Genomic DNA, 144,179 nt, shown 5'->3' on the forward strand with positions numbered 1-144,179 from the left:
GTATGTAACGAACAAAGTATTTAATAAGGCTATTTCATTCATTCAGATCTCGGATGTCTTCTGCTTGTGTTCCCTTTATTTTTTTGAGCAATGTACATTTTTGGCTCCCAAGAAGCTCTTCAGACTGCAGTAGATCTTCTGGTTGTTCCTTGTGCCTTCCTTTTTCTTCTTGACAACTTAGCCCATTCTAATGAACACATAGGCAAAGGTATTGGGATGTAAAATTGAAAAGTGTTAGGGGCACATAGGTGTCCTTCTGTATTACAACAAGTAGTCTGAACTTACCTTGAATGTCTACAGTATAACACTGAAAACATTTTATGGCCTTCCCCATGCCCCATCCTTCACCTTGCTAGAAGGACATTTTCTCAAGAATGAAACAGATATTATTGAAATGCTATTGGCCAAGATTATAAGTATCTACTTGTTAATATGGCATGTGGCAAGTGGATGAGGATTACCCCTACAGAAAAGCCAGAGCTTTGAATGTGTAATGCCAAGAAACTGATGAAGAATTGGTCCCTCAACTTAACAGGGTACTGAAAAACAAAATATCTATGATTTGTCGTTAATCTCATTTAAAGTCACACAATTTGATGCACAACTGTGCTAAAAAGATGACTGGACTTATTCATCAAGCACTTCTTGGCCATCCTATGTGAACATATTTCTTTTATCATCAACTTGTTAATGATGATAAACTCTTCTTTTAATATCTGCAATTAACAGACACGGTCCTATCTGTTGATGTCAAATCCGACCTGGGTTCTAATGTTGTCAGTAGATATTTGTGATATTGCCCACCAGTAGCAATCATTCCTCCAGCCTCAGTGGGAAAGAGTCTTCAAATTCTGTTATTATCAGAGGCAAAGGATGCTGGGCTAAATTCCTAGTCTATGAGATGTACTGTAAATTAGCTGACACTCCCTCATCTATTCTGTATAAATTAACTGAGAATAGTAATTCCCAGTTGTGTGCATGGCTGAAACCAATAAGAAATCACTTACAATAACTTTGCTAGGCCTTCCAATGAAGAGTTTAGCAATTCTGACTGTCTAACCTTTGAACCTTTTGGATAGTATATTTTCTTTCTATATAGTTGTCTATAGAATGTTTGCCTTTTAGCTCATCATCTTACTTGTGAGCTTATCTGTCCCTATCGGACATACAAGTAACCAAGGTGGTGTAGGAAGGGCTGGCATCTGCAGCGCAACAATATTTTTTTTAAAAAAACTAAAAATTATTGCAAAGATGGCCATGGCCATCATTGCCATCTCTTTTCTAATTCTACCTTAGGCATGAAAACTGGCTAGGTGACCTTGGATCAGTCATTCCCCTTCAGCTCAACCCATCTCATAGGTTGTTGTTCTGAGGAAAATAGGAAGATGAAAAAGGTTGTTATGTTTACCACCTTTAATTATTTATAAAATAATAAAGGTGGGATAAAAAAATCAAACAAAGAAGTAGATAAATAAAATTATTGTTAAATAAACTTTGTCTTCACTTGTTGCCCTCCCCTACTCAATGGGTGTCGCATTGGTATTCCATACCATGCTATTTTGGCACATGGTTATATGACTCTAAAGAGTTGTTAGCAGAAAGGTAACATAAGAGTACCTATACTGTGTTTTATTTTCTCAAAAATGGGTTTGTATTTTTCAGGAGAGTTAGAGCATTAATGAGCTTCCAAATTTCATGGAAATCAGTAAAGGTTTTTTTTTTAATTAGTCTTTTCTCATAGTTACCTCCTGCTCAGCCCACAGCATTTCCTAAATTCCCAGTAGCCTTATGTCAACACAATTTGTTTGAGTCCTTCCCCCACCCTCTTCATCTTTGATCTCTCTGGTGGCGTGGTCTAATCTACTTATAAGGAGAGAAAGAGAGACATCACCAACCATTTACCCAACAATAAATAAGAGCAAAATAAGACTGAAGAAGAACAAGTGCTTACAAGAACAAAGATAGGGAGAAGAAAAACATTGTGTTTTAGATGTAAAAACCCAAAGCTAAATAATGAATAATAGCAAGAGTAAATCAGAGTGAGAAGCAGACTATACATCTAAGTAAAATTAATATATCTAAGAGATTATTGTCTTTAAACAAAACAAAAGATTGGAGTGTAATATATTGTAAAAACAAGGAAGGAAGAGAAAGGGTTGGAAAGGGGAGAAGTAGAAAATTTGATATATAGATTAAGTAAAGGAAGGTAAAATAAATTATTTTCAAGAGAGTATCATCACATGCAGTATTATTGTAAAAGCAGTCTTGGATAAGAATGAGAAATTATTGTAGTAACAATGAATATATACATCTAATTAACATTTTCTAGGTGTTAACTATAATAAAGATGTGACTACCACTTTTATTTCCACTTTCCTTTTTTTTTTTCAGGCATTCAGAAAATTGCAACACATTATTGCATGCATTATCCTGATTTGAGCATGCACCCTCAATCCAAAATGTCCACTTCCAAGATATTATATGAACAAACATCAGGTGTATTGTATTATTCTAAATGTTATTCACTGTTTCCAGTATGTGGCACTGTCCTTCCAATTCAATGACTCCTGAAAAGCATATGGCAGAGGACAGTGGAAGTTTTGAAATAGAGACTGGGCAAATTGATTGCATCTGCCTTATTGTGAGTTAGAGTTGCTCCCATTTGCCCCCATTCTGATCTAGATTTAGGCTTTATACATAATTGGAACAAACTAAGAACATTTTTAAAGGGAACTATGCTGGCATCTGTAATCAAAATCAAATGTTATTGGAGGAAGAAGCAACTACACTACTATATTTGTTCTCCAATACTGCTGAACTCAAAACTCCCAGGAACTTTACAGTTAAAGGTTGTTGGAATTATAGGAGCTGTATTCCAATTTCATCCTTGTCTATATGGAATGTCCTCCCAGAGGAATTGTGTTTAGACCCTGCTCTCTCTACCTTTAGAAAGTCTTTAAAGATCTATGTCTTTAGTCAAACATTTTCAGGATCAGTCATGTTATCATTTGTGGTTTAATGTATTTCTTGTTTTTATTTATTTTAAATTGCCTGGAAATAAACATAAACACCTGTAATGGAGATCTACCAGATCTCTCCAGCCCTAACTTTTATTATGATTGGGTTTTGCACATCATGATAAGACATATTTAGCTTTCACCATGCTTTTTAAGTCCTAAGTTATTATTATAAACTGTATTCAATCGTTTGATACATCAAACCAAATCATTCAATAAAATTTTTTTAAAAAAAACCAAATCAAAACTACTCAGTGGCTTGGGTGGCTTTGACTTGGTTTGATGTATTAAGCTATTGAATATATCAGTGGCTTGGTAGAACATGTGAACCTCATAAAAATTGTGTAATTTTTGCAGCAAAACCATCCCTACCCATACAATGATTTCAAAATGTCCTGGGATTAAGCAGCCAATGTGACTACAGATTCACACCAAAAAACATAGCATAATTTCAGTGTCCTCTCACAGCTAGTGTAAATCCAAAGTCTGCAATTCTGAGCACAACATAACATATGTACTGTCCAATTTAGTTCACACTGACATTTCCCCCCCCCCCTGTGAATTGCTTTACCATGGCTGGACAAGGGTACATATGTGGTAACGCTGAATTGATTTTCCATGTGAATTGAACTGTCTAGTAAATAAATCAGACTATCACTTCTCTTGCCAAAGGCACCCAGCAGAACCAAGCTATGTCTTTGTTATATCACATGTAAGGAATAAATTCCAACATTTTTAACATCTGCATGGAACCAGCAAAAATTCCAGCAGTTTCTATTCAGCTTCAAGAATGTGTAAATAAATCCTGTGAAGCCATGGTTAAAGAGTATAGGCTGTATACTCTCCAATAGCCTGTAATTGCCATGAAGTGGAATGTGAAGTATGGTGGCATAAAAGGAAATAAATAAAAATCTTCTATGCACGAATATTTCATTACTGAGAGCAAACATTTCATTTTCCCCCCCTAACTGTCCATCATTCAATCTCCTCAGTCAGCTCTTCTCATTTTTATGATATCAGATAGCATCTAGTCCAGGGGTGTCAAACTTATGGTGTCATGGCAATGTCACGTGACGTATCAGGACTTTTTCCCCCTTCGCTAAACTGGGCTTGGGTGTGGTCAACTCATGACACATATGACCCACAGGCTGCGAGTTTGACAGCTCTGATCTAGTCAGTATGGTACTCTATCCTGTTTAAATTGAGGGATTTAAGCATTCATTTTATTGATCTGTTGGACTGGATATCAAGCTTTTTTAAAGTATTCATACACTAGTACTGTTAAAATTTTCGGAGCAGAGAAAGAAAGAGAGAAGCAACATGACTTAGTTGCCAGAGGTTTAATAGCAGATAGTGTGATAAACCTAGAAAATCATGAGAAGTTGCTCAATTTTGCAAAAAAATAAAAATAAATATTAAAGTCTGCGTTAAAACATATGACTAAGACCTTGTCATATTGGAAGGCAATTAAGACAGGAAGTACCAACTTAAAAATGGTTGGGAAGGCAATATCCATGCTCAGGGTGTAGTCATAAAAATTCTTTGCATATTGCTTGCAGGGTATAATCATAAAAATCGAGCAGATGGTATTATTAGATATAAAAATGGGTGGAGCTTCCACTGCATTGTTATGGCCAACCACCTTAACTTTTAAAACCATATCTTATATTAACCTCTTGCTCAGAAATAAGATTAAATTTATGGATTCTGAGACAATGAAGAAATAAGTTCTTCTAAGGTACTGAGTCCCCCAAACTGTCATTTACACCTTTGATACTTCGTGACTTGACTCTTACAAGAGACTCTCATGGAACTGTCCTTTGAAGACAACTCAAAAGCTCCAACTGGTTCAAATTTTGTTTATTTACTTAATTTAAAACACGTGTATGGCTGCCTATCTGCTTATGTGCATCTATTAAAACCAAATTTTGGGCTGCTAATTCTAATTACATAATAAAACAATATATGCAAAGAATACATACAGAAACCAATAAAAACAGAAAACAGAAAAACTTGATGCCACAACCCATATTTCGCAATGTAGCCCATATGACTTCTCTGCTCTGCAAGTTGACTTAGTTTCCAGTATGATTTGGCAGGCAATTGAAGGTGCTGTTTGTCATTTAAAAAGGTGGCATAGAGTCCAGCTATTTATGGAACTGCCTGTCTTACATGGATTCTGGACATCCTACATAATCTTACAGAGTGCATGAATTCTGGTCCCTTGATTAAAATATATCATGGTTTGCGATCCAGGAAGACCTTGCCTTCTCTCTCATGGTGCCTGCCCTGTGTACTCAGCTCTCCCCTCCTGAGATCTGTAGTGTTCCCACCCTGATGACATTCTGGAAAGCCTTAAAGAGACTATCAGATTGTTAGCAAGAAGATGAAACACAAGTTGGGAAAAACAGAAGTTGTGGTTTTATCAGTCCTTCCAGGTGTCACAGATGGCATAAGAAGAGAGAACAGGATTTTCTAAGTGAACAACTAGCTACATAAATGTTGCTTCCAGGAAGGGTTTGGATTCCTCATGGATGGAATGTCATGGATTCCTGGAAAGAGATGAGCTACATTTCATGAACACTGAGAAGGATGCACTTCACCAAACTCACAAGAAAGGCATTAAAACACAGAAAAAGTAACAGAGTAACAAATGCTCTATAGAGAAGTTTATAATGCTGGGAAAGAGGGAAGGAAAGAGTAGAGGACAACCAGCAACAAGGTCAATGGACTCAATTACAGTAGTCATGGGTGCATCATTGGAAGACATGAAGGACACAATTGAAGACAGATCCTCTTAGATCTCTGTGATTGCTAAGAGTTGACAATAATTTGATGGCACATCAATCAACAATCAATCAGTTGATCGTTCAGATTCACTTATATTCCTCAAGATTGCAGCCAACAATATAAGAAACAATGGAAAGAAGGAAACTTAATCATTGGGAGCAAACTATAGTAGCAAGGACCAGAGAAGGTACCAAGTAAATCTCAGATGCTTCTACACTAATGTATAGACCAGGGGTATCAAACTCATGTCGTCACGGCGGGGTCACGTGATGTATCACGATTTTTCCCCCTTTGCTAAACTGGGTGTGGGCGTGGCCAGCACGTGACACATCTGCCCTGCGGGCTGCGAGTTTGACAGCCTTGGTATAGACTATGGGAAACAAACAGGAAGGATTTGATGTCCTAACACAGGAGAAATCTAATGACATAGTCTTCAAGGAAGCTTGGTGGCATGATATATATAATTGGAACATGACCTTGGAAAGATACAACATACATAAACTCCAGAAAGAGTGGGGGTAGGATTGCACCAAACATAAAGCATATGTCTGCATAAAAATTAATTAATTGGACTATTAAAAACCTCTTAACAGTGTTTATCATTTGGTAAGAATAATGTAAGATATAATAATGGTAAGAAGAGAGACACAAAAGTAAAATCGTAATGGAAATTATGTCTGGATTGGGAGCTGCAGACTGATTGGACAGGCAAAAGATCTGTGTAGAGAACCAAAGAAATGACCTTGGAGTTTTGGATATCAAAAAGGACAAAAAAGGATCTCTACAAAATATTCAAACACGTGCTAGATTGCCTAAATCTTTTTTTGATATGATGGAGGATATGGAGCTGAGAGATATTTGGCATGAGAGGAATGGAGAAGAGAAAGATTTTACTTTCTTCTCTGACAGACATCAGTCATTTTCCAGGATTGATTTTATATTAATTTCTAATGAATTCTTTTCTAGGGTGAAGAAAACAAAGATATGTCCAAGAACATTAACAGATCATAGTCCGGTTTGGCTGGAATTAGAATATGAAAAGGCACCCAGGAAGTCTTGGAGGCTGAATGAAAATTTGTTTAGATATGAGGAAAATGTGAAAGAATGTAAACAATTTATGAAATATTTTTTTGTTATGAATTTGCATAAAGGTACACCTATGGAGATGGTTTGGGATGCAAGTAAAGCATATATGAGAGGTATTTTAATTTATTTGAATAATAAATATAGATGTAAACAGGAAAGGAAACGGAAGGAGTTAGAAGAAGAAATAAAAAATAAAGAGCAAGTAGAAATGACCTTGGAGAAGAAATGTGGTGATCAGCAAAAAAAAAAAAAAAAGGTGAATTAAGCTTGGGAAAGAAAGAAAGCATTAGAAAGAAACTTAACTCTCTTTGGTATAAAAGGAAGGGGAGAGAAAATACTCTCAGGCTTTCAAGATATTGTTACTATAACCATTTTATTGTAGAGAAAAGTACCTGGGAAGGTGAAATTTTAAACAATTCCTACTTCAAAGAAAAATGAGATAAATTTGGAGAGAACATTGTGGATCCACAGAGAGTGTTCTAAAAATGCTGAAAATATATATATAGGAAGACTTCTTTGATTAGAGAAAAGACACTACCTACATTTATCAGTGACTAGAAACTTCTTATGGACTTTTTGTGTAAAAATGAAATAAAATGCAATTGTGATTTATGGCTTTGATGATTTAACAGAATAGATAAAAAGATGAGTATTATGATGTAACTTTAGAGAAAGAGGTTAAATTATCATTATACTTATAACTGCTGTGAAGAATAACAGCAGCCTCTTCTTTGTATCTTTTTTCTTTTCTATTTTTCTTCAACTTTTTTTTGAACATTTTACTTTCTCTTTGCTCACTTTCTTTTTTACTTTTCTTCCTTGCTTTATGTTAGTGTGTATTAATTTTTATCTTCTTTTTAAAAAGTTACAAGAAAAATCATGTGCAATAAAACATATATAGGAAGGAGAAGAAGTACTTAACCCAAAAAAGATATGCCAGTTGTCAGAAGCTATAAATATTGTGTTGGAAAGATTAAAATGGAAAACAAATTAAGGTTTGCAAGTACTACAACCACAAGAACAACAAAAAAAAGGCTAAAACTTTCCCAACCCATTTGTCAAAGCTTTGATGGGTACTGTATTTTTTGGAGTATAAGATGCACCTTTTTCCCCCTAAAAGGGGGTGAAAAATTAGATGCGTCTTATACACCAAATGTAGCCCCACCCACCCACTGGCCCCCACCCTTTGGCCTCTACCTCCCCGCAGTTTACCTCCTTGCAAAAAGCAGCAAGAAGAAACAGCTTGTTTCAGCTTCAGCACAGCCTATTAGCACAAGTTGATTGGAATAGCCTCCGACTCTCAGCTGTTTTGCTCTCAGCTGTTTTGCACAGGCTGCTGCTTGCTGCAAGGAGGTAAATTGCTGGGAGCAGATGTTTTTTTCTTGTGCTAATCAAGCTATGCTGAAAATGAAAATGAAAGTAAAGCAAGCTATTTGCTGTTTGCTGCAACAAAGCAAAATTGCTGGGAGGCAGAGGCAGATTTCTTTTTCTTGTTTTCCTCACCAAAAAAGATAGGTGCATTTTATTGTCCGGAGTGTCTTATATTCTGAAAAATACAGTATGTCAAAAACAAGAAGAAAGCAAAACATAAATCTATAATAAGGGTTAATAGGTAACATATGGTAGTAAGAAGTCAGAATGCTTATCTTCCCTGAGGAGGGAAAATAAGGGGAAGCCCTAAGTGAACATTACGGAGCAAACTAGTAAAAAGAGAGAGCTACAATACAGGATTGATGAAGAGAGTGTAAAAGAATGTTTAACTAATTGAAATGAATTCAGGTGTTTGGAACTAGAAGAGGTACATCCTGGGCTTCTGAAGGAACTAACAACTGTTAACTATACTATATGAGAATTCCTGGCAATCTGGTAAATCCCAGAAGTCTGGAAACAGCAAATGTTATCACTGGTTTCAAAAATGGGGAAGGAGGAGAAAGACCTGAAAAATTAAAAAACGATCAGTTTGAAATCTACGTATACTAGGCAAAGTCCCTTAGCAGATTATTAAACTGTATATCTGGGATTACTTGCAAAGGAATGCATCAATTCATAAGAGCCAGCCTAGACTTTTCACAAATAAGGCATTTCTGATTAACTCTATCTCCCTTTTTTTAATGGAGTCATACTTTGAATGGAGAAATGCCATGGATGCAGAGCTCCCTGATATCAGCAAAACATGCCATGACGTCTTTCATTGTGTCCTCTTTAATAAAATGATAAAATAAGCTAGATAATACAACTGTGAGACAGATTCCTTATTAGCTGAGTGACTGTACCCAGAGAGTACTCATAAATGGCTTTATATAAGGTTTGATAGTATTATCAATTGGAGTGCCACAAGATTTGTCCTGAGCCCTGTGTGGTTTAATATGTTAATTAATTACATAGATGAAGGATTTAAAGGATCATGATTAAGTCTGAAGAGGACAAAATGGCTAATGACTTAGAGGAAGAAGAGAAAATTCAAAGAGACCTTGACAGGCTTGAACAGTAAGCCAAAATGAACAGGATGAAATTTGACAAGGAGAAATGTTAAGTTTGCAATGGGAAGACAGAAATGAAAATCTGAAGTATACAATGGGAGACACCGTTTTTGGCAGTAGTACAAGAATGAAAAGAGTGTCCTAATAAATCATAAGTTGAAATTAAGTAACAATATAATGCAACTGCTGAAAAGACAAATACTATTTTAGATGTATAAAGGGGAGCACAAAATCATGTCACAAAAATCAATTGTCCTATCCTATTTTGCTTTGACCAGCTTCTACTCAGAATAGGTATCTAGTTTAGGCACCTCAATCTAAAAAGGAAAGCAAGTTTTGAGAAGAGCTATAAAACATTTGAGACTGGAAACCAAATCCTGTACATAGCAGTTAGAGGAACTGGGTGTATTTAGTGTGCAGAAGAGAAGAATGAGAGTAGTTATATACAGAATAGTCACATAGAGGCACTTGTTTTCTACTGTCCCCAAAGGCAGGATCAGAATCAATGGGTTAAAAGTACAGGAAAGTATATGACAAAAAAATACAATATTTAATTATACATATTACAACAGCAGCAAGAATAATATATGCACAAAATTGGAAAAATAATAATACACCAAAGGAAGAAAATTTGATTAGAAAAGTTTTGGAGTGTGCAGAGATGGACAAGCTCACAAAAGTAGTACAAGAAAAGGATGAAACAGAATACTACATGGTATGGGAGAAATGGTATGAATGGTTAGAGGAGAGGTATAAAGGGCAAGGAAAGAATAAATGAGGAAGATATAGGAGTTGAAAAGTAGTAACAAACAAGTGGAAATGGAACGGACACAGAAAGTATGATTGAAATTGAGTACATTGTTATCTTTATGTATATAAATCAATATTAGAATCATATGTATAAATGGTAAATTGAAGTAAGGGAGAAAAATGGATATGTAAGAAATGTTTACTGATATGAAAATGTTAAAAAGAAGAAAATTGTAAAAATTTATTTTTTTTGTTTAAAAAAATGTTTAATAAAAATTATTTTTAAAAAAGGTACAGTGAAGTAATTTCAGGTTCAGCATCTGAAGAAATTTCTAGAGGGTTAATGCTGTCAACCAATGGAAAAACTGCCTCATTGGGTAGTATGATTCCCTTAACTAGAGGTTTCCAAGCAAGATAACCTTCTGTTCAAAATGCTTTAGCAGATCCTGCACCAAGTAGCAGCTAGATTAGATTCTTATGAGATTCCCATCCATCTTTATGATTATGTGACTGAATAAAGACAATAGTACATAGTTATGGTGTCTAGTAGAGCTGAGCAGAAGATCTCTGGAAGAAAACTATGCTGTTTTATTACCATAATAAAGGTTTGTTTGCCTGGACTTGCACAAGCATCCAGACTTGTGTCAAAACTATGACTAAGAATTTCAGGGTGGGGGGACCTTGTACCGGATTTTAACAGCCTCTGCTTTGACAGGTCTGCACTATGCTCACCTTCTCAGATGCAACTGTCTTCCAATATGTGGTGCCATTCTCTCCCACCCCCCACAACATTTTTCCTCCTTCAGAAGTTGTACTCTGAGCTCTGAGTCAAACTCTTCCATCTTGAAAAAGGATTCAGTGGCTATGTAATAGCAGGATCTTGAGACAGAATCCAATCAACCACTTGGTATCTGATGTATAACCATCACTGGGATTTCCAGTTGTAGTCTTTGGGACTTGAACCTGAAGGGACCTAAACATAGCTAGAAGGCCCTGGTAGTTTCAGGAAGCCAATAGTAATGCTGGAGTTATGAACAATGAGCAGGGGTGTCAACTCGTGGCCTGTGGGCTAAATGTGTCATGTGCTGGCCACACCCACCCCTGTTTTAGTGACAGGGAAAAAGTCACGATACATCACCTGATGACAATGTGATGATGTAAGTTTGACACCCCTGAACAAGGGGATCTTTGCAGCTCCTAAAAATGCTGGGTGCACAAATTACTATGAAAGTTAAAAGGGAATATATATGATTAACAATGGATAAGATAAGATAACTAATTGAAATAATGTTAAGAAATTAGGATTTGAGGGTGGATGGTGATATTGTTTATATAATAAGTGTAGAAGTATTAAGATAAGATAAAAAAGTAGGGAAAAAGAATATTTTGGCAGAAATTGTAACTATGCAAAATGTTTTTGGATATGACAAGTTGTATAAGGCATGATATGGTCAATACTCTGTTCATAAAATATGTGGGTGTACGTGAAAGAAAAAAACAATAAAACTTGATTTTTTAAAAAAGGAATGCTGGGTGCTGTTGACTCTTTTCTACCATGATTTTGTGCAGATGCAGCCAAGACTTCAAGTTACTTAAAGATATTTATATTGATTTTTGCTATAGCATAAAAGGTCAGTTTAAGGCAGAGATTGTTAGCAAAAGGACACAATAGTATGCAAATGTGACAGAACAAATATTCCTAATTATACTTGCAGGAACAAGGATATCTCCTGGAGAGCAAACCACATACCAAAAATAACATCACAAGTGTGAATTCTGAGTAATAGTAACAATAATATTTGGATTAACTTCGTAATTATTGAAACAACAATGAATTGTTTCTCAGTGTGTACACAGCCACATAATGGTTTCTGAAATTATGCCATCTGGAAAGAAGGGCTATTTTGACATCTGCATATGAATAGGTTGTCATCAATCTAGTACACATGAAATCTCAGGTGATAATTGAGCAACAACTGAATAGGAAAACAAACTTCACTGATCACTGATTTTTTTTTCTTTTTACATCTACAGCAGGCTTTTCCTCAACCCTAATCCAATACTTTAAGCATTATACCACTGTGGCTCTTATAAATTATTGAGTATTTAACAGAAGCATTTACATTGATCAATTCACAAATCAAAATTGTAACTTCCTTATTACTACTTTGGGAAATGGAGTTTCATTTGTGGTTTGTTTTTCTCCCATCCCACCTTTAATGTAATGACATTTTTAAAAAAGAAATAATGAGTCTTGAAAGATTTAAAGAGATAAATGCTTATATTTAAAATGTTAGGCTCTTACTCCAAAGCAGGCACATAGGTGCATATTATTCCCTCAGCCATCATAGCTTACATAAACAAGACTTATATCCTATTCTATTTCTCTTCAGACCAATTTATTTACTGCAATCAAGTTATTTCTCTTACATTTTCCCATTTCCGTTTTGGAATACAAGTAGCTTCTCAACAAGACTTTCAATCAGATAAAAATACCATAGCTTTGTAAAACTGCTCCTTCCTCCAGGTTTACAGATTAACTAAATGTCATTTTCCAAATGGTTAGAAATGAAGAAACTTAAAATACTTCTTCCATTATTATTCCATGTAGATGACACTTTTAGCTGCAAAAACTGTAAATATTAAATAGTGGTATGTTAGGTATCAGGGAGAAAAAAGCCACCCAATTTCAACCGTTAATTTCTGTTACATGAAAGTCAATTAATATTAGTTCACACATCTTACGAAATTTAAGCTGAGGCTTATAATTTGTGATTGATTGTAATTGTTAATCACAAAATTGGCTTGGACTTCAGTAAAACTGAGAATCTAGGAAATCTTCATATAGGAAAGAGGAAAATTGAGGAAACAAAAAAAAAAATCCCACTTTACAAGTACAGGTAATCCTTACTTAGCAATCATTTAGCAAACGCATTGAAAATTGTGATGACATTAAACCAGTAGTACTAACAACCAGTCCTCAAATTCCAGCTGCCACACTACCCCTATAATCCAGGCGCTTGGCAACCTGCTCTCAATTGCAATGTCCCACAGTCATGTGACTGCAATTTGAGACCTTCCCTGATGGTTCCCCCAAGTAAAGTCAAAAGAAAGTTGGCAAGAAAGATTAAAGTCACTCTGGTAAGTCTCCTCCACTTAGCAGTAGCAACCCACAAATCCAAGATCACTTGCATGCATCACTGCAACATCTATGGCATATACAGACACTCTGGCAGCAGCCATTCCTGGCCCAAAATTGCTCTCATGTACCCCTGCACTCATCTACATAGCCTCCCTATCTGGCAACAGCTACTTATCCGCTTGCTGGTCTGCTTACAAACCATCTGGAGCTCACAACATCCTGAAAACTTCTCCACTAACTTTGATTTTGGAAGCTGGTAGCAAGTCATAAGTATGTCCTTCCTTCCTTCCTCCCATTGTCCCAATCATGGGACTTCTGGGCATTTTACAAGAGAAAAATAAAGAAATGCAATAATAAAACCATGTAATAAAACCATAAATAATAACAAATTGCATAATAAATAAGTATGGAACCTGTGGTAATCATTACAATTTAACACCAGGAATTATGATGAAAATAGTTGGAAAAGTAGGACACTGCACATTAAAGGCTTACATATGAAACTATACTCCTCCAGTCTCACTTTCTGAATTTAGTTCAATAAGGACCTTCTAGATGGTATAGAAGGTTTGTGGTATCAAAGCCATTGAGCAGTCTTGTAGAACTGGCAGTTTTAGGATTAGGTCATTTTTAGATATGGCATGTGTTATGTATGTAGCTATGACAAAAATGTATCTTCCATTCTCTCAGCAAGGAGCTACAATACTATTTAATCCTAAAAAATGCCTAGAAATACGACCCGTATGAAATCATCTAGTTTAGATGGACAAAGTATGCAATTAAATGTCTCTTAAATTACTTGATATCACTGCAGAAATGTATCATGATATTGGTGAATATACAGTATCATTGCATAAGAGGGGGCACCTACCCTCTGGAATCAGTTGCCCCCAGAGATAAGGAGAATCCAAGACCTCAGTGCCTTCCGCCGTGCCCTTAAAACCCACTTTTTCCAGCAAGCCAGACTGGCTTAAGAAGAAATTTTTAAAAGTTTTAAATTGGTTTGTGATTTTTAATTTTGGGGCCAAATTTTTTTATATATATTTTAATTGTTTTTTTTAATATTTGTATTTAATGTTCTTAATTCTGGCTGTACACTGCCCTGAGTCCTCAGGGAGAAGGGCGGTATATAAATTGGAAATAAAAGAAAAGAAAAGAAAAGAACAACAGATCAGATGGGAACGAAAAAAGGGTCTTACTCTCCCTTGTTAAAGGTCTGAATGAAGAGCCAGGTCTTCAAGTACCTTCTAAACACTAGCAGACTGGGGTCCTTCTGGAACTTGGAGAGAATCTCATTCCAGAGAGCAGGTGTTGGTATAGAAAAGACACATTTCCAGGCCTTATACCATCTAGGGATTTATAAGTAATGACCTTGAATCACACCTGGAAACAAATTAGCAAACAGTATGGCTCACAAAGCAGAGGTGTTACATGGACATATTGAGGCATGTCCATCAGTTCCCTTTCCATTATTTCTGGATCAGTTAGAACTTCCAAGTGGTCTTTAATAACAGCCATATGCAGAATGCATTGCAGTAGTTGAGCTATAAGGAAACCAGGATGTGAGTGACTGCCTCAAGGGTCACCATGATCTGTGAAAGGGAATAACTGGCACATCAGATGATTGTATAGAGACCTTTCTGGCTACTTGCTCTTTCATCAGAAGCTGGGAATCTGGGATCCCCAGACTGTGCACCACCTATGAATGGGAAATGCATCCCCATCCAAGGTAAAAAATGGAATATCTTCACATGTGACAATCCAAACACTTACAACTGTTCATTCTTGGCATAGGATTAAGTGAGAGATGGTTCTTCCCCAAACCATCAAACCCACACAGATATAGTAAATCAAAGAAATTAGGCATGAGATAAGAAAAGTGCTTCTACCCTTGCAAAAATTGTTACTTCTACTGCTTCCCTACAGCCTTTTTCTTTAAAAGTCTCATTTCTCCTTGAAATTCTCATCAATACCATCTAACCACAACTTTCTCATTGACCTTTCCATTCCTCTTGATCTATTCATTTTTCCTTGCAATTAAATCTTCTTATTTTCTCTATAGGACCAAATCACCTTGATATACTTTTTTTCAAACTGTATATTCAATTTTGCATTCAGTCCACATTCATTTATAACACATTCATTCTTGATATTCTTTCTTCTTGTATGCTTTTTTTTTCAAACTGTCTACTATACTTTGCATTCAGCCCACATTCATTTATAATGCATTCATTCTTGATATTCTCTCTTCTTGTTTTAGCACCAACACTTCTTAAATAACTCATTTCCACAGCATTTAACTTACTTCTACATTTCTTCTCACTTACCTATCACTTATAAATAACAAATTGGGTGGAAGACCTCTCTTATTCTAAATCATTTTTATATCTCAAATATTCATTCCTTACAACAAACTATATACTCACATATTATCTTTTTTTAACCAGCATCTGCACACCTTTAGAATTCCCCATCCATTTCTCCATCTTTAGTTAACATTCTGTCAAAGCACACAAAGTCATCTACTTGCTCCAGTTTTTTCTACATTTATGTATAACTTGCAATAGTTCACTCATTTTTCCTGTCAAATGCAACTACCTTGGTGTTTACTACATTAATTTTCAGATCCCTATTCCCAAATGCATTACACAGTCTAACATTTGCTGCAAATCACTCAGTTCTCAGCCAACAACACAATACCATCCGCATTCATAAATACACATGCATTTATATTTCAAAGCAACACACCTATAACATCACCACAAGCATTCCTTAAACATTTATCCATAAATACATTAAATAACTGTGGGACATCACACATCTTTGTCTTACTCCTATGCACAGTCCTTAATTAATAATCATTCCCTACTAACTGTTCAAAATCACAATGGTGCTCCATGAACGAACTTACCATGACAAGGGCTTGATGTCTATATCCCCTATTTCTAGATCATTCAGCCACTGACCAGAGACAAAAATCAGATCCAGAGTGTGTCCCCCCCATGTGAGTGGGGCCTTGAATTAACTGGGTCAGGTCCATGGCCGTCATGGAGGCCATGAACTCCTGAGCCGCCTCTGAAGTTTCACTGACAGATGGCAGGTTGAATTCTCCCATGACCATGATGAGGCGAGTCCAGTCTGGGCCTTTGAAAGGCAGCTGCTGGCCACTCAAGTACTTCCTGAAACCTTCCACAGTCTTGCTGAGGCCTCATGTGGCCAGCAGCTACCTCACAAAGGGCTAGTGCAGGTATGTGGGAACCGTGGTGGCACAGTGGTTAGAATACAGTATTGCAGGCTAATACAGCTCACTGCCAGGAGTTCAATCCTCACCGGCTCAAGATCGACGTAGCATTCCATCCTTCTGAGCTCAGTAAAATGAGGACCCAGTTTATTGGGGAAAATATGCTGACTCTGTAAACTGCTTAGAGCAGGGGTGTCAAACTCGCGGCCCATGGGCTGGATGCGTCATGCGCTGGCCATGCCCACCCACGATTTAGCAAAGGGAAAAAAAAGTCACAATACTTCATGTGATGACAATGTGATGCCACAAGTTTGACACCCCGGCTTAGAGGGTGCTGTAAAGCACTATGAAGTGGTATATGGGTCTAAGTGCCATTGCTATGTCTTGTCAGCAGCAGAAGGAAAAAATGGCAAAGATGAGCACAGCAGTCTAGAAGTGTGAGGTCTGTGTCCACTATGCTCAAAGACGGTATTCTTCCCTGCCACTCCAATTCTCTCAAGGCAACACTTTCGTCTGCTCTTCACCTTCACCCCTATGTCCTCTACTGATGGCTAGTCTCTCAAGAATGGCAGCTGTCCACCTCATAGTAATTGAGACAGCTGCTGTTGTTCTTTATCATTGTAGCTCCAGCCTTGGGACCACACGTACCTTAACCAGAGAGAGAGTGATGTGGAAATATATTGTGAAAATAAATGCATAATATGGTAATTAGGGAAATTGTGGAGTACTTATGAATAACATTTTGAATAATCTTAGAGCAAGCTACATATGATTCCAATTCACCAATTGTGGACTATTTTTGCATGTTTTTAAAGAAAAATAATTCACAGAAAATATGAACAATGGGAGTAGTATCAAAATCTAATGCACCTAGAGTGACCTGCTTATCTCTTTCTTACACAGGGTATGACTCAGAGGGTTTTGGATAGAACTGTACAGTGAAGATTTTTCTCTTGTCATTGATCAGGCATAGCTTCCCATTAGTTGCCTTCCTCACATATTATATAATAAATATAAGGGAAGCCAAATGTTAGCTCAGACTTACTTAGATAATCAGAACATAGGTAGGTTGAAAACCAGTTGCTCTAAATATTATAAATAATAATTGTAGCTGGGAGACACTAAGGGGGAGAGTTGTTCGATTTATTTTTAAAGCGCATTGTGGTTTGGAACTACCTGAACAGAATGTCAGTAGTTTGCTATCAGCTCCACTAGGTAGCTCAGACCATGAATTGAACTTCCTAGGAAAGCTAAAGCTACTTTTATTGAGAGTGGCTGTAATAACAAAATATTGCAATCTGATTGTGCTCTTCTTAGAGTTCAGGGAGGTATCTCTCTTAGCCACTTGAAATTGTCATCTTGTTTTAGAAAATGCTTCAGCTCTTTTTGCCTAGGCTACAGCTTATAAGGTGGCATGGTGGATCAGTGGTTAAGATGTTGGGCTTGTCAGCTGGAAAGCTGGCAGCCCAGGTTTGAGACCTGAGTGCCACACAATGGGGTGAGCTCATGTCCTTGCCCCAGCTCCTGCCAACCGAGCAGTTCGAAAACATGAAAAAGTGAGTAGATAAATAGGTACCACTTTGGTTGGAAGGTACCAGCACTCCATGACTTCATGCTGGCCACATGACCATGGAAATGTCTTCAGACAGCACTGGCTCAATGACCTTAAAATGGAGATGAGCACCATCCACTATAGTCAGCAATGACTAGCAGAGTAAAATCCACAGGGACTCCTTTACCTTTATCTTATAGCTTTTGCAAATTGACAACAAGGTCATCTTCCCTACTCTCTTCATTTGTGGTCTCATGTGGCCTTCAGACTCATCTCATGGAGTTGTTTGGTCTCCTTTCCAACCCACGTGCAAGAAATGTGTTGAGGCCTCTGGTATGCACTCTCCTTTCTCTGGCAGTCTGTTACTTAGAGGAGATAGAAATGTGGAACGAAAAGGGAAAAGGGAGGGGCAATCAAAAACTCTTGCAGTTCACTTCATTTGCTTGCTTCAGCCCTATCGCGCAGACTCACCAGGTAACTCCAGAGGGGCAAGCAGCTGTTAAATATGAGAGAACAAGTTGGTTCATCTTCCAAATGAAAGGATGACTTCTATTCAGTTATCAGAGGCCAATGGCTTAGTGTGATGAAGCATTTCATCAGCATGGAAAATTCCCCTTGGAAAATTTGTTTAATGTTTGCTTTAATATAATTCCAGGACCAGGGGATGGCCTTTGAATCAATACATTTCAAGTGAATTTTGTCTGCACTAACTGATGAACAATTGGTGTTGTTTATATTTTTGTTACTTATCTGTGTTATATATTTATTAAAAGGGTATGTATTCTGATACATACAGGTTGCTTGGGAAGAAATAAAGAAGTCTCCACCCACTTACATTCCTTTGGTTACAGGCCATAGACTAAACTGTTCTTTCACAGGCCACTTAACTTCTTATCACTAGGATTATGCAGAGACTATCCAATCTATTTCAAGAACTGGATTCAATCCTATGAAAATTAGCAGACTCTATCCTAGGTTTTTCAAGAATTATTCAACTTGGTTTTTCTGGAGCTTGGCTCAGCAATAACCAAGGTTATTGTAACATATTATCCTTACAATGAATTTTCCTTCCCAATCATGTCTTTTTCTTTACTATAGTCCCTAACCAAGTGAATATCAAGAAGCTGTTACTGCAATGCAGTCAGATCCTTCTCCTCCTCCTTCTCAGTCATCCAACCACTCCCTATTTCCCTAGAGAAATATATGCTAATTGGCTCAGCCTAAAATTGCAAACGCCACTTTCACTGCACTGCGATCTAGAAGTTATTCCAAGCCTCTAGGGAGAATGGGCTGGCTATCTGCATGAGAAGGGAAGATTGTTGACATTCATTTTGTTTCCCAAAGCTCCATCTTCACTTTTTCAGAAAACAGTTGCATCTCATACTCTTGATTCCAGTAGGATTTGTCATAGGCAACCTGCATTTGGACTTTTCCATCTTTTGACTACAGCAAACCCTTGCATAGACTCGTTCCATTAAAATCTTACAGTATCTCTTTGGGCTCACAATTTTGCACTCTACTTTATCCCCTGCCTGCAGAGGCCTTGTCCTGGAGATTTTTCCATCTAAAAGGCTTCTGACAGGTTATTCTTATTTAAGGAAACACCTATTGATTATTGTATCCCAGACTCTTTTTTCCCCCTAACATCTCCCACTCATCTCCTCCAAGGCATTACAGGTAGCCTTTGACTTGCCACCATTTGTTTAGTGATCATTCAAAGTTACAATGGCACTGAAAAAACTGACTTCTGATCATTTTTCAGTACTGCAGGCTACTTCTGCTCACTGCCATCTGCCTGCAATTTGGCAGTTCTAATCTTACCAGGCTCAAGGTTGACTCTGCCTTCCATCCTTCTGAGGTGGGTAAAATGAGGACCCAGATTGTTGGGGGCAATATGCTGACTCTGTAAACTGCTTAGTGAGGGCTGTAAAGCACTGTCAAGCGGTATATAAGTCTAAGTGCTATTGCTACTTTTCACACTTATGACCATTGCAGCATCACCCATGGTTACATGACCAAAAATTCAGGTGCTTGACAACGAGCATGTATTTATGACTGTTGCAGTGTCCTTGGGTCATGTGATCACTTTTTGTGATATTCTGACAAGCAAAGTCAATGGGAAAGCCAGATTCATCTAACAACCATGTTACTAACTTAAAAACTGCATTGAATCTCTTAACCATCATGGCAAGGAAGGTATAAAATGGGGGAAAACTCACTTAACAACTTTTTTGCTTAGCAATGGAAATTTAGGGCACAGTTCTGGACTACCAGTATAAAAAAAAGTGAACATCTCCAAAAAGACGGGAGATTAATTTCCCCCCCTTATGACTACACTACCACAGCCCCAGAGTAAAGAAGAAATATCACAGACCTGTGCAGATATTTTGAAATAGTGAGAAGTTTCAACTGAATAAAAATTATTTTCCAAATTTCTCTGGGTTCAAGCTTTGCCCCCAAAGAAGAGCACAGTCTTACCCATTATCAAATGAGAGCAAAAATTCATCTTGCAGAGAATTGCCAGTTGCCAGATTAGAAATGCAATAAGTACAAATAAATAAATAAAGGAAAAGCAGAGGAGCGCTTAGAGATTTATAGCACCCAGTTTGCAGCCTAATCCTTTAATTTCTTATACGGCTAGGTGTGTGTTACATTAGCTTCTTTGAAACATCATTCTTGCTGTCGTTTATGCCTGCTGAGGAGAAAGGCACACAGAGTAAAAGGAATTACTGCATATTGTGTGACTAAAGATTTGGAATTGCCACAGTTTTAAGGCTTTCAGCAGGGTTTTAATTGAAAGAGGATGAAACGCAAATAATTCACTCTTACTGAAGGGTTATGATCAAGCATATGCTCACAATTTGTACAGCAAATTCACTGATATGCAAAGAAACACCAAACATCTGGAAAGCTGAGCTTTTTTTTTCTTCCTTCCCTTTTACCTGTTTAGCATTTACAGTCATTTGGATGTTTCAACCTTCATAATAAAGACTGACAGGTCTGATGCTGATGCTGATGATTTTTTAAAAAAAATAAAATGCCACCGTGGCTTAAAGCTCCTAGAGGCAGCCTGCAAAGCAACAGGCTGAACTTATGCAGCTGTTTGATTAATGTTGTGGGCCATCTGAAGTATTTTAGGAATGTTGAAGCAGCTTGTAAACACTTTGCTACAAGAATCTTCTCCTGCCAACTTCAGTTAGGATGGATTAAGATGGGTTTTTGACCATATCCTGCAAACACTCTTGGAAGGAAAATCCATGTTTGTAATGGAAATTTTTATTCATCAGTGAATCAGGATATACTTTCAGCCCCTACCTACAGATTGTGTTCACTTTGGGATACCACATTTTGAGGAAGTTTCAGACATAATGGGTACAGAGATGAGAAATAAAGATACATTGATATATTTAATTGGGGGAGAGAGAGATATGAGACATTCTTCTGTATCCAAGAGAGGGTTGCCTTGATGAAGGGCATAACATATGGCCATGGTCATGTGTTACATGAAAGAAAAGTCCAATTAAATGTTTTAAAAATCCCAACTCTAAGGACAATTTGACACTAGAGTCAGTTATCTCAAGAAGAAGTACGTTGAATTTGTTATGGGAAATAAATCAAATCTTCCCTGACATTCAGTCTTCCCTTGTTCCTCACATCCCAACCCTCACAGCCATTTCCAAGGCAAAAAGTGATCACGTACCTTATTTATCAAATTTATTTGCTGCCCATCTTGCATTTGATGGTGACTGTGAGTGGCCACTAAAACAAAAGGTGACAAATTTGACAAAGAGATTAAAATTGACCAAACCTGGCAGCTAAATATTCCTTTTGGGACACCTATTAATAAACAAAACATAATTTCTTCCATGGGATTGCCACTTCTCTCTGCAATGTTAATTAAGCAGGAAGCCAGTTGAAATGGTAAATAAGTGGGAAAAAGAAACTACAAGTCAGAAGGATGCCTAACCCCACAGTTCCACTTGTTGTGACCCTCTTGCTATGATTGTATACCATGCCCTCAAATAAACTTCACCTCTGCTTCAAACAATTTGTCCTATGTTCCTTGGAAAATCTGGCTTGGATCAGACCAAGTTACTCTTCTAACTGTCAAAATAGAGATTAGTCATCCATCTGGGAAATTTAGATTTGTTTGTTTATTTATTCATTTCCCTCCTTTATTATTTTTACAAATAACTCAAGGCAGCAAACATATCCAACACACTTTTCCTCCTCCTATTTTCCCCACAACAACCCTGTGCAGTGTATTGGCTGGGGAGAGAGAGTGACTGGTCCAAAGTCATCCAGCTGGTTTTCTGCTTATCTTAAATCCTTTCAGAACTCTGTGATTCTAGGAGTCATGAATGTCCAGAAACCTTTTGTATAAATCTTGAGCTTGTAAAAAGCTTGATTGTTTGATTAGATGGATGTTAAACTTTATTTTTTTTAACCTAGATTCCAACTTGTGCCCTCTACGTTTAGTTTGGTAAATATATAAACATATGGGGGAAAAGCTTGAGAAAATAAAGAAAGCACAATATTGCTGATTTATTGTACAGTAAAGTATAGAAACTGTCAGCTTTCCAATTATCAGATACTTCCTAACCAAGTGCACAGAACAGGACATTAAAGGGGATGAAAATTCAAATAAATGAATCTGGGTACTTTCCATAACTATCTGTATACTGTATATAATTTAGTTTTGGATATATTGTATATTTGAGTACCACTTCCCTTGTGCTGGTTAATGACCATAATAAAGTTCTTTTTTATTTATTGACAGAGACACTGGTTAAAGCAGAAGTTTTGGGAGGAAGAAACAAGATCTTTCTTGGGGGAAAAAAAAATCAGCTTTCAAGAGTTGTGGATGACCTGGACTAAAAACCACAACTTGTGCCTCACAGTCCATATAGCAATTCAGGGTGTACTCAAGGTACAAGGATAGCATCTGTTTGCAAAGCTTTAAAGCAGCTTCATCTTTCCCTGGGATCACATGGTTACCTTCTGGCTGTTATATACTCCAGGAAAAGATGCAGTTGCTTTAAATCATTGCCAACTATTGCTACATTCATGCCTCCACATGCTCTGAGTCTAGAATTAATCAATTGAGAAGCAAATTGAAAGCACCGAACAGCCCTCCTTGGCACTTTCATTCCAACTGTCACAGCTGAATGGATGCAGTGACTATCACTGAGCTATCATTTGACTATGAGCCTCTTCAGGCTGCAGCATCAAAACCTTATTTTCCTGCTGTTTGAGTACTTATTTTATTTATGATGTATGGTGAGAAGCTGCTGTTTTGAAGAGAATTTGAGAAGCATTTGCTAACAACCACCTAGATATGTTCTTAACAGCTTTATTTTCTGCATTGGTTGCTGTTATTTTCATTCCAACAGAATCATGATTTTTTCCCTCTTTTTTTTCATGACAAAGTAAATGAGTGTATACTTCGGAAATATCTTCACTGAATAAAGATGGGAATATTCAGCAAAGCTGAAAATAAAAACAGAATGGAAGATATTCAAAACTCTACTTTGAAAAACAACATGCACTTTCTCTTGAATTCTTCATGCATATGTTTTGCCAAAAAAAAAAGCTTTTCAAAGAAAAAAAATCCTGTTATTTTTCGTATCTAGTTTTCATGCAATAAAGTAGATGTATATATAGATATAGATATGTCTGGCTCTTAAGATGTACAGGCTAATCTATGTCAGCTCTAGCAAAGTGTACTTATGGTTTTATTAACAGTGTGGATTATTTATTCTTTGATACAGAGTTCATTTTTTTTTTAAAAAAAGGCTTATTTTAAAAAACGACTTTTCTTTACTCTGAGGACAATAGAATAAAAAACGTTATATACTCATATATAAAACACTAAAAATACTAATGGTTTAGCTGTCAAAATTAACATTGTTTTAAATGCAAATTATTACACTGCAATTATATCTTCAATTTTATGTCAATACCAATATCATTATAAGAAGAAGGCTGTTTTTATACCAATTTAGACAGCAGAATGCCAAATCCAGAATTATCTTTACTAAACTAACTGATAGGTGACTGGTCTTCAGAGTTCCAGATATTTTCTAACTCTGGAAATTTCAGGATTTCTGTATGCAAAGCATATATTCTTCAATAATATTGTAACACTTCCTCTTTAGTACAACTTCTGAATGGATCATACAATCTCTTAATGATTTCTCTTTGCATTTGTTGATAAATCACCAATTCATTGGCAGTTTAAGCTATAAGTCTAATTAAAATGCATCCTTGATTAACTCTTGCAAAAAAACAAAACAAAACAAAACACCCTAAGAGGATCTAAAATTGAAAAGAGATTTGGATTACAGTCTTTTAAGGCCTTAGACCCTTTTGGACACATATCTTTAGAATGACTTCACAAAATAACTTTTAACTCATCACAGTATGATTTTACTAACATAGCCATATAGAATAGGACAATAAGATCCACCCAACAAATTTTCAGCAAAGTTTGAAATTTTGAGATGGAAAAGGGTTTTTGGTTTCCCTACATGCTTTAGGTGGAAAGCTTTATGTGTTCCTTCCATATATTTGGAGAACAAATTTCACTGATAGCAAATGATTTTCATGGTCTCTGTCATTCTTGGGTAGAGCTTTATAGATTGATTAAAGTCCAGGTAATGCTTAAGCCTTATGTCATTAAAATAATTTAGATTAAATATGCCACAGTCCTCTGCTAATTGATGAGTCTGATGGATGAGTCCAAAACATATTGATGGTTTCTGTAAGTTTCAACCTCCCAAGTTCAAAAAGGATAACAAGTTAAAAGTGTGGGATTTAGCTACTCTGCATGGGACATTTTGTGGGAATATTTTTCAGATGTGTAGGAATATAATACTAGTGTCACAATTTTTTCTCTCCTGAGACACATTTTTCTTATAACTAAAGTCATAATCATTATCTTTTTTAATGTTCTATGTGGGAGTTAGAATGGGGAAGGAAGAAGTGGGAGAATTAAAAATGTAGTGAGTCATTTGAAGCATAATAGTCAGTTCCATTCTGCAAAGTATAATTCACACACCTGTTAATTTGATGAGGTAGAATTTCCCATTTTCTATCTCCCTCTTGCCCTTCTTCAATTCCACTTGACTCTTTTTTCCCACTTTTAAATAGTCTCAATGCTTTTGGTTTATACTGCATTTCATGCTTCATAGAAACTATGATCAATAGCGCTCCCCCCCACCCCATTAGCGTTACGTCCAGATGCAAAAATTCTTTGAAGAAGAGTCCATTCAATATGGCAGTTTGAAAGCATACCTTGTTACCTAAGTTATTTTACAGGATGATATCCAGGAAAGAATATACTGGAAAGATGAGTGATGGAAGCCTTTCTTTAAAAAAAAAAAGAAAAAAAATCTATTTCTTCAATTCACGTGTCTGAAGTATCAAAGAAAGAGTCGCTGCTTTGATAGCTTTGTTGTCAGATGGAAGAACATAAAATAAATTATGCACCTCTACCTTCACCTAATTTTGTCTAATTGCTGCTGATTTCTTCCCTGAGAAATCTATAGGCAAGCAGGTGTTTTGTGCAATTTAAGTGTACCCATGCTATGATGACTTTCCTGTGGTATATACACATACAACAAATGTTACTTTTTAGGCTGCCAACTACCTTAAGCATAGAAACTCTGGCTGCACTACCACATATCTTCAAACACATCTGTTCATTTTCTTAATTTATGATACAAAGCAGACTTTTTCTCAGAAGGTGTGACTGGTCGTTTATCTTTTGAAATCACTTCAGAAAGACTTTATTTTCTTAAAACTTGTTGAATGCATTTAAGGTTCCCTTGGTACTTAATCTGCATAATTTTCTTCATAGAATCATCTGATTAGGATTCTGAAATCTTAAACTTTACTATGTAAAGACTATTAATGATAGTGTTGTTTAGGATTTGGGGGGGGGCTGATGAATGATAAATTATTGCATTTATGATGGAGTCAATTGTCAGCCCAGGTCAAAATGCTTTGCTGCCCAATATAATTTCAAAGTACAGAAGCCAGCTGGATTGGTTTACAATACAGCAGGCTTTTTTGGGGGAGCAAAAAAGCCTGCTGTTTGATGCATAAAATTCAAAATATTGTGCACGATGCATAAAAGTCAGAATATTCCTAATCCTCCAGCATTGGGCTTCTTATTGCACCGAATGCTAAGACCAGCCCTATCATTTATTTTCCTGCAAAAGAGGTTACCCTTGAAAATGAGCCCCTGTCCAATTCTGAGTCTGACTGCTTATATTACCTATTAAAGTGCTAAATAAATTGGAAGTAAAGTTTCTTCTTCTAAATGGGCCTGCTGAGAAGAGTCTCCTTGGGGGTCATTCAGCAGTTAGAAAGTAGGAGGTAGGACTGGAGAAAAAAAGACAAGGGCCCTTTAGTTTCATCAAGAACCAAAGTAGTAGGGCTCTGCAAAGCTTCACTTTGGGGATTTAGATTTGACTTGCAGGCAATTTCTTCAGGTTTTGGCTGTTCTTGTAAAGTTAAGTAAGTCAGGCTTGGTAATTGGACAGAGTAATTGGAGAGGAAACCATTGGAAAATCCCAGGCCTATAGGGCACACTGAGATTTATTTAAAAAAAAAAAAAACAAGTCCTGAAAGACATCCATGCTCTGAAAATTACTTGAATGTACAGTAGTGGCCAAAATTGTGGAAACCTTCTGGAAAAGTGTATTTTTGAGGTTTGATGACTAATAACACTACTTTTTTTTTTTTTTTTGAGTTTCAAGATAATCATATTCCACTGCTGGAATGGTCTGGGAATAGCCCAGACCTTAACTCAATTGAAAATCTATGGAGCCGACTAAAGAAACTTGTTAGTCAGAAGCAACCCAGAAATAAAACCCAGTTAATAGAAGCAATAGTTAAATCTTGGTTTCATATTATAACAGCTGCAGAATTAAAAGACTTGGTTCACTCCATGGGAAGATGTTGTAAGACTGTAATTCATGCTAAAGGTTACCCAACTAAGTATTAACTGACATGGCGATAATTTTTGTATATCTCACTTTTTCTATGGTGATAATTTTTGTAAATCTTGTTTTTTCTAGGTGTTTCACTACTCTTCTTTATACTGTAACTGCTATTCTAATAGCAAATCCTTCATAAAAGTTATTGCATTACATTCTTGATTAAATTATCTTTCCATTGATATATAATTTTATGGTACTACTCCCAAAAAAAGTACTGTTATTAGCTAGTTTTAGAAAATACACTTTTCCCAAAAGGTTTCCACAATTTTGGCCACTACTGTATTCATGCTGTCAACAACTTTCAAATTCAGTTTAAGAGGAGCTTTGCTGCTGATCAAAACTCTTGAGGCAAACTGAGTTTCCCAATTAAATCAACAATTTGAATGAAGCTGTGAAATCAAACAGGATACTTCTGAATCACTTCAATGACACAAGATTCTGAGACAATCCTTATATCCTTACCAGATAGTTTCCTTTCTACTACACTACAGAAGAGCAGGAGAATTTTCTCTCTTGCTCTTTCTTTTTTCCCCCATCTATGTACAGTAGAAAATCCAATCTAAATCAAATGCAGATTTAGAAACTATATAGCTCAGAGGAATAAAATACCCATGAACCATCTGAGCTATTGACAAATTATTGTCAACTTAAGGATGTAAGATCCTTGAGTATGTTTGTTATATGTTGTTAGGTTTTGTTAAAAAGGATTAGAGAAAAGCACATTTAAATATTTTTACTATTTAGAAGTCAGATCTGCTTTTGATAATATAAGAAAAAAATGGTGATCTCCGGCTTTGTATCTTTTTCTAAAACCACTAGTGTAAGACGCTCCTCTCATATGATGAGTAAAGTAAAGGTAAAGGCTCCCCTCGCACATATGTGCTAGTCGTTCCTGACTCTAGGGGGCAGTGGTTTCCATTTCAAAGCTGAAGAGCCAGCGCTGTCCGAAGATGTCTCCGTGGTCATGTGGCCGGAATGACTAAACACCAAAGGCGCATGGAACGCTGTTACCTTCCCACCAAAGATGGTCCCTATTTTTCTACTTGCATTTTTCATGTGCTTTTGGACTGCTAGGTTGGCAGAAGCTGGGACAAGTAATGGGAACCCATTTCGTGGCACTAGGGATTCAAACCGCTGAACTGCTGACCTTTCAATCGACAAGCTCAGTGTCTCATATGATGAGTAGACTATGTCTTTTGATACCACAACTGCTCACTACTTTTACAGAAAATTTATTGACCTTGAAAAGTCACTGTTCATTTTTCATTTGGTTTTAATTTATAGAGTTGTTGGAAGCCTGTTTTATTTTTTTTATGCTTCCCTCTCTTTCCTCTCCTCATTTTCCTTCTTTCAGTCCAATTCATCAGGATTCCTGCTCTTTTTTAAAAAAGTTTAAAATATAATGACTTGGTTGCTCTTTTAAACATTCCCTGACTTTTTTGTTGATGAATCCATGCATTTCATTCAGATTTCTTTTGTTTATTACTGGCAACTTTCAAAAGTTAATATTGTTCTTAAGTAAAATTAGTGGGTTACAAAGAAAGTCACTGCATCCAACAATGCAGCCCTAGACCTATTTACTCTGAAGAACATTTTACTGGGTAAGAATTCTTAGGATAGCTTCCTCAATAAATTGGATTGTGTGCTCATGCATCTAACCACTGCACCATGGTGGCGCAGTGGTTAGAATGCAGTACTGCAAGCTACTTCTGCTGATCACCAGCTGCCAGCAGTTTGGCAGATCGAATCTCACCAGGCTCAAGGTTGACTCAGCCTTCCATCCTTCCAGCCTTCCGAGGTCAGTAAAATGAGGACCCAGGTTGTTGGGGGCAATATGCTGACTCTGTAAACCGCTTAGAGAGGGCTGTAAAGCACTATGAAGCGGTATATAAGTCTAAGTGCTATTGCTATCTAAATACCAGAGAGGTGATGTGGGGGATAACAGTTAATGTTCTGATCACTTCAAAAAACCCTAGGGTTTCATTTTGTCAAGTTCTTAGTAATGGTCTCCTGCCATTCATCCCTTAGTCCCCCACAAGAATGCTTGTAGTGAGATTGATTAATTTTTAAACACACTTTGAGCTAACAAAATATCAGCCTTCCAAATAGAGTACTTGCTGATCTCTTCTTAGTTTTGTTTATTACCGAGAGTGAAGGTGCTTCAAGATTCCAGTTGGCACTCTCTTTTATTATTACTCATTACTATTACTTGCTGGGGAGCCATTTTGTCTGTTGTGGTTAGAAACATTATTTCAGACTTCTTACTAAGTGAACTAGAAGCCTTTTAGCGACAACTTGGCAGGATATCAAATTCCAATGAGTATGCATTACCAGCATCTTATGGTAGTAAGCTTTCTAAGAAAATATGTGTGAGAGAAAGAAATTAATCTGAAGGAAAGCAAAGATAGTAAATGGCCATCCATTTTAAGACTCTGGAGCTCAGAGACATTTAAATTCCCAAGAATTATTTTAAGGATGAACAACTTTTTACATTGTTAGTGGGCATTATGTTCTCCAGCGAACAGCATGTGACACCAACCAGCACTTACATAAAAAAGGAAAAGAGGTTTAATGGTAACTTGATGCCAGCTAGCTGGAAGGGTTTCATGCTTCTGGAGCATGAATATTGGAAGAGCACAAGTATTACATTTGTACCTCACAGAAAGTTGTAACATTGATTTCTTACCATTTATAAAAATATTTTTTTCTTTCCCCATTGATAGAGTTGGGCTGTTAAACTGTCTTCTGGATCAATTCTTTGTTTCTTGCAGAACATTCAGAGGTCTTTGCAGATTATATGTTTTATCAATACATGGTTAGACCTCAACAAGCACACAAAAATATATCAGAGATAAGATCTATTTGGGAGCCATTAAGTGGCATTATTAAAATTAGCACACATATCCACACAATTAGAAATACCATTTGAAATTATGCAATAATGATAGAATAAGAGTCCATAAGAAGAATAAATAGCAGCCCAGAAAATCAGAACGTGAGATTCTTTGATATAACTTGAACCAGAGCAAACAACTCACTTTACAAAAGAGACACCTAGTTGTGACCTATTTTCCTCTTATAAAAACCGGAAACATACCGGTAATAACTTTTTTTAAAAAAAATAATTTATGAAAATAATAGTAGAAAGGGTATCCAACAGAAAGCAGCAAGCATGGTCTACATAGGGATTTAATTTTTGTCCAATCCAGATAAGAGGGTGGATAAGAGGAAAACTAATATCTTTTAACAATCTTTTGCCAGCATTGTGTGGTCCTTTCCTTTTTATCTTTTTAAAGTTGAAAATTCTATTCACCATAAACTCTAAGTTACACAGGTTGGTCCTAAAGGTCTATCCTTTGCAATAATATAGAGTAAATGCTTGTAGCTGAACTATGTTACTGTAAATCAAAATACTATTAATCAAAATCATTTAAAACACTTAAATATGCCTTCTTAAGCCTATAACACCCACTGTGACACTGACCGCACAATTTCACAGAAGCTTGTAAAATCATAATTATATTAATTGTAACAAGAATCTACAGCCTACCTGTGAAAGTCACATTTTCATGGGATATTTAAGGCTATAATCCCTTCTCCTCCCATGGACAATCTTCCCAATGCTTTGCCTAGGCCTCTTCCCAGCAATTTTAGTTCATTCCTCTTTTGCTACAATTCTGAAGATGCCCAGGCACTTATGAAGGTTCTAGACCCACTGAAGAAATAGCTGTACAATGAAGTCTGAAAGTACATTCAGACAAGCAGTTTCTTCCCATTTATTTATGGTTCAATAAACAAATGTTTTTTTCCATTAAATTGCTGGAAAAGGTCAGAAACCAGCACAAAGGGGAAAAAAAACACAATTAATATATAAGCAATGGTAATACAAGCAACTTAAATTGAAAGTACCGTATTTTGCCATACAGACTCAAGAAGGGCAGCAGTTCAAGGACGTGAAATGTCTAGATCAGGGATGGCTAACCTTTTTGCCATCATGTGCCAGGAGCGGGGGTGTCACATGTGTGTGTATGTGTGTGTGACCCCCCGCCCCCACAGTCACCCTGCTCCTGGCACGCAATGGCCCAGTAGGCCTGTTTTTCTCTCACACCAGACTCCAGAGCCTTTCTAGGAGTCTGGGGAGGGTGAAAACAGCCTTCCCCACCCCTACTCCCAGAGGCCCTCTGGAGGCCGAAAACGGTCCATTTACCAACTTGCAAACTTGTGACTCCCAGAATACATGGTAAAAGTAATTTTACAATACATTCTGATAGAGAGAAGTTCCTTGAGGATGGGCTCCAGCATTGGTCCAAAAGCTCAGAAGACTAAACATCTGGTCCCAGTGACCAACCCATATTGCATCCTGCAACATTATCCTGGGACATGTATATTTGTCTTCATTCATGGTAAAAGTAAACACTTATAATTTGTTTCCTATGCCATCTGTCTGGTAAACTTGCAAGATTTGTTTTTCTTGCCATGTACATGTATACATCTGAACTAGACTGTGTTGTTTCTCTGTGTCATATATTATATGTGGGTATATACATAATTTTGTATTTATTTATTTAGTCATGTTTATGTAATGTATATTGGAAGTGCTGACCTTTTGAGAGCTGTATGCAATGACATTTCATTTTAATGTATGCTGATTAATGTACATCCAAAGCAGTGGTGAAATCCAAAAATTTTTACTACCGGTTCTCTGGGTGTGGCTTGGTGGGCATGGTGTGGCTTGTGGGTGTGGCTTGGTGGGCATGGCAGGGGAAGGATGCTGCAAAATCCTCATTCCCACCCCACTCTGGGGCCAGCCAGAGCTAGTATTTGCCGATTCTCCAAACTACTCAAAATTTCTGCCAGAACCTGTCAGAACCTGCTGGATTTTACCCCTGATTCAAAGTGACAATAACGTTATTATTCTATTCTGTTCTATTCTATTCTATTCTATTCTATTCTATTCTATTCTATTCTATTCTATTCTATTCGACTCAATTGATATCATGAATCAGTGAGTACACCTACATGTAATTTCAAGAAAAATAATGCAATGAGAGTGGGAGAACTGTTCATCAAAGGATGGCAACACAGTGCTTCTTTTCCTCATTGTATTCCTGGGAGAAGGGAAACTGAGGATTCAAGATTGGAGAGGTGCAGATGAGAAGAGAGGTCTGAGAGAGGTGCTAAAAAAACCTCCATCTGTCAAAGAAACAGGATTATACATACCGTAGATCCTCTTAAAACTTTCAATAAATTCTGGTAGATGACCTAAGACACATACTTTGTCAAGTATACAGTAAATAAATAATATATAAATTCCTTTTTCACCCCATGGGTGATATGTGTCTTCCTGGGTCCTTTACCAGAGAGCTGGGAGTTTGAGCGCTCTGCCCAATATCTATTCCTAGCACTGCACTCTTCTGGACAATTCTTTTGGAGTTGGAAGGATCTAGCCTATACACTGTGCAGGTTCCTGTACACAATGCCAGCTACTTGGTTGTGCAATTCAGTATGTGCTGTTTCTGTCTGCATCTTATATCCTGTCACTATATTTTGGACCATGTCTGAGGCGTCTCCAGATAATCTGCACCTCAGGACTTGTCTGTTGTGGTAGACTGCTGTTTCTGTGGATTTGGAGCTTAGTATCTACTTTTATGCCTATTCTTATACTAAAGTACTTGTAGTTAATCTATTATATACCTCACTTGTAGGAAAGACATGCTGATTCAGACCTGGGTTAATAAGGTTTATGTCAGATGTTGGAGAATTAGGACTTTTGCATAGTCATGGCACCCAGAGACATAAAGAAATAAAACAAAAGAATTTCAAAACCAGAAAGCAATTTGGTGACAGCATTAAGAAAAAGAGTCACTAGGAAATGGCATAGTACAAATTTAATAAATAAATACATACTTTATAGAAGTCCCAGATGTAATTATTTTTAATACTAAAAAAACAAAGAGATCATATGAAAATGACATTACTGGCAGCAAAAATATGCAGCACATGGTCCTTAAATATCATCTTGTGGTGCAATGTGCAGCAAATAAATTTAATAAATATAATTTATATATATAAAAGCGAAATCCACTCACTCATCATAAAATCTCCAGAACGGTAAAGCCTATAAATTTGAAATTTGGCACGTACATTCCTCTTGGCTTCTAGGTGCTCGCTAAGAAAGGATTTTTCGAAATGACCATCAGATCATTAGTATTTCATATACAGTATATTCATATACAGTATATTAACATGCTCTGATGCTAAGGAGTTAGACATTCTATTCCCCCTCCCCACCTGAAAAGTTCCAACTACCAGTTGCCTTACATTCCATTACCTCAGTTCAAACTGGCAGACGTTCCACTCCTTCACTCAGGAGTGCTCTGGTGCTCCTTACAGTACTACATGTCCCTACCTCACAAAAATATCTATGCCTTCCACCTATGGAACTGCTTCTGAACTCAAGGCGGGGGGATTGAAACTTATGAGTTTCAATCACTGATCACCATTGAGCCAACAGATTGTGAAATGAATTTCTCCTGCATATTGTCCCAGCCCCAAATCACTTCTTACACTGAGCTCCTCAGTTCAGACGAATCTGTTCCTTCTACTGTAACATCAGTTAAAGGAAAAAAAGGGAAAAAACACAGGAAAAGATTTACAGATGCGATTAGGAAAACACAAGTAAGGGAAGCTGCAAAAAAGTGTCATCAAAGTCATCCAGAAGTCAATAGAGAGGCTGTAAAAAAGTATGCATTTAATAACCCCTACATTAATCAGGCAGCTACAGCTAAATATGCCAACATTCAAAGTGCAGGGACAGGTCTACCATAGGATAGGGAGTATCATGGTGGGCCTCAGCAGCCTTCATTTCTCCAGATATACTTTGTTGGTGATGATGACAATGAGAGGGACATCCGTTGTGGAATCTACCCAGGTGTTACTCCAGAACTGGTTAGTTCAATTTATCATGTCCAATCACATAGTTTCGTAGCAAAGCATGGGTATCCAGCTAGTAGATAAATAAATCACACTTTAAATTGAAAGCGTTCTCAAGTTCTTCCTATTTTCGGAGTAACAAAATAGTGGTTTCTGTTACAACAAAGATATTAATTGTTTTTAGTCCTACTGGTGCACTTGGCCTTCTGTATTATACTTTGAAAAAAAGGTGACCACAAGACAAAAATAAATAAATCTAAATTGAAATCAATTTACATTACCTTAACTCACAAACACAGTGAAGGAGACAGATCTTCTTGCTCTTAGCTATGTTCCCTTTTTGTCATGAATGCAGTTCCGTAGTAATCTTAAATAGTTCTCCTTGGTCAATCTTAACAAAGTTTTTGAGGACTTCCAGAATTCCAAAATGTATACGCTCCTGCCGCTGAGACACTGCTGCTTCATCTTCCATTATTAATGAAGAGGAATTATTTATCCATATATTATTTTCAGTATTCACTGTCATCATCTTAAATTATTTCTGTTCGAAAACAGGGGAATATGTAGCGTAGAGAAGACATTTTAAAAGAAAGATATGCTGAATTCAATCAGTGGAACCAACTTTTTCTGAGACATAGAGGTACGTTATTGTTAGTGAATAATGGTTAGATGTCTGGTGCCAAGTGATTAATTTGCTTGAAAATAGTTCAACTTAGATAAAGTTTACATTGTTTCTCGCTGGCGATACTGCAGCCACATCCGTAAGAAAGGAATAGCAGGTGTTTTATTTTTATGGCTTCCTGTTTATTGTTGACAAGTCCATTTGTTCTTGTATAAGAATCTGAATACACATTTGATTGGAATAGAGTTTTTTGTATGTGTAATGTAATTAATATTCGTATTACTTTTTTGAATGTTGCATTACTGGAAACAGTAGCTGTTGAGAATAACAATGCTGTAAACATCATTTGATTTGACCTATAGAAGGTCAAACTCCATTCAGCTACTTTGTGTTCCACATTCTAATGGTTCATGAAATTCATCTCTCAAACTAAATCATTCCAATTTCTTTACAGCTATATCACCTTTCAGTCATAATCTCAACTACTTTATCATCTCCCTTGAATAGTGTGAAAATTAATGCTGTAAACGTTCCATGATATTTTAGTCTGGTCTCAAAAGACACAGAACAACCCCAGGTAGATGTCTAGCTGATTTGTTTTAGAAAAAAAAAATAATAATAATAGTGTACCTTAGTCTTTATCTAGTGGGTGGACACAGTAAATATAAATGATATTATAATATAAATGATAAATTATTTATCCTAAGACATTCATGGGGTTTGTCCAAGATATATTGCTGCCTGAGGCAAACAGCAATGAGTAACCTCCTCTGTTTGACATTAATGGATTGGTAATTGGATCCTGCTTCAACTTTTATAAATGGACAGCACTATCTACCCTAGCTGATGCTAGGTAATACCAGAGAGCTGCCTTAAAACATCCAATTCTATTTTGAGCCAGAGAATTGGGAGGGAGAGGATAAGGAGTTTATTTCCCCCACATGCTTAAAACTTCCTGCAATTCTACCTTAAAGTAAGTCAAGTCTGCTGTAGAGGAAGATGTTCTCTACGGACAGACAATGATTACAATCTTGGTATATTGAGGCGAACATCATAAATCAATAAACATGTTGACTATAGCAGGACTAATTTCATATCTTTAGATGTTCAAAATGATTTTTATAAATTATTATTGCATTTTCAAATGAATGGACTCACACCTCACCAGTACTTTATCATAGAAGCTCTGTTAGAGCTTATGTGGCTTATTTATATAGGGCTACCTCATCTAAGTGTATGGCTATTACTTTCCTGCCATCTAGTGTCTATCCAGATTTTTGCAGCTAGATACAGTAGTATCTAGCTAATTTATGAATACATTTTTATGTACTTCAGTCACCTTCCTTGGAAGACCATATCATACATATCGTATAAGTCTATATGTGATAATATTGAATCATTATCATGTGTAGTACAGATAACTACCTTCAGATGCTTTAGAAATGTATCACCTACCTAATATTTCAAGAGGGAATAAGGCCAATAACTATAAGTAATAAGTATACATTTTGAACCAAAACATGATTAATAAAAAGCAATTGTATAATAGATGAGCAAAATCTATAATTGCTTTACTGGATTATGATTTATTAAGATTCTCCTCCTCACCTGCTAGATCATTCTCCTCATCAACAAAGGGTGACCAAATCAAGACCTACCTGAATCATAACCAAGAACAATCTCAGATTGTTAACCAAAACTTATGCTGAACAGTTACTGTAGGGATCATTTTTCAAATTTTCTGCTACTGGTTCTCTAGAACCTGTCAGAACCTGCTGGATTTCACCCCTGATTTCTAATAAACTTTCCCTTGAAAAGGAAAATAAGGTGAGGGATAGTTTTGGAGAGGTGTAGGGGTGTAAAGGAATTAAAAACATTTGGTCAACTCAGAATCAGAAAAAGAAAGACTGACTAGCATTTTCACCAGCCCAGATATCACTCAGTGGATTAATTCGGAAGGGAATGAATTATTAAAAGCCAAGTGAGGAAAGTGGATTGGATCAGATGGGCCAAAATGGAGGACCCCATCCACCCCATCAGTCAGGCTGATTAAGATGGGGAAAAAAAAACTATTAAACTATTGGAGAGCCAGTGGTTGCTTTGGATATCTTATAAAGGAGAAGAGATTTTTTTTTTTTAAGTGTGAGAGACAAAGAAGTGGAGTAAATCCTTTCTGCAAGACACCCAATGTATTTAATAGCTTTAGTGTTATTTAAAGTTATTCTTGAATCTGGATGATATTATCTATACGGTCACTGTTTGTCTAATGGTGCTACTTGGTAACGTTGTTCTTATCCATTCATATTTTTTCCCCTCATTGGATTTGGGGAGAGAACTGCATCAGAGATGGGTTTCAGTAGGTTCTGACCAGTTCTGGAGAACCGGTAGTGGAAATTTTAAGTAGTTCGGAGAACCGGTAAATACCACCTCTGACTGGCCCCACCCCACATCTAGTCTCTGCCTCCTGAGTCCAAGCTGATTGGGAGGACATGGGGATTTTGCAGTAACCTTCCCCTGGAGTGGAGAAGGAATGGATTTTACAGTATCCTTGCCCTGACATGCCCACCAAGCCATGCCACGCCCACCAAGCCACACCCACAGAACCAGTAATAAAAATTTTTGACTCCCCCCACTGAACTGTATGCTTATGTCTTTCACCCTCTCCAATAAAACAGACTTGTTTAAAATGGATTGCAAAGGAGCCTGAAGGAATCTGGCTGGGAGATCTCAAAAGGAGCTACTGCCTTATACTCAACATAATGTCTGTGTTAGAGCAGCTGCAACATGTGGCATGTCTCTGCAGTGCAGGAATTGTAATGATTTTGCATTTTTTTAAAAAAAAAGTCTAATTTGGAAGAGGTTTTTTTAGAAAACATTTTCAATTAGGAAAGGATTTCAAAAACCAGCTGGTTTTGGGCCAGTCAATCTCTCTCAGCCCAACCCACAGCACAGGGTTGTTGTTGTGGAGGAAGTAGGGAGAGGAAGGACTCTGGTGTATGTTTGCCACCTTGAGTTATTTATAAAGTAATAAAAGCAGGATAAAAATCAAATACACATATACATAAAGTGTCTTAAAGATAACACTAATCATTCTGAAACAAAAGTTGTTTCACAGTTCATGCTTTAAAATGGAGTAGAATTGTCGATCCTTAAGAATTAAAATGTTGAACCAGCTAGGGATCGTCTGGAACCAAGTACCTGCAAAAGGATTATGGATTCTGTAGTTATTTGTTGGAAATGCCATTTGTTTCTACTAATTTTTTAAATATTATGGATTAGGGAAAGATTACAAAGTTTCATTTCATATTTTTCAAAGAAGAGAACTTGTTGGTAAATTCTCAGATTTATAATGGTGAATTCCTACATGTACCCTGCTGATAAGATGAGTGAAAGGAGAGAAAGGATTGTATGAATATTTTTAAAAAATTAATTTTACTATATATTTGTCTCTCTGGTGGTATATAGCATCCTTAGTTTCTTGCACGTCAATTAAAAGTAGGAAACATGGAACTTTTTTAAAAATACAGGAAGTGCAAGCAGTCAGAAAAACTGTAATATGGAGTAATCAAAAGACTAAAACTAATACAGTGCGCAAATGAGGGAGAAAATACAAGCTATTTTTTAAATGCAGGTAGAAAACTTTCAGATAATTGGAACAGATTTTTAAACAGTGCTGGCTGTAATAAAGTGAAGGCTGAAGCTAAATATTGTGATGCACACACAATTTGTCTTCTGGTAGTCCTATCTGAAGACCTGTCCTTATTCTATCTTAGTCTTTGCATAAAATCAGTTTTGCACTGTGGTACATAAAACTCTCGGTGGGAATGGATGGACAATACTTCTTCAACATTTAGCTGCATAAGGGCTCATTAAAAGTCACAAATAATGAGACCCGAAGTTTCTAGTGAAAGTAAATTGCAGCCACCACGGCATTGCAAAGAGGTCCATGAGGATTGTGTTTACAGCGCTTCTATTCCCATCTCTCTAGAAATCATTTTTTCATCACTGTAGAATTTAAAGAAAATATGTCAATGAAGTAGGAAGGCTCTAGGACACTGTTTTTATTTTCTCATTTTCTACTTCCAGGTAGAAGAACAGAGCTTGTTATTTGAACCATTGCAGCATTCTCATTAGGAATATGGAATGATAAGAATTATGAGACAGAGAGAAAGAGAAAGAGAAAGAGAAAGAGAAAGAGAGAGAGAGAGAGAGAGAGAGAGAGAGAGAGAGAGAGAGAGAGAACATTGATCCAACTCTTTGATTCCCAGAATGATAGTAATTTGCAAGAGTTAAAGAAATGTGAAAATGTTTCCCATCCACCAATGGAATGATTTTTGCCCCAGTAAGATGGCAGTGATATGTTTACTAGAATAACTGAAAATAAATTTATGGTGATGAGAAGTTTACGGGAAGCAAGCAAATCATGGGCCTGGCAGAAAAAGTGAAGATGAGGATCCCAGAGCTCATTTGTGCTTCATCAAGGAAAACTTTTGACAAGGGATTGTATTTTTCCCCTACAGGATATAAATTTTAATCGGACCAACCACTGTTAAAGGCAAGGATGGAGGAATCTTGCAGGCTATGGGTTTTATGTTTCTAGTCTGAAAGAAAGCAATGAGTATTTTATTTTATTTTTTTGCTTAGAGATTCTAGGAACCTGGATCTATCTGGCAAAACGACAAATTCCATTGTATTTTGGAGGAATCACTCACAACTTGTATATGTTAAATTGTGAGCTACTACTTAATTGCCTTTGGTAATCCTTTTAGCCTCCCTATTCCCAAATCTTGTGCATTATAACTACTAATTTCACAAATGAGTAACTTCTCACGTTAAAATGAAAATTCTAAGCTTCAAATAAAAGGTTGGAATTTTATTTTGCGGCATTCCAAATCTGCTTCCTCCATATGTTTAATAAAATGTGCTGCCAATATATTTTAGGATAGCTTTTCACCGATCAACAATCACCCAGTGTTCCTTAATAGATTTTTTTCCCCTCTTCGGTTAGTGGTCCAGTTCTACTTAGTTGGTGAAAACATCTGAAACCTAAGATATATCCAGACATGATCAATCCCATGAATCTCTGCTTTCAATATCTATTGATAAAAAATACCCTGCTACATTTTGAAATTGAGAAAGTCAATTATAATCCTTATAATTCTGTGGATTAGTTCCTAACACAACAGCTGTAATCAATAAATAGAAGCAGGCTCAGAGACATAACTGTTCTTAAGTTTTATTTAAAACTTTATCTTCACCTTCCCCCAAAAAATATCCCAAAGGAATCTGCAGAACCCAATGCAGACAAACTTGAACACTGTAAAATTGAGTTTGGAACAGAATTGGGTACGAATGATGATCATGTAATGGCTAAAATGTATAATTTTTTAAACTGAAATTTGAGCAATTGAGTCTTCCTCTCAGGGAGAATGGAATTCAGAGCCATGGATAGAAAACTTCATAAATATAAGCATGAAATTATTTTAGGATGGTGTCCTTGCACAGGACCAGTGGTGGGTTGCCCCCAGTTTGCACCAGTTCTATAGAACCGGAAGTAAAACCGGTGGGAGGCTCCACCGACCCCGACATCATCAGAACGTTTCTGCGCATGCGCAGAAGAGCATTCATGCACGGCCCCATTGTGAACCAGTAGTAAAGGGATAGTAGAACCCACCCTTGCACAGGACTATATATTTCTATCAGTCTGCTTGCATCTGGTTGCATTTAGAGGACATTCCCTCCAGCAGATAATACCTCTTCAAAAGGCCATGCTGATTGCCATAGCAAGTCCCACAACATCGCCTGCTAAAAACAAATGGCCAGAAGTTCCCAAGCAATCTCATTTTTCAGCTCTTCACATTTATTTGTAGAGTTTCCAACAAATCCGTCATTACTGCACAGTCGTTTCTGGGTGGTTATTTAATTTGGTTTTTTTTTCACTTTCAAAATCTCTATATCTTCGATAGCAGAGGTGTCAAGCTCATGGCCCACGGGCTGGATGCGTCATTCGCTGGCCATGCCCACCCTCATTTTAGCAAAGGAGGAAAAAATGGTGATATGTCACATGATGACATGTCATAGAAAGTTTGACACCCCTGTCTATAGTGTCTTGAAATAGCAGAAGAATCAGAAAATATTCACTTTTTGATCAGAAACTGTGTATAACAAATAAATGAGTCTAATTACATTTCAAAAATCATGTGGGTAAAGCTATTTGGACCTCCTGCAAACACAGCACTTCTCTGCTGCTCATTAAAGGACCCTTTTTTCCCCCAAGTTTCTGTGTAGTCCTAAAAAAAAGATTCTGCCATTTTATAGATAGATGATAGATAGATAGATAGATAGATAGATAGATAGATAGATAGATAGATAGATATAGAGATATAGATATAGATATAGATATAGATATAGAGATAGAGATAGAGATAGAGATAGAGATAGAGATAGAGATAGAGATAGAGATAGAGATAGAGATCCATCCATGATATCATTTTTTGTTCATTTACTGTTGTGCTATGAAAACAATGGGTATTTTAGATTGTTGTGAATAACAACAGAACATGAGGCACACCTCAGCCAGCATTGGGTTTTGTTTGTTTGTGTGGCAATTTTGACAGAAGCTTTAGACATATATTGCAATAGCAGCACTGTAGGAAAAGCCTAATATTTGCTCTCTCAGACCAAGTAAAAGGAGCCTTCCCATACTTCAGAAAACCAGAGAATTGAGAAACTTGAGAATATAACTCTGGTTGTATTGAACATGGAACTTATCAGATCAAACAAAGACCTCTTGTTATGTGGAACTATTTAGTCAACCCTTTATAACATGAATCAGATTGATTTAGACAAATTGAACAGGGAGGAAAAAGCTATTTGGGAAATAGTGTGGTTTCAGAGAACATCTGATGATAATCTGGAAGCTTTCAGCTTTGGCCAGAGTCAGTCTGAATCAGAGAAAGAAGCACAGTCAGCAGTGCTGTCAATTATAAGAACAGCTAAGCAAGATCCTGGTGAGTTTTTCTCTGACCTGAAGAGGGAAGCCTCTTTATGTTTTCAAGTGAGTAAAGACATATATATACTGACAGCAACAACTAGAGCCTCAAAATTTAGCTTAGCAGAGATAGGTGATGATGATGGAAGAAAATAATCCTGAAATTAGAAATGGAGGAGGTACTAGTGTTGTATATTTATATTTTAAGGTCACAGTCAGATTGCTGGAAAAGAACTGCTTTCTCCTAGCAATCCTATTATGTCACTTCTAGCAAAGTCTATTTTCTGAAATTTATTATCCTGATTTATATCTTGATGTCTTGGCTTCTGCTTTGTCTTTGTTTCATTCATGTCACTGCCCAGTTTTTGATCTCGAGTATTATGCTAAGTACATTATACCTTTTTTCTACAGGCCAGAAAGATCATGATTATTCCATTTAGACTTGAATAGAACAATACCTGATTTTGTTCAGTCAGCTGATGCAAACATTTCTTATAAGTGGTTACATAGGACCAAAAATTCGACAACCATTCCATGATTAATCTATCACAGGGATGTCAAACTCATGGCCCGCGGGCTGGATCTGACCTATGGAGTGCTTAGTTCTGGCCCTTGGGGCTGCCCTGGAAACAGTGAAGACTGGCCCACGGTGTCTCTGCCAGCGAAAATGGAGCTCGGAAGGGCCGCGGGCAGGCCTCCCGAGCTCCATTTTCACTGGCAGATGTTTGCAGGACGCCATTGCAGCAGAAAACGGAACTTGTGAGGGCCACGTGCAGCCCTCCTGAGCTCTGTTTTCATTGGCAGAGGGTTGCAGGAAGCCATTGCATCTGAAAACGGAGCTGAGGAGCCCATTTTTGCTGTCAGAGTGCTCAGACCTCCAAAGGCTCCCCTAACACAAGTGACGTTGAGCTGGCCACAACCACTCTGGCTATACCCACCCCAGCCCCCCGAGGTCAAACACAACTCTGAATTGGTCCTCAATGAAATTGAGTTTGACACCTCTGATCTAGCATGACTAAGGAGAAATTTCCTGACAATTAGAACAATTAATCAGTGGAACAACTTGCCTCCAGAAGTTGTGAATGCTCCAACACTGGAAGTTTTTAAGAAGATGTTGGATAACAATTTGTCCGAAGTGGTGTAGGGTTTCCTGCCTGAGCATGGGGTTGGACTAGAAGACTGCCAAGGTCCCTTCCAACTCTATTATTCTGTTCTGTTTTGTTCAGACTGATCTTGTGGCTAGACCTCATTAACTGTATATTTGTGTATCCAAAATTGAGGTGCCTTTTGGTTACAATCCTGTTTGTTATTGTTTGGCTTACTCAATTTTTTGGAAATTGCAATACATTATAATTGCCTAAATATCTCAGAAAAATATATTTATTCCATTATTTTATATATAATATTACATTCCATTATCCAGACAATTCTATATTGTAAAAGTTGATCTTTGAAAAGTAACTTTGTGACATGCCTGTACTTGCTATGTCTCCCTGCTGGCTCACCACCTATTTAGACATCCATGGTCTAGCTCAAAAAAAAAAAAATCTCATGTCCAATTTATGCCATCTTTGATATTAAGGAAAGAGAAGAAGAAAGAGCTGAGAATAGGAGTCATTTTAGTTCCCTGTAAGAAGGCATGCTCACAGGAAAAAGAAGGAGGAGCTACAGGATTGAGTTGAAATTAAGGAGGTAGTCTTAAAAAACATCACATGGGTACTGGAATAATAATTGAAAAATGGATGACACTGGCAACTAAAAATGAATAAACAGCAATAGCTATTGAGGATCATTTGTTGATTTTATTAAGCAGCAATATGGGCTATTAAACCTAAGTTGGACTGGGTAGTGTTTCTCTTGCTGAGAAGGGCTGTTGCCATAATTCAGAGAAGTATGCTGAGGACCAGAAGAGGATGAAAAGTGCTAAAGTGAGGTCCTTGGTGATCTCTGAGCTTGGTGATTTTCTTCCAGACATTTCATTACCAAACAAGGCAAGAGCCTTGGTAGTACAGGGGTTTAAGGCACCCTGTTATTAAGCTGGTTATTAAGACCAGCTGCCTGCAATTACTGCAGGGTTCGAATCTCACCAAGGCTCAAGGTTGACTCAGCCTTCCATCCTTTCTAAGGTAGATAAATTGAGGACCCAGTTGTGGGGGCAATAAGCTGACTTTGTATAAATATACAAAAGGATGAAGGCTATTGCTGAGCACATTGTAAGCCGCCCTGAGTCTTCGGAGAAGGGCGGCATATAAATCAAATTAAAAAAAAACAAAACAAAAAACAAGGTAGCATCATCAGTGCTAGAAGGGCATGGGGTTTGGTTTCTTTTTATATACTAGTGGCTTGCTCTTGTCAGTGTTGGTGGAAATGTTCTTGATGGTTCCTTAATTAGGCTGTTTATTGTAAGCTTGTTTGTCTTAGTTGATAATTCCTTGATTGGGGTATTCTCTACTTCTTGATTATTGGTCTAATGTTAATTTTGGTTTAATCTCTGCTAGAGGATTGGAATGCTAAAGGACAACAAAACAGTCCTTTCAACAAAGCAGAGAGCATGGTGGGGTTTCAGAAGATGACACAAAGTTGACATTAGCTAGAAAAAGGGCAGTTGCTAAATCATCTGAGACAGAGATTCAATAAATCCTTCCTTGTTTCTAATCAAGGAAACGTTAGGAATAGTATACACATATGTTAAGCCTATATCATGACCGGTTTAGATTAGAGGGGCTTAGAGTATTTTTTTTATGCTGAAATCTTGAATTCTGAATAACAAAAATGATTTTGGTGTATTTTAAAGACAATCAATTTTGCTGTTGTATCAACTAACACTACAGTAGTGGCCAAAATTGTGGAAACCTTTTGGGAAAAGTGTATTTTTGAGGTTTGATGACTAATAACACTACTTTTTTTTTTTTTTGGAGTTTCAAGATAATCATATTCCACTACTGGAATGTCCTGGGAATAGCCCAGACCTTAACCCAATTGAAAATCTGTGGAGCTGACTAAAGAAACTTGTTAATCAGAAGCGACCCAGCAATAAAACCCAGTTAATAGAAGCAATAGTTAAATATTGGTTTCACATTATAACAGCTGCAGAAGTAAAAGATTTGGTTCACTCCATGGGAAGACATTGTAAGGCCATAATTCATGCTAAAGGTTACCCAACTAAGTATTAACTGACATGATAATTTTTGTATATCTCATTTTTTCTATGGTGATAATTTTTGTATATCTCATTTTTGCTACATGTTTCATTTTTCTTCTTCATACTGTAACTGCTATTCTAATAGCAAATCCTTCATGAAAGTTATTGCATTACATTCTTGATTAAATTATCTTTCCATTGATATTTAACTTTATGGTAGTACTCCCAAAAAAACCTGGTGTTATTAGCTAGTTTTAGAAAATACACTTTTCCCAAAATATTTCCACAATTTTGCTCATTACTGTAGGGAGAAATAATTCACAGTGGCATGCAATGCAATTAGTTATGCTTGCAGACATATGAACTGAAATATTTTGCTGTTTGCTTGTGTCTGTTTTCTTCAATTAAAAAAAAAACATTGGAGTGCCATTTTGTACTGAATTCCAATTATTTCCCCAGAATCTATACTTATTGTCCCTGGTGACAAACTAATACAAGATTAGCAAGGATGTGTCATAGCTCACTAGGTATTTGACATCAATCTCCTCTCTTTTAGGCCCCAAAATCCTTGCTTGTTTATGTTCCCACAATCAAGGACATTTTCACAAGTTTATAGGACATTGATAATCAATACAATAAACTATCCATGGTATAATAGAAATAAAAATTAAAGTACAAAGCAGCACAATAAAATATCCATAAAACAAAATGAAGGTAAGCAGTCAGCAGTAAACATATAAACAATTACAGAGCCAATAAAAAGAATGGTGTTACTTCATACCCCAAATGTGTTCCATAATAATTGTGTTTTAATAGCTTGCAAAAAGCTAACAAAGTGAAAGCTGATTGAATTTCCAGGAAGAGACTAATCCAGAGTGCAAGTACAACAACTGAAAATCAATGCCTGTCCACCTGCAACCCTTTCTTTGGAAAGGAACATTAGTAGGTGCTTCCAGGATTTATTAGGTAGATCAAAACTGATCATGTAAGACTTTCCTGTAGATATCTCAGTGCCAAAGCTTTAAAGATTAAACCAGTACTTTAAATTGCACTTAGAAACATATGGGAATCAAGTGCAGCACCCAGAGAATAGACATCATATAGTCCTTTTTGCTATATTAGCCAAGAATCAAATTCCTACATTCTGGATCAGTTGAAGCTTCTAAGCAATCTTCAAAACCAACCCTATATAAAGTATCAACGTTCAGATGTTTCAAGGAGTCATGAGGGTATGATTGACCATCTGAAGGACTTTGTACTCCAGGTACACCCACATTTGTCATACTAGCCTGAGTTGCACAGAGGTCTTCTGGCAATGGCTTCCACATTCTTAACTGAGTGGTAAGTCAAGAAGAAACTTAAGTCAGATTTTCTATTTTAAGGTCACTGTTATCCCTTCAACAGATAACACTGAAAATTTCAGAGAACTTCAGTGGACAAATAACAACCCCATCTTCTTCTGTTCAACTTCAGTCTGTTTCTTCCTAACCAGATCCCCTTAGTTTCCAAATTCTGTCACTTCCCCCACAACAGAATCCACTCACCAAAGAAAGAGCACAACTACTGCAAAACAATGTCTACAATCCCCAAACCCTACAAGTGGTCCAAATGGGTATCATGATTGATGGTATGAAAGCCTGCTGAAAGATCTAAAACTGCAGGGAGATGTTCAGGCAGCTGCTAGGAGTCAAAAAATGATTTGGAGGAACAAAAAAAAGTGTGTTTTATAGCTGCACCTCAACTATTTCCATAAGAAGGGGAGGTTAGAGTTAGAATGATAGTTGACCAATGCTAATACAATTAAGAGGTATACTGCAGTTTCCTTCAAGACTGACAGAATCCTTTCTGGAAATGTGTTAAGTATTTCCATTATGCCCTCACCACTCCTTGTAGAGTCAAGAGAAACCAGTTGAAATTGCACCCTATATCAGAGATGGGTTTCAGCAGGTTCTGACCAGTTCTGGAGAACTGTAGCAGAAATTTTGAGTAGTTTGGAGAACTGGTAGTAAAAATTCTGACTGGCCCTGCCCCCACCTATTCTCTGCTTCCCCAGTCCCAGCTGATTGGGAGGAAATGGGGATTTTGCAGTAACCTTCCCCTGGAGTGGGGAGGGAATGGTGATTTTACAGTATCCTTCCCGTGCCATACCCACCAAGTCACACCCACAAAGCCATGCCACGCCCACAAAGCCATACCCACAGAACCAGTAGTAAAAATTTTTGAAACTCACCACTGTCCTATATACTTCTTTAGAGCCTACAGGCCAGAAGGAAGTTCAAACAAGATGGCAAGGCATTTCCTGACTCACCACTCCACTCATACCTTGGGTGGACTTAGTGAATCATGACATCTTTATTGCAAAGACCAAGGTTAACTAGATAAGCAGAAGAGGCATCTTTCTAGAAGGGAGATGGCCACCTGATAAAAAGGCTGCTGGCTGATACAGTAAAGAAGACAAACTAATGATACTTCAGTTTCTTTATTGCCAATGTTTAAGCTCAAACCTGAACTCATATTCATGAGAACGCTGTATCCCTGGGTGACATTCAGGGGTAGAGCATTCTCTGTGGGCGCTCCTGCCCTCTGGAATGAGTTACCCACTGAGCTCCAGATGGCCCCTAATCTCCGCTCCTTCCGTCGAGGCCTAAAGACTTGGCTGTTTCAACAAACGGGCTGATTCTGATTCTTGGGTTTTATTATTTATTTGTCCTGTTTTAATTGGTTTTAATTGGGATTTTCTTTTATTATTGTATCTTTTTTAACTGTGTTCGCCACCCTGAGTCCTTCGGGTGAAGGGCGGCATATAAATATTTGTAAATAAATAAATGTTCAGCAGATTCACTGTTAATGTTCTTTGACACACTAGATATCTCTCAAGAAGATCTTGGTAGACTAATTAGCCATGTGGATTTAGCCAACACAGAGAGTTGTCTCAGTACAATCTCATCAAGTGCATGCTTCATCTTCTGTTGCCAGTGGCCACAGCAGAACTGTGCACAAAATTACTTGAAAAACTGCAAAGCATGCACCCATGGAAACCATTCTGAGAGGAACTATTTTAATTGGCTTACTCATCTAATGAATGGCCCTATGACCTTCCATCTCATCTAGATTAGTAAGTAATCTGACCATGACAAAGGGCAAATGGAAATGCCCTCTACATTCAGATCATTATACATTTTCTTTTACGCGAAACATAATCCAATGGCCTGAGATAATTTGGAACAAGTATGTTATTTCAATGGAGGCCATAAACTCTTGAACTTTGACTGAACTGGTCCCCAAAACATGGAAGTTGATGCCAAACTTGTAACCCAATTTAACTGAAAGCCATCCACATCCTACTATTTCATGACAGAGTCCTTGATCACAACACCACTTTCCCCTGCAGGTGCTTAGGCTTTTGAAAATCCTCAAACCAGAGAAAATCTCAGAGAGGGCATCTTCCATGTTCTCATTCAACTAGATCTTGATAATACAGGCTAATAATAGCCTATATAATAGATAATGTTTAGGCTATTTCTAATTAACCTGATCTTGCTTTAATTCAGAATTTTTGAATGCATTGAATTTGGGATATAAGAACCAGTCCTTCATTTCTCAGTTGATCGTGTTTTTAGCATATTTTCAGAACTAGAATTGTACATTCTTTGAAATGAATCAGAAGCTTTGTTTCAGAATGCATGGAAGTATGACTTTTTAAAGCAGAACATTTTTTTTTCAGAAGTGTGATCCTTAAATGTTAAGTTGCATTAAAAAATGGCATTTCTTTGAGCTGGTTACTTTCATTTTTCTCTGGCTTGAGTGGAAAGCTGGTGAAAAACAGGCTGATTTTAAAAGACCTACTGTATATCTGAAGGACTGATCTCTTTTAAGCACACAAGACCCTGTTTGGAACACTAAATATAATAGGCCACAATCCCAGACCAAAGAAAAATAATTCTTTTGAAAGGGGATTTATTAAACAGCTTTCATTAGTTGCTCTGTTGTATTGCCGTAAAACACTCAATTAATTTCAGAAGTCAGGTTTAGATTTGTGCTTTCACTTTTAATAGGAACCTATTCTGAGAATTTCAGTCTCTGTTAACTGATCATGTCCTCGATATGACTGAATTTAATTACACTATTGCATGTGAGTATATTTTTAGCACTTGAAAATACAGAGGTGGGTTTTTTAAAAAACAAACAAACAAACAAACTGTACATAACTGGTTTAATATTGGCCAGATGGTACTTCTATATGCATTGGTTTTAGCTGCAAATGAGAATGTTTGACAGCCCAGCTTTGGCAGAAAACTGTTAGATTTCAAATTCCCTGTGAGCAGAATATACATATAAAGTCTTCAAGAGTTTATTCCCCAAGGGAAGCAGCTCAGAGAGCCTGAAGGGAACATGGGATATTTTTCCATTTATATGCAAACCTTGGAAGTTGCCACCTGTTTCAAGCAGCAGAAGAAGGAAGGCTACATGTATACATCCTTACATCCTGATTCTTTCCATCAAATGTGATATCATCCCTGTCCGACAGCTTGTGTTGCTTCTCCTCTTTCTCCTAAAGAGGAGAAATCTTTAGTCTTTTTCCTAAAACCCATTGATTAATTTAATACAATTTTGATTTTCCCAGTGCCCCTTCGGGCTGCTTAACATGCAGGCGGATTTGCTAAATGGACACTGCTGAATTTTGATCTTATCTCTGAAAAAGAAATTCAGGACTTGCAAGTAGTATTAGTCAAGTACAAGTAGCCTCAACTTATGACCAGTTGCTTAGTGGCTGTTCAAAGTTATGACAGACATTCCTGGGGTACTTATGGCCCAGTTCCAACTGCCAGGCTCCCATCTGATCATATGGCCTCAACCAGTCTGCATTTACAGTGTCCAATGATCACTTGATCATGTTTTAAGACTGTTCTGCTGCAAGAAAAACTTTTCTTGCAGCAGAACAGTCTTCAAACATGATCAAGTGATCATTGGACACTGTAAATGCAGACTGGTTGAGGCCATATGATCAGATGGGAGCCTGATGGGAAAAATCAGGTTGGTCAAGTGAGTGGCCCACTTTATGCCATCATGACTTATGACCATAATGGGTGGGCTCCATTATGATTGTAAGTCAAGGAATATTTAATTTGAGGCAGCAGGATTAAGGGGTAAATGAAACCTTAAATTTTGCCCCCACCCCCACCCATAAGTCACTCTCAATATTTAGCTACACCTAAAAAACAATAATATAGTCACAACGCATAACTGAGCAGTGGTGGCACGGTGGTTAGAATGCAGTATTGCAAGCTAATTCTGCTGACTGCCAGCAGTTCGATTTTCGCTGACTCAAGGTTGACTCAGCCTTCCATCTTTCTGAGGTCGGTAAAATGAGGACCCAGATTGACTCTATAAACCACTTAGAGAGGGCTGTAAAGCACTATGAAGTGGTATATAAATCTAAGTGCTATAGTGCTATGAGTAGCTCACAGATTGTCTAATATAGTTCCCACTTATTTTATAATATATATACTGTGGCAATTCATTATTCAATAGTTCTAGAAATTAAAGGGCTATTCAAACTGAGGTAAATTGGAAAGTGGTCTAGGAATTTGACAAGGGCTAGTAATGCTTCATGTGTCTTATTTGTATGTTCATTGCTTCAATGTGCTAAATTAAATGTTGATTGCCTTCTATGAATGAACCAACTCTATAAACATCCTCAACTGCAATGAAATGAAGCAATTATTCTGCATTTCTGTTGGTTTATTTAACACATTGATAGAGCTGCTCATAGATTCGACGGAACTTTAGATAAAGAGCAAAAGATAAAACATAATGCACAGTTTATTTGAAGCACAAAGTCAAGGTCACTGTGAAAACACTTTACCAGCATGCTCTCCTCCACAGATGCCAGGATCCATTAACATCCTGGCCCCAATGCAGGTGTGATGCAGAGCCCCTAGTCATGCAGGCCAACTGAATTTTTAGAAAACATTACAACACAATGTTTTTAAGTACGCTTCCATGTAGGGGTGCGGTGGGGAGAGCAACCAGTTATCTTTTCACATTAAGCAATTTTGAAAAAGCTTTTTTTTAAAAAAAAAAAAAAAACTATTTCTAAATAAAGTGTTTTTTACTGTGTCAAAAGCACAGTTCGGAATAATTGCTAGAAAGACAGCCAGAGAGAGAGAGAGAGAGAGAGAGAGAGAGAGAGAGAGAAGAAAATCATAGGTTCTTTTTCTTCCCTGAGCACAAATAAGGCATGCTAACAAAGAACACTCAATGTTATTTCCCAGCCTACAGTCTCTCATAAAATGCCTAAATGGGTTTTTATGATGGTTTCCCCCTCCCTGCAATTCTCACCTTTGGGTTGAAACAAAGCATGAGAAAGTCCAATGGGTAATTATTTTACAAAAGAATTCAAACCTTGGGAGATGTAATGGGGGTGCTTCATCAGCCATAACTGTAGCTTTATTGCTGTAACACTGCACACAGCAGCGAGGAGAGGGAAATGCTGCCCATTTGCTACGGAGGTAGATTTTATTGAGGAATTCAAGTGGAGATACCGTACTTTCAAGGGAGGGAAGCATGAAAAATATTGAAGGAGGCTGCTGGATACATGTGCAATTCTCCTCTGCATTGACTTGTACTGGCTTATTGTTAAGAATGTCACCAAAGGGAGCCAGTCACACACCTCAGAAAGGAAGGATGTACTTTTTGGTGTAATATAATCAATAAACCAGTTGCAGTACTTTCTCAGTGTCTGTTGTGGTAAAGATTTATATTTGTTACCTCTCTGATCAAAAGGAAAAGCAAGTTTTACTTGTCTTTCGACAAGTAAATTCTCTGTTTGTGTTCTAGAATCTGTATATGTGACATATCTCTCACTATCCCAAATTACTGCAAGTGCCAGATTTTGTTCACTCTAATAAAGGAGAATATTTGTAGCTCAGGATGGACATGAGGGGTCTTTGGTGCTCTCTGACCTTGCTTTGTTCACTCTCCCAGGAGATATTTCTCTTTCTAAAATAAGAAGCCATACTACTCCTATATGCATCAGAAGTTCTGGTTATGCCACAGTGTTTCTTTTCTAAAATCCACTCAGAATAATAGTTGGGTAATACTTTTATTAGAACCAATCAAAGCAACTTATAAAGGTGTGCAAACCTTGAGTACATGCATCGAGTTGTTCCCAGGAACCTAGGAAGTTGTAAAATATTGGAGTAGTATATGTAGATCCAAGCAACTTTATGTAATTGACAGATGGAATTTTTGTCAATGTGTAGATTTTCTAAGATTTTTTTTGTGCTGTCCAAGATTTTTGGGTTATGACACCCAGCGTGCCACTAATTACCAGCACCACCAAAGACAGTTTATGCCATAACTTTTCAATTTAAATTTTCAGATCTTAATGATGCTGAGGCCAGTCAGATATATGGTCTGCTCTCTAGAACTTTGAGCCCGGTTCCGCGAGATGGAGTGGGCTCCCATTGTTCGTTCCCTAGCTCCTGCTCACCCAGCAGTTCAAAAGCAAGCTATTATTGTGAGTATATAAATGGGTACCAGTTTGTGGGAAAACCTAGCCGCATTCATGTGTACAGAGAGTAGAAGCCAGTGCTGGACCTGGATGCAAAGCATCGTGACATGAGGCAAGGCAAGGTGAGACCAGCAGAGGAGCCCAGAAGAGCCAGTAATGGAAGTGCCACTAGATAGCTGGTGTAAAGCTAGTTTGCACTGATTGGTGCACCAAGGATAGGTGTGCAAACACCAAACAGAATGAACAAGCAATCTAGGCTATCAAGACTGCATGGTGTCTAGCATTTGTAGATTTCCCTGACATTGTATGCTATATGCTAAATAAATATATAAATTCAGATCTTGATACTTTTGTCCTCTATTCTTCTATCTCCAGGTATTTCCACATCAATTAGACACACTTTCTTCTTTTCAATCACAGTTGTATCTGATGTGTTATCTGCCAAGACTTTATCAGAAATCTGACAATATTTTAACCTGCTTATTTTCAACTATATGTTTCCAGCAATTTTTCATTACCCGGCACATAGTAAGTTTTACAGATGTTATGCTTGGTCGTGCAGTCATCCAGATGTTTAGACTGGATTTGTTAGTTTTATCCATCTAACAAGTCCTTACCAAGAACCTGGCATAAGCAGAAGTTTGATGGTATCAAAGGTATCATCAGAGAATGAAAGCTGTTCCAACTAAAGTTGCCTTTTGCAACTGAAGGATGGTGATTTTGTCTTTGGTGTTCAAGTTGTGCTCTAGATGCTTTGGGATTGTACCCACAGTGCCTATGACTGTTGATACTATCTTTGCTTTCTTTTGCCACAGACATTCTACTTCTATTTGCAAGTCTTTTCATTTTGTGATTTTCTCCCGTTCTTTCTCTTCTCTTCTGCTGTCTCCAGCTGTTGCCACATCCACTATCCAGACTTTTTTTGTCTTTCTTATCCACAATTGTTAAGCCTGTGGTATTATGTGCTAGGTGTCTGTCTGTTTGAATTCTAAAGTCCCAGGGTACTTTAGCTTCTTTATTTTCTATGATTTTGACTATTTGCGGTCCCAAAAGCTCTTGTTTGCAGGCAAATGATATTTCTTGCAGAGATTACACAGCACCATTCTTGCTAATTTGTTGTGATTGTTGTTGTTATTATGGCACTTTAAGAAACTCAAGAGAATTTAACAATAAATCCATGAAGTATATTGGGATGAGACAATGAGTAGCCCAAATCATCAAATAAGCTTTCATAACTGTGGGTGGGCTGGAATCTGAGTCTTCCCTGTTGTGGTCTAATATTTTAAAAACAAGACCACCCTCGTTCTCATTAATATCAGTGAACCTTCAGTAAGCTTGTTTTTCCAAAACAACCAGAAATAAGTGTTCATTATTTCTAAATAGGCCCTCTGTTCTGAATGTTTGCTGTAGGAAAAGTGATACAAATACAGTAGAAGCCATAGATCCTCTCATTTGGATGGCTGAAATATTCTGTTGTCCAGCAAGACAGCATTTATCAAATTTATCTAAGTGAATGAGACAAATTAAATTGCTTTGCTTCCTTTCTTGTTTGGTATTTCTCTTCTTCAATCTTCAGTTCTACAAGCTAAAATAATTCAGGGGGAAGAGATGCTTTTACTGCAGTGCACCACAGATGATAGTTAAGGAGATCAAACACAATTTTCTCAGTAAGTGTGTATTTCTGATTCAATTTGCCACTGTGCTTTAAGCTACTTTCATAGATACATGTGTTTTGCCTGCTTCTAATGAGATATTATAGATCTGCCACAGACTTTATTCTCTGCATTTATCTAAGCCATTATTTGAAATACCATCCAGACGTATTAGTATGCAAAAAGCTAGGAAGCTTCTAAAGTAAGTGCAGGAGCATCCGTTACATATAGGATATCTCTCAGAGGGAACAAGCATTCGCAGATGTGAAAACAAAAGCAGAAACAAGAAATAATAAGATTTGTTAGTTTTTTAAAAATAATTTTCTTGAAGTTTTTATTAAACCTAGTAAAAATTAATGCAAATGGGGGGGGGGAGAAAAAGGAAAGGAAAGTTCAGAAGGGGGAGAAAAAAATAAAAGAAAAAGAAAAATTAGAAAGGAAAAGAAAAAAGCAAGATAATAAAAACCAGTGGTTTCCAAACTTCCTCACACCGAGCATGAACTGATATAATACATTTTCATCCTCTTTTAAAATTACAAATTAAAAAAAAACAACCCTTCTCCCCATTCCAGTCCTCCATTTATGAATGGTTGTCTAATGACTGTATTAATTAATTATATACCTGTTTATCAAATCTTATAGCAAAACTAACCTATATTCTAAATCTCTCTGGTCTCTCAATTTGTTTGAAACTTTCTCTAAATATAAATTCTTTACATTTTGCAAGTTGTATAGTATTTTAAATTCTTACCTCTCTATTTAAAATTTCTTAAATTCAAAGAAATAGGTAAAACTCACCATGTGTCAAATTAAGGCCACTGTTTTGAAGGTCTCTAGTATCCATAAAGTTGTTAAAATGAACATATCCAAATGACAGTAGAAAGTGATTTGGCTAGCTGTTTTATGGTGTTCTCATGAGATGCTGCAATTCTGAGCATTCACGGGCAATCTTCCACTCTCTAGAATCTAGAAGGACTGGCCAACTCTTTAGCCTTTGATTCTTCACAGCAGTCATTGTTTCTACTCGTTCACGGATATACCTTTAATCAGCCATGATTCACAGTGGAAACCCATAAAATTTATTTAATTATTTATTTTATTTCGAATTTATATACCGCACCTTCTCCCAAGGGACTCAGGGCGGTGTACAGCCAGATAAAAACATACAATACAAACATTAAAAAACAATTAAAAGGATATATATTAATTTAGCCCCAATTTAAGATAACAAACCAATTAAAAATTAAAAATATGTTAAAAAATATGTTAAGCCAGCCCGGCTTGCTGAAAAAAGAAAGTTTTAAGGGCACGGCGGAAGGCACCGAGGTCTTGGATTCTCCTTATCTCTGGGGCCAGCTGATTCCAGAGGGTAGGTACCCCCACAGAGAAGGCCCTCCCCCTGGGGGTCGCCAGCCTACATTGTTTGGCTGATGGCACCCCGAGGAGGCCCTCTCTGTGGGAGCGCACAGGTCGGTGGGAGGTCATCGGTAGCAGCAGGCGGTCTCAAAGATAACTAAGTCCTATGCCATGGAGCACTTTAAAGGTAGTAACCAACACCTTGAAGCACACTCGGAAGACCACTGGGAGCCAGTGCAGCTCACACAGGAGCGGTGTTATGTGGGAGTGCCAGGCGGCTCCCGTAATTACCTGCGCGGCTGCATTCTGGACCAGTTGGAGCCTCCAGGTGCTCCTCAAGGGGAGCCCCATGTAGAGAGTGTTGCAGTAGTCCAGGCGTGAGGTGACGAGGGTGTGAGTGACTGTGCACAGGGAATCCCAATCAAGAAAGGGCCGCAACTGGCGAATCAGGCGAACCTGACAGAAGGTCCCCCTGGCTACAGCCGTCAGATGTTCCTCCAAGGATAGCTGAGTATCCAGGAGGACTCCCAGATTGCGTGCCCTCTCCGCGGGGGCCAAAGACTCGCCTCCAATAGTCAGTGATTGAGTCAACTGACTATATTGGGATGCTGGGAGCCACAGCCACTCAGTCTTGGAAGGGTTGAGCTTGAGCCTGTTTCTTCCCATCCAGATCTGCACAGCCTCCAGACACTGGGACATCACTTCAAGGGCATTGTTGGGGTGGCCTGGGGTAGAGATGTACAGCTGGGTGTCATCAGCGTACTGATGGTACTTCACCCCAAAGCCACGGATGATCTCACCCAGCAGCTTCACATAAATGTTGAACAGAAGGGGCAAGAGGACCGACCCCTGAGGCACAAATGAGAGGCCTTGAGGTCGACCTCTGCCCCCTGCCAACACAAACTGCAACCAGTCTGAGAGAAAGGAGGAGAACCACCGTAACACAGTGCCCCCCATCCCCAACTCTTCCAACCGGTGCAGCATGATACCATGGTTGATGGTATCAAAAGCTGCTGAGAGGTCTAACAGGGCCAGAACAAAGGAGCAACCCCTGTCCCGAGTCCTCCAGAGATCATCTACCAACACGACCAATGCCATTTCGTGCTGTACCCAGACCTGAAACCCGACTGGAATGGATCTAGATAAGAAGTTTCCTCCAGGAATTGTGGAAACTGTCATGCGACCACACTCTCAACAACCTTCGCAACAAAGCTAAGGTTGGAGACAAGATGATATTTGGCTAATACTGCCAGGTCCAGGGAAGGCTTCTTGAGGAGAGGCCTCACCACCGCCTCTTTCAAGGCAGTGGGGAAGTGACCTTCACTCAATAAAGCATTGATAATTCCCTGGAGCCAGCCTCGTGTAACCTCCCAGGAAGCCAGTACTAACCAGGAGGGACACGGGTCCAGTAAACATGTGGCTGCACTAAGTCTCCCCAGAATCCTGTCCACATCATCAGGAGTCACGGAGTCAAACTCTTCCCAGATAACATTCTCAAGACTATTCCTCGTCACCCTGCCCGAATCTACCCAGTCAGGGTCCAAATTCCCCCAGATCTGAGCGATTTTGTCATACAGGTATTGTCCGAAATCCTCGGTCCTGCCTTCCAGGAGGTCCTCCCACACTCCCGGATGGAGCAAGGAGCGGGTCACCCTGAACAGGGCAGCCGGACGATTCTCTGATGACGCAATAAGAGCGGAAAAGTAATTATACTTTGCCGCTTTTATTACCACTAGGTAGGTCTTAATATGCGACCTTACCAGTGTTCGGTCAGATTCAGCGAGACTGGCCCTCCAACCGCTCTCCAGGCATCTTTTCCGGCACTTCATCTTCCTCATTTCCTCAGTAAACCAAGGAGCCATGAGGGATCGGCACCGGGTCAAAGGCTGCAAAGGCAAAATAACAATATATTTTCTGTTACTTCAAAAACAATGAAAACCAAGGATTTTTATTTAATTGAATGAATGAACTGTAAGTCAGAAATACCTAGTTTTAATTCTTTCCAACTCCAAGTAGGCATGTGGTAGGGAAAGGCTAATTTTACTCCCTTGAACTTAATTGATATTAATTGTTGATATTAATAAAATGAAGATTTTAGAAAACAAGCAGTTTATGTCCATCCTTATAATGTATAATCACTTGCATTTGAACTTATGTACAAAATAATTTAGGGTCTTCAGTACTACATAATTAAATGAAATCAAATTATCAGATATGACAGGCCAGGAAAGCATAAGTGGACAGGAATGTTTGACCATAACGGAAAAGTTGCAGCATTTTTGCATATTTATGTCTCTGGTTACTATATTCATTTCAGTCATAATTGCCTTTTAAGAACTCTTGAACCACGTATCTTGGGGCATTGTTTTCCTTTTTTTTCCTCCTTCTTGCCGGGAACGAAAATAAATTTTTAATATTGTGCTGCTTGCTTTTCTAACATTTATTTTATTGTAAATGCATGTATGTCTTTTTCTTTTCCCATTCTGTATACATATATGAAAAAGATATTTTCCTTCCTAATTATTTTTCTTTGAGTTCAGCTACAATGTTTCTTATTCTCCTGTGTATAAGAGAGGGACGAACAACTCACCAGGCATATGTTATTCTCTTGAGAATTTAATGTGATTTGGATTCTCACTTCATTTGTCACTGAAATATCAAAACTTCCAGAAACGTTTCAAAGATCTACTACCATTAGAATCCTTTTTAAAAGGTGATGAATGAAAAATCTGGCATATAGCCTGGTTACTTGAGGGACAAGCTGTCTCCCATAGTATTTGCCCAGCTGATTTGATATGCCCACTCTTTGACCCTGAAAATATGTCTGCTCTGTAGCACAAGTATGTCAAACTCACATCGTCATGGTGGCATCAAGTGATATATTGGGACTTTTTCTCCTTTGCTATACCGTGCATGGGCATGGCCAATGCATGATGCATCTGGCCCATGGGCTGTGAGTTTGACAGCCTTGTTATAGCAGCACTGTTCTCTGAATTGAATTGAATTGAATTTATTAAATTTTTACCGCCCTTCTCCCAGAGGGACTCAGGGCGGTGAAAAGCCAGGATTAAAATACATACAATATGAAAATTAAAATAATTTAAAACATAATTAAATCCATTTGGCTTCCCCAATTTAAAACCCATAAAACAATTAAAAATTTTAAGCCAGCCCAGCTTGCTGAAAGAAGAAGGTCTTCAGAGCCCGGCGGAAAGTACGGAGGTCCGGAATCAATCGTATCCCTGGGGGTAGCTCGTTCCAGAGGGCGGGTGCCCCCACAGAGAAGCTCTCCCCCTGGGGGTTGCCAGTCAACTTTGCTTGACTGATGGCACCCTGAGGAAACCCGCTCTGTGGGAGTGTATTTGTCAATGGAAGATAGTCGGTGGCAGAAGGTGGTCTCGTAGGTACCCAGGCCCTAAGCCATGGAGCACTTTAAAGATGAGAACCAATACCTTGAAGCACACACGGAAGACCACCGGAAGCCAGTGCAGCTCACGCAGGAGAGGTGTTACATGGGAGCGCCATGTCGCCCCCATAATCACCCGTGCGGCTACATTCTGGACCAGTTAGAGCCTCCAGGTGCTCCTCAAGGGGAGCCCCATGTAGAGAGCATTACAGTAGTCTAGGTGGGAAGTAGCGAGGGCGTGAGTGACCGTGCATAAGGAATCCCGATCCAGAAAGGGGCTCAACTGGCGTATCAGGCGAACCTGATAAAAAGCCCCCCTGGCCACGGCTGTCATATGCTCTTCTAAAGACAGCCGTGCATCCAGGAGGATGCCCAAGTTACGAGCCCTCTCCGTGGGGGCCAATGATATAGCCAGCTGGTGCCAGCAATGGCACCAGCTGGCTATATTGGGATGCCTGCAACCACAGCCACTCAGTCTTGGAGGGGTTGAGTCAGAGCCTGTTCCTCCCCATCCAGACCCTCATGGCCTCCAGGAACTGGATCATCACTTCAAGGGCATCATTGGGGTGGTCTGGGGTGGAGATGTACAGCTGAGTATCGTCAGCGTACAGAGGGCACTGCACCCCATATCCACGGATGATCTCACTCAGCGACTTCACATAAATGTTGAACAGGAGAGGTGAGAGGACCGACCCTTGCGGCACCCCACAAACAAGGTGCCTTGAGGTCGACCTCTGCCCCCCAGCCAACACAGACTGCAACCGGTCGGAGAGATAGAAGGAGAACCACTGTAACACGGTGCCTCCCACTCCCAACCCTTCCAGCCGGCACAGCATGATACCATGGTCAATGTATCAAAAGCCACTGAGAGATCTAATAGGACCAGGACAGAGGAACAACCCCTGTCCCGAGCCCTCCAGAGATCATCAACCAATGTGACCAATGCCGTTTCCATGCTGTACCCAGACCTGAAGCTGGACTGGAATAGATCTAGATAGATAGTCTCATCCAGGTACTGCGGGAGCTGTCACGCAACCACACTCTCCACAACCTTCGCCACAAAGCGAAGATTGGAGACTGGGCGGTAGTTTGCCAAAACAGCCGGGTCCAGAGAGGACTTCTTGAGGAGGGGCCTCACCACTGCCTCTTTCAAGGCAGGAGGCAAGAAACCCTCACTCAAAGAAGCATTTATAATCCTCTGGAGCCAGCCTCGTGTAACCTCCTGGGTAGCCAGCACCAGCCAGGAGGGGCATGGGTCCAATAAACATGTGGTTGCATTCAACCTCCCCAGCATCCAGTCCACGTCCTCGCGAGTCACAGGGTCAAACTCATCCCAGATAACATTTTCAAGACCCACCTCGGACATCCCACCTGAACCCACCCAGTCAGAGTCCAAGCCTTCCTGGATTCGAGCAATTTTATCATGCAGATAACGTGCAAAATCCTCAGCTTGCCCTTGCAAGGGGTCTTCCCGCACTCCCGCGCTCCTAAACAGGGTGGCTGGGTGATTATCTGCCAATGTGATAAGAGCGGAAAAGTAGTTACACTTTGCCGCTTTTATCACCACTAAGTAAGTCTTGATATAAGACCTCACTAGAGTTTGGTCAGATTCGGAACGACTAGCCTCCCAACTACTCTCTAGGCATCTTTTCCAGTGCTTCATCTCCCTCAGCTCCTTGGAGAACCAAGGAGCTGGGCAAGTTTGGCGCTGGGTCAGAGGCCGCAAAGGTACGACCCGATCTAAAGCACCAGTGGCCGCCCTATCCCAGGCGGCCACCCGGTCTTCCATCGAGTCATAAGCCAGAGTCTCAGGGAGAGGCCCAAGCTCCATTTGGAACCTGTCAGGATCCATCAGGCTCCTGGGGCAGAACCACCTAGTCGGTTCCACTTCCCTGCGTGGGGTGTAGTAGTCAGAAAGTCAAGCCTAAGGAGAGAATGGTTTGACCATGACAAGGGTTCGATGGCTATATCCCCTGTATCTAGACCATTCAACCACTGACCAGAGACAAAAACCAAGTCCAGAGTGTGTCCTCCTGTGTGAGTAGGCCATGAATTAACTGGGTCAGGTCCATGGCTGTCATGGAAGCCATGACCTCCCGAGTCACCTCAGATGTTTCACCGATGGATGGCAGGTTGAAATCCCCCATAACCAAAAGCCTGGGTGTATCAACCGCCACCCTGGCTATAACGTTGAGGAGCTCAGGCAGGGCCGCTGCCATGCAGCAGAGAGCCAGGTATGCAACCAGCAAGCCCACTTGCATGCCATGGCCCCATTTCACAAGGAGAGACCCACATCCGGCTATCTGAGGTACAGTGGCCTCCCTAGGATCAAGCCCTTCCTTTACAATAACCGCCACCCTCTCCCACCCCTACCCTGGGCCCGCGGCTGATGAAATGCACAGAAACCCGTTGGGCACATCTCAACGAGGGGGACTCCCCTCTCCTGGCCCAACCAGGTCTCTGTAATACCCGCCAGGTCCACTCTCCCCTCCTAAATCAGCTCGCAGATGAGGGGGGCTTTGTTGACCACAGACCTGGTGTTGCACAACATCATCCTAAGACCCAGGCTCTGAGGCTCTGGACAACCCAGGGAATGAGGAGAGCATTGGGGGCCGGAGCATGTCACCGCTTGGAGACAGCGGGTTCGTGGCCCCACAACACAATATGGCCCCCTGCTCCCACCATATCTGCCCCTCCCACTCACAGTCCTGATGGAATCGCCCTCCTCCCTACCAAAACTAACCCCCTCAACTCCCCCCTCTGCACCTCCCCTGACGCAACCCTGTGCCGGGCCTGCCCCCCCCAACAAATCACCCTCCCTCTTCTTCGCCAAACAACCCTCCCGCCCCAAACCCCCTTAAAAGATTGGCAAATGACAATTTTTAAAAAATCCTCAACCCCCTCTTCGCCGCATGCCACCTCTCGGGGTTCCAAAACCCGTCATCGAGATAGGCCCTCGATAGAGTGGAGGGCCAATCCTGAGAGAGGGGGGAGTCTCACAGGACAAGAAGCTCAGCTGCCGAGTACATCTTGCCACAAGAGGATAAGTGACCATGTCCCAAGGGTCCAGATGGAGAATAAAAGGTCTCTGGAATGAAGTTCCTTCTGAAATTAGCAAAAGAATAATACTTAAACTCATATACCATCACATAGTGCTTTACAGCACTCTCTGGACAGTTTACAATTTCAGCATAATGTCCCAACCCTCTGGATCTTCATTTAGCACCTTGGAAGGATGGAAGGCTGAGTCAACCTTGATCCCATTCAGGCTCAAACTCTAGGCTGTAGAGTTTGCCTGCAATATTGCTTTCACACCACTGCGCCAGGAGGCAGATGATTCCCAAAATGCTGGTGTTTTCAAGGGCCTTAAAGACCTGGTGTTTGCATTGGTTTTTATCGGGGACAGTTGATACACTTTCTTTCATTAAGTTCTCCTCTGCATTTGTTTCCTTTGCCATCTTTGTTTTTTTGTCTTGTGCTTTTTTTCTTTTGGCATTGTTCTTTCTTTTTCAATGCTTTTAACCATTGTAAACAATTATAATTATTTCCATCACAGTACACATTTAAGATGTATACATGACTTGTACGTCAAGTTAAATTTCAGAATCTGATCTGTTTTTACATCCCACATGTTTTCCCTTTTTCCTAGTGTTCTTTTTATAGCAAATCAACTGATTTGTGTGCATGTACAGTATTTTAATAGATTATTTATAATTTTAAGGAAAAAATGCATAATGATAGCCAAAATATAATGATATTCTATTAAATCAGGATCCAATGTTTACATGGTTTTTCTCAGTCTCTTATATCGCCTTTGACTGGCTTGACCTATATTGAACTTTCTAGATATTTGAGTAATATAAAAACATTTTTTAAAAGATTTCTTTCTTCATTATTTTTATAAATAACTCAAGGTGGCAAACATAACTTTGCTTTAAAAAAGGATATTTTAAAAAAGGCAACTGGGATTTCTTTTTTTTTTCCTTGAAGCTTCTTGGATGAGAAGCAAAACATCTTCAAGAAAAAACAAAGAAAATCCAGTTGTTTTTTGGGGGGGCACAACCATGACTGAGAATCTCCACAGACATAACTAATATCTCTTCTTCTTTCTATTTATGCTAGAAAGCAGGAGACTATGAGTTCAAGTCAGTGGTAAAATTCAAATTTCTTTTACTACCAGTTCTGTGGGTGTGGCTTGGTGGGCGTGGTGTGGCTTGGTGGGCATGCCAGGGAAAGGATACTGCAAAATCTCCATTCCCACCTCACTCCAGGGGAAGGATACTGCAAAATCCCCATTCCCTCCCCATTCCTGGGGGAAGGATACTTCAAAATCTCCATTCCCTCCCCACTCTGGGGCCAGCCAGAAGTGGTATTTGCCAGTTCTCCAAACTACTCAAAATTTCCACTACCGTTTCTCTAGAACCTGTCAGAACCTGCTGAATTTCACCCTTGGTTCAAGTCCCATCTTAGCCATGAAAACCAGATGGATGACTTCGGGTTAGATAATAATAATAGAGCAGAATTAATACCAAGATTAGCACTAGATCAATGATCAAGAAATAAACAATATTATAACAATTAAACAATAACAAACAATAACATAGAAGCTAACAGTAAACAACATGCCCATCAAGGAACAGTAAACAACAGGCCCATCAAGGAACCACTCACAATACTGATAGGACAAGCTACTAGTATATAAAATGTGAGCAAACCCCACTCCCTTCTGGCACTGATGATGCTACCTAGTTGAGAAATGAAACATCTGCAAGAAAACAATCAAGCTCAGAGAGCATCAAGGACTCCACAATTCAACCCTGAGCTACAAATATTCTCTTCTATTGATTCCACATTCTGGCAAGAACTAGAGAATCAAAGGCTATTCTGTAATCAATAAATAATGGTATTTTCTTGCTCTTGCTCATATTTTCTTGCTCTCTCCTTTATCCATCTTATGTAAGCTATCAAATAGATTTCTCTGCCCTTAATGAAATCTGCCTGATCAATTATCTTTTATTTCTTTAGGTATGCTTCTTATCTTCTTTGCAAAATAACAAGCATATCTTTGTTTGCTTGAGAAACAATGAGTGCAATAATTCTGTCATTAACATGTTCATTTGCATCATTCTTCTTTAGCATAGATATTGATCTTTTCCACTCTCTTTAAAAGGCAAAAGAGTGCCTTTTAAATCTGAGAGTCTCATCATCTGACACTCAAATTTATTCAGAGTTTTACTTATAAAAATTCACATTTTTACAACCCTGTAGTCCCTATTAAGGGTAGAGTTGCAGCCATTGGATGATGTTGAGCATTTACTGCCTTTCCTGACTTCTACAGGCAGTTCACAGCAGATATTTTTTCATTGCATCCTAGGAGAGAAATATCCACCGCTACCTAGGATTGAACTTTTAATCTTCCAAGTGGGAGGCGAACATCTTCACCACTAGGCCACCATACTGTTCATTCAGTGTTTTACTTATGCCCACATAATTTTCTTTGTGACAGTTTTGATGTTGAGGTTCCTTCTCTTAGGCAGATGGGTTTCCCTCCCATCTGTCCTCATAACCGTTGTAGTTAGCTCTTAGCTTTAGTGGTCCTCTTTTTATCTGCCAGCAACTCTATCAGGAATTTCACAATAATATTACTTTTTCTTCTCAGGAACTGTAAAGCTACTTGGTTTCATGACTAAGTAACTACTTCTGAAAATGTATTTCAAAATATAAGCAAAATTTATATTTTGAATATACTTCTGCCTCCTACGAGTTATTTCTCATCAGGGTGCTGGTGTCCTCAGAGGGGGCAAAATATATTTCACAATATATGTTTTGTTTTGCTAAAGGCATTTATATTCTTATTGTGGATCTCTTAGATGTGTCTCAATGGCAGCTGCCCGAAACTGAATAAATATTCCTATCAATTTGATTAAATATTAATTTATATACCTAACATATCGCATATAGCATGCTAACATACAGCATATTTTCAAAATATGCTCACCTTCCCATTTTGGCCACATTCAGACTGATTGTAAATTAAGGCTCAAAAAAAAAAAAAAAAAACCCCAGTTGTAAAATATTATAAAATATTTGAATAAATGCTTTTTATTTTGGCAGGAATTTATTGATTCCCCACCCCCCTTAAAATCTAGGCTTCAATATGGTATAGGATGGCACAATGGCACAATGGTTAAGACACTGGGCTTGTTGATTGGAATGCCTCAGCTTGGGTTCAGGAGCTTCATGTGGTGGGGTGAATGCCAGTCTTTGCCTAGGGTTGCCTGCAAATGCAAGTAGATAAATAGGTATCACTTTGATGGGGAGGAAACAGCACTCTGTGATGTCAAGCTGGCCACATGACCACACAAATGTCTTTGGAGAGTGCTGGCTCATGGCCTTGAAATGGCGATGAGCCCTGCCCCCTATAGTCGACAATGACTAGCAAAGTTAAATCCACAGGAACTTATTTCCTTTCCTTAATATGGCCTAGGGTATTGCTACATTGTAAATTAAATTAGGGACATAAACATATTATTTTAGATAGATTTATTTTAGATTTTAGATTTAGCCATGGTGGTGCAGTGGTTAGAATGCAGTATTGCGTAGAATTTCGATCCTGATTGGCTCAAGGTTGACTTAGCCTTCCATGCTTCCAAGGTCAGTAAAATGAGGACCCAGATTTTGGGGGACAATATGCTGACATTGTAAACTCCTGAGAGAGTCCTGTAAAGCTCTATGAGGCGGTATATAAGCCTAAGTGCTATTGCTGTAGTATTGCAAAATCAAAATATTACTGAATCTTGTTTAGTCCAACTTCTTATTATTTATTTATTCCTTTTCTCTAGTGATAAAACAAGATCTATACTTATCAACATAACATCAATTCAAATATTAAGTCAAGGGAACATAATTTTTTTAAAAAGAAGATTGAGTTGCACAGAAGATGTCTCCTTATCAAAATGATTTGTTTCTTTTTAACAGCCTAGGTATATTTAAAAAAATGTTATCCTGGTTTTGTAGGTATGTAGAAAATTGTTATTCCAGTTTTGTAGATGCTGCATTTACACTATATAAATAGGCTGTGGAAAACATTCATAAGCTGCCTTGCAGGGGTACAAAAATAAAACTTAATATTTTAATTGAGAATTGAGTTTTATAGCTACTGCTGCTAGAGATAAAAAAAAATATGATTTCACAGCTGTAACATTCCTCAATTTAATTCAAGAATGATTTTCCTGCGGTGCATAATTTTTGCATTCTCAGATACAATATGCATTTTGGAAGTCGTGTGCTTCAGATAACTTGGGCTGAGTTCCTGCTGTGAAATATAGCAAGATGCCTTTGCGAAATATGGGTCACATGTCAACTTTCCATCTGTGGAAACTATGGATTTCTGTACAATTGGCCTCTTTTGAATAGCTAGATTGATTCCTTAATTATTTATAGATTGGGTTCAAGCTTTTTGCCCCTTGACTATTGTTATCTTGCAGCTTCCCTGCTTATAATTTTCACTCCTTTTTCAAATATCCAGAGATTTCTTGCTTCTTCAAATAAGTTTGCTATTTCTGCCCTGGACCTGGAACTAGATTTAGTTCAGTGGTGAAATACAATATTTTTTACTACCGGTTCTATGGGTGTAGTTTGGTGGGCATGGTATGGCTTGGTGGGCCTGGCTTGTTGGGCATGGCAGGGGAAGGATACTGCAAAATCTCCATTCCCACCCCACTCCAGGGGAAGGATATTGCAAAATCTCCATTCCCTCCCCACTCAGGGGCCAGCCAGAGGTGGTATTTTCTGGTTCTCCAAACTACTCAAAATTTCTGCTACCGGTTCTCCGAACTACTTAAAATTTCCGCTACCAGTTCTCCAGAACCTGTCAGAACCTGCTGGATTTCACCCTTGTATTAGTTGATGTCTTCCTTCCTTCGTTTATTTCCCTTGCTTATTATATTAGGCAATTTAAAACTTCTTTGAATTATCTATAGGTCTTCACTGCCATCTATTGGTCATCAAAATTTAGGAGGAGGAGTGGGGCTAGGGTTAGGATGTTTCTCAACATAGGCAACTTTAAGTTGTTTGGATTTCCACTGACTGGGGAATTCTGGGACTTGGAGCACACATATCTTAAAGTTGCCAAAATTAAGAAACATGGCTCCAGCAGTTGCCCCAAGCAACATGGTGGTAGAACCACTGGTCTAGAAAGATACTTTTTCAAGAATTTGAATCTGAACTCAGAGCTCTGTATGGGTTTAAACTGACAATCCTATTACATCTGAACTTTTTTAAAAAAAAATCTATTTCAAATAACTAGTCATCAAGAACTGGAAACCAACCTTTATTGCCTCTTCCATAAGAATTGTAGTATTGTAGTTATGAATTGTAGTAAATGTTTATTAGAAAACCCCATGACTTCAAAGAAATTCTGATCAATAAGCTATGATCCTTTAATAGGAAGTCTCCTATTTCAAATCTGTTTGATATGCCATTGATCAACTGAAACATCCTTCCAGGAAGATGAGGGCAGTGGGGAGGTGGTGACTATCTTAGTTTAATATAAGAATATGGTTAACTTTGAGCTCAGATTCTGAAAGGCAAAGCATTTCAAGTCCTCTTCTGTGATATCAGATGCCTTCTTTCCTTCAACATCCAGTAAAAACTGCGTGGAAAAAGTTGGCATAGATTATAGCACTTAGCAATAGCACTTAGACTTATACACTATTCCATGGTATTTTACAGTCCTTTTTAAGTGGTTTACAGAATCAGCATACTGCCCCCAACAATCTGAACCCTCGTTTTATCAACCTCGGAAGAATGGAAGCCTTGAGCCAGTGAGAATTGAACTTCTGGCAGTCAGCAGAATTAGCCTGCAATCCTGCATTCTAACCACTGCACCACTATGACTCTTATACCGTCATGATGCAAACTTTGATCTTTTTTTTTTTTCTGTCTCCCAACAGAGGACATAAGAATGTAGGTCATCTGGTTTGCACTGCAATGTCACAACGCACATTTTATCATTTGCCCCCTTGCTTCAAATCAAATTAAATCTATTCAGTCATAGGTCAGCAAATAAAACACCAAGAGTCACAATTAATTAAGAGAAAGGGGAAAATGCAGTTATTGAAAAATATCTGAAAAGGGTTAAAGTTAATAATACAGCATACTGTGCACACTATAGAACAGTACTTGGCTGCAGTCAAGGAAATAAGATCAGATTGATGAGATAATAACATCTTGAGATAAAACAAATCAGATCAACCAGGATATTAGTAAAGAATGGAAGTAATAATTTCTGGTGCCCTTTGCTTTGGTGCTTTGGAAAATAGATTGACCTCAGTTTTGTAGGATCCCCTCAAATTTCCTGACAGAACAATTAATCAGTAGAACAACTTGTCTCCAGAAGTTGTAAATGCTCCAACACTGGAAGTTTTTAAGAAGAGATTGGATAAACATTTGTCTGAAGTGGTATAGGGTTTCCTGCCTAAGCAGAGGGTTGGACTAGAAGTCCTCCAAGCTCCCTTCCAACTCTGCTATTCTATTCTATTCTATTCTGTTCTGTTCTGTTCTGTTCTGTTCTATTCTATTCTATTCTATTCTATTCTATTCTATTCTATTCTATTCTATTCTATTCTATTCTATTCTGTTCTGTTCTATTCTATTCTATTCTATTCTATTCTATTCTATATATTGGATCAATGCTATTTTATTGTGTTATTTTATTGTGAGTTGGCCATGCCCACTCAGCCGGTCATTAGGGCAGAGAACTGGTTGTTAAATTATTTGAATCCCACTACTGCTGCAACTGATCTTTGCACATTCCAAACCATTCCAAGCCAGGAATTTAATAGAAATCACTAGACGATCAATGGAGAGTCAAAGGAATTATGCTTATTCAATCCAAAATTTAGGTTGACAATCACACCAGAACAATTTTCAGCCTCCTTTTTATCAGAATTTAGCCAATCATTATGAATAGAATGGAATGGGTTGGCTTATTACAACAGTTTCTGCTGTATCAGCATGAAAATCTTTCCTCTTGTACAATACTTCATTCCATATTCTGTTAAAACAGATGTTTCCTTATCCTAAAATGACAGCAAACTTCCTTATTTATTGTTAAACAGATGTCTCTTTGTCTAGAGTTAAGACAAAGGGCATTTTATCTTTTCTATTCACATTTTTATCTATAAGATGTATGTCTTCCTTAACATAGATTTTGCTACCTGATATATTCACTTGTTTATTCTGACAGGAACCAGCATTACTAACTTTCCTGTACAATCTTTCCTTACTGTAAACATATGAGAAAAATATTCCAACATTTGTAATCCCCATTTCGGAATAAACAAAATGAAATGAATCACAATCAGGCTCAACCATGCACAGTTCAGAAGATTCTCATTTCACACCTTACTTCTATATCTCCTAGAAATGTTTAAAGTATGTAAAAATGTTCTCCTGGGTTTACTGATCTTTTCCAGGGTGATCATAATTTAATAAAGTGGGATATTATTGCACTAAAATGGATCAATAAGCTGAGCAGAGATGCTTTTCTTCATTTAATTATTTATTTCGTGCAGAAGCGAAGCGATTCTAAGAAGAGAAAATCTAAAAAGGCTGCATTTTTCCAACCCAAAATATTAATAGGGGGAAAACAACTTTCAAAAAGTATTGAGTGGGCCAAAAACGGTTTCTTAATTGTCCTCAAAGTTGTCACAGTAAGAAAAAACCTGAATAGGTTTGCAATTAACAATAATTTTACGGTATATAGAAAAAGAGAGATAATTGAGGATTGTGCTGAATTCCCTGAATATTAGTGTTTGTGTGGGGGAGAGGGCTTGGGTGTGTATCTGTGTGTGTCTATATGTGCACCTGCACCTTCAACTCAATTTTTTACTCCCAGCAACTTCCTGGAGTTTCCTTGGCAAGATTTTCAGAAGTGGTTTGCCCTGGCCTATTTTCTAAGGCTGACAGAGAGCTGCTGGCCAAGTTTGCCCAGCTAGCTTTGTGCCTAAGGTGGGACTTAAACTTCCAGTCCTTCAGTTCCTAATCTGGTGTTTTAACCACTACACCAGATTGGATCTTTGAATATTAGAGACCATATAAAAGTCAGCCGTATTATCACCTTTTACTTTATTGTTATAATTATTACTAATAGCAGTAGTTACAGGGAGTTATTTCCTACCCCTTGACAGTAACATAACAACATAAGAGCCATGGTGATACAATGGTTAGGATGCAGTTTTGCAGGCTAATTCTGCTGACTATCGACTGCCAGCAGTTCGGCAATTCAAGTCTCACTGGATCAAGGTTGACTCAGCCTTCCAAGGTCAGTAAAAATGAGGATCCAGATTTGTTGGGGGCAGTATGCTGACTGCCCCCAACAGAGAGAGCTGTAAAGCACTATGAAGCAGTATATAAGTCTAAGTGCTATTGCTAAAAATGCCCAACACCATTTATCATTATAATGATAATGTGAAATTAGGAGTACCGTATTTTTTGGAGTATAAGACGCACCAGAGTATAAGACACACCTTAGTTTTGGGGGGGAAAAAATAAGAAAAAAGGCTGATCAGCAGGTGGATCGGCCTCCTGGAATACCCTCAATCAGCTGTTCTCAGAGGTGAATTTTAGCAACAGGTTCCTTGATTGTGAGCTCCTTGCCTTTTTTTTTTTCTGCTCTGAAACTTCTGAAACTCTGTTTCAGAAAAAACTTTTTTTTCTGCCTCTGAAACAGCTTCAGAAAAAAAAGCCTCTGAAGCTCTGTTTGGGGCTTCTTTTCTGAAGCTTCGTTTCTAATGCTTTTTTCAGCCTCTGAAACCTCCGTTTGAGAAGCTAGGCAGGGCTACATTCGAAGTATAAGATGCACTCAGATTTTCACCCTCTTTTTTGGAGAAAAAAGGTTCATCTTATACTCTGAAAAATACGGTATCTTTATACAGGGAACCAAATGTGGGATTATACTGAAAATAAATCATCCATAAAGTGTAAAACTGGCAAATCGCACATAATGTTCAAGATATGTACAAGATGTGGCCATCAGCTTAGATATTTAGAAAATGTGAGGTACAATAGATTCATAGAAAGTAAACAAGTAAATTATAAATGACTGCAACAAAGTCTGGGAACAAAGGTAGTGTAGTTCTAAATATCTGTTGGTAGGAATTAATAGTGGGTTTCCCAGAATATTATTCATGAGCAACCAGATGTATCAAGTTGCTGAATTTAATAGACTTTTATTCGGCAAGAAGCAACATGTCCTTATATGGAGAACACTGAATTCTTTCTATGCTCAACAAGCACTAGCCAGGTTCAAATTAAGAGGCTACCTTGAAAATAAGGAGAGAATCAGTCTAAGAAGATTTACTCAGCTAAGAATCTGAAACTGTAGGACTTCAACTCAGTAGCCTTTTGGGGTCAATCATTATCTAGTTTCTTATTATTATTTGGGGGATTTTCAGTGATATTGTTCAATATTCACATGGAATCGAATCTTTATTATGGCCATAGACCAGCCCAATAATTTTATTAATAATTACAATTAATAGCTTTTTAAAGAGCTAAAAACTATATCAACAAAAGTTGCACCAGGTTAAAAAGCATTAAAAATGCAGTTTAAAAAACTAAAACATATAAAAAACAAAAGTCTGGAAAAGAAATCTATATTGTTCAATATTAATACACTTTCCGTGAGATTCTTTCTTGTTCTAAGACAATTCCCTCCTGAACATTACAGTGGAACAAAGGATTTGATCTTACTGAAAGAACATGGCATTGAATTTGATTCTCTACATATCAAACCGAAGCTTTGTGTGATTCCTCGGGTGTACTCAGCAAATGATCTGGCAGCCTAGGAGCTATGGGGTTCACCATGGAGGCAGACCAAACCTACCGTAAGAGCTGCACAGTAGTGCTTCACCTTCCCATAGTGTTGAATAGTGGGCGATTGAAGAGACAGAGGCAGATCTTCGACTTCAAGTCTTTATTAGAACAGTAATAACCCAGCAATTCTCTGTCTGACAGCTTGCTCTTTTATAGGGGCTGTCAGACGGCTTAGCCAATTGGCTTGAACTATTTTCCCTGCCTAGACGGCGGACCTGAATTGTAGGAAGAAATATCCTTCTGGGTTCAGTTCCAAGTGGGGAAAAAGACACTGGAAACATGGAGACTGCTTGGAAAGATGGTTTAATGGTGGACAGGATCACATGGCTTGAGTTCCTGAACAGAAAAGGGTGAGATACAGCGAGTCCCCGGGTTTTATGCTCTCTCTGGCTTTGAATTTTCTGGGGCCCCAAAAGAGTATCCTGATTGGTTGTCAGACTCCCAGGGGGTGGGGGTCTTAGCTAACCTTGCTGGCTGATGTAATCTTCCCAGGTCACATGTGGTGAGTTTCTGTTGCTATTGTGTTGCAGATGGGTCCTATTGTCAAAGATTGAGTTTCTGCCTTTGGCTGATTAACAAAGGGGGGGAGGCAGGAAGATGGGAGTTGCTTTGTCTTTAAAACACGTTTCTCCGTTTCTCAACCAGGGAAACATAATATTCTGCCTTTTTAATATTTCCTAAAATATTTTATTCTTCTAGGAAAGGGGTGGGTGCTAACTTCCTACAGAGTGAAGCCTATTTCTTCAGCTTCACTCCCTTATTAAATATTCAACACACAGTGAAAAGTTATGGAATGATCATCAGGAGGAATATTCTTTAAAATAAGCAGAAACTTCTCTGCAGGTCCCACCGTACTTGCTCTCAGCAAATGAAAGGAATTGGCGTTCTTTTCTAGACTCCCAGAGTTTAACCCCTATCTTAACTCCTGCCTTGGGTTAATTCAGATTTCAGTAAATTCAGAACGTAATGAGATGTTTAGATATAGGATAAAGGATAATGCTTGCCAGAAAAGATTGGAATGACACCTCATTTATTGAAGCTAAATTTATCCCATGCTAAATTTTATGCTTGATTAAAATAACTGTGTACAGAAACTGAATCAGGGTAAGAGGTAGGAAAAAGAGGTTTGCTGTTAATTGGAATAGATTTTTTTAAAAGAATAGGTGAAATGAATAATGACCTACTTCATTTAAACAAGTTGTTAATATTTACTCTGCAAATACCCACAGGGAAACTTGCCAGTGCTAAAATACCTATAATTTACATTCTGCTGCTAAACCTTACATTATTTCCAAAGAAGAATACTCACTATTTTCTTATCTCTCCTACATGGATACTTCATTTTACCAGCTTAACTGTCTATGGATATCTGAATTCTATAAAATGCTTATTTCATATTTATGTAAGGTGAACCAGGTTAATATTCAGGATGCAACTCAGCACACATGAGATCCTACCTAAAGATTTGCAATGATTTGGGTTTAATTTTATGCCTCACAATAACATGATTTTAGAAATGCAGCAAGGATTATGGCTTGCAAGGAAGCCTGGTATTCTAGAAACAACTTTAATGGAGGTTTGCATATTAAAAGAAGACAATGCAAGCTTGCTAGCAAATTAACAAAACAACTACCGTATTTTCCGGCGTATGAGACGACTTTTTAACACATGAAAATCTTCTCAAAAGTCGGGGGTCATCTTATACGCCGGGTGTCGTTCTCCTGTAACCAGGCAGACCAGCCCGAAAGGCTCTGATGAGCCTTAAATGGCTCTGGCGATCCAAGCCCTGACGATCTGCTAATCAGGCAACTCAGCTGGGATCGCCAGAGCCATGGAGAAGGAAAAAACTTTTCTCCTTTCACATGGCTCTGACGATCTGCTAATCAGGCAACTCAGCTGGGATTGCCAGAGCCATGGAGAAAGAAAAAAACTTTTCTCCTTTCACATGGCTCTGACGATCCAAGCTCTGACGATCTGCTAATCAGGCAACTCCGCTGGGATCGCCAGAGCCATGGAGAAGGAAAAAAGTTTTCCCCCTCCAGCTTGCTTACTTAGCTGCTTGCCTTGCTTCACTTTGCCTTGCTTCGCTTGCCTGAATCCATTCCATCAGCAAGCAACTCCCTGCCTGCAATCAAGCAGGCAGGGAGTTGTGGACTTCAACTCCCAGAATTCCTCAGCCAGCAAAACAAAGCTGCCAAGGTTGGAGACCCCTGTTCTATTGGGTAAGTTTTTTTCCCCCTTTGGGATCTTTAAAAAAAATAGTTAATTGGGGTTTTTTTTTAGTTGTTCTTTTTTAGACCTAGCCATTTAAAGTTTAGGAAGTTTTAAATTTAGCTTTCATATAAAAATAAAAATAAAATAATATTTGTGCAGCTTTCTGAGATTTAGTGTGTTTTTGTAGTGTTTCACTCTAACTACACAAACACACAAAATCTCACAAAGCTGTATGTGGAATTTTGTGTGTGTAAAGTGTGAAAGTTGTTTTTTTGGGCTTTTTGTGGCTGTGTGAGGTTCCTGCTTGTTGCAGGGGCCATTCTGGGTCTAGCACAGCTGCTTTTACATTGTGGGTGAGCCAGCTGATGTTTTTTAATTTTTATTTGGTGTGCGTTGGAAGACGGGTAGTCTTATACGGTGAGTATAGCCCAAACCCTATATTTTAACAGGAAAATTCGGGGGTCGTCTTATACGCCGGAAAATACGGTAGCTGTGTTCGTTTATGATCAAATTTCTTCCCAAACTACAAAATCAGCATGGGAACCTCTCCCACTGGCCCTGGACATCATAACCAAAATACCCCTCCAAACTTGTACTTCCACTGCATGTCAGTAGCAATGCAGCCCAGACATCTACTTTTCTTTACATTGAATTTCATTGTATTAGATAAAGTCTTACACTTAGGCAGGGGTGGGCTCCTGGGGGTTTGACAGGGTTCAGGTGATCCTCTAGGGAAGGATTGCCTGGGTTTGGCGAATCCCCAAATGCCACCCCTGGTTGGCCATGCCCACCCACCCCTTCCCTCCCAGGAGTATTTACACGGCCTGTTCATCATTCCAGGTAAGTGCAGCGGTCGCGCAGAGGGTCTGGGAGGGCAAAAACTGGGCCTACTGGAGGTTTTGTAAGTCCAGAAACAGGCCTGTTTCCAGGCTCTGGAGGGCCTCTGGACCCCGGGGGAAGCTGTTTTTGCCCTTCCCAAGGCTCGAGAAAAACCTCTGGAGCCTGGGGAGGGTGAAAAACGCCTTCCCCCCCCCCCCACTGTAGTGCAGGCGGCTGACTAGGCCATGCCCACTATGCCCACGCCCACCCAACAACGGGGCAGCAAACCCTTTGTTAAAGGATCTGAAGCCCACCTCTGCACTTAGGCACGAAAAACCAAAAGTACACATATAGACTGGGTGAAACTAGGCTTAATAACAGTAATTGTGACAGGGATCTTGGAATCTTAGTGGACAATCAGTTAAATATGAGGCAACAGTGTGCGGTGGCAGCCAAAAAAGCCAATGCAATCCTAAATGGCATTGACAGAGGGATACAATCAAGATCAAGTGAGGTACCAATACCACTCTATAAAGCCTTAGTAAGAGCATACCTAGAATACTGCATCCAATTTTGGTCACTACACTATAAAAAAGATATTGAGACTCTAGAAAGAGTGCAGAGAAGAGCAACCAAGATGATTAGGGGACTGGAGGCTAAACATACGAGGAACTGGGCATGGTTAATCTAGTGAAGAGATAGACCAGGGGAGACATGATAGCAGTGTTCCAATATTCGAGGGCTGCCACAGAGAGGAGTGGGTCAAGTTATTTTCCAAGCACCTGTAGATCAGACAAGAAATAATGGATGGAAACTGAACAAGGAGAGATTCAACCTGGAAATAAGGATAAATTTGCTGACAGTGAGAGCAATCAGCCAATGGAACCGCTTGCCTTCAGAAGTTGTGGGAGCTTAATCACTGCAAGCTTTCAAGAAGAGCCTGGACTGCCATCTGTCAGAAATGGTGTAGAGTCTGCTTGTTTGGGGGGGGGGGGGTTGGATTAGATAACCAGCAAGGTCCCTTCCAACTCTGTTAATCTGTATTTGTATCTTCCACAGGTAATGTAACCATGCAGTCTCTGCTGTCACCATAAGAGGTTTTATCATTCCAGCAATCCTAATTATCTCCTCAAGCCTCCTAAAACTAATGATCTGCTTGCTTATAAAAAAAGAAAACAAATTTCAACAAGCCTTCTCTCTTCTACCATCTCCTGCAACTTACACAAACCAATTGCACAACTCCTCAGGAACATCTTATCCCCCAGAGTAAGGTCAGCTCCAATCTTCCTTACCTTCTGTAAGAGTTGAAGACCTCACTCTGCCAGTTAGCTTGGTGTTCCAACGGAGCGGGTATCACTTTAGAGGTGGTTGATAGAGTAACAAAAGATCCCAGCACTTCCTCTTCAACGTGCTCCTTCCCTTCCCATCTTTTTAGCTAGGTTGAATTTTTATAGTATTTCATTTAAATTATTAGATTTTATATAGTTAGCACTCACACCCCTCCTTGAAGAATGAAATATTTTGGAAAATATTAAAAAAGGCAGAATATTATATTTCCCTAAAGGAGAATCATGCTTTTGGAAGCAGCCCCTACCTTTCTTAATAGCCCCAGCAGGACTGGGCCAGACTATCTACAAGACAAAAGACCTTCAGCTCGAGGGTGATGGGATTAAGACTTGGCCCTTCAGGACATAATAGGACCATTTAGCAGAAGACACAGAGTTTACTATATTACACAATCTCCTAAGGACATTACATCAGAGTCCAAGCTTCAACCAAACTTAATTCAGACAAACATGGCCCCATGGGAATCTGACAACAGCCAATAAAATACATGTTTTTGCAAAGAAACAGGAAGCTTAAGTTCAAAGCCGAAAAGAAGGTATAAATGCCACCCACTCTCAACCCCATGTGGTCAGCTGCCCAGAACCACCCATGTGCTTCTGCTTCACCATTAAAAACCATCTTTCCAATCAGCCTCCATGTTTCCGGTGTCTTTCTCTGGGATTGGAACTGAACAAAATGGATATTTCTTCCAACACTGCTCAGGTTTACCATGCGGTAAAATGGGCGGCTAATAAATTTTATAAATAAAATAAATAAAAAGTAAATAAACTAATCACCCTCTCCAACACCATCTTGAAAGCCAATCCATACTTCTGTGTGGTTCAAAATCAGCTAAATCATACTATAATCTTCTTCAGGAGATAATTCAGCAGCCACTCCCAGTAGTTTCTCCTATTTCTGATTTTTAAAAAGTCTTATGTGAAAATTATAATCCCCAATTATAATCTTTGCCCTTAGAAATGAGATCAGAACTCTTTTCCCACTGTCATTCCCATTCTATGGAAGAATGAATGTGCAGAGAACCAGAGACTCTGCATTGCACAGCTGGCCTCACTCTTAACTTCACCATCTTAATCCCATTTCCCACAGCCTCCCAGTTTCTGTTGATTAAAAATCTGCTCAATTTGTTTTGAAAGACGCTGCTTTAAATTAATTACTGGCTGCCTTTTCAAATTAAGCGGAGGTTGTTCAAATTATTTCTGTCTGCTGCAACTTATTTGCTAACATTTTCTGGTTTTTATATCTCTCCTAATATTCTGTAACCCTATCATAGCTTTTATTGGTCTGTTTTATCATTTTCCCCCTTCAAATGCTATGAGACAACGGGCAGTTGTGAGGAGTAAGGCAAAATGTGATTTTTTTAAAAAAGATAACTCTATCCACCTGGATTGGGTTTGGATGTTTAGTCTTCCTTGGTGACCATAATTTTCTTTGCAATTTTTTTTTTTATTGACAGTTGTTCTTCTGTGACACTATTTTGCTACTTTAATCTTACTGAAAGAATTGAAGGTAAAATGTTCAGAGTCCTCCTGGATTGGAGTCGCATATAAACTCTGGTAAGTATATAAGGAAGAAGAGCCTTGGTAGTACAGGGGTTTAAGGCACCCTGTTATTAAGCTGGTTATTAAGACCAGCTGCCTGCAATTACTGCAGGGTTCGAATCTCGCCAAGGCTCAAGGTTGACTCAGCCTTCCATCCTTTCTAAGGTAGGTAAATTGAGGACCCAGTTGTGGGGGCAATAAGCTGACTTTGTATAAATATACAAAAGGATGAAGGCTATTGCTGAGCACATTGTAAGCTGCCCTGAGTCTTCGGAGAAGGGCGGCATATAAATCAAATTAAAAAAAAAAAAAGATAAAATGAATAGTAAAATGGAACATATTGACCCTGATCTATACATCTTTATTCTCGAGAAAATTATAGTATCATATTATACTGGTGGCCTGGTGGCTCAGCAGATTGATAGCATTGTGATTAACACCAGCTGTCTGCAATTACTATAAGTTCGAATCTCATCAGGCTCAAGGTTGACTCAGCCTTCCATCCTTTCTAAGGTAGGTAAATTGAGGACCCAGTTTGTGGGGGCAATAAGCTGACTTTGTAAATATAAAAAGTATGAAGGCTATTGCTTAACGCATTGTAAGCCGCCCTGAGTCTCCGGAGAAGGGTGGCATATAAATCAAATTAAAAAAAAAATACTGTACATGCATACACGTACATATAATGTGTGTGTGTGTGTGTGGACATGTATGACTGTGTGGCTATATTTCTGTAGTGTTGTTGTATTTTTATTTTTGTGTGGGGTTTGTTTTGCATTGTATTTTTTTATGTGAGCTACCAAAAGTCATTTTTACTATGACATTCAGGTGGAATGTTTTAAATAAAGTGGCATAAGAACCAAATAAAGTGGTAAGAAACCCTGGAGGCATTGAAACTCCTGGTATTTCATATCAAATGGGACTTTGATCAGTCTGTTGCAAGCATGTTAAATATATAGCCACAGGGGGACATAGCTAGAAAGCAGGTATCTTATTTATTATTGCCCCTCTGTATGCTGGGGAAGCTGTCTATATAGCACTAGAATTTAAGCTCTTGAACATAACTAGTGATCTGAACTTCTTTATGTAATAGATTCTAATAATTCAATACTGCAGCCTAAGTTGACTGTTACGTATAAACTGGGTTGACAAAATCAGAAACGAGGAGGTGATAAGCAGCCTGGGAAAGCCAAGGGAAATCATCAAAACCATTAAAAAGTGAAAGTTAGAATATTTCGGACATGCAAACTTCCCTTAATCCTCCAAAGAAAGATTGAAGGCAAACGAGGTCCAGGCAGAAGAACAACATCATGGTTTCAAAATCTAAGGGACTGATTTGGACAAAACTCAGCAGCACTTTTTCGTGCGGCTGTTGATAAAAATAGGATCACCAACATGATCGCCAACGTCCGATGATGGATACGGCACAAGAAAAAGTCCTAAGACATCCTAAATAAGAATGTCTGACATCAAGCATTTTAACCAGGAATTATACTGGGCCATATCTCCAAATGGGCTAATGCAAATACAGGTAGTCCTTGACTTAAAACTGTTCATTTAGTGACTGTTCAAAGTTACAATGGCACCGAAAAAAGTAACTTATGTCCATTTTTCACACTTACAACCATGGCAGCATCTCATGGTCATGTGATCAAAATTCAGATGCTTGGCAACTGACTCATATTTATGATGGTTGCAGTGTCCCAGGGTGATGGGATCACCTTTTGTGACCTGCTGACAAGCAAAATAAACGGAGAAGCCAGATTCACTTAACAATCAAGTCACTAATTTAAGAACTGCAGTGATTCACTTAACAAGAAAGGTTGTAAAATGAAGCAAAATTCACTTAACAAAGGTCTCACTTATCAACAGAAATTTTGGCCTCAATTGTGGTCGTACGTCGAGGACTCCCTATACAAAAAGTCTGCCTTTCCTTGCTTTCCCATTCAATGCATCATAACATCTGCTTATGTTACTTAAAAGATCAGCTTAAACCACTGGTTTCAGAGACCCTGAACTGGAAAACACGCCTTTTTGTTATAGAACATTATCAAATTTCTGTCTAGCTTAGTCCTGACAGGTAGTGATTTACGAGGTTATAGTTAGTTCTCTACTGCTGCATCTTGAAATAGCCCTATTGTTCATTGGCATTTCTGCCATTCTGCACTTGTTCAGTAATATACTCTTGTAACCGAACAGCAATTGTAATTTTACTCCAAGTCATTCATTCTCCATAAAGAGGAAGGATGGCAACTCCTCTCTGCGTGCATTTGTTGCTATCCTTCTTGCTGCCATAGTAGTTCCATCTGCTGAGAGATAAAGTAAAAGACAAGAAATCTGTATGATTTCTACAGCTTCATATTTCAAAAATGGACAACAACTGTGGCTAGGTGAGGCAGAACCCCTTCCCTAAAAGATTATGAACATCAATTGTAATGAAAAACAGGAAATTTAGCTTCACACCCAGGCGTTGTCTAATTTATGCAAAATGCCCAAGCACACACATGAGGTGGAGGGACACACAGGAAAAGGAAATGCAAGAGATAGTTCAGATAATTATTTCTATTTAATTTGTTTTAAATTAAATTATTTTTCTCAGGATGCTTTGTGGCTCTTGTTGGTTTAGCAAATCGACACATTTGCTAAACTCACAGAATTAAGCTGTTCCTGAAAATAATATTACCATTTTGTATGGGTTTGTATACATATAAAAGATGCAGTCCTCTTCACGATGACTTGAAATAAATCCCATTGAGCTGAAGATCACAGTAAATATTTACAAAATATAACTTTTCAACGCAAAATATAAATTAATTTATATTATATCTAATTTTTAGATGACCAGAATGTCTGTTGCATATGCACTCAGTTCTTTTCATGGTGAAGATTGGATGATGTGCAAGAAACATAATATTCATAAGTATCTCCATAATTCTTATTAATCTCATAACAATATAAACGCTAGCTTATGTTGCTCATATGCCCTCCCAAGTTCAGAATATTTATGAGAGACAATTGTCTGTTTTGCAAGTTATAAATTCATATACAGCTCTTATTGTAACCAAGTCTGGATCCTACCATTTTTATGTTCATGTAAATGTTGAGAATTATGAGGAAAAGTAAAATGATCGAGAAATTCTTCCCCACTCCTCCAGTATTTAAAAGGAGTTATAACATATTATAAATCTTCTCTCACAGGAAAAGCTCAAGGATCATCATATGTTAGGAAAACGTGTAGACGTTTTAATGCCATATGATCTATGAGTATTGGAGCATAGTCCATTGCTCTAGAGTGATCAGGTAGTTATAGTAAGTTCTACTGCAAGATAAATTCCTTGTAGAGCACACCTTTGGGCAGATGAGGACGGATGACTTGACCAAGCAAGAACTAGGGAATAATTCTATTTGCAGGGACAGGAAGAGAAGGAGGAGGGGAAGTCATGAACTCAAAAAATCTCTTCCAGACTCATAACTGATAGTTTCTATGGCCATTTCAGTAGTGGGTTTCAAATTTTTTTTACCACCAGTTCTGTGGTTGTGGCTTGGTGGGCATGGCATGGCTTGGTGGGCGTTGCTTGGTGGGCATGGCAGGGGAAGTATACTGTAAAATCTCCATTCCCTCCCCACTCCAGGGGAAAGTTACTGCAAAATCCCCATTTCCTCCCAATCAGCTGGGATTTGGGAGGCAGAGAATAGATGGGGGTGGGGCCAGTCAGAATTTTTACTACCGGTTCTCCGAACTACTCAAAATTTCCGCTACCGGTTCTCCAGAACTGGTCAAAACCTGCTGAAACCCACCTCTGGGCCATTTCATTGTAATTTTGGAGCTTCAAAATCACAGGGACAAAAAGGAAGATTTGTTGAAGAAGGACCATACATTTTCCAGTAGATCTGAGACATCTGTACACACTTCTCGATAATACCTTCAAAAGGGGACAGGGGTAATTATGCCAGAATTTTTTATTGAGTTTATTTAGGTGGGTCTTCAGATGTTTTTGGAGATAAGATAAATAGTAAATATGATCTATAAATGCTCTCAAATAGTTATAGATGAGTTATAAGGCTAGTTATAAGTTATTTTAACAAGTCAAGCATAGAGAATTCAAAACAATATCTGAGTGGCACAGAAATGGCAGAAACACATTATTCAACTGAGAATTCAAGATTGATATTCAAAATTGGATGCTTTCTTTCAGTTATGTTTGTAAACAGGCATAACTCAACCTCAACTTCATAGTTCTGTTCTTAATGGCATTGTTACAGGTCCTCAGATTATAAAATGAGGTGCTTCTTTTAGTTCTGAGGTCTTTATGAGATGTTCCTGATTTGGGACTTTGTACCTCATACTGAAAAAGAACAGATAAGTTATTACAGCAAGAATTCAGTTTTTCTGAATCCTCTGGATGCTTCAGATTCCTGTCTAGTAGCAAATGCATGTAATGATGGATTCTTCCAATTTATCAAGAGTGACGAACTGTAGCCTTTATAACCCCTGTGCATGACTAGAGTGGGAACCCCAGTGACTGATACAATAAAAGTTTCCAAAGAACTGAGCTATATGGAATTTAAGAAAATTGCTCATCTTAGGTGTAAAAAAATAGACTGTTTAAGATGAAAGGGCAGGGGATTGATATTTGATTCAAAACAAAGCACAATGTCTCGTCAATTGCTATATCTGGGACAATTGTTATAATTTAAAGATAAAGCTAAAACTTGGATCTAGAAATTCAGTAACTGGAATGTCATTCTGGATACTGTTTAAGCAAATCTGTTTAAGATCTCCATCTTAGACCTCATCATGGTCTGCCTAGAACATTCACACCTGTTCCCCAAATCTCAGTCCAATGCAACTTCTTGAATTGCAGGAAAGAAAACCTCTGTTGGATAAAATGGGAATATTATTGGATGGGTCTTTTTCTTGGAAATTGTATCTATTTTAGCATTTTGGGACAGTCTCCACTATTTTTGGATGTGTAGTTTGATACTGGAATTGTAGCAAGCTTGTTGATACCCCTAAAATTACTGTAAAAGTAATTCCAGCAGAGATGGTGTCATCAATACATTTTCAATTTGAATGACGCTTGTAACTAATGTAAGTAATCAAATAAGTAGAAACTAAATGATTTGGTGAACGGAGTTAAAATTACTACAGATTGCCTAACATCAAGGAAGACTTCAAAAATGTTGTAACATGTATTAAAGCCAATATTGGTTTTCTCATACTATTTATGATCTTTATAGTATGTCTTTATTAGTAATGTACAATATATTTTCTTTGAAAATGGTACACAGAAAAAAAAGTAGCATAGGTCAATGGATATAATGTATGGCTCCCAACTCTCAGCACATAGAGTTTTGAAGCTTTCAAAACTTTTAAGCTCTCTATTTGCATTTTTTTAATTTAGTTATTCTGAATGTTTAGATCTCAAATAGGCATAACAGAGTCTTAAAAAGAAAAATGCCCAGTAACAAAGGTTACAATCTTGACTCTGCCCTCAGGAACATTAAAGTTCAGTTTCATTTGTTGAAATCTCTTTACCTATTGCTTCCTCCCCCAGTACCACTGAGTGTGGCTTATAACTAGGAAAAGTTAAACCATTCCTGGCACAGATGATTAGAGAGCTGTCAAGTCATGGCTGAGACAAAGGTATTTCTAGAAAAAAATGTTTGGAATGTGGAAATAATCTCTTCCTTGATTGCCTTTATTCAGTTATTAAAGACTATTTGCTTTACAGATATATCTGCTTACATTACATTTTGATATGAGAGCATACATTTATTTGTATAAGAGCTGAGGTGGCGCAGTGGTTAGAGTGCAGTACTGCAGCTACTTCAGCTGACTGCTAGTTCAGCAGATCAGCAGATCAAATCTCAACAGCTCAAGGTTGACTCAGCCTTCCATCCCGAGATGAGTAAAATGAGGACCCAGATTGTTGGGGGCAATATGCTAATGCTAAGGCAATATGCTAATATGCAATATGCTATATGCTAACTTTGCAAACCACTTAGAGAGTAAAGCACTATGAAGTGGTATAGAAGTCTAAATAATAATAATAATAATAATAATAATAATAATAATAATAATAATAATAATAATAATAATAATAATAATAATAATATTTAAATGGTTGAAAGAGAAGAGCCCTGCCTTTTTGGTTTGATCTTTATGATTTAGGAGGGAGTGTATGTTTGGTCTTGGACTGCTGACTCTTGGACTACAAAATCTCCATTGACTAGAGTGTTGAATCAGGATCTTCAGGAATATCAAAGGATGATTTGTTTGCCTGCTAAGACAACACAGGATGTTCTGATTCTTCAACGAAATGAAACCACCATTCATCTCCTTGCTCTCAGAACTTTTCTTGTCTTCTGAGTGGGTTTTTCATTGGTAGATTCAAAAAATGTTGTGCTTTTGCAATGAGTTGTCCGGAACATTTGTCTGGAGATATAAAACAGTTTCACTCAATTTTTCAAAGGGAATATGAAACATTAATGCCCATAACATTCCTTTTCTGGCAAGAATGTGACATAAATGAAAATGATTTCCAATATATGATAATGATCCAGCCATGCGGAATCACAGCTACTACTTCAAGTGATAACAAAAACAAAAATGTCCATGAACAATCAGCTGTGTGATTGCTTTCTATTTAAAACTTTCTGTTTAACCATTGTATGTGTTTCTATTATGTTTGGTTTATCATATAAGAGAGAGGAGAGGATCTTTTAGAGCAGGGGTTCTCAAACATTTTAAACAGGGGGCCAATTCACGGTCCCTCAGACTGTTGGGGGGCTGGACCTGCTGCATGGGCGTGGCTAGGTGGTCATGGGACTGGGTGGTCATGTGACTAGGTGGACGTGGCCAATTTAACAGTCAAACAATGCACACAAATTAAACTTTAATTTGTTTTGCTCCTGGGGGTGTTTTATTTGCTTTTGTTTGCATGTTGCTCTTTTGGTTGACTTTTCTTTTTACTAGATCATTTTTTTAGTTGTTTAGGAGTCTAGTGGTCCACTTCAGAAAACTGATTTTTGCAGCAATTCTTCTCAGCTCCAAGGAGCTTACAATCAAGTCTCTCTGTGTGTATGTGTCTCTTGTCTCTCTCTCTTTCTGTCTCTCTCTCTCTCTCTCTTTCTGTATCTCTCTTTATCTATCTTCTGGAGGTGGCGAGGTGAAAAACAGGTAGTTTTTGCCCATTTTTTTTCCTCCTGGGGCATCTGTGCATCCCATTTTTCACCTCCCCCACCTCCAGTAGCATTCTGCAGGTCAAAAACAGGCAAAAATGGTCCGTTTTTTGGCCAAAAATGGGCCATTTTTGCCCATTTGTTTGCCTCCTGGGGCATCTGTCCACCCCATTTTCCACCTTCCCTACCTCCAACAGCATTCTGCAGGCAAATTGTTAGTCTTACCTTTCAATTCCAACCTGTGGGGCTCATGAAGTTAAGGAGCCTTGGTAGTACAGTGGTATAAAGCACCCTGTTATTAAGACCAGCTGCCTGCAATTACTGCAGGTTCGAATCTCGCCAGGCTCAAGGTTGACTCAGCCTTCCATCCTTTCTAAGGTAGGTAAATTGAGGACCCAGTTGTGGGGGCAATAAGCTGACTTTGTATAAATATACAAAAGGATGAAGGCTATTGCTTAGCACATTGTAAGCCGCCCTGAGTCTCCGGAGAAGGGCGGCATATAAATCAAATAAAAAAAAAAAAAGTCCTGCACTCAGTTGAAGGGTGGGTGGGGCAATGTGTGCGGGGCAGACTCATGGTCCTGTGCAGGCCGGATTAATGGCTTCGGTGGGCCGCATGCAGCTGGCAGGCTGTAGTTTGTGGACCCATGTTTTAGGGCAACAAAACTGGCTATATTGTATTTAACTAATTAGATCAAGTAGAGGTGTGATTATGGTTGTCCAGGAAGAGTCATGGAAAGCATTTGAAGGGACACATCTCCAAAACAGCACTTCAACACATCTATTACTGACCTAGGTATATCTCAAATCTGCTCCAAAGAACTGGTATATCTCTGATAAAGGAGAATGGTGTACCTCTAGAACAGTGGTAAAGATGGCATGTGGAAGATTGTAGGAAAAAGTCAATCCACAAAATTGCTTCCTTCTCCCTTTCAAATATGAAAACCTTCAAGGATTTTTCTGCAAACAGAATGACAGATACAGTTCATTCTAAGGAACAAAATTATTAATGGAAAATATTATGAGGTATTGATTGCCCAGAGAAGTCTATGTCATTTATCTGAAGGGTTTTGAGGACATATTTCTGATTCACCAATTTTTTAAATGGTGTTAATTTTGATTATTTAAAAAAATTCTCAGACCATTTAGGCAACAGAAATGGATGTCCCAAAGGTGTTTTTTTCAGGTGGCAACTGGACTTCCTTGTTTTTTCTTTTGAATATGTTTCACTTCTCATCCAAGAAGCTTCTTCCGCTCTGATAGTGGGGAATGGAAGGATTTATATTCCTTGCAGACAGCTGGTCATTTGCATCCTTTTAGAGTGTCGTTGAAGCACTTGGAGGTTCATCTGTGTCCTCAAGGTTACTTGAGTAGTGTTCCTGGTTCCTGTAGTCTGCCATTTTTCTCTGGAAAACTATTCCTACTCCCACACCATTCAAAGGATGTTCATCCCAAATTGTATAGCTAAAAGTCTGTAGAATGAGAATCTCTACAATCCTTCAACAGAGCTGGATTTATTTCTTTTAATGTGTGAGGTTTGATCTTCCATTGTCTATTATTTAACTACGCAAAGTTTGAATGTACTGACAGCAATGTTGGGCAATTTAGAGAAAGGTTTTTCTTTCTCTGAAGCTTCCTGGAATGATTACGTGTCAATGCAACACTGGAGATACAGATTTTTCTAATTATAGTAGATCTATATTACCTCCGAAGGAACAAGGTCACTCTTTGTTGAAACTTTTGGCAAAGCTTCTAGAATCACCTTTGTTTCTAAAACAGAGCTAAGAATATCTCCTCTGTCGGTATAATCTATCTCACAAAACCTACCCATTCAGCTTACACAGACTAAAATGTGCTTTCCTTTTTCCCAACCATGTCCCTCTCACAAATGGGAATATGATTTTAGGCCAGCAAAGGCCTCTCAGATGCTGTAGCTGTGATCGGCAATTGATAGGAGACAAACAGATCTTCAGAAAACACCATAGAGAATGTTTCTCAAAAGATTTTTCTCTGAGGGGTCCTTGGTGGTCTCTGAGCTTGCTTGTTTTCTTGCAGAGGATTCATTATCCAAGCTAGGTTGCATCATCAGAACACTGATGGTGTTACCTAGTTTGGGTAATTAAATGTCTGCAAGAAAACAAGCAAGCTCAGAGACCACCAAGGATACCTCATGTCAACCCTGAGCTACAAATATTCTCCTTTATTAGTTTTTTCTCTAAATCAGAATGGACTGTAGAATTATGGATATATATTTGTATCAAGATGTCCTTTTATCAGTGAACATTCCTTCCTAAGTGGAAAACTGGCACACAATGGAATAGGAAAATTGAGGTGGAAATATTTGATTGGTTGATCAAATCATTTTCAATTCCTAGAAATCACATAAATACTTTCTTCAGGATGATCTACACCCAACCTGGTTTGTTTGTTTTTCAGGTCTCCACTGTGATCCACCACTGAATTATTCTTTCTTACACTCCACCTATTACAGCTTTAGAGCCCTTACAAGAGAGAGAGGTCTTTGCATAATGTGTGTGAAGTAGGATAGTTTGAACCTGATCATTCATTTCTCAAGTGAAAACTCTTGGTTGAGAGATGGGAGAACATTTTGGTGAAACTTGTGGTATACCCTGAATTTAGATATGTTATCATTTGAGGTGATTAACAACATCCATGATACAGCATAGATATCTCTTTTTTCTGCACCCAGACTGCCTTCTGTATCATGCCTAAATAGTTATTTTGTTGCTGCTACTTAACAGCTAAAGAACAAAACAGAGATAATTAGATGGTCCAAACATTGTCAAACATTGAAATAATAAAACATCTCTGATGAGATCCTGTGGGAACAATCAGAGGGAGCAAAACAGATAAACTTCATGACCATCCACACAGAAAATAGTTTTGCTGCTACATATGCTCATAACACTTGGGTAAACTGTATGATTTTATTATCATTATTTCTGTGAGTGCCTTTATTATTTCTGACAACATTCCTAGCTGATATATTTTTCATGCATCAATTTAGAGTTGGAGAAGAACAAGTTTATAGAAATATTTCTAGAGTCTGAAAAGAGAAACTTGGAAAAAATGTTAGAATAGTCCAACTTTTGGATTTATAATTCAATTTGGATGGACTTGCACAAGTCATAATTCATCATATACAAGGCTGTTCCCCTGGATTAAATCATCCAAAGGCACCTGTCTCTGGTTTTTCACTACAGCAGCTCCATCTCTCAAGTCTGAACAGTTAAGATTAACCAAACTCCAGAAATATTTTAGCTCCTGTGAACCAGATGTAGTAATGAATTTCAACCTTGGTGGCTTTAAAATATGGATTAGGCAAAAGATAGCAATAACTACTAGGTATGAAATCTATGTATTATTTACTAGGGAAATTGTGGAGGAAGAAGAAAGAATTGTTGATTCCATATTCTTCTGGATTTCTGGAATCATCTGGTTAGCCACTTTGGGCAATCAATATGATCCAACATAGGATTCCTCTTATGATTTTACTTTAGAAACTGTTCTTTGTACTGCTTGAATAGGGAATAGTCTTCAATTCATTGTCTTTAGTTTAGTATCACAATCCTCAGGAGAGAAGAGAAAGAAAATTAGCATAAATTGGCTTCATAATGCTAATACTTTGATTCCCCCCCCCCGTTTGCAATTGTTTATAGCTTTTTTTTCCCACCGTAGGCAATGGTTTATAGCTAGAGGTGACTGGATCAGCACACAGTAGCTAATGGAAGCTCCAGTAAGTTAACATTGTCATGGGCTCAGTTGTAGATAGTGGTACTGCCTGGCTGAGGTGCAACATTATGGTGTGTATGTAACCAAGTTGGTCCTAAAATACATATTTATACTAGCAACATGGGTCCCTGCATGAATTGAAGATAGAAAGCAGCATGGGGTGCATTGTCCAGAAATAATCCAAATGCATCTGATCAGGTAATAACATAGAGTGTGGCCCCATCTTATGCACATAGCTCCTTCTATGGAAGCTGGCTGTCATGTTCTTGACAACAAACTGGACAGCAGCCTTGATAATTGTACCTCTTAATTCAAGAGACATATAGTATTATGTCTTGGGGCAACATTTGGAAATGCAGTGGCACCTGCAGGAGGATTTAATTTCTCAGATGCAGACTGTTATTAATCCACATTTTTTAAGAAAGAAAAAAAAACATTAAAATTATAGCCATGTTACATTTTCTTCCAATTATTAGCCATGGGTTCAACCCAGACATACACCATGGCTCTTTTTCTTCCTCCGTCAATTCTCTTAGAGCAGGTGTTTACGTAGTGATGCAATGTGCTCATTGGGTTTAAGCATAAATTAGAGAGCCACAGATCATGTAGAGTGGCTAAACCAGGAGTGTCAAATGCGATCGCATTGCGAGTCGTATCATGACATATCAGGTCATATCGGGATGGTTTTTTGCCTTTGTGGAGCTAGGATAGGTGTGGCCATGTGGGCTGTATTTGGCCCATGGGCTGCTAGTTTGACAGACCTGGTCTAAACATATAACAGTTTATTGAACAATAATGGCTATGGTCTCTTACAAATGACACAATAAAATGATCCTTCCTTCCTTCCATCCATCCATCCATCCATCCATCCACCCATCCACCCATCCATCCATCCATCCATCCATCCATCCATCCATCCATCCATCACAAATCATCTAATTCTGGGGGATTAAAAGAGAACAAATAACAAAATAGCCACATTTATATGAAAGAGGCAGGGTTTCATCTACACTACTTTGGCCATCATCTTGCCTTTTTTTTGACCTACTTGTGGCTGCAGATTACCTTTATTATATTGGCTGATGAGTTTTGGACTGAGATTTAAAGGTAAGAGAAAGATAAATTTCTTGGTTGTTATCTATACAGTAAACAAACTAGAAGATGAATGAAGAAATTATGTTATCTGGATTTATAATGTTTTAACAACATTCCCCAAGCTCTTGCTCTTCTGAAGTTTTGTACTATAAGTCTCATGAAACTCAGAGGATTTAGCCAGTACTCAGGATTGATGCAAATCCCCCATAGCCAGAAGATACTAGATTGGGAAAAGTTACAAGGTATTTTTCGTATTTTTTGGAGTATAAGATGAATTTCCCAACCCCCTAAAAGAGGGTGGAAATGTTGGTGTGTCTTATACACCAAATACAGCCTTTTTGGCCTTCTGAAGCCCCACCCCATTCATCCCATTTTTGAGCAGAGAGTTTGGGAAGCCTGCAGAGTGCACCTGGGGGCTAGAGAGGGCAAAAACACTCCTGTTTTTGTGAAAAATTGGTGAAAAACGGGTCCATTTTTGCGAAAAACGGGGCATGCAGGGGGTTTGGGAGGCCTGCAGAGTGCTCCTGGGGGTCGGGGAGGGCAAAAACTTTTTTTTCTTACTAACTTCTTCGAAATCTTGGTGCGTCTTATACCCCGGTGCATCTTATAGTCTGAAAAATACGGGTATTTCCAGTGAGAGATCCTTGTGAAAAATAATGATAGTGGCAGCAACAAATTTAAGAAAATAGAGAGCCATTTGGTCCTCTGACAATATTAATCTAACCGGTTATCTGTTCAAAACTCCTAGATGTGGGTGTAGGGCAGGATGTCATTTTATATTTTAGCTCATTTTAGCAATACTAATATAGATGCATTGGACTTTGGGAATTGGGAAAAAATTAGACTGCTGTTTTCCAGCATCTCCCTAAAGCAGCCTAACTCATACTTTAGTAACCTTAGATTAACACATTTTAAAATATGGAAAATTATTACCTACCTTGGGGAAGGGTGACAGTTCTAGCAATACCAATCAGAAATACAGAAGATTGTTTCTAGACCAAGATTGAAATTTGCCATCTCACCTTAAAGAATGCTATTAGAAAAAAAATGAGAAGTAATGAATATATATGCAACTTGAAGGTTCGCTGGATTTTCCCCAGAAAAAAATGAATAGAACTGACACATTATATTCAAAGCAATAATTACCTTTATTGAGTAATTTTCCCTGGATATATTTTTATTCTCCTAGGGTAAAATCAAATACAATCTCTTACTAAGGCTCCAAGCATGGCACATCACACATACAATGAGGTTATTCTTTCTTTCTTTCTTTCTTTCTTTCTTTCTTTCTTTCTTTCTTTCTTTCTTTCTTTCTTTCTTTCTTTCTTTCTTTCCTTCTTTTTCTTTCTTTCTTTCTTTCTTTCTTTCTTTCTTTCTTTCTTTCTTTCTTTCTTTTTTTTTGCCTTGCTTCTTTCTAAAGTTGGATTTCACTATTTCAGGGAGAAGTGATTTATTTAGGTAGCACACGTCATTGCAATCTATTTACATTTTGTTTCTACACATACTTACCAACGAGATAGAATGTGGATATAGTTGGGAAAGTCACAGAGATTGCCATCCTTTATCCCACTAGCAAACTGAAGGCAACTCATTAGGCAGAGAAAAATTGTGATCCTAAATAGCTGCAAGATTGATTAGATTAAGTAGATTGCTAAAAAGCTGCAGCAGATGCTAAAAGGGTTAATGAGGGACAGAAGGGCTTGAGGAGTATCTCAGACTCTACAAGATTAACATCCTCTGCAGGGGTGGGTTCTAAATTTTTTTACTACCGGTTCTGTGGGCGTGGCTTATTTTGTGGGTGTGGCTTGGAGGTCATGTGACTAGGTGGGCGTGGCTAGCTGGTCAGAGTCATTTCTGGAAGGTCCTCACACTTACGACCAGTCCTCGCACTTACGACCTGACTCATTTGTTTGCTTTTAACACTGATCAGCTGTAGGAAGGCCCTTTGAAGCCCCGTGGCAAGAGTTTAAACAGTTTTTTTCCCTCTAGTCATCAGCTGGGACTCAGGAGGCAGCAATAGATTGGGGGTGGGACCAAATAAAAGGTAAGAATAACGTGGGGAGGTGGGGGGGAGGGCGGGGGGGAGAACCGGTTCGGTGACGTCATATTGTCACTGCTACCAGCTCGGCCGAACCGGACCGAACCGGGAGGAACCCACCATTGATCCTCTGTCGTCAGAAGGAAGGAGGAAGCTAACCTAGGAACACTAAGATGTACTGACATAGTACGGACAACAAGCCTCACTCTCATATTCCTCTTAACACACCAGGAGAATGTCTTGTTAACCATTCTTAAAGGACATGAGCTTATGAGGGTGTCTTCATGCTAACTTAGATGTCAGTTGCCTTTAACTGTAAGCTCATCTAGATAACCTCCTTGCCCCAACACCAATATGACTTTTTTTTTCTTTCTTTTTTTTTTTTAAGAACACATCCCTAGCTCAGAACCACAGACTCAGGACTCAGCTGCTGTTGAAGACATTTAACAGTGATTCAGCCACAAACTTGTGTTTGCCATTGGACAAGTCCTCTTCTGGGCAAATATACTATTCTGAGGAATAGTGGCAACCTACAAGATTCCAATTGGCTTATTGCACAATTACCCCCTCCCACATAGCCATGGGCTTTCTGGCCATTGGCTTTGCTGTTTTGTTGCTCATGCTTGAAAAAGGGACCATGTGACCACGTGGCTTGGAGTATTTTACTTCCCCAGATAGGTTCTTAGGACTGGAAGCAAGAGACTTCACTGAAGGAGGAATTATTTAATTTCTTCTGCAATTGGTTTATTGGAGCCAATGGAATTCCTTCTCATAAAGGAATGGGAAAGATAACTTGCATTTATTTTTCCTTTCTACTGCAAGCCCAGAGACACTTCCTACCTTATTCCTTACTGTTCTTCAAACTGTTATATGTATCAGAATGCAGCAAGAAGATACATTTACAAAAATTGCCTCCCTAGCAGTGGTGGGTTGCTACTGGTTCACCCCGGTTTGGGTGAACAGGTAGCAGTGGCAGCGGGAGGCTCCACCCACCTGCCCAGACATCATCAAAAATATGCACAAGCACAAGCACCCATGTGCTCCCAATAGTGAACCGGTAGCACCAGGATTTGAAGCCTACTACTGCTCCCTAGTCTATTTCTTTAGCCAAAGACAATTGAGATTTTTTTTACACATCTGGACCCCATCCAGTTGTGTAAAGAGTGACATTTTGGATTGCCTTATAGTGGTTTATTTGTTCACGGGATACTGGAAAATCATTCTGTGGTCACCATAAATTAGGGCTATATAATTTTGTTCAGACTACAGTTTATATTTGAACTTTGTATGATGACCATATTCCAAAAGATGGACAGAGTGAAAAAAGGCCATATTTAATTTTACTTAATTAGAATGTAATCAAAAGGGAATTAATTAGCTACAGTTCATATTGTTTTCCATATATTTAATAATGTTCTAATACACTAAAAGGTTCAATACAGCATGTACAACCTCTTGACTTTAAGTTGTACACCTTTTCCATAAGATATGGAATTACAATTTGTATTAAATGTGATCATTTATAGAAATATTATAAATGTTTATACAATACTTTCTAAAGTATTCCTCTCATTCATCTTCATGCCAACCCTGAAAACCAATATGTTAGTCCTGTTTTATAAAATAAATTTTTAATTCTTGGTGTTGATGAATCCCACAGATACCAAAGACTCCATTTTAAAATGCAGAAATGAGGTTTGCGAGTTTATATATCCTAACAAAATAACCACCTTTGGATATAAAGAATATATTTATCAAATATTTCTATTAAACATTTGCAGTTATTTCCCTTTCTTCATTTCTAATACTTTTCAATTTGAAAGATCAAAAAAATTTACTACAGGTATGAGAGATTTTCCTTTTCTGAACTCCACTCAGTGAAATGATCCATTACTGGAAACAATTTAATACTCAATGTATTTGAATATTTTGACTGGTTCTCATTGATTGCACCAGAACTGACATTGAATAACCTGATGCCCCAAGGAACACGTATGTTCCATACAAAGTCTTGGATGTGCTGCTCCAGAGCCTGTGAAAAGCTAATAGGAAAGAGAAAATTACTAAATAATTTTATCAGCTGTTTTCCTGTTTACATATTGGTATTTGTTAATATTACATTAAATCCTTTTAACAGGGTCCTAATCTGTCAGGCCAATCTGAAGTTGGTCTGACCAGGAAATAGACCAGGGGTGAAATCCAGCAGGTTCTGACAGGTTCTGGAGAAATGGTAGCAGAAATTTTGAGTAGTTTGGAGAACCAGCAAATACCATCTCTGGATGGTCCCAGATTGGGGTGGGAATGGAGATTTTGCAATATCCTTTCCCCAGGAGTCGGGATTTTGCAGTATCCTTCCCCTGCCATGCTCACCAAGCCACACCACGCCCACTACAGAACCGGTAGTAAAAAAAATTGAATTTCACCACTGAAATGGACTCTAAAAGTTTGACTGGACTTCTACTTGAGAAAGGGTCTAATAACAATCTTGAAAGCCTGGCTGGATTTTTCCTCTTTCCTCCTTCTTATATGCCAGGGAGTTAGAGTAGAACTATTCTAAATTTCTTCCTAATGTTTTCTTTGTGTACCAGTCGTAAATCTGGTGTGTGCACTGATTGTTGAAACCACCTCTGCCTAGTTTCTCCCCACAGTCATCTCTGTGACAAGTCCAACTATTCCTTAGAATGTGGCCCCAGGCATTCCAGAGACAAATTAAGCCTGCACCTCTGTAGTTGTGCAGAATGATTTTCCCCACTTCAAAAAACATTAGAAAAATTAAACTCATTAAACGGAATTGAATGGTACTGGACTTGGAATATACCAAAGAATTCTGCTGGTTATGGATTTAACTGCTACGCAATGAAATGAGAGTCTCCAGTTTAAATGGCTTTAAAAGAATAGATATTTAATTGTTGTCTTTAGTTGGCCATCCAAATCTTCATATTTTCATAATTCTATATGAATTCTAGTGAGAAGGAAGTGAGAAGGAGGGGGGTATAGCTGAAATCTGTAAACAGCTCAAGATCAGAGCCAAAAGGATGCTTTATGTTTGGCTTTCATTCCTTACCTTATATGACGTGCCAGGAAAAAAAAAATGAATCTGTAAGAAGTTCTTTATGAAGCATCAGATGCCATTCTAGATCATTAACAATCTCTGAGCCACAATAATAATATAAGATTTGAAATTTCCTTGAAACTAAGAAGATTGGACTATCAGAAAACCACCTGCCTAAAGAAGTGGGGGGGGGACTGTTTTCCCAGATGGCCAAAACTTTATATAAAACATAATAACTAAACATCAAGTAATGCAAAATTAGGAGAGGTTTTTTTTTTCCTTTGTCATTTCTTTAGCTTAATCAGGTTAATGTGGGGGAAAAGGCTGTAGTTGCATTTCCTCTGTAATATGCAATGACCTTTTGATAATTTGGACTTGGAGATTTGGGGAGGGGGGATTTCATACTAGACTCAGAAGACAACATGTCATTTTAATAGACCAATCCATTTGGGGAAGAGGCGCATGAACAGTTTGGCAGGGAAGCAGATATACTTAGGATGAAATTGCTGTGAGTTTTGAATAGCAATAACAATAGCATTTAGACTAGTGCTTTACAGCATTCTCTAAGTGGTTTACCAAGTCAGTTTATTGCCCCCAACAATCTGGGTTTTCATTTTACCAACCTTGAAAGAATGGATGGCTGAGCCCCACCTTGAGTCCCATCAGGATTGAACTCCTGGCTGTGCGCAGAGTTTGCCTGCACCATCAGGGCTTGAAAAAGGAATATATATATCTTCCTGTTGTCCCTTTGTAGTTCAGGCCATATTTTTAAGCCCAATCTTCTTCCATCGTATTGAATGAGGATGATCAGATCTAATGCCAAAGAAATGTCCAGTCCAGTACTACTAGAAAGCACTAAGCATCTCATAACAAATTAACAATAGTCAAGCCTCTTCTTTTTTTTCTTTTTTTGCAAGAAAAACAAAGTGTTGATCTTGAAAATATTGCTTCATGTTTGAAACTTTAAAAAGTGTTGATCATGAGGATGTTTACTTAGATTTCCTTTTACTCTATACCACAATAGAACAGAGCACACACTTCCTGTAATCTTTTTGGTGAGATACTAAAATGTGCTGAGGTAAATTGGTAGGAATAAATCAACATGCTTAATCAAAAATCAAAATACATGACTACTAGGTCTATGTTTGAAACAATAAAATAAAGCATTGGGTATTTGTGATGGAAAGCAGTCATAGTTATTTACATACTAGTCTGGGATACAGCTAATCAGGGATAGCTAATCGAACATGAAAAGTAACATTATGCAAAAATCTTAGCACAATCTATCACTTCCAACCAGCTGTTCCAAAATTCCATTTTTCAATGATGTTTACTGACATTTTGAGATCTTCTCATGGGAAAAATCCTGGTAAGGTTACCAATGAGTATGCAAGAACTCCTCTACAAACTGCCCTTTTAAAAAATCACCTCTTGAATTGATCCAATAAGTCAAAGCTAGAACCTTAATTTAGAATCAACTGTTTTTCACTAACGGTGCATTTCACTGATCATTGCACTGCATTACAGGCTTTGAATAGAATAGAATAGAATTCTTTATTGGCCAAGTGTGATTGGACACACAAGGAATTTGTCTCAGTGTACATAAAAGAAAAGATACATTTGTCAAGAATCATAAGGTACAACACTTAATGATAGTCATAGGGAACAAATAAGCAATCAAATCATATTAGGAAACAGTCAATATAAATTGTAAGGATACCAGCAAAAAGGTTACAGTCATACAGTCATAAGTGGGAGGTGATGGGTGATAGGAATGGTGAGAAGATTAATAATAACACAGACTTAATAACTAGTTTGACAGTGTTGAGGGAATTATTTGTTTAGCAGAGTGATGGTGTTCAGGGAAAAAAACTGTTCTTGTGTCTAGATGTTCAAATGTGCAGTGCTCTATAGTGTCATTTTGAGGGTAGGAGTTGAAACAGTTTATGTCCAGGATGTGAGGGGTCTATAAATATTGTAGTTTTAGAACTGAGTAAAGAGTCTAGTCTACTGAATCCTGGGAGATATCATGGGACATGTAGTATGGTTAAATTGGAAGGCTTTGGATACTAGTTGTTTGTTCTTTACAGATTCCTCATACAAGATAAAGGAGGCCTCAATCCAATCTTTCAATGGCATTTCATTCAACCCAATTTTTAAGAAATATGATTTATCTTTTTTGGCCTCTTAGGCCATTCTTGATCTGGAACATAATGCTAGATTTCAGGTAGTAGACAATTCCAGCTCAAATGGAAGTGCCCATTATGCATAAAGGTATCCTGCCCCAAACATTCACTAAAATAATGGAGACCACCTTGTCATATATGTCTTCCAGTTGACTTTGAGAAAAGTTGGCCTTTTCCTCAATCCACATGGAATGGGTGAAACCCATAATCATAATGTCCCATCTGCCAGGTCATCATGGCTAGTGGAAGCTGAATTTCTACAAGATAGGTTGGGAAATCAGATAGGGATCTGAACACCCATGCCCTAAATTGTCTATGCAAAAGAAAGCCATCCTAAACTATAATATAATAAGCATTTTTCTTTCATAAAGAAAACTCTTTATCCTAAAGAGTTATTATATTACTGTGTTTGAAAAAGAGATGGGACGTGTCCATCTTGTATTAGCAACCACCTAAGAAAAAAAAGCAACATCTCATGAGATTTGTCATCCCAAAGACAGATACTCAGCATAACATCAGCAATCAGAAAACTTATCGGCAACCAACACAGTATTTTAACAATACTTAATTAAGCATGCCTTTGCAATCTCCCAAATCCCTAATTCAATGTAACCACACAAATTCAATACCAATTTTGGCCAATTTGAGGGAATTTAGTAAACAACTGAGCATGAAACAAACACAAATGTGACAGAGATGGGAAACTGCCTTGAGGCGAGTAAACTTCGTCCACAAATTACCCATTGTGCTGTTGTCACTTCTAATTATTTGCTTGGTGGGTTGTTGGCTCCCAACCAATGAAAGAGGCAAAAGAGATTATTAGTTATAATGTTATGTATTACATTTTAGCTGACTCTTCATTAAAAGTAATCCCAGAGCAGCTATCAAGATCAGCTAGATCAGCTATCAAGAGGGTGGGGAGAAAATGGTCAGATCTTTATCACTCAACAAATTGTTCTCCTGAAAAAGTTGGAATTTGCAACAGGTTTTGATTTGGAATGGAAAGAAATTCACCTTTCTCTTACCCCCTATCTATCCCCACTCAGATTTGACAAACATAATTGTTTTAGGCAATTAGCATCTCAAGGAGAAGCAATAGCTGAATGTTGTCAGCATATAGTTATAAATTTACAAATACATAATTTTATTTTTGAACCAGAATCCCCAGGCCTTGTTGATGAAATTGTTTGATTTCAAGCATCCAAGGCAGATTTTCACTTAATCATCTCATTCTATTGTGAATTGGAGATCTGATGCCAATGGAGTGGGTTCTCTCCTGGGGGTGTTACAGACAATAGAATATGTTGCAACTTCATTTTCTTCATATGGAGAACATTAAGGTAGGGTTGATCGGTCTGATGGGCTCTCTGATGTTGCGATGAGCAGCTAATCAATCAGTTTCATGCCTTACTCTATTTTCATCTTATCAGAGCTATTTTGAGAAAGCAAAATTAACTTTGGCTGCATTCACTTTAATTCTCCACTTCTTTAATGTGCACAAGCTTTAATTTTGGCATCTCTTATGATGATGGAATTGGATGTTTTGATATCGGTCCAGCAGACCAACTGAGATTTCAACCCACATTCTGAACAGGAGCTCAGGACTGAAGAATCCAGTACACATTTTTGGAGCTAACCTCTTTTAAATTCTTTATATTTGGAATATGTTTACATCTCTCTAAATACAACATAACACAAGCATTCATGAAACATCAACTGCTTCAAGAATAAAGATATGGTAAGGCTGAGAAAGCTGTTTTCTCTGCGCCAGCTGTTCTCTCTGTGGCCTGCTTATCTTTATAGCATTGCATTGCAGTGTGCTAGCTGGCTTTGGCTGCCTCTGCTAACTAATAAGATTAGTTATACCAGCAAGCTGTAACCCTGGCATTCTGCCTAGAAGTTTCAAGAATGAGCCTTACCCAGCCTGGCACTCTGCCAGCTAATGATGGGTGGGTCCTAGGACTGGCCATGTTTGCCCAACCAGCAGTGCCAATCTTCCTGGCATCTTAAAAAACCGAGTGGTCAGAAGTAAAAGTTTACACCCCAAGGGGAAGTTATTGGTTATTTTTCAGAGAAAAGGAAGTAGAAAAAATGTGAAATCTCATTCACCAGTTTCTGGGCCTTTTTTCTGCTGACAAACTGCAACTCTGTGTCAGCAGAAAAAAGGCCCAGAAACTGGTGAATGAGATTTCACAGAACCTAGGTCTGTAGAACAACTAAGTTTACGTAGGTAAAACCTGAATTGTGGATATATCCCTAAAAGGGTAGAAGCGACGTTTCGGCAGAATCCCATCTGCCATCATCAGGCTTATGCTTATGTTAGTGCAAAATGACTACTGGCATAAGCCTGATGATGGCAGATGGGATTCTGCCGAAACGTCGCTTCTACCCTTTTAGGGATATATCCACAATTACACGGGAAGAAACCCGAAATATTAACTATACATATATATATATATATATATATTCAAAAAGCTTCCCCTTTTTCTTCATCTGGAGTAAAATAGCCCCTACTGCCACATCGCTGGCATCTACCTGGATCATAAAAAGCTCATCTGGGCTTGGATGCTTCAAAACTGGCTCTTCAGCAAAGAGCTGCCTTAGCTTTTTGAACGTACACACACGCACGCACGCACGCACACACACGTTCCTTTTATATTCATCCAATCTTCCCCTCCCCTCAAATGAAATAGCTACAAGCATTTTGACACTTCACATTATAGTCTATAGATCCGTGATGGCAAACCTATGGCACATGTGCCAGAAGTGGCCCACAGAGCAAGCTCTGTGGGCATGCGCGCGGTTGGCAACTGCTCTTCCGTGTTCCATTGTGCACATGCATGCCGGGCAGCTGGTCCGGCGCAAATGTACACCGGCCAGCTTCTCTCTTCAGAGTTCCAGTGCTCTGGTGCACATACTCCAGTTTCATATTCCCTCTCCCTCTCTCTCTCTCTCTGTCTCTGTCTCTGTCTCTGTCTCTGTCTCTGTCTCTGTCTCTGTCTCTGTCTCTCTCTCTCTCTCTCTCTCTCTCTCTCTCTCTCTCTCCCTCCCTCCCTCCCTCCCTCCCTCCCTCTCAGTTGAATCTTGAAATGGCTCAAATTGAATCAGTTTGTGCTCTTTCATCTGAAGGGCAACATTGTTAGCCAATATACCATAAACCTAAACCCTGACTATTTACTTTTTTTATTATTTCCTAAAGCAAATAATAATCCAGCCAACAGTCCTATATTGACTCATTGTTTTCAGTACAATTCAGAGCTATCATTTGAGACTTCAAATAAAAAGAAGTTCCCAGTTCTAAACTAGAAAATGAGTCATGATATAAACCAGAATTAGTACACCTAACTCAACACCTTTCAGTGTCAGATGCAACCCTGCTCAAACATTTTGGTGTGCCACATTTCCCCACCTATTCTACTACTTGGCTCTTCTTCTCATATGGATCCCCTGTAATTCCATTTTAGGTTTTAATTATCCTTTGGCTGTGTCCTTGATGGTTTAGCAGCAGCATTCACAGCAAACATTGATTATGTAAAGAAAAAAATGATATGCAGTGATATCACTGTGCAAAAAACAACATTATATTGTGCTATTTGATGCATCACACACAAATCATATTTTCCTTTGCTGGCCTCATGGAGTTTTCTATCTTCTTCCACTTTGTATAGATGTCTAGATGTTACTGGATTGTATCAGAAAACAACTGTTTCATTGTAGAGAAACTTCTTTCTTTTGAGTGTTTCCCTCAAGAGGGTTGCACTCAGGTTTTGCCTTGATTTCTTGAAATTAGTTTCTCTAAATTCTAGGCACGTGTGTGATAATACTCAAAAGCTTTCAATTGCTCAATACCATGACTTAAAGAACAGCAGTTATTTCTACCCTAGATCTTCACTATTTTATTTCTTCTGTATTGGAGAGTATCAATCCTGGGATAGTGGTACATTCTTGCTTTCATTTTCTCCTAGATGCATACATTATAGCAGAGGAAGCTCATGTTTGACATTTTGGAGGTAGACTTCAATGTGGCTGAGAGGAGGTGTTTAGTAAAGTTGGAGGATGATTTGTTTGCTTCCTTGATTTTAATTGTGATATGCCTGTATTAGGGCTTGCATTATAGTTTCTATATGCTTCCTATGCAAAATGGCAAGAAATGGTCTTCCAGCTTTCTTACCAAAACAAAATCATGATCTGGATCTTAGGAACACATATAACTATGAGGTTGTAGGTTGAGCTACGGTGGCACAGTGGTTAGAGTGCAGTACTGCAGGCTACTTCTGCTGCCTGCCGGCTGCCTGCAATTTGGCAGTTCAAATCTCACCAGGCTCAAGGTTGACTCAGCCTTCCATCCTTCCAAGATCAGTAAAATGAGGACCCAAATTGTTGGGGGCAATATGCTGACTCTGTAAAACCGCTTAGAGAGGGCTGTAAAGCACTGTGAAGCGGTGTATAAATCTAAGTGCTATTGCTAAGTGCTATTGTTTGCTTTGGAGGCAGAATGAATTAATCATCCCACATCTGTTCATAACAACATTATGTGGATCAAAACACCTCCTATAAACAATTATTATAACCTACCTAAACTATTGAAATAATTCAGAGATCTACTAGTAAATCCTACAATTGTCGATCTACAATTGTCAATATTTTTGGACTTTTTATTATTACCTATTACGATAAATATTTTATCTATATAAATATAATTTTCCCCTGATGATTGGATGGGTTGAGAGTTGATAACAGATAGGATCCTAGAAATATAGCTCTTTAAAAATAGCAACCACCCCTATGAACTTCTTCGAGGTGAGAGTAACAGGAGCAAATGATGAAACATCTTGATGCCATGGTACAAAACTTGCAATATATACTGTATATTACATAAGATATCACAATGCAACATATGTATTGCTTCAGACATCAGAATGCACATATATATGAGAGAGATTTCATTATATTATAATAAACATGTCATCATGTTAACACAATCTCAGTTTTGTGTAATTGTCTGTGACCAGCATGTTACATTTCACCTGAAAACAAATTAGCATGTTACCACAGATGTAACATGGTATCTTGTAGATTTTCCTGAGTTCAATCCAATAGTACCTTGCAAAAATTTCAAATCTTGCAGTGAATTTACAAACTTATTCTAAGATAAGGATGAAGTTTGATTAAACTATTTTAAATATAGTTTAGAAAGAACTCATTTCTAATTGATGCTGCTCCTGGACATTATAAGCAATTTCCTCTTGAGTGTTTTCAGATGATAAGAGATTATTAGACAGTGATTAACAAATCAAGATGGGAAGAGAGCTATCTTTTGTAGCAGAAGAAAAACAAAGTATACATAGAAAAACTAGTTTTGCTGAATCTTCAAAAGAGGGATTTGCTGCCCTTTTTAAATAGAACGAAAATAATAAACCTTGGTAATCAGGGAGAATAAAAGTCAGTTTTATCACAGCTATGGTGAAATATATTCATCACATGGATAATTTATTTTCTTCATACCATGTAAATTGCTATATATTGAGAGGTGCATTATCATAACTGCAAGTGCTTTTATTACTATGGAGAGCCAATCTACATTTACTATACTTCACACTGGTAAACTCCCACCCTCCCATAAATTTATAATGCAAGATACAAATACTCTGATGGATAATGGCCTTTGCTGTGGTTCCTCAAAATTCATCAGTGTATTTCTGAAGAATTCCACTGTCTAGAAAGCTAGGTAATAGACAGTAAGTCCTGTTTATGGTTTCAAATATGGATTCACACACAGTCGCTATAGTATTTCACAGTTTGCACAAGGTCAAAGAGGTAACAATAATCAAGGTAGGCAAAGCAAAACAGAGTCTCTTACAGATGCTTGCATGAAAGGTTAGCTTTTTTACAGGAGTGTACAGAAGAATAGTCCAAAATTGTTCCAAGGTTACAAGATTCAGGTCAGAATTTTTCAAGCATAATCCACATAAATTGTTATGTAACAGCCAAAAATCAAGTTGTTGTTTCCAACAAAGGTCAGGGCTGCCTCATAAATCAGGCTGTAGACAATCAAGAGATTTAATCCCTTGCTTGACAAGAAGCCATATAAAACATCTCTTCTTTCCTCTTTACTTGCAGGGTAAGTGGGCTGGGAGGTCTTATGGTCTACTTCATCTGACTGCTCCAACTGTCTAGTTCAGGAGTGTCAAACTCAATTTCATTGAGGGATGGATCAGGGTTGTGTTTGACCTTGGGGGGCCAGGTGGGCATGGCCAGCTCAACATCACTCATGTCAAGGGCACCTGTGGTAGCCTGAGTGCTCTGCCAGTGAAAACGAGCTCATGAGCTCCATTTTCACTGGCAGAGGCACCGCAGGCTGGTCCTTTGCTGTTTCCAAGGTGGCCCCACAAGCCAGATCTGGCCCCCGGGCCTTGAGTTTGACACCCTTGGTCTAGTTGGTCTGTGTTTGAGCATCCATAGGTGATTCATGGCATAGTGTTCTCCTGTGGCTGACATTACACAGGATCTGCTGGAGCCTCTCCTTTAGAGTCAGAGTCTGAGTCCTGGCCCATGACTGCAACAATCGTTGTTCCCCTCTGATAGAATCAGAGGATGTATGAGATGGCAAAATTATATATCACTTGGTCCAAATCCCTGTTCTCTGCAAGAATTCACAAAACTCTCCAAAAAAACCAACCTCATATTTTATTATAACTATTTATTATTAACTTAGACAGGGATGTAGTGACTTAGACAGGGGCTAAGATGCTGAGCTTGTCGATCAAATGTTTGGCAGTTCAGCGGTTCAAATCCCTAGTGCCATGTAATGAGGTGAGCTCCCATTACTTGTCCCAGCTTCTGCCAACCTAGCAGTTCAAAAGCATGTAAAAAATGCAAGTAGAAAAATAGGGACCATCTTTGGTGGGAAGATAACAGTGTTCCGTGCGCTTTTGGCATTTAGTCATACCGGCCACATGACCATGGAGACGTCTTCACAGAGCACTGGCTCTTCGGCTTTGGAACGGAGATGAGCACCGCCCCCTAGAGTCGGGAATGATTAGCACATATGTGTGAGGGGAACCTTTACATTTACCTTTTTAAGGCTGGCAGTTCCAAGGTTTAACAGCTCTTGCTATCAGAACAAATCTGCTCATAGTCTAAATCCTTCTTCTTTTAATATCATCTAATTCTTATTCTCCCTCAGTTTCAATACACTTTTGCACATGACAACAAGTACGATATTTTGTAAGTTGCAATTGTTTCTGTCCTTAATTTAAAGCCTTTGCAAATGAAACATGCTGAGTTTCTTTAACAACTTCTCACATTGCTTCGTTTCTACATTCAGCTTATATTTATCATCCTGCAGCACTTTAGTTTTTTCATGGTCTTCTTAAAGGGCAATGCCTAGAAACATAGCCATACTTCAAGTACAATCTAAGTAGTATATAGAGTACAATAAAACAATTACCTCCTGTGTGCTGAATACAATTATTTTAGCAAAGCCCCAGATTGCATAGCCAGTTTTCAGCAGTCATATTAGATTTCTGACTAGTGAGTCTTCACTAGAACATCTGACCTTGTTTTACTCACACTGACCCCAAACCAGATCTCCCAGGCCTGTGCCTATGCATGTGGTTTTTTTGTATCCAGATATTTTTTGCTATTGAGCTTCAATCTGGTGGATTTTGCACCAAGATTCAAATTCACCGAGAACTTTGAACTTTGAACTGAAATTTGAACTCATTTGGCAGTATCATTTTTGCCTGGTATGTATTAGCCAATCTGCCTAATTTGATGTCATCTGCTCCTATTCCATCTTTTTTTATAAAACAATGAATGGTACAGGGTTGTGGATTGTGGCCTGGGAGATTTGATTTGATGCTTCCCTCCCTGACAATGCAAAACTATTTACAAGTACCTTTGTGCACTCATTTGTACTCTAAATTAAGCTCCATTAAAAGGCAAGATTAACTGCGCCTCATTAAGGCAGCCACAAAAGTCTCCCTGCAGTTCCTTTCACTCCATATAAAATCAAAGACTCAATTAGTTAATTGCACAGCGTGTGGCAATACAGATTAAAATGGCAGAGTCTGTTTTAGCTCTCTCTTGGGTCTCCACTTCTGTTTATTCTCAGATGCAGGCTGCAAATGTGTGTGTGTGTTGTGTGTATATATATATATATATATATATATATATATATATATATATATATATATATATATATATATATATATATATATATATATATATATATACATACACATACACACATAGATATATCTATGTATATAGGTATATGCATATATGTGTACACACACACATGGATACATAATAGGATTTATACTTTTGAAGATTACATAGCTGAGTCTTTGCCTATAAAATTTTAATCTTGAGACAGTTCACAGATTACGCAATCTTCATCACAAAGGTGAAAAAAATTCAGGCCATATATTGAGTAGAATAGGAATCAGGGAGGCATGAATTATATTGAAGGAAAATTATTTAAAATAAGTTGTTGCCGTTTTGTTGAATTAGGTTCTACTTGAAAACAAACACATGCTCATATATAAAGACAGAAGAATCTCAAAAGTATTTGCACAAATTTCATTTTGTCAAAGGCATTTTGGAAAAATCCTTTATCATGTTACTGATTGTGTGTGTGTGTGTGTATACACACCTTCAAATCAGTTATTATTTTTTATTCCTGACATCTGCCTGGACTAGTCTCTACATGTTTTCTGGGAAAGGTTTTCTTTCTTGAAGTGGTTTTTACCCTTCCCTCCTTCCTAGGACTGGGAGAGAATGGCTGGCTCAAGGATATCCATCTGTCTTTATGCCATATGTTCTATAAGGTTAAATTAAAACTCCTGGTTCCTAGCATCGCACCTTAGGTAAAGGTAAAGGTTCCCCTCACAAATATGTGCTAGTCATTCCAAACTCTAGGGGGCAGTGCTCATCTCCGTTTCAAAGCTGAAAAGCCAGTACTGTCCGAAGACGTCTCCGTGGTCATGTGGCCAGCATGACTAAAAGACAAAGGCACACAGAACACTGTTATCTTCCCACCAAAGGTGGTCCCTATTTTTCTACTTGCATTTTTTACATGCTTTTGAACTGCTAGGTTGGCAGAAGCTGGGACAAGTAACGGGAGCCCACCCCATTACGCGGCACTAGGGATTCGATCGACAAGCTCAGTGTCTTAGCCATTGAGCCACCGCATCGCTTCAACTTAATCACTGCATTAAACTGGTCTACATTTTCAATAATAATGACATAATGTGCACTCACTCTGATTTAAATAATTCATTAAAGAGACATTCTATAACATCTATACTAGTCATAAAGGTCTTAAAATAATTCCAATATTTTTTGCTGAATATCTACTTCTACCCTAAATGTAATGAAATGTTTAAAATGTTGAGATCAAGCTGCCCCATGCTCACAATTATTTTAGCAAAACTTCCTCTCCATTAACTGCAAAATATTCTCTCTTTTTTGTTGCTGCTTACATTCTTTGTTACTAAAACTATGCATTAATATATGTCACAAACTATTTATTAACTTTTGCTGAATCTTATTTCAATCCAGTTTGTGGATCATTTTAGTAAATGCTGACATTTACTTTTTAATATACCACTTCCAAGTAGTATATAAAATGCAGGGTCTTGTCAATAAATTAATTGTCACTATCATGTAATTTCAAAATAATGGTCAGCTAACTTTAGCTCGGTCATGCAATTGATTCTTTATTGAGGTCATCTAAGATATTCTGCATTCCATACCATTCCAAGCTGAACATTTTTTTCTCCAATACTTTTTGGGCTATTTCTATTTTAATTGTTTTTGGATCTTCTTTGTATATTTGTTGGATTCAAAGGCATTATGGTCCGTCACACAATCAACCAGATGTTTAGACTGGATTTGGCAGTTTTGTCCACTTATTTAGTCCTACTTAAGTGATTGTTAAGTGAGTTATCATGGGACCAGTCTTGACTTTTATGGTCATTTCTATCATGGTCATTAAGCAAATCACATGACCACTAAGCAAATTTAGCTTCCCCAATTGACATTGCTGTTGGAAAGCTGACTGGGAAGGTCACAATTCACAATCAGATGACCACAAGATATTACAACCATTGAAAATGCAAGATGGGTAGACGTTTGGTTCTACCTTTGAGGATGGGTTGTAAGACACTTTTTCTGAGGCTATTGTAACTTTGAACCATCATTAAATAAACAGTTGTAAATTGAGGACTCCTTCTCATTCATTTCTAGAGAACAATGGGATTCCTAATCTAGGTTAAGAAGAGCATGATTCCTAATCAACTGAAAAGCTTATACTGTATTGATGTGATATAATTCTGAGTTGACCTAAGGAAGCTCAGTGAACCAGACTTCCTTAAACCATCTTCCAAATATTCTGGACTTCAACTCCCATAACCAGTATGGGATTTAGGAGTTTCAAGATCCAAAATCTCAGGAGAAGCCCAGGTTGGGCAAGACTCCACTAAAATGTATTCTACATTGTATGTCTGCAACTTATATAAATAATTGTGCTTCAACTCCCCCTACAGACTTCAGCAATGGGCATTTAGGCAGTCAAACAGATAAACTGGGGCCAGAAATTCTAAAGCGTTTATTGCTCATGAAGAATGAATGAACAATGAGCAAAGGGAAATCCCTTCTCCCTGTGCCATACAGATATTATGAGCAGGGAAAATTGCAATTAAATAACTAATTTAATTTCTAATGCTCTTACTAAGCATGCATTCCACTGTATTGTGTTTTAATTATTAACAATGTCTATGGACTAAGATTGAGGTTTTATGCTTTATTAATTTATTTCTTCCTACATTCCAACTTTATTATTTGTATTCTCAGACTTACTGTGTAAATAACAAATGCCAATGTGCAGACGTTGTAGTAACCTATATAATTATTATAATAACAATCATCTACTGACAAACCTATATTTTGGGTACATTGGGTTTAGAGCTATTTTTTTTCTATTTGCTTTTTTTTTTTTTGGTCAAATACCACAAATGGATCAAATGTCTTTTATTTCTGGCAAAGAATTAAATAGTACTGTTCATAAGATACTCATGAATGGCATCCATCTTTTTTCCCCCTCTCTTTTAATCAGTCCACTTTGTAACAGTACTGGCAAATCACTGTGATGCCCAGGAATCTTAGATATGTTGCATATGCTTGGGACACTACAAATCCATCAAACTTTAATTCAGGATTGAAGGCTGTATTCTACAGGTTATAAACTCGATCCAATATTTCCATTCACAGAAGGGTTCTGCATTTCTGGTACATAGCAGTAACATCATTGTTATATAAGTGGATTGCTTCCCCTGCTTTCTACCAAGTTTGAATGGCACAGCTGCATTCAACCCTAACCCTAACCCAGGGATCTGCAACCTTAAACACTCAAAGAGCCATTTGGACCTGTTTCCCACAGAAAAGAAAACACCGGGAGCCACAAAACACTCCCCGTGCCTGACTATTTCTTGAATGGCCATAAAACTAGCATATATAGTTGAATTAAACGTTCTGTTTTCTTCTGAAACTTTTCTTTTCTTGGATTTATCCATGGTTGGCCTATCAGGGGTTGAAAAGCTCAATAAATCACGTGCTGGTGGGTGTCATACATTGGCGGTTGTGACATATATTTTGAGTGACAGGGAACCACAGCAGAGAGGTGAAAAAGCCACATGAGGCTCCAGAGCCACAGGTTGCTGACCCCTGCCCTAACTCTAAAGATGAGATCTAGGCAAGACAAGCCAAAGAAATAGCTGAAGCCCATATACAAATAAAATTGGATTAGATTGAACTAAACTAATATTTAGTTGGATTATTTTCCATGCGTTCAGCACCTTCTACTGTGTTGTAATTTGCACCTGTTCTGTAGAACATCTTCATCCTGTAGAACAGTGGTTCTCAACCTGTGGGTCGGGACCCCTTTGGGGGTCGAACGACCCTTTCACAGGGGTCGCCTAAGACCATCGGAAAACACATATTTTCAATGGTCTTAGTAATAATTTTATGGTTGGGGTCACCACAACATGAGGAACTGTATTAAAGGGTCGCGGCATTAGGAAGGTTGAGAACCACTTCTGTAGAACATCATCCCCTCCTGGAGATCAGATTGTCTATGGTTTTTCATAGATCCCTGGAGACATGGCTGTTTTCTCAGGCTTGGGAATCAGATTGTCACTTACAGCCAGGGGTGAAATCCAGCAGGTTCTGACAGGTTCTGGAGAACCGGTAGCAGAAAGTTTAAGTAGTTCGGAGAACCAGCAAATGCCACCTCTAGCTGGTCCCAGACTGGGATGGGAATTGAGATTTTACAATATCCTTCTCCCAGGAGTGGGGTGGGAAAGGAGATTTTGCAGTATCCTTCCCCTGGAGTGGGGTGGGAATGGAGATTTTGCAGTATCCTTTCCCTGCCATGCCCACCAAGCCACACCATGCCCACCACGCCACGCCCACAGAACCGGTAGTAAAAAAATTTGGATTTCACCACTGCTTACAGCCCATGATATGTTTGCATTAATTGTGGTTTAATTGTTTTATTTTAAATGTTGACTGCCAATTGACTGCTGTTTGCTGCCCAGAGTGTTAAACTGAACCAAAAATGTAGAAGCTTCTTGGATGAGAAACAAAATGTTTTCAAAGAAAAGTAAAACAAAGAAAATCCAGTTTCCTTTTGAAAAAAGCACCTTTGGGACATAGATAACATAGATAGTTGATATTAAGTTCTCTGCTTTTTTATCTCTCTTGTCTGTTTTTCATGTTTCTCTCCCTGCTCTTGTGAGCCTTTTGACCCATTTTTGCCAGTTAACTGTTTTTGATGTTTGGTGATGTTTTATAAATAAACATCAAATTATACTTTTTGCTAGCTGAATTAAAATGGTGCATGTACTTGTTCTGGTCTGGATATAGGGGTTGAATTGGATTTAACTGAATGCAAATTAAAAATAACCATTGGAATTTTCTGACAAAGGAAAAATAGAACATTTTACCCAAACTTTTTTTAAAAAAAATAAGACAAGGGGAAAATGAAGATTGTCAGATTATTATTTGTACCCCAACAGTGGGATAATCAGTTTATAGTTGGGATATGTAAAAGATGCAGTTATTTATTCACTTGCAAAAAACCCAAAAGGTTACAATTCTACATATACCTTGTTTTCCCCAAAATAAGACATCCCTGATAATTAGCCCAATCGGGCTTTTGAGCACATGGCAATAAGGCCAAGTGCTTAGTTCAGGGTTAAATATATATATATATAAGACAGGGTCTTATTTTCGGGAAAACATGGTAATGACATGAGGACTTCTTTGGGATACATAATTCATAGGATCTCTTTTATGTGTGTGCGCCTTCAAGTCAATTCTGACTCTTTGCAACTGCCTGGACAAGTCTCTGCAATTTGCTTTCTTTCATGTTTGTTTGCTTTCATGAATCACGGTGGTGCAGTGGTTAGAGTGTAGTACTGCAAGCTATTTCTGCTGACTGCCATCTGCCTGCAATTTGGCAATTCAAGTCTCACCAGACTCAAGGTTGACTCAGCCTTCCATCCTTCCCAGGTCGGTAAAATGAGGACCCAAATTGTTGGGGGCAATAGGCTGACTCTGTAAAGTACACCATTCTCCAGAAAAAAAACAATTTCTATCAAACTCCCATTCCTATTAGTGGAACATCTTCTGTTGTGTTTTGTCATAATCCACTGCCTGGTGTGAATATATTTTCTTATCCTTTCACTGTGGTACTTCTGCCAGAATGCTGTGTTTCTTTGTTTGGGTTTTTTTCCCTCTCTCTCTCTCTCTCTTCACTACAGAACCTAATTTGCAGCTCTGTCTGTGCATGAAATCTCTAATCAGACAGCTTACTACTTTGAAGAAGAATGATGAGGACAAATGCAGGCTCTGGCTCAGCTTCTGCATTAATTTTAAGTGTTTGTAAGGGGGGGTGTAGTGTTATTTTCATATCTTTGTCACACATGCAGCGGAATAACCCAAGTTCAGCCTTCAGCCATATTATTAGCTACTCTTACCAATGAGGAAGTTGACCCTTTGCAATGCCCTTGCATTAAAATAGATTTGAAAGCAGCCTTCTGCTGTAGTTGGATTTGTAGCATCAAATCCCTATTCTTACTTTAGGGCAAAAAATTGACAGCTTTCTTGAGGCAGAAGGCTGAATGTGACCTTTGAGTAGCATGCCACTGGCCAGACAGAAAGAAAGTGACAGAACCAGAACAACAACGAAAAGCAGCAGGAAAAAGTTGATGAAATTTGATTTCAAATGTAATGATAATACAGTTAAGTGCATTTCAATGACTTCAACATAATTAATATGATATTCTTTGTTAAGGTTGACCGTGCTTTGAAAATTCTCCAGGAGAGGATCAGGACTAGGTTTCAAAACGTACAGGAGGGTGAGTCCGACTCTATTTTAAAGCAGTTGCATTTTTCTTCAGTGAATCTTTCTGCATTTCCTTTGCATCCGTTTATTAAAGCAGGCATGTTTTTAATGTATTTTCATTATGTTCGTCCCTACTCTCCATACTAATAATACTTTTCTCCTCTCTTACATTAATTTTTACAACTGGACAGCAACTTCCAGTGGGTTCTGGATTGTGGAGACCACAAGGCAAAGGAAAAGGCAGGCATTTTTGACCAAATCACACATTGAAATTTGACCCAAACACACATTGAAATTTCTTTGAAAAGATGGGAAGGGCAAGAAACAGAGAAATAACAAGTATGGGGCTGTGGAACCTGAACTAAACATCAACTCAATGCCCTTACCAAGCTGCTACAGTCTGGACTAGATTAAAGTCACTTCGGGAATGGCTGAGAACAACATAAGGGAAAATCAGTTTAGGCTGCTATGGTGCTGTTTGTTTCTGTCCTGGACTCATGGCAGCTTAGTTCTAAATCATGTAAATAATGAGATGACAGACAGACAGACAGGTTTTTGCCACATTTTCCAAGGTATTCAGACTCTGCTTTATGGTGTCCCCCTATTGGGCAATTCCCCTGCTGCTAGTCCCACTCATCTTTCTATATTGCGAAACCAATGGCCATTCACTTTCCTTCCTGTAGGCAAGTCTGTGTGTGTGTGTGTGTGTGTGTGTGTGTGTGTGTGTGTGTGTGTGTGTATGTATGTGTGCATGCGCACATATGTATTTAGTGAGAGAGAGTGGGAGGAGCAGCAATGTGGTGTAACAGTTCAGGTGCTAGACTACTGTAGAATGGGGGGGGGGTGTTTCAGGTTCTAGTCCTTCCTTGAAGATTGAACCAAACTGGGAGACTTTGGGCCAGTCATTCTATCCTAGCCTAGAGTGAAAGCTGGGAAATATCTATTGATTAACTAGCATTGGACCATGATAGAGTCCATAACCTTCAATGAAGTTTGAATTTGAAGTTTGAAATCCAGTGACAGTCTGTTTGGTCTAATGATGAAGGCATCATACTAGCAATTGGAAAACTGAATTCTAATTCTGCCTCAGCCATGAAAGCTGACTGGGTGATTTTGGGCCCATCACTTACTCCCAGCCCAATCCACTCACAAAACTGATGCTGTGTTTCAAATAGGAGAAATGTTGAATTATTTATAGCAATAATTAAAATGGGCAATAAACAAACAAATAAAAGGAAGTGTCCTCAGTGGATATATTTGGACTGAGGTAGATTAATAGATAGGCAGACATTTATACATAAATACTATAACACGTAATACGTATTATGTATAGACACTCACACATAGATTAGATATATAGATACAGAGTTAAAGTATTAATATATAAATATTGTCATGCCCCCATCAGAGTCTGAATCTGTGGGGAAAGATGAGCTGGAACAAGAACTGACAGCGATTGAGAGGGCAGCTCCGCTGGCCTTGGAGGAAACTGGGGAAGGGCAGAGTCAGTTCAGGCAAGGCTTTTTGGAATTAGTAAGGCCTGCAGGCAGGGAGGAACAGAGGCAGGATGAACATGAGAGACAGAGCTCAGACAAGGAGCAAGAATCACCCCCTGATGCAAGAGTTCAGAGAGTGCAGAGAAGGCGAGTTCAGCGCAGACGGATCAAGCTACTAGTGAGGAAAGTGCCCCACCCATCTTCACCTGGCACACCGGGGGAATGAGGCTTAAGGAGATGCTGTGGGGAGGGGCATTTGTTGGGAACAAATGCTAAGTTCCTGAAGTGTTGCGTGCTGACGTTTGACCTTGCCAAGAGTCCTTGCATTCCTTTTGGCGTTCTGGTCTAATTACCTGGATCTTTTGCTCCCTGAACTCCTTGATTTGCTTTTGTTTTGCCAAATACATTTGGGATTTATTGCCATGCAGCCTTGGTGCAGATAGTGCTGGACTGGACTAATTGCAGCCAAAGGCTGCTTGAGGTTTGTGTGTGGGTTTGTTATCACTCTGCTCTTGTCAGAAACGTGGGAGCATTTGGGGTAATTTGGAGCAATAAAGGGGCAGTTTGAACTGCCAATTGTGTGTGTTATCTCTGTGCCGTGCCCTGGGTCATCACAAATGTGTGTGTGTGTATGTGTGTGTGTTCGTATATATATATATGTGTGTATATATATATATATATATATATATATATATATATATATATATATATATATATATATATATATTCGTGTATATATTGCTCCTGGAAGCACGAAGCCGAGAACACCAGCCTGAAGATGACGAATGAGACTTCGTCGAAACGTCGCCAAGACACTTCCAATTTTACATGGGAGAAGACCCGAATAACCAAAGACCTACATACAAACACCTGCGAAAACCTGAGAAAACATTATATATATATAATACATACACACACACACACACACACACACACACACACACACACACACATAACAACCAGCTGAACAAAAAATCATTTCTTGCCAGCCATTTTACATTTATATATATTTTTCTTTTTTACTATTGCTAAAAATTCAAAAAAGCTAAGAGGTTTTTTAACTAATATTTACGAGATTGTTGGCTTAAAATGTAGTGCAGAAGCATTATATTTTTTAAAAAACCTATTTTCTTTCCTTCGTCAAGTTAAGCTTTTCCTAGCTAGCTGAGGCTTTCTTTAAAAAAAAAAAAAAGTGCTAACATTTCATTGTTTATCCGGTTCCATGAGGAAAAAGAATTTATTTCTTTAAGTGACTAGAAAATGAAATGATGGAATTCTGCACATATTTTCTTTTTTTTAAAAAAAAAACCTATCAGCTAGCTAAATGAAAGGGAAAAATTAGTAATTAAAAAAACTACAGCCAAGAAATATTTCTGCTTGGCTTTGAATCAGCAGTCTCTTATGTATAGGGCAAAACTCTTAGCCAGTGTGCTATTTTAATACTAATGGTAAAGACACATTCTTAGAAGTTTTTAGATTAGTATGATTATTTCCTCAGTTGAGGAAGCCTTCCTTCATCTGCAAAGCAGTCAGTGAACGGTAGAAGCAAGCTTGTACTGAAATAAAGCCCTTCAGCCAAACTGGACAAAAATACTCAAGGCACTTAACGGGAGGGGGGGGGGGTGATCACTTTTGAACCACAGCAGGAAAACCAACTCAGTGCTCTGAAGTCACAATGAGGAGGGTAAGAAAAAGTTGATTGTAGAAGCTCTATGCTGCCTTGAAAAAATGGTCCTGGCAGTAGGGCATGTTTAGACAATGCAGATAAATTTCTAGAACAGCTGAGGTATTTTCCAGGTATTTTTCAACAACCCAGGAAAGATTTGGGGAGTTTTATACTGCAGAGGTAGAGAAACAGCAGCAACTGCAGGAGATAGCTTATACCAGGCAAGAAAGCGGATGTAATGTCACAATGTCAATTCTGACCCCCCCCCTTTTTTTTTTGTAAAGGCATGTAATGCTAACACACTTACAAAGGGGGATCTTGCATTGTGACATATCCTCTTTTCTGTTTCGAGCAGTGGTGGGTTGCTCCCGGTTTGCACCGGTTTGGGCAAACCGGTAGCGGTGGCAGTGGGAGGCTCTGCCCACCCACCCGGACGTCATCACGGACACTCTGTGCACGCTCAGAAGCGCCTTGAGTGAGCTCCCGATTCGAAACCAGTAGCGAAGGTAAGAGGAATCCACTCCTGGTTTTGAGTCCCCTCTTTCCACAGATTCCACTGTGAAGGTTATTAGGGGAATCTGTGAAGATTGATGTGGGAGGAATTTAAATAATCAGTAATAAACATAGGGGATTCTCCTGTCTCAAATAATTGACCAAGAGTATAAACTATGTTGCACCCAGATAGATACTTTTTAATAAAGTGAAGATTGCTCAATCAACTGATAAAATAGTACAGCCAATTATCTGGACTCACCTGGAGAGGATATCATGAGATTCCATATTGTCCAAGACATATATAAAAAGAGAAGGTTAAAAAAACCCCACAAGGCAGACCCATAAAAAGATGGAGAGACAACATCAAAGACGCATACAACAGCATCAATTAACAATGGTTCAGGCTGCCAAAAGAACAAGAACCAAAACTTTGTAACTCCCTCAACAGCTGAAGCAGTAAAAAAGGAATTAAAGAAAAAGAATTACCATATTTTTCAGACTATAAGACGCACTGGTGTATAAGATGCAACAAGATTTCAAAGAGGTAAGTAAGGGAGAAAAAAAGTTTTTGCCCTCCCCAGCCCTCCCCCCCCCCCCCCGGAGCACTCTGCAGGCCTCCCAAACCCTCTGCACGCCCGGGTTTTGCAAAAAACTGGCCTATTTTTGGCCCATTTTTTGCAAAAAATGGGGGCATTTTTGCCCTCCCCAGCCCACAGGAGCACTCTGCAGCCCCCCCCCCAAGCCTCTGCATGCCCTGTTTTTGTGGAAAATGGTCCCATTTTTCGCAAAAATGGGACACACAGGGCGGGGCTTTGGGAGGCCAAAAATGGCTGTATTCAGTGTATAAGAAGCACCAACATTTCCACCCTTTTGGTGGGGGAAGTATGTCTTATACTCCGAAAAGTATAGGGAAGAGTAATTGACCAGACAAGAGAAAACCTAGGCAAGAGTAATTGACCAGACAAAGAACCTGTTTATCCACACTTCCCCAAACCCACATATAGGTTGCCCAGACCCCATCTACACAAACAAAGGCAAGGTGACAGACACAAAGAAGGACAATTGAGTTTGATCTTTTGACAAAGTCACACACTAGAACCAGCACGTACACACCCATGACCCTCAATCCCATACTAAGAACCAGTCCCCCTATAAAACAACCTCTCTGTACTCATTTTCTCTGTAGCTATCCCCAGAACCAAACTTCTTTGCTTTTGGGAATAAATAAATTAGCTCCTTTCCACACATCAAGTCTGGATTTCATGCTGATTTGTTCTTGTGCAACCCCAGCTTGAATTGGGACCTTGAATTCTTCTTTTTACAATGAACTACTGTAGTTCATCTATGACACCATTTTACTGTCCTATTTCTGTCCCCTTGCCCTCCATAGTTGTTCCATGGTTTCCAGAAAGAACATGAAGTTAACCATCCATGTAATTCTCTTTGATCGTGGAGAAAAAACTAAAATTCTGTATTTTGTTTGTCTTTCAGCCTTTTTGTCTATAGCGCATAGTTGATATGAAATTGATGATACAGCCTTTTTGAAATTGATGATTTCAGCTTTTTTGTCTGTAGCGCATAGTTGATAGTTGAAATGATACAACATTTCTATTCTTTAAACTGTTACTGAAAAAAAAACAAGTGCAGCTTTTCTCACCTCAGCATGACCTGGTTAATGTGTCAAAATTCCATTAATATTTCTTTCACAGGGAAATACAAAAATCATGTGAACTTTAAGATGCAACTCACCTTTCTAGGCCATTCTCCTTTTCCTATTATTTTCTGAATTGGCCAATCTTTCATGTTATAATCATGTTATAATTTTGATTTTTGATTAAGCCTATACAATGCTTCGGCACCATTGTTGCTATGATTTTTAAGCTTTCCATGTTATTCTTATGAGAATTCATTGTTGACTAGCTGAGATTTAAAAATCTTATATTTTTTATCAGTTTGGGATCTGAGCTATATGAAAAAAAGTAAGAAATGTAATAGGATGCAAGAAAGGGAATAGGCAAACCAAAAGTATGTTTAAAGAAGCATTACTTTTGGGGTAGTTTTTCACAGTGGAATGATTGAATCAGGGTAAAATACCAGGATCAGTCCAAATATATTTTGCTGCTAAGGGCATCTTATTTTTTGCTGATGATACTGAGACAAAAAAGACTACCAGACATAAAAAACAGACCTTTATCCTCCAACAAGGTATTTGTCATGGCAGAAGATTCTGAAGAGTAGGCAAGGATGTGCGCTTATATAAATGACAAAAGCATTGATTGTGCTCCACCCGTTTTGTACATGTGTTGTGGCATTACACACATGTAAAACATGGGCGGATCTTGTATGGCAATGACACAGTACTGCTTTCTCCATTTTGATGAAAGCATCATATCTTACACTTATGTCTGGGTCAAGGGACTACCACAGATTGTCCCTCAATATCACTTGCTGCTTGAGGTGGCTGCGCTCTCTGCCCAATCTTAATGACATTTTGTTTTTCCCATAATATCCTCTGTTGGAGTGATTTGACTTGTGGCAAAAATTAGAGGGCTTTCTTTTCCCTAACTATTCTTCTCCGTATCTTGATGATCATCATTACTGTTCATAGTGTGCTTTCCCTTATTGCTACAAAAGCTCCTGTGGATTTGTTCCTTAATGTGTCTGTTTTTCTGTCTGAGGTAAGATAATAAAATCAAGAAGGTATGTCAAGCAATTCAATGTGCAATAATTGAAAATAGATGAACCTGAACACTCCTCAGTTTTGCGAGTCTCTGCTCTTATGTCTTCTTTTCCTTGTGTGTGAGAGCTCTGTCAGAGCTGGGTACTCAGCAATCACTTCTTGGATTCAAGCGCCATTTCATGTTCTGCCTGCTGTTACTGCATCTCTGAGGGAGAAAAAGTACCAATCACAAATGTTCTGAGGCAGTTAAGATAGTATCCGGTTTTCTGCTTTCATACTCTGCCAGTCAATATATGTTCAAAATTGATGCACAGTTGGCAGCTATTAGGAAACAGTTATGGATCTTTCTTTGGCTTTTCTTGGTTTTCATCAGTTTCACCACCACTCAACAGTCATCTGAAAGATCAGTTGGTTTTTCATCCCATTCTTCTATTGTGTCCTCGAGGATTCGAAGGCCTCCATTTTTAATGTTGGATTTCTCTTTGTGTGGCAAATTTTTGACAAGGAAGCTAAATCCCACTGATAATGCTGATGATTTCCATAGTTTCAACAATCTGAAAATAGGCTTCATGGCCATCTGCTATCAAATGTTTCATCAGTGGAAAAGTGGAAAAGTAAAATTTATTTACATATCAAACTTCTTAACCACCCATCTCCATCACAGAGGGCTCTGGGTGGTTCAATCAATCAATCAGTCAATCAATCAATCAATCAATCAATCAATCCATTTAAAACAAAAACTGAATAATTTAAGATTAAAAGTTTTAAAAAATTTGTGTATGTGTGTGTGTATAAGATTTATTGTGATAAACATGGAAGTGAAAATCTGTTGAAAAAAATGCAGTGGAAGGAAAAGTGGCTTTAAAGTATTACCGATCCAGATATGTATAAATTAAACCTTTTGGATAGACAATAACTTGTTTTCAATCCTAACCCATTTCATTCAAACTCCAAATTAAGCAATAATTAACACTTGCAGATTTCATTTCATGCTATTTCTGTTTGTTAAACAACAACACTTCGTAAGTGGTCAGTGTTGGTGCCAACTGATTCTGAGTTGGGTTTTTGTGAGATTACTTTGATCTCACAATTTTGATTACAGTAACTATACACGGGAAGCTGGCATGATTCATGATCTTTATTTAGAAGAATGTCTCTAGGCCTGATATAGAACCCATTTTATATTTAGATAATAAAAACAGGGTGACTGATCCAATCCTTTGTTTGAAAATATCCCTACTTGCTTAGAAAATAAGGTGAAGGCAATCTAGAAATACTGACAGTATTCTGGCGATAATGTGGATGACATAAAGTGAACATACTAGCTGGTCTGCTGGTGAATAGATTGTTGGTGACTCGCTATTCTCAGTGTGACAATCACATTATTATTGGCACACCCCCTTGCATAACAGCTTTCTAAGGGCATCCATCTCAAACTTTGAAATGTTACCCTCTGACCTAAATCATTTGCTTTGCCTACCCTTGCATTGATGTGACATAATTGAATGGAGCATGTCTTTTGAGTCATATCATAAGGTCAGTGTGCATTAGTTCTGACTCAGCCGTGTGTCGACTATGCGCATTGCATTTTTTCAGGCACTTGCAGGGAGCTTGTTTGACCTGTAATTTTAATTGAACTGACCTTAAGTTCAGATTCTAGAGTAATAGGCAGGTTGGAATAAATTTAGCTCTTTATTATGCATATCACTGAATGCTGTGATACAATTTACAGTTCAAAGAATGCACAAAAATGCAGATCGCATGCAAATGGATCTAATTTAAAGGTAAATGTTCATGTTTTCCCTTTTACTTTGAGGTTGATATGATCATAGGATGGTAGGCTTCAGACATGTGCCAAACTATATAAATGCAAAATAATTGTTCTCTCCATAATAGGTATTTTATGGCTTCTTTTTGTGTTGGTATAGGTTTGGCATAGAAGGGTAAAGTTTCTAGATTTTTCATATATTCTTTTATTTCTATTTATTTGATTTATAAAATTTGTTTTCTGCCTATCTTGTGGTTCAGGAGACTTTTTTGGCTGTCAAGTTTTGTATATACATATTAATATGTATTAAATTTCCTTGTTTTATTTGCTTTACAGGTAATCCTTGATTTATGACCACAATTGGGACTGGAACCTCTGTCACTAAGTGAGGCAATTGTTAAATGAGTCACATCCAATTTTACCATGAGTAAAATGACAATTTTTGTTAAGTGAGAAATATGGTTGTTAAGTGAATCTGGCTTCCCCTATTGACTTTACTTGTCGGAAGCCAGCTTTGGAAGGTTGATTATGATTATGACTCCAGGATGTTGCAACCTTCATAAATACACATTGGTTGTCAAGTGCAGAAACGGTTGTGAAGATTAGTGATAAGTCACTTTTTTCAGCACCATCATTGCTTGAAATGGTCATTAAATGAATAGGGATAAGTTGAGGACTATCTGTATTTGGATTCTATAGTTCAGTCCATTTCTTTCTTCTCATCTTTTATCCTATGTCCAAATGCTCTTCAACTACCAGTTTGGGGAAGCAGTGTACTTTATCTAAACACTCTAGTTTAAAATATTGTGCACTATATTTCTTTTAAAAGTAAAAAAAAAAAAAAAAACCACCTTTAAATGTTTATTTAGAAATTCCACCAGTTGTATAGCAAACGTCTGCTCTAACACATACAGCAAAAGGAAACATTAATACTTGGTCAAGGTGTAAAAAGCTCTTGGTTTTTGCCTTGTTGTTGTACCACAGATGCCTGCAAACCTTAGGTTGAATGCAGTGGTGGGTTCCAACCGGTGTTACCAGCGGTTCTCTTTGTGCACAAGCTTTGCATGCAATCGCTCCACACAAGCGCATTAGGTTCCTGCCCAGCTGAGGTGCGGCAATCCACTCTGCCGCACCTATCAGCTGGGCTAACAAAGAAGAAATAAAGGTAGGTATAACGTGGGGGCAGGCAGGAGGGCCCAGCTCCCAGTCAAAGAGAACCAGTTCGGTGATGTCACATCACCACCACTACCGGCTCGCCCAAACCAGCCCGAACCAGGAGCAACCCACCACTGGTTGAATGTGAATCCTTTTATTCTAAGTATGTTCACACAACGTTGTACTTAACTTGCTGCAGTGGGAGATCCTCTTTCAGAAGCATTTCTGTTCCTCAGCTGCCTTGTTTATCTTCTAATTCCTGCTCTCTCAAGGTCTTACACCTCTTCACTTAGTTTAACTGTAATTCTATGAACCCTTACTGGGAGCTTACAGCTGCATAGACATATATAGAAAATAAGTCCCAGAGAACTGAAGCTTTCTTCAGAGTAGACACTTTCAGGATCATATTCCCACTTTGGTTTCCAACATTGAGTCAACCAAGAGCATCTGCTGGGTGGGTCAAAAGAGACAAGATAATGATCACAGTATCATAACTTAAGCTGTGTGCCTGTGTTCCACATATGTACAAAGAAGCAGGGCCTCAGATAGACTGGATACAGTCAATCTGGATATAACCTTATATCCATTTATACCTAAAAGGGTTAAGTAAGCTGGATATAGGACATATACAGTGGCAAAGGTTTGTTGGCAAAGCTATTTGTTGTATATCTTTGGAGCAATTTCAATAGTTCTGTTCCCCTTTATAATAATGTAAAACAGCACCAGAACAGAAATAGCTGAGAATAGCTGTTCCTTCAATTATGCAAGACCAGACAATTAGAAAGGTTTCACCAAATAGCATTCTCTCATTTGTCTTAATAGAACACCACAAGTTGTTAAATATTAACTTGTCGCATTTGTATCATGGTTACTTAGTAATGTCACATATCGTTGACCCAGGCTCCTGTGGGTGTTTTTTTTTTTTTTTAAATAGCTTGTCTGCTGCATTTTCAGTCCTGTAAGAGTTCTATCCAACTTCATTTTTAAAACATTCTGTATTTTAATGTCTTCTAGTTCCTGAAATAGATACTTTGTAATTGCCGTCTTGTTCAAATGTTAATGTTATTGCCATTAACATTATCATACACAAAGAGTGCAGTCTTAGCAAACCAGGGCAGATTTCTCAAAGCCTAAAGTTATTTTCCACAGATGAAGGTCAAGGAATGCTTTGAATGTGGCAGTCTGCGTCTCTCTGGAGATGTGTTTCTTTCTAGCTGAGAATCACTGAAATGCAGGTCCTCCAGCACCTCTGAAAGCTTTCTCAGTAACAATCAAATCTTTTTTCCTGTCATTGTCATGATTCATCCCATGGAAACTGTTCCACTGTATACAGAATACGAGTTGAAACCACAGAATAAAATTCATGTAGCAAAGTTTTAGAAGTTTTTTTGTTATGTTCTGTATTTTGGCTTTCAACCAAGAATAAAAATGGAGTGAAAAAATTGCTACTGGAGACCTTTGACTCACTCATTCTAGTCTTTAGTGACTAAAGTCTTTAAAGTAAACACTATTTTTAACAAGTTGTACTTTTTAAAAAGAATTCACTTACTGTATGGTTCATACAGCATGGTATGAATGGTATGTATGGTTCATACAGATAGGACGCGGTGGCTCAGTGGCTAAGGCACTGAGCTTGTCAATCGAAAGTTTGGCAGTTCAGCAGTTCGAATCTCTAGTGGCGCATAATGGGTTGAGCTCCTGTTAGTTGTCCCAGCTTCTGCCAACCTAGCAGTTTGAAAACATGTAAAAAGTGCAAGCAGAAAAATAGGGACCACCTTTGGTGGGAAGGTAATAGTGTTCTGTGTGCCTTTGGCGTTTAGTCATGCCAGCCACATGACCACGGAGACATCTTCAGACACCGCTGGCTCTTTGGCTTTGAAACAGAGATGAGCACCGCCCCCTAGAGTCAGGAACGATTAGCACATATGTGTAAGGGGAACCTTTACCTTTTTATAGTTCATAAACTGTTTTTTGTGTTATGCACTTTTATCCCATTATTTATGTTTTCTAGACATTGAAGTTCTAAAGTCAGTTAGATCAACTTTTTACATGGCTTGGATTAGTTATCTTTTCCCCATACTATACTACAAATCTCACATGGGAAGAAGCAGTTTTCCAGTAAACATGGATGTCTGGGATGGGAGGGAAGAGGAAGGGTGGTGTGACATGACATGATGTAATTGTGCAAAAGATACAGATGGCTTCATAGTACTCATAACACCACTGTGACTTAGATGATTATGTCTGGGAATTGAGGTCGTTCAATTGAAAACATAACACAGTACTGAGATAATACTCACACATACAGTATATGCACTACAGGAGAATGTTTATATGCTCTAAAGCAGGGGTGTCAAACTCAAGGCCTGCGGGCCTAATCCTGCCTGCGATGTGGTCAGTTCCAGCCCACGGGGCCATCCTGGAAAATGTAAGGGGCCAGTCGCATCGCTTCAGCCTGGTTCTACCCGCATCACTTTGGCCCGGACTACCCATTGTGAACAGGAAACATCAGGCCAGTATTGCTTCGGCCTGGGCTACCTGCATTGCTTTGGCCCAATCTATCCATTGCAATGAGGAAATATTGAGCCAGCGTGGCTTCGGCGCGGTCTATCCAATACGAAAAGGAAATATCAGGCCAGCATGGCTTCGGCCCGGTCTACCCAATGCAAAGAGGAAGGGTGGCATCAAGGGTGCCACCCAGAAGGGTGGCATCAAGCTGGCATGCCCACCCAGTTGGCCATGCCCACCTGGTCCCCCAAGGTCAACCACAGCCCTGATGTGGCCCTCAATGAAATTGAGTTTGAGACCCCTGCTCTAAAGCTTTAACTTTTCTACCCACTACTCAAGACTGGATTCAGTTCAGGCCTCTTAATTCTGGTACATAGTTTTGTACCATAATAATAAAAAAATATGATGATTTTGGCATAATGCCATACATATCACTGGAAGGTAAAATCACAAAACTGTGTCTCACTTACTTTGGCTATTATGTGGGGGAATTCACTGGAGAAAGCAATCATGTTTGGAAGAGTTAGTAGTAAAAGGAAAATATCAAAAACATAATGGCTGGACACCATCAAAGCTAACACCAGCCAGAGCATAGAACAACTTATAGAAGTAATACAAGATTGGAAGATATGGAAATACCTGGATCTTAGAATCAGTAAAAGTCAGACATGACTGAATGGCTAATATCATCATCATCAATCAATTTTAGTACTTAAAGGAAAGGAAATTAAAATCCTAGTTTTAAAACTTGATTCTTCTGAAAGTGCCAATCTACCATCTAAATCTTGGAGAGTCTACTATTCCACAGGGAACCTTTATAATAGAGAATGTTTGTTTCTTGGACACCATTATATGGCACTTTTTAAAGATGGCCACTGGACCATATCCAACTCGTTATATCTCACAAGGCCAGCAGAAATAATTGGAGACAGGTATCCCTTAAATAACCCAGTCCCATGCCATGAAGGGTATTGTAAATGATAACCAGCACCTTGTATTGAATCTGAAAGCTTCCTGGGAGCCCATGTGACTCAAAAACTCAAGGTATTATATGGAAGTATTGAGGCATGCCCATAATTAGTCACAAAGCTTCATTCAGGACCTGTGGTTTCCAAGTAGTCTTCAAAGCCAATCCTATAAGGAGCTCATTGTAATAATCCAGATGAGAAGAAATCAAAGCATGAGTGACAATGAGCAGAACTGCCCAGGCTAGGCACAAGCACTATTGTGTTCTGTCCCCGTCTCCACACACACACACACACACACACACACAGCCGAGGGTTAAAGGAAACACTTGGCACGCACAGTTTGTTTATCAGAAACTTGGCAGCAATACGAACACCGACTGCCAAGTGCTTTTACTTAATATCCCTTCACCAGATAAACAGAAATACACACAGTTTGCAAATAGTCCAGTTCAAAACAAGAAACCTTCGGCAGATTTAAGCGTTGTTCAAAGTGACTAGCCAGAGTTAGTTTTTGTCCATCACAGAGTCTTAAATGGCCACCACACTCTCTTATATAGTCTCTGGGGTGTGGTCCAGTGACTCAGCCTAATACCTGGCACGCCTCTTCAACTGCTGCATCCATTTATCATGCCTTCGTTGGCGTGGGTCCAGGAACGACAGATCGCCTCCATCGCTATCATCGGAGACACCTGGCTAATCTCCTCTTCCTCGGCCGGCACCTGAGACAGTGCCAGAGAGGAGGGGCCTGGAGAGGGAGGACTGGCCGACTGCTCTCCTTCATGTTCGGAGCCTTCTCCCTCCGATAAGATAGGCTCGGAGGACAGAGCCACAACATATTGATACAAAAGATGGATCTGTGCAAAGGCTCATCTAATCACAATTACCATCTGTATCTCTCATAGAAGAGTCTAGGAAGACCTCCAAATTATGCACCAGCTCTGTCTGGGGAAGTGCTACCCCACTCAGAAGATAGTAAAACCCCAGATGTAGGAGGCAAAATCCACAATAATTCATTCTTGCCAGGATTGACCCTGATGTTCGGTGCAGACTAGAATATGAGTTAAAGTAGCTTATTGTGTGGAACACATTTATCAGATAATTCAGTGGTGAAATTCAATTTTTTTTTTACTACTGGTTCTGTGGGTGTGGCTTGGTGGGCATGATGTGATATGATGGGAGTGGCTTGGTGGGCGTGGCAGGGGAAGGGCATTCCCACCCCACTCTGGGGCCAGCTAGAGGTGGTATTTGCCAGTTCTCAGAGATACTCAAAATTTACACTATCGGTTCTTCAGAACCTGTCAGAACCTGCTGGATTTCACCCCTGAGATAATTCTATTTTCCACTGTTAATCCTTCTTCTACTGATTTCCAACCAAACATAGGACTTCCTTCCCTCTTTCTCCCCAAGGGCACAGCTGTTTTCAATACTCTCAAAACAAGATACATTTGTCTTCCAACTTCCTAGCTTGCCAAATGATCAGCATTCTTCTGCAATTAAAATGTCACAAAACCCCCAAGCCTAGGATGCTTATGTTACCTTTCCTTTTGAAAAGACTGACTGTAGTATTTTATCATGAGCAGCTCACAGTAGAGTAACATTGACTTTTGTTTTTCTTTAGCACTACTTTATTTCTTCACCAATTTCTTAATAGTCCTACTCAGGAAGGCCCCTGTGTACTATTTGCTTCAGTGAACTCTCACAAAGTGCTCCGTGATCTACAATTTTGTAATGTTCAATTACTCTTGGATTGAATCACAAAAGAAAGGTGACTATTAATGACTCTAAAAACATTAAATGAGATCAATAAACCTTCAAAATTTTGATCCCAGGGGACCTTTCAACAATCCTTTTTCCACCCAGTTACTTTTGGAAGAAGATTGTAGTTGAAATGAAATCCTCCATCTGTTAATGGCAGTCTTAGACCTTTCATGTGCATTAAGTAAAGAATAATTAGCCCCTTTATATTTTGGAAGGCTTTGAAAACGATCTTTGACATAATAGCCATCAGCCTACCTGCTGCAAAAGATACAGGCTTTCAGCCTTGAGGTTTTTTTTTTTTTTTTTTGATAAAATCAAATGTTCCTGGGAAGAAATATGATAATTGATTAAGAACTGAGTAATCAATTAGGTTTTCCAGCTGACTAAACTAGCATTATACGCTTCCTATGCTTTAGGCATTAAAAGATGTATAAGGTAACATTTTCCAGGAAGTTGCCCTGTTATACTATTGCAGATTGATTAAAATTCTTTGTGGCAGATTTATTAATTTCTGCTTATCTCTTTCGCCTGTATAGTCCACCTACCATTTCTTGAATGAAGGAACATGTAATGTCCTCCTCCACCAGTGGTGGGTTCCTCCCGGTTCGGTCCGGTTCGGCCGAGCCGGTAGCGGTGACGATATGATGTCACCAAACTGGTTGTCCCCGACCCGCCCTCCCACTGCCCCACATCCCCACATTATTTTTACCTTTTATTTGGTCCCACCCCCAATCTATCGGTGCCTCCTGAGTCCCAGCTGGTGACTAGAGGGAAAAAAACTGTTTAAACTCTTGCCGCGGGGCTTCAAAGGGCCATCCTACAGCTGATCAGTGTTAAAGGCAAACAAATGAGTCGGGTCGTAAGTGTGAGGACTGGTCGTAAGTGCGAGGACCTTCCAGAAATGACTCTGACCAGCTAGCCACGCCCATCTAGTCACATGACCTCCAAGCCACACCCACAAAATAAGCTACACCCACAGAACCAGTAGTAAAGTTTAGTTTAGTTTAGTTTAGTTTATTTGATTTGTATACCGCCCTACTCCTGAAGGACTCAGGGCGGTGAACAGCCAACAATAAAATACATAAATACACAAAATTTAAAAACCCGATAAAATCAAATTAAATTATTTGGCCCAGACAAATTAAAATACCCCAATAATTTAAAAACAGATTAAAATTTACGTATTTAAAAAGGGAAGAGATCAGGCCAAGCCCGCTTGATGGAATAAAAAGGTCTTCCCAGCACGGCGGAAGGAGCGCAGATCCAGGATCCTCCGTATCTCCGGGGGGAGCTCATTCCAGATGGTAGGTGCCCCCACAGAGAAGGCTCTCCCCCTAGGGGCCGCCAGTCGACACTGTTTGGCTGACGGCACCCGGAGGAGTCCCTCTCTATGAGAGCGTACTGGCCGGTGGGAGGCTATTGGTGGTAGTAGGCGGTCCCGTAAATAACCAGGCCCTAAGCCATGGAGCGCTTTAAAGGTGGTAACCAAAACCTTGAAGCGCACCCAGAAGACCACCGGGAGCCAGTGCAGCTCGCGCAGGAGAGGTGTTACATGGGAGCGCCATGTCGCTCCCATTACCACCCGCGCGGCCGCACTCTGCGCCAGTTGGAGCCTCCGGGTGCTCCTCAAGGGGAGTCCCATGTAGAGAGCATTACAATAGTCCAGGCGGGAGGTGACGAGGGCATGAGTGACCGTGCGTAACGAGTCCTGATCCAGAAAGGGACGCAACTGGCGAATCAGGCAGACCTGATAAAAAATCCTCCCGGTCACGGCTGTCAAGTGCTCTTCTAAAGACAGCCGTGAATCCAGGAGGACGCCCAAGTTGCGAGCCCTCTCCGTGGGGGGGCTAAAAAAATTTAGAACCCACCCGTCCTCCACCCAGTTCATCCCAAATACACTCTTTGTTTGTGTTTGAACTTCCACTTCAAATCTGTTTTCTGTCATCAACCCAGGGGTGAAATGCTCCTGGTTCGGACCGGATTGCTTGATCCGGTAGCGATGGAGGCAGGTGGTTCAGAGAACTGGTAGCAAAAATCCCTGCCCACCCCACTCCACTCCCATGCCCAGCTGAGCCACACAATCATCAGAGGCTTTTTTTTTTAAAGCATTTTTTCTACAACCTCTTTGGCTGAAAAAATGCTTTTAAAAGTAAAAAAAAAAGCCTCTGATGATCGCACGGCTCAGCTGGGGTCATCAAAAGCTTTTAAAAGAAAAAAATCCTTTTTTTCTTTTAAATGCCTCTGATGATCCAAGCTGAGTTGCCTGATCGTCAAAGGCATTTAAAAGAAAAAAAGTCTCTGTCGATCAGCTGAGATCATCAGAGCCTTTTGAAAGCATTTTTTACAACTTCTTTCCCAAAGAGGTTGTAGAAAAAATGGTTTTAAAAGTAAAAAAAAAAAAAATGGCCATGCCCACCCAGTCACATTACCCCCCTCCCACCAAACCACGCCCACAGAACTGGTAGTAACAAATTTTAGATTTCATCACTGCAACAACCATCTTAAATGCTTCCAAGCAGATGGTCTTCAGTATTTCCTTCCAATCTAGTGACAGCATCAGGTCTCTGGTTATAACAGTTGACGTGTCCCCTATTCCAGGGGTTCCAATCTTGGCAGCTTAAAGATGTATGGACTTCAACTCCCAGAATTCCCAGCCAGATGTTTTAATGTTTTAAAATAGCCACGATTGGGATCCCATCCCAGCTATTCAACAATGGCTGGTTTGTGCCGCCATTTCACTCTGGATTCTCTGACTGCTATATTCTCTACTGGATCGACATCAGCTGGATCTGATGGCTTGTTAAAGCAATAAACTTTCTTCTCTCATGTTTTCCAATCTACTCTGGCAACTCTGTTCAACTTTGCAACTCCCACTGGGCATTGTTGCATTTACTGCCCAGACTGTGTGAAATATGCTCCTCTTTTTCTCTCATGTATTTTTGCCTCGGTTTCGCAATTAAAAAAAAGAAAAGCTCAGAAGGCCTGATAATACAAAGGTTCAAGAAAATCCTATTAAATCCTACATCAATTGGTGATGGGGGTTGTTAGACTGCTTGAGGCACTCTTGCAAGAAGTGCAGTGCTTGAAATGCAGGGGGAGGAGGGACAACATATCAAAGATATGGTATCTCATCTGGCAATCATCATGGCATCATAGCTTTGGCGGTTCCATGAAGGGTTGAAAAATAGGTACCATATATGGCAATGATGGCAAACCTTTTCGGCACCGAGTGCCCAAACTGGAATGTGCATATGCACATGTGCATGCATGCGTGCGCCAGCCATTTGGTCTTTGGGTTTTTGGCACTTTGGCACATATGAAAACCAGCTGGCTGGTGCACATGCACATGCTGGAAATCAGAAAACCAGCTGGTGACTGTGCGCATGCCCACAGAGAGGGTTCTGCGTGCCACCTCTGTCACATGTGCCATAGGTTCACCATCACAGATATATGGGGACTATAATACACTGCTCAAAAAAAAATAAAGGGAACACAAACAGAAGACGTCCGAGATCTGAATGAATGAAACAGCCTTATTAAATACTTCGTTCGTTACATACAGTAGTTTTATGTTCCCTTTAGTTGTTTGAGCAGTGTATAAACTACTGTATGTAAAGAACAAAGTATTTAATAAGGCTATTCCATTCATTCAGATCTCGGATGTCTTCTGCTTGTGTTCCCTTTATTTTTTTGAGCAGTATATATACAGGTTAAGCAAGAGAATATGGGGTGTGGGGTATCCCTCTGTGCAAATATCTGGGAAACCCTATGCAAAGATTGGGGGGAGGAAGAAGTCCTGAAGAGGATGCCACACAGTAATTGAACCACCTGCCCATAATTGCCTTACTTCCACAGAACATAATGCCCAGAAGCTGGAAAATGACAATACTGAAACTGCAGTGGCTAAAGTTCAAACTATGTCATCAGCCATCTTAAAACCCTTCCCCATTGCCACAATCCAGACTGGTTTCAAAAACAGCTGGGAGCAGCACAGGAGACAGGCAGACTAACATAATAAAAGAGTTGGGAGGGACCTTGGAGGTCTTCTAGTGCAACCCCCCTGCTCAGGCAAGAGACCGTATACCATTTCAGACAGATGGCATTTTAGGCTGACGTGTGGATTTGTCCTAAGACTGGTGACCAAGCGAAGTGATGTCAAGCACATCTTTTACCAGTCATGTATGATGGAAGGATTCTATCAGCTATCTGGTTTTATGTCTGAAATTACTGCTTGGTTAGTAGGTACTACTGAATTTAATGAATTTTCACCTGGTGCTGGTCTGATTTAATCTGTTTCTCAGTGGCCTTTATGTAGCCGAAAGATGTCTAGGTCAAAAATTTAAGTTGGGCAAACTTTTCTCTCTCTCACTTTTAACAGCTTGTCTTAGTTTGCTATATATATATACCCAGAATTATTCAAGGCTCATGGACTGATATCAGAATGTTAAAAATCCCTGCTTGATAATTCAGAAATCCTGTAACAGCCTTATTTTTCTTCAATTCCCTAGTTTTTTTTTTCTTTGATTTAAAAAGGATACCAAATGATAATGTCAGTTTACTAAGTAGCATCTTAAGCAGGTGCTCAAATCTTCAGGTTTTTTTAAACCATGGTTTTTAAAAGACGAAAAATAAAATAATAAGACCAATTTGTAAAGAGAAAAAGTGAGGGCTATTGAAGTGGTCCAATGCTTGTCTTCAATACCAATTGTTTAAGCAATAGTAGAAGAGCATTGTCACCCTTATGTTCAGCCTGGATGCTGAATTTAACCTTACTGTCCCTTGAGTGACCCAGAATATTGGACTAACTGAATTCTTGGACTGATCCAGCAGGGCTCTTTTTAAGAAGTGTCTTTTCTATTTTAAGAAGTTGAAGTCATTATTTCTGAACTGGTCCACTCAGCATGTTTTCTATCCCCATAACCCACATATGACTTATTCATAGCTGTCAAGCTTAGGGGGGAAAAAAAAGAAGCACCTGGATTTCTGCAAAAATATTTATTGCTAGTAGAGTAGTGTAAGTCTATCAAAGCAATATTCCAGGTCAATTTATAGCTCCAGAATCAAGGCAGAATTATTTTGAGTTTCTTTCTCTTGCTTCTCCTTTTGCCCTGGGCCAAAGGATTGATGTTCTTTCTTTGTCTGCATGCCCAAGACCAGGTAGACTTCCCATCATTTGGACTTTTCAATAGCCTTGTCTCAATCAAATGGGAATCAAGCCTGATAGTCCAGCTAACAAAAGAAAAGCAGTGATTAGTGTAGAACTAGAGAGGATTCCCATATCACATTTGCAAGAGGAAAAATAGAAGCATTACCAGTTTAGCAGCTTTCAGGATCCTATGACCAACAACTATAGATGAAGCACTGCCAAAAAGAAGAAAGCAGATAATTTCTTACATAGCAATAGCACTTAGATTGATAGACCACTTCATAGTGCTTTACAGCACACTCTATGAGATTTGCAGAGTCAGCATATTGCCCCCAGAATCTGGATCCTCATTTTACCAACCTCAGAAGGATGGAAGGCTGAGTCAACCTTGAGTCTGGTGTGATTTGAACTGCTGGTAGTGAGCAGTGAGCCTGCAACGCTACATGCTAAGCACTGCACCACCCTGACTCTTTTAAAATCCATCTACTCTGTTGTATTTTCCTTTATTATTTTAAAGATGTTGGTTGTACTCTAATATTTTGTGGAATTGTTCGTTTGATAGACAATTTATAACAGGAGTTCTTGCAGAAAGATCAGTGGTTTGATTGAAATAACATGGCATCACATTAATAGAAATCATGTCTGGGACATCTGCAGGCATTGTGGAAAACAAGTAAAAACTGAGTATTCATAAATAAGGAAGTATTCATAAATAGGGAGAATTATACCATGAATCAAAATACAGGTAGACCTCAACTTACGACCACAATAACCCCAAAATTTCTGTAGTTAAGTGAGACATTTGTAAAATGAGCATTGCCCCATTTTATGACCTTTCTTTCCACAGTTGTTAAGTTAATCTCTGCAGCTGATAAATTAATAACCCGGTTGTTAAGTGAATCTGGTTTCCCCATTGACTTTGCTTGTCAGAAGGTCACAAAAAGGGGATCATGTGACCTTGGGACATAGCAACGGTCATAAATATGAACATCTGAATTTTGATCACATGATCATAGGGATCAGTGGTGGGCTTCAAATTTTTTTACTACTGGTTCTGGGGGTGTGGCTTGGTGGGCATGGCATGGCTTGGTGGGTGTTGCTTGGTGGGCGTGGCAGGGGAAGGATACTGTAAAATCTCTATTCCCTCCCCAATCCAGGAGAAGGTTACTGCAAAATCCCCATTCCTCCCAATCAGCTTTGACTTGGGTGGCAGAGAATAGATGCGGGTGGGGCCAGTCAGAATTTTTACTACCGGTTCTCCAAACTACTCAAAATTTCTGCTACCGGTTTTCCAGAACTGGTCAGAACCTGCTGAAACCCACCTCTAATAGGGATGCAAAGGTTGTAACTGTGAAAAACTGTCATAAATTACATTTTTCAATGTTATTGTAACTTTGAACAGTCACTAAATGAACTATTCTAATTCAAGGATTTCCTGTAGTTCAATAGCCAAGTTTTTAATAACTCAGGTAACACTCCAATGAGTTACATCCAAATATGTGTTATATTGTTCCACTTTGATTTGCTAGTGAGATGTGACAACCACAGCACAATTCTTTCATTTCAGGACAGGATTTATTATATGCACTGAGATCCTGAACCTTGATACAATTCAGTCCTCAGATGAATTAATTACACAGGGACTCACACCAATATTTGTGGTATTAAATGTGAGCAGAACTGAGAAATAATGGCACATATTTATATAATTAAGTCATTACAAGCTGTTGAAAGAACTACAAGAACCTCCTGGATGCGAATCAATGATTCATTAGATAAAAGTTATCTATTTGGTGGCATTGTCTCAGTGCTATCCATTTAGATTAATGAGCAAAATTAGGGCAAATATATCCTGCCAATATACATGCCTGGAAATTATTATTTATGATGCATGTAACATTCATTTGATTTGGAGTTCACAAGGAAATGTGAGCCAGTGATGTAAGACCAGTCCCAAATGAAGAATGTTGTTGCATACCAATAAAGGTTGAGTTAGTGCTGATGTTTGGGGCTTTGGCAGATGCACAGAAGAACATATGATCCAGTGATGCAAATAGCTCCTTGTTTAGAAGCGGGATGCCGTGCCGTTTCACAATTTTGCTTCAATGGAACATTTGGCGTAAAGCCTTAATTAATGTTCCTTTAAAGAGCAGCAAAGACTTACAAATTATTTCTGCTATGGGGAGATGTAAAGTACCTCTAAGATGTATTACTATGTGTAGCAAGATTATTTGGACTAAATCTTGGACAATTTCCTGCTCATCTTAACATTGAACTGGACTGTCCAGGTCCTTGGTAATATTTTTCTTGGGCCAAGAAATTGTGAAAATTGGCAATAGATTTACTCACAAATGCCTACCTATTGAAAGCTCAGAAAATTCTTGATTGAAACTGCTTTGGTTGTTCTATTTCCAGATAAGTAATTCATTTTCACATATTTCATAAGAACAGGATGTGATTCATTTCACAATACATTGCCACTTTTGATTTCCTTATAGAAATTTGCCAAAAAAAAGTGTCTTACTGCAATTAAATTTCAGGCTTTTGGTCTGCAAGTTCATTTGCAGTCCTGTTTGCTTCAACATTATAATCAATGTATTGATGAGACACTGAAAACAGGAAGTACTGAGCATTCATTCCATCCAATCAGATGGAGAATATCACAAGAAACGAAATGCCTTAGTTTCAAGACACAGGAAAGAATGAAAACATTGATCTGTACAATAATAATGAATGAAATAATACTGGAGTTTTCGATTTTGCTTAGAAATTATGCCTTTCAAAAATACAATTCAAAAGAAGCGGCTGGTGAATGAAAGAAATCAAAAATATGAACACTCGTGAAATAAATTGCTTCATTTATGTATACCTGCTATCATGTTATAGGTATCAAATGTCAGGACATACAGTAAGTATGAATGGGCAGATTTGCGTGATAACCTCATCATGCATATGTTGTCATTTGGGGACTGTCACGTTTTTGTTTCAAATACTGTAGTGTGTTATAGAAAACATTTGGCCATGCCACCTTTCAGCTCTCTGGTGTGTTTCCTCTGGAAAAATACATGACTTGCATTGCCCTTGCTTTCAACCTTACTTGATCCTGCAAAGAGCAGGCAGTTAACTGAGGAAAGAGAAAAATATTATTAAAAGTGATGAAATTGCGGCAGAGTTCATTTCCGGGGGATCATGTCATGGGGGTGGAGATAGGGGAACATTGACTCCCTTCCTCAGAGCATCTCTTTTAGGCCAATATTTTTAAAAAATGAATGCGTAGTCTTCATCTGAAACGTTTATTGTATTCCTCCACTTTTCCCTGCTTTGGTTTGTGTGGGACTGCACATAATGATAAAAAGGGAGCTGCTATGTATTCTCTGTTGCTATTGTCACATTTTTATTTAAATTGGAATTTAAATAATACATCAATACATCAAGATAATAAATGCATTGATTCCCTGATCTGCTATTTGGAGCTCTGAATCTCTGATGTGCTTTAAGGACGTTCATGCCCACTTATTTGAGAGTAAGACCCTTTGAAATCAGTGGGAAGGACTTCAGAATAAATGTTATATGAGAAGACATGTCCAGAATTACAGTCTTAGGCTATAGTTCAGGATCCTGCTCAGACCAGCATCTTAAAGGCCAAAGAAATGGTGAGATATCCCTTTATGAGATATCTTTTTTTCTTTTAAATTATTATTATTTATAAGAGCCGAGGTGGCGCAGTGGTTAGAGTACAGTACTTCAGACTACTTCAGCTGACTGTTAGCTGCAGTTCAGCAGTTCAAATCTCACCGGCTTAAGGTTGACTCAGCCTTCCATCCTTCCGAAGTGGGTAAAATGAGGACCCAAATTGTTGGGGGTAATAGGCTGTAAACTCTGTAAACCGCTTAGAGAGGGCTGTAAAAGCACTATGAAGCAGTATATAAATCTAAGTGTTATTGCTATTATTATTTAAATTATTATTTCTTTACATTCAAAATATTCTGGTAAAGTTTAAGCTTTTATACTACTTCAGTTAATTTTTAGAATAATTTTTAGAACCAGGTCAGGCATGTGAAGATGAATTGCTTTCAGAAGGACTACACTGGTTATGATCAGTTATTTTCTGGAATCATTCGTTGTTATGTTCACTGTGCATACAGTGAAGACACAACACACAAAAGGTAGGGATGTAAACAACTTCCTTATTTCTTGTAGGATTCTTAACAAACATGTGAGGACTAAAATATGTGGACCATAGAGTTGTGTATCCTGGATCCACTTCCTGTAAGTGAGGTCCTTCCTGCTCTCTTGCTCTGCACACACACCCTCAGGTATCTGAAGATCTGAAGAGAGCTATTCTAAAGGGAGCATCACCAGCCATCACAGAAACAACAGCTTCCTTTCCAATTACTTTGATGAAGTCAAGAAAAATGCAGATGGGGTGAGTTGCAGGGAGAACCACAACCTTGTCCTTTCCATAAGTAGGACAGTTTCTACTGTTCAGTTCCTTTATTCTGAATGAGTAGCATATTTTTAGACTAAGTACTTGCCTCCCAATACATCCTCTGCCCATCATTTATTTTTTAACAAAGTTATATGGCATATGGATCTGGGTATTTTAAGGATCCCCTTTCCCTGTTAGATTCTGCCTATTTTACCTGAATAGTTACAGTATCTGCTGAGATTCCCAAATCTTCTTGGTTCACAGTTCCTTGGCGTCTTAGTAATTTTTTCATGGCATTCTGGGAAGTTCCCAAATGGTAATAGTTTTGTTTATTATACAGCAAAAATCCCTGAGCACTGAAGTGCACATATAGTGTATTACATAGTGATATAGTGTATATATACATTTATCAAATAAATCCCTGCTAACCAGGGATTATACACATACACATACATGCAGATACATACATGCATATATACATTCCCAAAGGCCTTCCAAGTCCTTCAGAGTGGCAGCTACATTTGCTACAAGGAACAGGCTGTTCCAGAGGATGGCAGCTCCCCTACAAATGTCTACTTTGGAGCTCCCTCCCATGGACTTCTGGGTAGAAGGACAGTGCTAATTCAGAATTTGTAGGTACAATCTCTTTAGATTAGTCAATCCCACAAATATCCAAGTCCTTAACCATATAGGACTTTATAGGTAATGACCATCATCTTAAATTCTATTCAGAAGCTAACTGGTTGTAACCAACATAGATTTTAGCAGTTCCAAGATTTTAACCATCAAGGTGAAAAAAAGAAGTGGAAAAAGAAGTATTATAATCTCCCTGTAGGAAAACGGTTGAAGGGGAGGGATCAGAATATCAGTCTTCCAGTAAGACAAAGTAGAGCTAGGGGGTCCTTTGCTTATTATCTGTATTTCTAATACAAGCAATGGTCAATAAATAAAAGTTTCAAAGAGTTGATGCTTCTGGAATTGTATCTCCAACAAGAATTGAACTTTTATGGTTATCTATGTTGGGTATGTGAAAACCTGGAAAGCTTTCTCGTTGGACAAAATGAAATATTTTCCCAGTAATGTCTTTGACATAGAAGGCATTCTACTGGGCTGTTCACAATGCCTGACTAGATCATCTGCATCAGTGCCCACAACAGGTGGGAGAACAGAATAGGAAAGAGACAGACCCAGAATTGTGATTCAAGCTATGCCTTTTTTAATATGTATGTAATGTCAATACATATAAAAGGGATGTTGAGTCTGCATTATGACACTGCATTTTCCATTTTGCTCTTATCAGTACACCCTACCCATGCCATGGACACGGTTGTCCCACTATCTCTGTTCCTCCCTCAAGGAAAGTGGTTACTATTGATAAAGAAAGAGTGTCTTTATTATAAAGAAATTGACATCTCCCTTTTAACTATGTTAAATCTGATTTTGATAAATCCACATATGTTAAACTCTGATCCTGGTTTAACTGGGTCAATCAGTTGCTCATTCAGCCTCTTGAGCTCACGTTTTTTTTTTTCTTTACTTTATTCTACAGACCTATAAGCTCCCTTTTCTTCCCTAAAGTATATCTTTTTTTGAATGAATTTAGTAATCAGTAAATAATATTTGGCCATCTGGATCCTTTAAATATTTTTTGAATGAAGCTCAATGCTTCTGTTTCTTTTTGGTTTGATGTTCTTTTTCATTTTAGATACACTTCGGGTAGGGTAGAGAAATTCCACTTATTAAATATTTAGCCGGAAAGAGAGTTCATGTTTGTTTATTTTCTCAGAGCTTAAAAGGAAGAAAGCTTTTTTAAACGTCTTTTCCAAAAAGTTATTGAACATACCTCCGTTTTTCTGGTTTCAGAGAGATGGGTTACCAAAAGCCAATTCCACACATGAGATTGAGAAAAGCCCAAAGAGCTGTCAAATTCAGTTTTCTTAGATGTGGGCCAGGTTTCCTTAGAAGTTTGCTTTGTAGGAGAGAAGCTACATGTAGCAAAAGTACAATATCTGGCATGTCAGCCCCTGACAGGTGAATTCTACTTGTCAAGTCACATCTGACATTTATTTCCTTTTGGTCTCAGGAATGGGATGATTACAAAGAATCTTCCAGAGTGCCATTGTTCTTTTCCTAAAGTAGATGAAATTGGATATTTTTTTAAATAGAACTTAGTTATTTTATATGTTGTTGAATATAAAATATAAAGAAAACTATATTTGAGGACATGTGGGGAAATCATTAAGATTTATTTAAGTAACTAAGATTTTGTTCATTTGTGTTAATGCTATAGAGTCATTTAAAATTATTTGGTTCCCCCTTAAAACTTTAAAAAAAAAGTTCACATTGTAATTTGTTTAGTTTTAGCTTAGGATGTTGTATGATCCTAGCATTGTGGAGTATAAATGATGATTTACACCATGAGTAATGCCTGAATTTGTGAAACTGCTCCCAAGAGGAAAAAGGATAGTCCTAGTGTCAAGTTTGTTTTCTAATCTGTCTGCCTTTAATCAAATCTTCTACTGGCTCTCCAACCATAAGAGAGCTCTAAAATTATGCCAGTCTGGATGTCTGGAGTCCATCTAGTCTCTCATGGATTCGAGGTATCTTGTGTTTTGAATGGTCAAACTGTAAAGCAGGATATCATTTACATACTGATAGTATTGATGGATAATTTCTTCACCAGTAGTTTCAACAGGGCTTCCAATCCCCAACCCCAACAGGCCTTCTCAAATGAAAGGTGATCAATATTACTGAATGCTGCTGAAACATCTAGCAGAACAAAAAGGGACACAATCCCCCTTTCCCTTCACTTCCATTTCAGGTCATTCACAGCAGCAACCAATGAAATCTGCGTCCCATACTCAATCTTGAAAATGGACCAGAAAGGACCCAGATAATTTGTTTTATCTAGAGCCCTCTGTAGTTAATGTAGTACCTGTTTCCCCAAAAATAAGACCTATCCAAAAAATAAGACCTAGCATGTTTTTATATGTGCTCCTAATATAAGCCCTACTCCCAAAACAAGCCCTATTTAAGAGCCCGCGCAACCATCCACCCACATTCCGTCTGGTTGCTTGTGGTGCCGCAGCCACAAGGTGAAGCAGAGTGGTGGTGGAGCTGCCCCATGTGCTCCACACTGGCTTATATCAGGGCCCTGCAGCCCAGCCATCCATGCCCTGCCACCTGCCACACGGTGGCAGTACCAGCAGCCATATGCAGCAGGAGCCCACATGGCTACTGGCCCACTTCTGCTTGTTCGTGGCCACAACAGATCAGGAGGCTGAGTGGCATGTTGGTGCCACAACCACGAGGCAAAGCAGGTGGCAGGGCATGGATGGCCTGGCTGCGGGGACCCTGAGATAAGCCAGTGCGGGGCACATGAGGCAACTTCACCCCCCACCTCATGGAGGCAGCACTGGCATGCCGCATGGCCTCCTGCCCCACCACAAGCAAGCAGAAGAAGTGGGCCTCCCATATATGGGAAAAAAATAAGACACCCCTCAAAAATAAGTGCTTATTTTGTGGCCCAAAAGAAAATAAAACCTGGTCTTATTTTCAGGGAAACACAGGTATTTATGTAGTTAGATTAATTGTTTGTTCTATAATTTGCAGGAGGTTAGAGACTCCTATTCAGATAATATGATATCATGACATCATAGTTAAGAATACCCAGTGGCATTAGGCCATGGTTTGATCAAAACTCAGACTCATTTTCTATAGGACAGGCTCACTGAAATCAGTGATGTTTAAAATAAGATTGCATCTGAGTACAATCCATTTTCTGCACAGCTAGACAAAGGTCAAGGAGGTTTAATCCAAAAATAAATGTTCAAGCAGCATGAAAAATATAAAAATATATTCAACAACAAAACGACAGCTTACCTTGTTGTTGTTCTATAAAAGAAAGTACAGTTCTGCAGGGGATACTGCCTTTTGTTGTTATTTAGGGATTACAGTGAAAAATTGTGGGATTGTTAGCAATATTAGTACTATTTTGTTTTTGCTATCCCTATCCAGTGAAAGCTAGTAGATTTATGAAATCTAAAATGTTGAAATTATTTAAAGGTTTTAACAAACAGAAACCATACTGAAAACAGCTTTCAAAGTATTTAACAATATAATTCAGGACTTATTTTGAATAATAGAAACCTTTAAAGGATTTTACAAGGTCAAAACCCGAATTGCAAGAAATGACTGATATTATATTGAAATATACTATTTTGTTATACTGATATAAAAACAGGGAAAGTCCCTGATCCATACAGCTTTGGGAAGCATGGGTGTAAAACATACAAGGAGTTTCTTATTCCTGTATTGTTGGAACTATATACTGAAATAGTTCTCCTTCTATTTTTACGATGTTTATATCACAATAATACTGAAACCTGGTACAGGTTTTCTTTTATGTGTAATCTATTGCTTGATTTCTTCATATTAAATGTGGATAATAATAATAATAATAATAATAATAATAATAATAATAATAATAATAATAATAATTTTATTTCTCTACCGCCCGCGGTGTACAGCCTATTAAAAGCACAAAGACAAACAATTAAAATAATTTAAAATTATTAAATAATTTTGGCTCAATATTAAAAACCCCCAAAATTTAAAACATCCAATTTAAAATCATTACATTGATAGCCCGGCCTGGCGGAACAGCAGGGTCTTAAGGGCACAGCGAAATACCCTGAGGTCGGAGATCTTACGCATTTCCGGGGACAGTTCATTCCACAGGGCTGGGGCTCCCACAGAGAAGGCCCTCCCCCTGGGTGTCACCAGCTGACATAACTTGGCCGATGGCACCCTGAGGAGACCTTCTCTGTGGGAGCGAACTGGCCGGTGGGAGGCTACTGGTAGCAGAAGTCAGTCTCAAAGGTACCCAGGTCCTATGCCATGGAGCGCTTTAAAGGTGGTAACCAACACCTTGAATCACACCCGGAAGACCACTGGGAGCCAGTGCAGCTCGCGCAGGAGGGGTGTCATGTGGGCACAACGGGTTGTACCCATAACCACCCGTGCGGCCGCATTCTGGACCAGTTGGAGCCTCCGAGTGCTCTTCAAGGGGAGCCCCATGTAGAGAGCATTACAATAGTCCAGCCGGGAGATGACAAGAGCATGAGTGACCGTGCACAAGGCGTCCCGGTCCAGAAAGGGCTGCAACTGGTGAATCAGACGAATCTGATAAAAAGCCCCCCTGGTCACGGCCGTCATATGCTCTTCAAAAGACAGCCATGCTGTCTTGAGAGAATGGCAAAGTGGAGTGAACAAGTTTGTATGGAATGAGAAAAAACCGAGAGTTAAGCTGAAAATTATGCAAGATGTCCCAGAAAGGGGAGGCCTTAAACTTCCAAACCTACAATTATACTATGAAGCAGCAGCTTTGACGCAAGCAAGTGATTGGTTTGGAAGGAAAAAGACTGGAATATTGAATATAGAAAGTTATGATCTTGAACTTGGTTGGCATGCATACTTATTTTATGAGAATAAAGTGGATAAAGTATTTAAAAGCCACATATTTAGAAACTCCTTGATGAGAGTTTGGAAGAAGCACCGATTCAAATGGGATTATAAAATACCGCTATGGCTGGATCTTGGTCATATCTTGTGGAATACAAATATAATGTCACTCGGGGGGGGGTTATATAAAGAAGTTCTTTTTACAGATGCGGGCAGATGGCAACTGAAGACATTAGAAACGCTGTTGGAAGAAGGGATTAATTTAACTTGGCTACAGTATAATCAACTCCAACTGAGATGGAAAGAGGACCAAAAAACTGGTATAATGATGCATGAAGAAGAATTGGTTAGACATATAAAAGAGAAAGGTCCAATACATATTAAAAGGGTTTATAATGTTTTGTTAGAAAGGGACTCAGAAACTGAACTGGTTAAAGATTGTATGATAAAGTGGGCACAAAATTTTGCAGAACCAGTGATGTTGGAAACATGGGAAAAAATATGGGTTCAGAACGTTAAATTTACACAGTCGCAGAATCTGAGGGAAAACTTTTATAAAATGTTTTATAGGTGGCATTTAGATCCTAAGAAATTGTCATGCATGTATCCTAATGTTCAACCGAAATGTTGGAGATGTGATTGCTTAGATGCTACATATTATCATATACGGTGGACATGCAAGAAAGCAAAGGCTTTTTGGATAAAAATTTGGTGGGTTATGCAAAATGTTTTAAAGAAAAAAATTCAATTTTCTCCTCAATTGTTTTTACTGGGTATAGTTAAGGGTTTTTCAGTGGGTGAAACAAAATTGATATTGTATATGGTAACAGCAGCGAGATTGTTGATAGGCCAGTATTGGAAAAATGAAGTTATGCCCACTATTGAAGAATGGACTTTGAAGATGGCTAATTTTGCAGAGATGGCGAAGATTTCAGCATATCTAAAAGATCGGACACAAGAGACTTATGTATGGGAGTGGAAAAAGTGGATAGATTATGTGCAGAATAAATATCAAACTAGGAAATATCAGATAGCTTTTAACTGAATGTATTATACAGGGATAGAATAACTGAATTTTTGAAGATTTGAATAATATACGGGGGTGGAGGGGTTCAAGTTTTATAAAATGTGACTTTGATTTGGATTATATCTTGTGGAAGTCCTGGGGGGAGGGGAGGGTTAGGGGGGGTTAGGGAGGGTTAGGGGGGTTAGGGAGGGTTAGGGGGGGAAATTGGGGTGGAAATGTATTTGTAAAACTTTTTCAATAAAAAAAAAAAAAGACAGCCGTGCGTCCAGGAAGACACCCAGATTGCGAGCCCTCTCTGTGGGGGGGCAGCGATTCACACCCAATAGTCAGCGATGGCACCAGCTGACTATATCGGGATGCCGGAAGCCACAGCCACTCAGTCTTGGAAGGGTTGAGTCTGAGCCTATTTCTCCCCATCCAGACCCGGACAGCCTCCAGGCAGCGAGACATCACATCAAGGGCATCGTTGGGGTGGTCTGGGGTGGAGATGTACAGCTGAGTGTCATCAGCATACTGATGGACTCTCGCCCCAAAACCACAGATAAACTCGGTGGATGATAATTTTTCTTTATTGAAACCATAAAATATATTACTTTCAGTAATTCATACTACTCAACCTAACTTCATAAAAGAGCATGAAGCTATAGATGATATCAGATTGATAACTGATGTATTAGAAATTCAAAAAAGAGAAATTGAATTACCAGTTGTGGCTTTGCTGGATGCAGAAAATGCCTTTGATATGGTACAGATTAAAATGTTGGAATATGACTTAGTAAGATAAGGATCCCCTCCTGTTTTTACCAGCTATGTGAAAATATGGTACCATAATCCATGAGCAAAAATTATTATAAAGGGAATTATTTTTTTTAATTTAAGAGATTATATGGAACTTGTCAAGGTTGCCCTTTATTTTCTTTCATATTTAATATTTGTCTATCACCATGGATATACTCTAATATAAATTTATATTATATATTGATGATATTTTGGGTCATTGACAATTCTCAGAGCTCTTTAGCAAAAAGAACTCTAATAATTCAATGGTTTAGTAAATTAGTTAAATCATATTCAATATATTGGAGTAAATATAATAACTTGCTTCAGTAAATTATTACTCAACAGTTTTGTAAACTGGTTAATTGACACTATTAATATACTGATATAAGTATAATAATTATAATCTTCTGCAGTCACAACATAAGCCTAAAACTGAAAATCAGGCTTGTCAGATGTTACATCTTTTCTATCCTGTTCTACGGAGTAGAGAGTTGGTCTCTGACAGAAAACCACTTGAAGAAACTAGAAGCATTTGAAATGTGGATTTACAGACAGCTGGGTTAACAAAATCACAAATGAGGAGGTGATAAGCCATCTGTAAAGAGAAGATTAAAAAGTGAAAGTTAGAATATTTTGGACATATATGTGCAACACCCAGAAAAATGTGACACCCAGAAAAACCTTGAGTGTGCAGGAAAAAAGGCAAAGAAGAAGCCTCTGACAATCAGGCAAGTCAGCTGGGATTGCCAGAGGTTTTTAAAGACATTTTTTTTCCTACAACCTCTTCGGCTGAAGTGGTTGCAGAAAAAAAGGCCTTTAGAAGCTTCTGATGATCAGGCAAGTCAGCTGGGATTGCCAGAGCTTTTAAAGGCATTTTTTTCCTATAACCTCTTCGGCCGAAGGGGTTGCAGAAAAAAATGCTTTGAAAAGCTTCTGACGATCCCAGCTGAGCCGCATGATCATCAGAGGCTTTTTTAAAAAAACTTTTAAAAGCATTTTTTCGGCTGAAGAGGTTGTAGAAAAAATGCTTTTCAAAGTAAAAAAAAACAGCCTCTGATGATAGCGCAACTCAGCTGGGCATGGGAGGGGCACAGGGATTTTTGCTACTGGTTCTCCAAACCACCCGCCACCATCGCTACCAGATCGGGCGATCCAGTCCGAAACGGGAACATTTTACACCTGGGTGATACTCTTTTGAAAACCATGTCTGGCTTTCTTACAAAAGTTAGAAATGTTTAAAAGTGTTAAACTTGTGTTTCAAAAACAGATCTAGAATTCTTTTAGTGTGCTACAATATATGGAGCTTCTGTTAATACCTGAGCATTAATAGGCAGATCCCTCTGCAGAAAATTGCAACCAGTTTCTTCTACAACTCAAGCTAAAATAGTCATACTGCTGTGACTCTGTCCCACACTTTATTTATGTATGTGTGTGTGTATGTGTATGTATGTATGTTTGTGTGTGTGTGTGTGTGTGTACACTGTGTGTGTACACTGAGCTTGTCTGCTGGAAAGCTGACAGCCCAGGTTTGAGACCTACGCAATGTGTGACAGGGTGAACTCCCGTTACATGCCCCAGCTCCTGCCTCCCTAGCAGTTAGAAAACATGCAAATGCAAGTAGATAAATAGGTACCACT

This window comes from Pantherophis guttatus, chromosome 1 (assembly GCF_059756535.1).
Source record: "Pantherophis guttatus breed Tessera chromosome 1, ASM5975653v1, whole genome shotgun sequence".
Lineage (NCBI taxonomy): Eukaryota > Metazoa > Chordata > Lepidosauria > Squamata > Colubridae > Pantherophis > Pantherophis guttatus.